Source organism: Castor canadensis, chromosome 3 (assembly GCF_047511655.1).
Source record: "Castor canadensis chromosome 3, mCasCan1.hap1v2, whole genome shotgun sequence".
Taxonomy (NCBI): domain Eukaryota; kingdom Metazoa; phylum Chordata; class Mammalia; order Rodentia; family Castoridae; genus Castor; species Castor canadensis.
The window spans coordinates 41,091,905-41,234,241 of NC_133388.1; the positions used below are offsets into that span (position 1 = coordinate 41,091,905).

General features: G+C 48.4%; 2 protein-coding genes and 1 long non-coding RNA gene across 27 annotated transcripts; 1 reads left to right on the forward strand and 2 right to left on the reverse strand.

The window, feature by feature from the left end:
• Window positions 1-3,190: 3,190 nt before the first annotated feature.
• Sptb (spectrin beta, erythrocytic) lies at window positions 3,191-74,834 on the forward strand. The gene is made up of 35 exons (XM_020170915.2): window positions 3,191-3,347; window positions 20,523-20,674; window positions 21,853-22,026; window positions 23,301-23,392; window positions 23,895-23,975; window positions 24,294-24,409; window positions 24,817-24,929; window positions 25,902-26,089; window positions 27,805-27,922; window positions 28,559-28,717; window positions 29,760-30,062; window positions 30,705-30,855; window positions 31,443-32,313; window positions 33,368-33,505; window positions 39,398-40,154; window positions 40,532-40,734; window positions 40,845-40,935; window positions 42,128-42,274; window positions 43,586-43,846; window positions 44,443-44,649; window positions 45,096-45,185; window positions 49,709-49,987; window positions 50,436-50,566; window positions 51,488-51,692; window positions 51,970-52,344; window positions 53,751-53,995; window positions 55,685-55,823; window positions 56,219-56,303; window positions 57,268-57,464; window positions 57,740-57,789; window positions 58,257-58,332; window positions 68,202-68,464; window positions 71,182-71,355; window positions 71,661-71,703; window positions 71,840-74,834. Exons 1-35 carry the CDS (start codon window positions 3,200-3,202, stop codon window positions 72,005-72,007), a joined length of 6,990 nt encoding a protein of 2,329 aa, XP_020026504.2. The 5' UTR covers window positions 3,191-3,199; the 3' UTR covers window positions 72,008-74,834.
• Window positions 40,148-68,207, reverse strand: LOC141421553 (uncharacterized). 2 transcript variants are annotated; one of them, XR_012446136.1, is made up of 5 exons: window positions 64,275-68,207; window positions 53,709-54,062; window positions 42,160-42,900; window positions 41,941-42,076; window positions 40,148-40,616 (listed from the first exon to the last, which is right to left on the reverse strand). It is a non-coding gene; the product is annotated as an uncharacterized lncRNA (long non-coding RNA). The 2 variants fall into 2 exon arrangements; XR_012446135.1 differs by lacking the exon at window positions 53,709-54,062.
• A 1,817-nt stretch (window positions 74,835-76,651) lies between the features above and the next one.
• On the reverse strand, window positions 76,652-119,121 carry Plekhg3 (pleckstrin homology and RhoGEF domain containing G3). 24 transcript variants are annotated; one of them, XM_074067792.1, is made up of 20 exons: window positions 118,850-118,989; window positions 109,861-110,021; window positions 93,014-93,403; window positions 91,709-91,806; window positions 90,508-90,577; window positions 90,122-90,168; window positions 89,861-90,011; window positions 89,639-89,770; window positions 89,281-89,463; window positions 89,023-89,115; window positions 88,682-88,768; window positions 88,421-88,454; window positions 87,998-88,096; window positions 85,341-85,430; window positions 84,882-84,920; window positions 84,440-84,462; window positions 83,695-84,081; window positions 83,049-83,177; window positions 78,486-79,905; window positions 76,652-78,013 (listed from the first exon to the last, which is right to left on the reverse strand). In XM_074067792.1, the coding sequence occupies exons 3-20, from the start codon at window positions 93,362-93,364 to the stop codon at window positions 77,301-77,303; spliced, it is 4,146 nt and encodes a 1,381-aa protein (XP_073923893.1). In that variant the 5' UTR covers window positions 93,365-93,403; window positions 109,861-110,021; window positions 118,850-118,989; the 3' UTR covers window positions 76,652-77,300. The 24 variants fall into 24 exon arrangements, with proteins under 24 accessions (XP_073923893.1, XP_073923894.1, XP_073923897.1 ...); XM_074067793.1 differs by lacking the exon at window positions 118,850-118,989 and adding an exon at window positions 118,423-118,441; XM_074067796.1 differs by lacking the exon at window positions 109,861-110,021 and having other exon boundaries at window positions 118,850-119,121.
• Between the last annotated feature and the right edge of the window lie 23,216 nt (window positions 119,122-142,337).

Sequence of the window (142,337 nt, forward strand, 5' to 3'; positions counted from 1 at the left end):
TTTAAGCAGGATGAATTGCTGTCGAGTTGCTGCTCTTTTGCACCCAGGGCCATCAATCTTACCTTCAACACTGGTTCTGCTGGTCTGCCTGCTCAGGCTCATCTTTCTGGGGCAGACTTATTTACGGAGCCACGGCTAAGGTAATCTCACTCTCGAGCCCTGCAGCCTGGGCCTCTCTCGGTCACTCTTAAAAATAGCCCAGGATGGAGAGAGTGAGCCAGGGTCTGGTTACCTCCTGTGTTCAGGGGCTGATCTCACCTCACCTCCTGTGTCTGGCAGCTCGGCCCTTCTCAGGGGCTTCTGGACAGGCTTGTGGCCCTGCAGGAGGTGGTCAGCCTAGCAGTCCCTCTCCGGCTCAGATCTCTGAACCAGTGGCACTTTAAGGGAAGCCAGGGAAGGTGAGGGGAGTGGAGAATCTTTCCCAGTGGAGTGGGAAATCTCAGCCCTGGAAGCATCATATCCATTCATGGAGGAGGACATGCTGTTCAGAGACAAGGGTTGTCTTGGGCACAGGCCTAGGAGGGTGAGGCATGCTGTGTTTGGGTGATGACTGATTTCCCTACCTTACACTTTCCCTTCCCCTGAGTGGCAAACACCTTTGCCCAGTCCTGGCAGGTGGGAAATGTCTTATGCCCTCATGGGCTATATTCTTTCCCTGTTTGCTTCCTTAAAACCCGTCCGGTCAAGGGAGATAAACTGAGCTACAGTTTGGCCTTTGGTCTAAGCCACAGTAGTAATTCCCTAGATGACCTTGGAGAGGCCTCGTCCTATGTTCAGCCTGGGCTTTCCCCCTTGTGCAATGAGGGTGGGTAATTCTGGCTCCTGCCCTACCTCAAAGGGATGTGGTGGGATTGATTCATCAGAGTGGGGAGAAAAGAGTCTGAAGTGACTGAGTGAAAAATAAGGGCAGTAGCACTGCTGTTATGCTCTGCCTAGTGAGCATGCTTCATTTCCTCTGTGTGTGCCCACTTGGGTGTGTGTCTATGTGTTGGATGTGAGCCCAAATGTGTACAGTAGTGAGTGTAAGAGAATGTAATGTGTGTGGTTCACTACTTGTTGACATTTGTCATTTGCTTTTCATCCTACCCCAACCCCTAGCCCCTTTTTGCTCTCTTAAATGTGAAGGCTGTGGACCCCCGTTGTCTCTTTTACAAATTTGGTTTTGGAATCCTGTAAGTTCCCAGAGGGATGCCTGAATGGCAGGGACAGTTGAGAAAAGCTAGTCATGGCTCACTTTTCTCCCCAGATCCTCCTTGGCCCTCCAGTTATTCTTCAGCTTCCTCAGTCTTGCTGTATTCTTGCTTACCTTCACACTGCTTTTTATCTTCTTTTTTGTTTCCTTTTAAAATTAGCATATACTAATTATACATAAGGGTTTCGTTGTGATGTTTTCATACATGCATATAATATACTTTATCAAGTTAATCCCCTCTATTACTCTTTCTTATACCCCATCCCTTCCTTTTAATTTTTTTTGTGTGTGTGTGTGAGATACCGGGGTTTGAACTCAGGGCCTTGGGGTTTTATCACTTGGCCAAGCCCTTTTTGCTTTAGTTATTTTTTGAATAGGGTCTTGCTTTTATGCCCAGGTTGGCCTGGATTGCAATCCTTCTGTTTACGCTTCCTGAGTAACTAGGATGACAGATATGCACCACTATGCCCAGCTTGTAATGGTTGAGATGGAACCTTCCAAACTGTTTGCCCAGGCTGGCCTCAAACTGGCATCCTTTCAATCTCTGCCTCCCAAGTAGCTAGGATTACAGGCATGAGCTACCATGGCTGGCTTAAACAATTTTTAATGGGTTTCATTATTCCATTTTCATACATGTATAGGATCACACTCACCTCCCCCCCACAACCCTCTGCTCTCACCCTTCCCCTTCCTGCTGATTTCCACCCCCAAACAGTCCCTCTGTTTTACATGCATCATTTTTGTTTTTAGGTCTAGATTCCTTTTATGAGGGAGAACATGTAATATCTGTGTTTCCCTTTCCACATATCCCTTGTAGGTATCTCTAAGTTTCCTTAGAAAGCACTTAGCAATCACCTTAAACTTCCCTTCCCCTGGCACCCAGCTCTCATCATACCCCATTCTCTCCCAGTGTGGCATACAGTGCAGCTTAGTTCAATTGCTCATTTTTTTGTCTGTCACCCATGCCACGTATAAGCTCCATAATGATATGGCCCTTCTTGTCTTACTCTGAAGTACCCGGCACCGTGTCAGCACTTCACTGGGGCGTGGTACATATTTGAGAGAAGCATGAATGGATGGATGGATGGATGGATGAATGAGCAAGCAAAAATAAGCACATACTCTTGATGCCCATGCTTATTGCACAGATACCTTACTGTAGCACTCCACTGTCCATGGGATGCCCTCACTATCAACTTTAACACTTCCTGCTGATGGTCTTTATAGGACAGTAGGCTCCTAGGAGCTTCTTGGCCTGCCTGGGATTCAACAGAAGACCTTGTCCCAGCACCTGGTCCCCCTTCAAAGAGCGCAAAAACAAGAGTTCAGCTCTCTAAATATTGGCTTACAGGAAAGAACCCAGGGTATTTGAGCAGCCTCAGTGAGGAAAGAGCTCCCCAGCTCAGCAGGGGCAGCTGCCCAGAGCTGGTCGCATTCATTGCAGTTTGATGCTCACAGTCTTCATTCCTGTTTGAGTCAGAATCGGCCAACTTCCAGTTTCTTTCTTCTCCCAGCCTTTCCCCATCTCCTCCACCAGGCTGGCTCCCAGCCTCAGTGCAGAGGATGGGGGCTGCTTTTCCCTACTCATCCCCCACCAGCTCTAGCTAGCAAGAGATCTACCTCTCACGCTGCTCCCCAGGCAGTGGTAGAGGGTTTAGAGGAAGGAAGCTGGCTTGCTACAACTGATGTCTCCACCTGCCGGCCGTCCTGACCCTTGCTGCATGCAGCTCTTGGTCTCCGTCCCTGCCACAGCTGCCGTTATTGTTGCTGCTGCTGCTGCAATATTTTATAACACGCGACCCAGAGACCCTGGGTAGGAAGCATGTCCCCACAGATGACACAGCATGCTTCTCCCATCAGGATCCATTCCTGCCAAATGCTCCGAGTAAGTTTCCCCTAAGAAAAGTGCAAGGGGGTGGGGAGCTAACCCTCTGACTGTGTCACTGTCCCCTAGGGACTCTTCCATGAAGACTGAGGCAGGCGAGCTGCTGAGAAGAGCCTGCTGACATGACATCGGCCACGGAGTTTGAAAACGTGGGCAACCAGCCACCATACAGTCGGATCAATGCCCGCTGGGATGCCCCAGATGACGAGCTGGATAATGACAACAGCTCAGCCAGGCTCTTTGAGAGGTCCCGGATCAAGGCCTTGGCAGGTACTGCTGGGGGCCACAGGGTTAAAGGAGCATGTTCACCATCCCCAAGCTCATGCCTCACCTCACTATGGTGAAGAGGGTGAGCCCTGGCAGGGCAGTGATGGAGACATGTTTGTCTAGCCCAGAGAGGCTGCTTCCCACTCCCAGGAAGCACAGGCTCCAACAGCCCTTCCCTGAGCATCCCCTACTTCCTTCCAGGAGCCTCTTAGAGGCAGGGAAGTGCTGAGGTTGTTGTAGGTGGGGTCTGTCCAGAGTGTTCTGCAGCCAGTCAGAAGTATGAGAAAGTCTAGGCAAAGGAGTGTCTGGCAACCAAGTACAGGTGCCAGGAGTCTGCTTTGCACCTCAGTTTCCTGCCTGGACCTAAAGAGAGGAATTCTCAGTGTCTTCTCTGTGGTCCCAAAAGAAAAAAGGAAATTGAGAACAAATAGCATCCTTTCCATACTGCCTCAGGAAGGAGGATTTTCTGGATGGAAGCTCTCATCTTTAAGCTGGAATTAGATCTGTACTAAGGATGTTCATAGTAGATAATAGATTTCTTTCTCTCTCTCTCTCTCGCTCACTTTCTGTGCATGCATGAGAGAGAGAGAGAGACTGAGATAGATGGAGAGAGAGAGAGAGAGAGAGAGAATCTTACATCTGTAGCAGAAAAAGCTTCTCCCCCTGCTGGCTGAGATCTGATTGTTGGGATTTTTTTTTCCCCCTCTACCAACCCTGTGACTATTGTCTCCCTAAAACTTGACTCAGGGTAACTATATTCTGCCCTCCAAGTCCTTGGCCAATAAATGAAGTTTGAACTATATGGAGGAGGAGGAGCAAAGTTCAGGGTGAGGCTCCTTCATCTGATCTATCTGTCATCAACCCCGATTGGACCTGAATCTCATCACTGATTGTTCTTATCTTCTGCCTCATAAGAAAATCACCTTTCCCATTAATACTTTCTGGAGTGATTCTTCCACTGTCTCTTAGGGTCCTGCTTTAAGTTCATGGTGATCTACTTCCTCCTTCCCTCCCTCCAGCTCATGCCCAGATACCATGTTTGCTGGCTGACCTTGAGGCATGAGCACAGCCCTGGGTCCTTCTGAAACCACAGTGATCTTTCACTCAGGAGTATCCGGGATTCTTATTCCATAAGGGAATGTAGCATCTTATCTCCTTTGTCATGATAGGGAATCCACTCCTGTTTCAGCCATCACCCTCCATGTCCTAATCATTACAGGAAACTCCCTTTCTTCTTCAGTCATCTCTGTATCACCTTCCCTGACCTCAAAAACCCCTTCCTTGGTTTTCCTTGGGGACATGTAGTAGTTGTATCTCCTTGCTTTTTCCTATGTAATTTTAACCTTTTTGAATAACCAAGCTAAAGTGAAACCTTTGGCTTTATCAGTCTGATTTTACCTTCTTTATATCTCTATGCTGGCTGGATTTGGCAGTGGTGACCCTTAGGATACAGGGGGAGGAACAGGGGTACCATGTTCCCTAAGTTTTGCCAAGGGATGGAATGAGAAGTGGGACTGTCCTGTGTGCAGATTCTTTGACACCAAGGGAAATCCCATTTTAAAAATTATTTATTATACTCCTACTAAGTTTAAAACTAAAATCTCAGCCAGACATGAAAGGAGTGAGGGGCAGGGGGAATCACAGAAATGAATTCAATATAGCGTCTGTCTCTAAGGAGTTTATAATCTATTAGGGGAAAAATGAACTATGCCCACAATTAATTAGCATGAGTAGAATTAAAGGAGAACTGTGGGGAAGGCTCATAAATTAAACAGCAATGAGCGCAAAGGAGGAGATACATAGAAAATCAGAATAGCTCACGGAGGAGGCAGCCACTGAGCTGGGAGTTGAAGGATGTGTGTGATTCAGACAGGCAGAAGGGCTGAGGGTTTTTCCAGCTGGCCTGTGGGTATGGTAACTAGGTCTGATGAGCTGTGGGGGAAACTGATGGAGACAGATTAAAGAGGCATGCACAAACGGGCGTCATGCGAGAAATGTCATGGTCAATCTTAACTGATCAGGAAAGAGCCCTTGCTAACCTTGGCTGTGCCTGGTTGAGTTTATTCCTCACTGAGAATGTGTGAGCATCTTACCTACCAAGAGATCTGAAGCTCATAGGCCCTGAGTTCAAACCCCAGAACCACCAAAAAAGAAAAAAAAAAAATTCAAGAGATCTGAATGGCCCTGAGGGACAGGGGACCTTTAATGCTTCAGAACATCTGGGTAACAAGTAAACATATAGTTTTCAATGTTTTTACAAACAACCTGAGCATTCTGCTGACCTTCTTTCCCTGAGAGTCTACTCAGAGTGACCTCTGCTAGATGCTAAAGTTTTGCAAAGGTCTACCCAGATAGACTCATTCAACTGGGTGGACAAAGAAGAGAAGGGGCAGGTGTCAGGTTTCCCCAGTTTTAACTTGTTGATATTACTTTCTTCCGCACTGCCTTTGGGGCCACCTTAGCAGTACAGGCAGGGGCCTTAGGAAGCAAAAGCTTCTGGTGCCATCACGTCAACATGTTCTACCACTACTCTCCACTCATAAGAATATTAAGGCCCAGAAGGTGCGCAGCCCTATGAAGGTCTAGGGTGAGGGGGAAAATGTCACAATCCTGATTCCACCTGTAATTCTACTACTATGGAACATCACTGGTTCAATTTCCTACTATATAAAATTGGATTGTAGTGCTTTCCCAAGGTTGTCATGAAGAGCACATAAGTTAAAACTTATAAAAAATTTTATCAATAATAAAATACTAAAAAAAAACTAGATGAATGATAGCTATTAATAGTATATATTATTTCCTATGAATACTTTGTGTCCTTTCTCAACCTCCTATGTCTAAGATCATAAGCTCAGTCTTTGTCCCAGTTACTCTGAGACCTGTTTCCAGGACCTATTTCTTCCTCCTTGACTTCCACTGTCCTTTGCCTAGGAAGGGCTGGGTTGGAAGAAAAAAAGCCAGGAGCCAAGGAAATTAGGCTAAGGATTGGGCTTTGAGCCCTTGGCTCTTGGCTTCCCAGAACTTACACCCATAAGGATGAAGACCCATTCTGTGCAGCTTTCTTTCTGTAAGACTGTCCAGTCTGAGACCTTAGCAGTGTCTCTACCATCCAGCTAGGTGACACAGGGGCCCAAGAAACCAGAGATGATGGGTCTTGTCAGATGCTTTTCCTGGCATGGCAGCTCTTCTAGGTCCTTCTCTGTCTAGCAACATGTGGTTCAAAGACCACCAGGTTAATGAGACTGTATCTTTTCTGCCTCTTAAATTGACTTTCTCTCAGCCCCAAAGAAATACTCCTTATTCTTCCTTTCATATCATTTGCAGGTTTTCCTCCCTGGGTCTAAATAAATAAGCCAGCTGGTTATTCTGTCCTCATATAAAAAATGGACCTCTGTCCAGAATGAATGACTTTCAATTCAAAATATGGAGTCAGCTTGACTAAAGTGAAGGGGGAGCTGGGGAAGAAACTTATAGAAGAGGATGGATTTGACCTTGACAATGCCAAGGGGAGGACCAGGGGCCCAGCAGGATTATTTTCCCTAGATCCCGGAGCAGATTTTAGGCAGTCTCTGGCTGGCAGCACTTTCCAGGGCTAAGTGATGAATAGCCTGAGGTTCCTCCTGAACAGGGGCCATATGACTGTCTCTGGTGCTTGGGCTTGCTTTAAGGGATTAGAGGAAAAGCTTGAATCCCTGTCCTTCCAGAAGCCTCCATCCTTTATGTTTCAATAGGAAGTCTCCCAAGGTCTCCTAGAGCCACCCTCACTGTCACTTAAACCCCATTTCCTCTCCTTCCCCTTTTTTGTACTGGGAGCCACTAGTGATGATGTCTGGCCATCTGGACAAGGAATACAGCACTGCAGGCTTCAGGGAATTACCAGCCAGATGCTGCCCTCTATACTGTGTCTCCTTACCCCAGGAGGCCTGACCGTGCACCCCTCCTTGCACCTGCTTATGTACCTCAGCGACTTGGATAAAAATGTCTCAGGGCAGATGTGGTCCAGCTAAGAGAGGAGAGAGTAGGGAAATGCAACAGAAAGATGCCCTGGAAGAGGAACCCTGTGTACTAGCCTCCCTCCCCTTTCTCTCTTCAAGAGCATTTCCTCCTTCCTGTTCCGCCTGCCTTATGCATGCACACGGCTTGGTATCCCTACATCCTGTGTGCCGCCCACGGCATGATTTATGGCTCCTTGGTGTACAGAGGCATCTCAAAGGTTGTAGTTCATAGAGCAATCTCGAGCCTCCTGAAAGGGGCCTGTGAGGAAGAGAGGACTGACGTGTTCTGTCTCAGTCTTTCTCTTGTTCTTTGTTGAGCAATTGCTGAGAGAAACTAAAGAGCCTTTCCTTTTAAAACCAAGTGCGTGACATCGTGAAGGCTGCTCTGATCTGCCTTTAAATTGGGAACCAGGAATGTTTCAAATGAGGAGAGCATCCTTTCTGCATTCTATGTAGCCTTTTTCCTGGAAGTGAGATGAGGCTGAAAGATGAGGGTGGATAATCAAAGAAAGTAACAGGGCAGCTGGGGCACTGCAGGTGGTGTCCTTGTGCTCTGAAGCACATAGTTACTGCCACTTTGAACCTTGACCATCTTCCTGACCCACTGTGCTCAGGCCTCAAGGTTAAATTTGATGACCAGCAGAGCCCCGGGATGGTGGCCCTCAGACCCTGATGCTCCCTGCCCACTCTCCTTGCCCAGAGGCTCCCCAGAGAGGGAGGCATGGGCTCCCTGATCTTGGTGGCCAAAGGTCCCAAGAGGCTTCTCAACAGATGCTTGGCCTCTTCTCCCTGTACCAGGATGCTGCTGCTTCCAGGTGTCCAGTGACTTAGGAAGGCTTTGTGTCTAGAGGGTGCATGACTTCCTCCAGGGAACAGGATTTCAGTGCATGGGCAGGGGTTTGATGCTTCTTGGCAGCTTGTTAAGTTGACAGATTCAGAAGCAGCTGCCAAGAGCAAGGCATCAGCTCTTATGGTGCAGCATCTCTCCAGCTACCTTTTAGAACAAAGATGGTGTCATCGATGGGAGATTTAAAACTTTTTTCCTCAGATTTCAAGACATGAAATCAATATGCCACCTGCCCTGTGTGGTCAGACCAGATCTCCTCTGCCCAGGACATAATGCCTTCTTCTGTTGTCTCCTCTCTCCTCTTGACAAAAGCTCTTCTTCCCCCTTTGAGGCTCCTTGCAGAATGGGGCTGCTCCCTTCTATGGATGACTGCTATCTATCATTGTGAAGAAGCTTTATCAAATATTAATACACAGAGGTTAATAATAAGACTTTGTTCCCACCCTGTACAGTGCAGTCTGAAAAAGCCATGTTAATAGCCTCCTCTATCTTTGGGACATTTCTGTGGGTCGTCAGCTTTGTTCCTAAGGGCAAGCTCTGACACCAGGCCTCCTCCCTCTCCCTGCTCCCTGTAGGTCCTCTTGCATGGTGGTTACTTGAAGAGGTGCCAAGGGTGTTGTTTTCAGAGCATCTGTTCATTTTGTTCATTTTCCCTTTTTATGATGTTACTGACAGAGAACAAAAGGAAGGCTAGCAGCAGCTGGGTCTCTGGGAGCATTTTGCCTCCAAACCCCTTGGCCTTCAGATGCTGAAAACTGGACCAGCCAGGAAATCTCACCTTACAGTCCAGTGAGAGAGGTGCATCTCAAATGAGCATACATGTATCTGTCTACATGTACAAACACATGCACAATGACAAATTGTGACAAATGCTGTGAAGGCTTTCTGGAAACCATGAGTTTATAACAAACCATCCAAAGGAGGAGCTAGTTTGAGAGCTTGTTTGGAGGTTCTAGCAGGGGAGCGCAGCTACTCGTATACCCTTGACCGAAGAACAGTCCTCCTCTATCGGGGGTGGTCGTCCTCTTCGACCGAGCGCGCAGCTTCGGGAGGGACGCACATGGAGTGGTGAGGGAGGAAGGGGACACCCTCCTAGCCAGCCAGATCAGCCGAATCAACCCTGGCGATCAATGGGGTGACAGATGTCGCAGCCAGATTGCCCTCACATCCAAGGAGCTAGTTTGAGTTGGAGCATGAGTCAGTGCTGGAGAGAGGAACGGTACCTCCAGAGTGCTTTGCAAGACCTGGTGTAAAGTCAGTCCCAGCAGGAAGCAGCAGTGTGTGAGGGAATTAATTGCATGAATGGCATGTCAGGTTGAAGTTCAAAGGGAGGGAGTTGTCAGCCCAGAGGAGCCAGACTTAAGCCAGGAGCTGTGGCTTTCTGTCGAAGGCTGGAAGGCCGGAGTTGCTCCCAGCTCACAAAGTACGTTCCGCAGGAAAGTGACATGGTTAAAATTTGGGGCTTAAAGGGCACTCTGACTTCAATGAAGTGAGCAAGTAAGGGAGACTGTGCTGAAGTCCAGGAGATGACAGCTGGAGTTAGCTGGGTAGTCACAAGTGGGGTGAAAGTGGTCCACTCCAGGGGCATCATTTTTCTGTTTTCCTGCTGCTATAGTCCATGATCCTGGCTGAGCCACTTTCTGCTCCTCAGAGCCTCTGTTTCCTCACCTGACCACTAGGGACTTGACCTAGATGATGCCATGGCACTTCCAGCTCAGACAGTCTGAAAAGCCTGCCTATGGGACAGCACTGACAGTGTCACTTTATCTTGAATGGTGGAGCTTTGGGTCCTGGCTTAGGGGAAGGGATACTGGAGAATCACTGACTTCTCGCTTGGGCTGAGGCTACATCCTGGACCATCTTGACTTTTCCACCTTCCATCCCCAGAAAATGTACTTTCTCTAAGTAGCAATGGCCGGCAGCCTGCCACAGGCTAAAAACACCTGGCATTTGCACAGCTGCTTTGTGTTCCAGGTGCTTTCCCCATGGAAAGATTATCTTGTGACTCTCTGGCTGCCCTGTGAAGTAGGCAGGAAGAGTTGTGTCCATTCCCCTTTACAAGGGAGGAAGGCCATAGAGGCAGGCCATGGGCAGGCAGGACTGGAGGCCCAGGGTTTTAATCAGCACTGTGCTGTTTGTGCCCCAGCACTGAGGCTCTTTTGAGTAATCCTGAGTCCTACATTATTGTTCATATTCCACCTGTGATACCTGTTGTTCCTTCCTCTACCAGCCTCTTGAGCTTTTTGATTAAAACCTTGAACTTGCTTCTGTCTTATATCTGCCAGATACTGTCACCAGCTAGGACCAACTGATCCTTGTTCTGTGATCTTTTCCAGATCAGCTCCCAGCATTTCATTTCCAGAGCTGAAATGTCACCTGAAGCAGAGACTTGTGCAGTTACCTCTGCACTAGTTTCCCTGACTCCAGTGCTCCCTGTCCAATCCCATTTCCTCAGGGCAGTTCAAATCTTTGTCCTCCAACACATTTGTGGTAAAGTTCTGCTTTACTTAAGAACCACCAGGCTCCTCTTTACCTCTCGTATAAAATTCAAATTCCCTAAACTGTCCTTCAGCTGCTTTGCTTTGGATTAGCTGCTTCTCACTATGACCTCCAAAACACCCACACATGTATACACATGCGCACATGCATACACACTTGCCACTGAGGGGCTTTGAACAAGACACACAACCCCTTCCCTAAGCAGTTATCATCTTTACAACTCAGGTCAAAACCACCCATCTTCAAAGACTAAAGAACTTTTTAAATTGATCTATAATAACCCATTTTCTTTTGTTGTAATATATAAACACCCTATTTTACTGAAAAAGCAATAAGGTGATTGCTTTTATATCTCTTAAACATTTTTACTAACAAGAACATCTATTTAATATAGGAAAGGTTGTAAATTTCTCACATTGGTCTGGAGACTTAGCTCAAGGAGTAGAACACCTGCCTAGCAAGCACAAGACCCTGAATTCAAACCCCAGTACCACCAGAAAAAAAAACTGCAAATGTCATCTATAGATAGTTTAATTCCTATAGATGTATAACTGAATATATGTATAAGTACTAAAATGTTACCTGTAACATAATTTTAGAGCTTTTTCAATTAATGTATTATGAAGATCTGTCTACATAAGCGAATATGCAACTTATTATTTTAATGAACTTAGGAGCTTTCTTATATTAATTTATCCCAAGTGAGTTAACCAGCCTCCTCATCTTCAACTTTGATCACTTTTAAAGTCAGTCTCAGGTGCTTTATTCTAACATTTTGCATTTTCAGACTTTTAGTAAGCATCCTAAAGTTCTATCTTAAAACCAATCATAGATAGACTATAAACCCTTAAGGGCAAAGGAACTACTTTCCAGCTGTTCATAGTACCAGTGTGCTGAAAGTTGGTTGAAAGAGAAATTCCTTGAGCTAAGGTGTAACTCAAGAGGTATAGCATCTGTCTAGCAAGCACAAGTTCTGAGTTCAAATCCTAATAGCACCACAAAAAAAGAAAAAAGAAATTCCTCCCAAAGTAGCTAGGCAGAAATAGAATTCATGCCACCAACATCATTTGTGATGTGTTGCTGAGGGTTTACCCCTATGCCAGGTTTTATAATGGGTTGGCTTTTGTGTCATTAAGACTTGTCACAAGTTCATGGGAGTTAAAGCATGGCTCTCTGGTTCCCTTAGCTCTTAGCTTCCTGACAGGGGAAGAGAGAGATTCTGGGCTGAGTGTGAAATGATTGTTTTCAGGCCTTTCCCAGGCTGCTCCCTGGGGCTCACACAGGGCCTTTCCCCTACTTGTCTTTCTACCCAAAGGTTTAAGCTAAGAGCTGGTTAAAATGCAAACTTCCTCAAGAAGGCTACTTTTTGACTTTTCATCATTTATTCTGTGGCGTTTATGTACTTTTATATCCTGGCCTTCTTTATAACATCTGTTGTTTCTTCTTATTAAAAGTAATATATGTTCTTTGCAGAAATTTTAGAAAATATAGCTAAGCAAAACCAAAAAGAAATATCACTCACAGTCTTATAACCCAGCTTTATCTTTTTCTTTTCTATTTGTTTATTTGCTTGTTTATGTATTTATTTATTTTTTGGCACTGGAGCTTGAACTCAGGACCTCACACTTTCTAGCCAGGCAGCTCAGCACTTGAGCCATTCCATCAGCCCATCTTTTTTCTTTTTATATGAGTCACATTATTTTATATAAGTTCGATAAACTGGATTTTCCCTTAAAATGAATTATATCCTTTCTTTTCATTGAAAGTTTTACAATCCTCTGATAGTCTCATCAGTGTACTAAAAATATTAAATGACTCCCTGTTGTTGATTATTTAGGTTGCTGTTCTGTTTTGGTTTTGTTTTTGGAGGGATTGTGCCAAGGCTTTGAACTCAGGGCCTCACACTTGCTGGCAAGCACTGTACCACCTAAGCCATTCTATTCTCTTTTTTTTTTCCCTTGATAGTACTGGGGTTTGTGCTCAGGGCTTAGCTTGCAAAGCAGGCACTCTACCACTTGAGCCACACCTCCAGTTCATTTTGCTCTGGTTAATTTGGAGATGGTGTCTCAAGAACTATTTGCCCAGATTGGCTGTGAACTGTGATCCTCTCCATCTCAGTCTCTCAATTAGCTAGGATTACAGGCGTGAGCCACTGGCACCCAGGTATTCTCTATTCCTGACATTAGATTTCTAACAGAGAAAAGAGGGATAAGCATGACGTGCTCAAGGAATTTTATAGGAAGTCATGGGAGGAATAAATAGATGAACCCCAAAATGGGAGAATAAGATTCCAAAGAGAAGATATTTCAACTTTACCATTTGGTTGAAGAACAAGCTATTTTTAAAACAGCTCCACTGGGGACTTTTGGTTACAAACTTCCTGGGTGAGTGAAGCAGGTACCAGAATGGATGCGGTCAAGGGCCAGTGCACTGTTTGCCAAGAAGGGAAGAGGGACATTGAAGGAAGAGCCAGCCTGGGGAAGCTGTGCCATGAGAAAGGAAAAGAGCCTTGATGGTGAGGGAGACATGATGCCTTTAAGCCACTGAAGGCAGTGTATGTGCAGAGGGCAAGACCCAGAGAGCAGCTGGCTGTGTGGAGGTTGGAAAGGCAGAGTGTACCTGGCTGCTCTGCCTCAGGACCACACACCTCACTCCTTTTTTTTTGTCCCCTCGTGTGCAAGGGGTGCTTCTGCTTCATCACCTTCCCCCCTCTCTCTTTCACTTAACTTGTGGGCTCAGGTGGTTAAAGACACTTCTGATTTTTGCCTGGTGAAAATTCCCTAAGGCAAGCAAACACAAAAGGAACTAGGCTATCTAGGAAAGAGGAGCAGAGAAAAACATTTTAATGTTTTCTTTAAAAAGTGAAAATGTACCTATTTCTATTTTGAGGAAGTAATATGTATACTCAAAACTCAAAAATTATAAAAGGATGAGTAAGTACTCTGGGCACCCAGTTCTTCCCCATGACTTTTGTTAACCATTTCTTATGTATCTTTGCAGGACTGTTTATGTATATCTAAATTAATGCTCTGTGTTGGGATTTTTTTTCCCAGTTTTGTTTTTATAACTGTGTACTGTTCTATACTTTTAAAAAATCTAATATATCTTGAAATTGTTAATATTGATGCATAAAAAAGCTTCCTCATTGTTTTTACAGTTGTATACACCCCATAGTGTGAACATAAAATTTTAATTTAGTAAGTCCCCTATTAGTGGATACTTAGGTTGTTTCCAATCTTTAGCTATTTTTTAAAAACCAAACTTATATGTAGATTATTTTGCAATGTACAAGTATATCTGTAGGATAAATTTCTAGAAGTAGAATTACTAGGTCCAAAAGGATGTGTTTATATATCTGACTGGTCTTGCCAAATTGCTTCTCATAGAGGTTGCCCCAGTTACACCCTCTTCATCCTTGCCAACACTATATTTTATCAGACTCTTTGCTCGTTGCCCATCTGATAAGTGAAACATAGCATCTTGTTGTACTTTCATCTTCCTTTTTTTTTTTTTTTGCAGTACTAGGGATTAATTTAGGGTCTCTCTCTTGCTAGACAAGTGCTCTACCACTTGAGCCACACCCCCAGTTCTTTTGCATTTTAGTGTGTTTTTCAGATAGGGTCTTGAGATTTTGCCCAGGTTGACTCCAGACCTGGATCTTCCTATGTAGTTGGGATTACAAGCATGTACCACCACACCTGGCTTTAATTTTACTTTTTAACTTCTAATGTGAAAATTTTCAAACATTGGAAAAAAAAAAAGCAGAGGCAAATGTAAAATGAACCATCACCCAAATTTATTAATTGTTAGCATATTTCCTTGCCTATTTTTTGGGGGGGGTGAGATATTTTTAAATAAACTAAAGAGCATTGTGATATTTTACCCTAATTACTTCAGTATATATCTCTTAAAAACAAGAACATTTCTCACCTAAACATAATACCATAATTGCACCTAATAAAATTAACAATTATTCCCTAACATAACCTGATACCTACTTGATATTCAAATTTTCCCAGACAAATGTCTTTTATGATTACTTTGTTCAAACTAAAGACTATGTATTAGATTTTGTGTGTGTATGTGTGTATGCTTTTAATTTATACTTCAATTATGAGTAGCTGAGACAACTTTTTATATATTTAAGAAACTTATAATTTCTTTTGTTAACTCTTTTGTTCACATTACTTTATTGTTTTCCTTATTAATCTGTAGGCATTTGTGTAGTTAGCTTTCTGTCAGTGTAACCAATACTTGAGATAATCGACTTATAAAGAGAAAAGAATTATTTTGGCTTCCAGTTTTTGAGGTTTCATTCCATGAAACCCCATTGCTCTGGGCCTGTAGTAAGGCAGCACATCAGGGTGGGGAGCACATGGCAGAGCAAAGCTGTTCACCCCAGGCCAAGACAGACAGACAGACAGACAGACACACACACACACACACACACACACACACACACACACACACCCCTATAACCCCCTGCAAGGGTATGCCCCCAATGACCCGAAGACCTCTTATTAGGCCCCTCTTAACATTTCTACCACTTTCCAATAGTGCCAAACTGATGACCAGACAGAACCTTTAATACATGAGTCTTAGGAGAACATTCTGGTTCCAAATTACAGCAGTATTTGCATAGTAAATAAAATTGCCAATGTGATACATGTTGCAAGTACCTTTACTTATGGTTTATTCCACGTGCAAAAAATTTTTAATATGATTGAATGTTCAGTCTTTTGAGTCTTTCAGATTTTGTGTCATATTTAGAAAGCCCTTTCCTACATTAACTTTTTTTTTTTTTTTTTTTTTGGCAGTACTGGGGTTTGAACTTAGGGTCTCATTCTTGCTAGGCAGACACACTACCACTTGAGCCACTTCGCCAACCTTTTTCTGCAATGGGTTTTTTCGAGGTAGGGTCTCACAAACTGTTTGCCTGGGCTGACTTCAAACCAAGATGCTCCTGATCTCTGCCTCCTGAGTAGCTAGGAAAACAGACATGAGCCACTGGTGCCCAGCTTAGCATTATTTCTAAAAAACATTCTACCATAGCTGATTTTAGCATTTTATGATTTCATTTTGTGCATTTCAGTTTTTGATCCAAATGAAATTTATCCTGGGGTATGAATTGTGAATTTAACTTAGCTTTTCCTAAAAGACTATCTAGTTTTGCCAACACCTTTTACTAAATAATCCATCTTCCCCCTTAGTATTTGAAATGTACCTTTATCAGGTATTAAATGCCTCTGTGTACTTGGGACTGTTTCTGTTCCACATCTCTCATATGCTAGTCCCACACAGTTTTCCTGTAAGTTTATACTATTCTTTAATAGGAAAAACATCTGGGAAGGTTGGTTGCTTTTCATTACTCTTATTATTTGTAATTTTCCGGGTTATTTTTCTTTGCTTATTTTTCCAATGAACTTTTGAATAATTTATAATAATTTAGTTTCTCCCAAATTTAAATATATTTAAATACTATTAATATACTACTAAAATACTATTAATATATTTAAATACACTAGTTGGGGATAAATCAAAGTCTTCATGATACTGAGTTTTTTTATTTAATTACTCAGCATACCTTTCATTTGTTCAGATTTTCTTTTGTGTGCCTCAGGAACCTTTTACGTTTTTCTCTATCTAGATTTTATATACTTCTTTTAAAATGTAATCTAAACCCTTTGTCTTTTTATTAACCCACAGGGGTCCTTTCAAATTAATATTTCAGGAAATTACCTTTACCACACTTTGCATGATTTCTTTTACCTGTAGAATTAAATCTAAACTTTTTTGGGGAGTGGGAGGGATTAGAGTTTGAACTCAGGGCTTTGTTCTTGCTAGGCAGGTACTCCATGGTTTGAGTCAAGCCTCTAGCCATAAACGTTTTTTTTTTTTTTTAGGACTGGAGATCAAACCCAGAACCTTTAACACTAAACTTCTAAGCCTCTCATTCTAGGGATTTCCATACCCTGGGTTGTTTGTTTGTTTTATGGTACTAGATATTGAATCCAGGGCTTCGTGCATGCTAGGCAGCATTCTAGCAATTGAGCTACGACCCCAGCCCTTCCACATGTGTTGAAAACTTATTTTCCACAACCTGTTTTCCATGTGTTGTCTTCTAACCTGTAGCTACTCAGTAGCTGGTGAGTAAGCTTCCTCCATCCTTTCATGCTTGTCTGCTCAGGCTCACTCTGTTTCCTTGCCTCTCCTCCTCTTCTGCCTGTCCAAAGTGCTTTTCTTTGCAAGGACTCCCTTTGACAACTCTAATTAGAAATATCTTCTCTTTGACCCCACAGAAGCATTTGTCATAGGTGTCACTTATCTGGGAACTAACCTAACATTACCCTGTGATAGTGTTTGTGTTAGTAAAATGAACTGCCATTTTTCATTGCATGGTTGCAAAATTAACTAATGAGTTTATGTCTTGTTTCCTCGACTAGATCCTGAGGCCTGGGAATCGTGAGCTTCTAAGCACAAACTCTTGGACATAGTAATAGTGGTGGTGAGGATAGCAACGAGAGCTCACGTTAACAGCATGCTTTCTGTGTGCCACACTTTCCATGTGTGAACTCTCTTGTCAGAGAATGAATATTTGAGGGTCTCAGTGTCATGGTTATTTTTAACTTCAAGCTAAACCTTTGAAAGGGGGTACAAGAGAGAAGTCACTCATCTCAATACCCTGACAATAATTCTGGGCCTGGTGATCGGGGGGAAGATTAATATTCTAGGATAACACTAACACATGGGGGAATGAGGGTGGCCATGGCCTGAAAAGAAAAGGGAAAGGAATAAGAGCAGAGAGAAATGGAGAGGCCCTGGGTTCAATGGCAGCAGAGGCGTGAGCCAATTCATTCTCACTCATTCTTTCCTGCATGGGCAGGGATAGGATTCTGGAAATAAGTCCTGCTCCTGGTAGAGCCTTCCTGAGGCCTTCTTCCCCAAGTGGGTCCCAGTAGAATGGTCTGGATTCCCTGGAGACATCAGGCCTGGTGCACAGTCGCTTTCCCCTCTTGTCCATACTACCAGGGTTCCCAGCCCAGCTGGCTGTGGGCCACGGACTTCTTCTGCACTTGGAAGACTCCTGAGGCGTGTCTGGGCTGAGGGGGAGTAAGTGTGCCAAGGATGCTGATTGGAACAGCCAGAGCAAACAAGCTCATGCAAATTAATCCACATCCCTGGGCCTTTCCTCTCCTTTCGATCATCATTAGCCTCTCGGAATTTTTCCCGAGTCTCAACGCTGCAGAGTGTTTCAGGGTGCTGGGCATTCTGGGTAATTGCCCCCCAGTCTTCAAGTTAAGGCAGCCAGGAAGCCACCTGCCATGCTCTAAACCTGCAGCTCCAGCATTCTAGGGTCTGAGGGTATTTCTGCACCAATATATGTGCCACCCCAACAGCCTAGAATTAAATTCTGTGTCCCCAGCTAAAAAGCATGTCCTTACACTTTGCCAGGCACAAATAAACAGATCTTAGTGTTCGTATCCTGAAATGCAGGAAAACTAGGATGGAAAAAGAGACTATAGCTTTTCAGGGCACTCACCTCTAAAGGGGCTAAAATTTTAAGTTCTTTAGTCAAAGCTTTCACATCTGATTGAAAGAACAGATCTGGGTTCTAGGGAAAGCCCTAGGAGGGGCTGTACCTGGTTCTGTTGACTCCCAAGATCCCCCAGAATAAATCTGGTTGCTTTCTGTCCCACATGTCATCAAAACTTCTGTTACATTTTGCTAAAGTAGTCCTTGAAATTACAAAAATGTTTTAATTTGCTGCTGCCCAAAGGGTAAGATGGTAGTTTCCCTATGAAACTTTGCCCAGAATGAACAAGTGCCATTTAAATTTTACATTTATTTAAGATTGGTGTAGTCCACAGTAGTACTTTTCCTCTTCTTAGAAATCTTGTTTAGGTGGCTGCCATAGAACTGCTAATATATGACTCAAATACCCGTTATATTTATAAGAGAGTCTGTCTTGTCCTTAGATTCCCTGCCTCTATCCAGCGCCTGGCACCTGATGGCTGTACAGTAAACATTTGCTGAATGAATGAGCAGATGAATAAAGAGGCTGAGTTCCTAACACTAAAATAGCCATGAAGTAGGAAGGAATTTGGTGCCGTGAGCCTCAGGAACTGCCAGCGTTATACCCTTGAGGCAGTACTGGCTGAGCTCCTCTTTTTGTTGTTGTTAAGTCAGATATTTAATAATTTAAAAAGCCAACCCTTCCACGGTTTGTGCTCAGTTGAGTGAGCACACATTTAGCCTCCTCCAGCAGTGTTGACATTCCCTCCTGGCTGGGCCACTCTATGTCCACCCTGGCTATGACTTCTCCCCACATGTACAGATAGACACACACACACACACACACACACACACACACACACACACACACACACTCACACACTCCTCAGGGATTCCAAAGGGCCCCAGGCCCAGCCACACTGCCAGGTCAGCTCCTGCCCTGAATCTTCAAACCCAAGTACACAGGAGCTCACTGTCATACACTGTTCACAAAACCAAACAGAATGAGGGTTCATGCTGCCTTCTGTCTTCTCTCCTCTTTCTTTTCCTTCTTTTTGCCACTCTTACCTCTCTTTTTCTCTGGTTCCATTCTTCCCCCTTTCTTTGCTTATCCCAGTCTTCTGTCTTCTCTCCAGCCCTAACCTGAACCTCTGACCAGCATTTATTTGTACAGAGGTGCCAGTAAATTCCCACCTGAACTGGTACAACACAGGCTAGGGGCTTGGTTTGGGTCAGTGCTGATTTAGTGTGGGAGTACCTTGTCCTCATTGCAGATCTGAAGATTAAGAACCCCTGCCTGCCAGGGTGGGAGTAAGAAAGATTGCACAATGCAATGGATAGCTTCCAACCCAAGCCTCATGGTCCTTAACCTAGTGTGGATTGTAGTTCTGCATATCCTAACTTCCTTTGCTTATCATTCTCCTTTATCTGCCAGGAACTCCTTGAAGGCAATTTGTTTTACCTTTATGTGTCATCAGGCATAGCAGAGGTCTGGTTACATAATAAGAACTGAATAAGTGTTTGTATCAGTGGAGGACCTACCATGTACCCATTCTAGGCTCTGGGAATGGAGAGGTGAACAAGCCAGACTTCCCTGGACCCAAGGAGCCAGTCTTTCAGGAAAGACCTATCTTCAACTAACACTTGAAAATGCAAATGCAGGGATCAGAGCACACATGGGGAGCCCACCTCAGGAAGGGGGTCAGGAAAAGCTCTTTGAGAAGTCTATTTACACTGAATCTTAAATAATGAGTGAGAGTTAGGTAAAAGGGACAGAGAATAGTAGAAAGTCTAAGAGAGCATTCCAGACAAAGGGAATATTTGCTGAATGGGTAAATGGACAGATTGATAGGTAAACCTGGCATCAAAATCTGAATTCAAGAGCTAGTGGTATAGCTCAAGTGGTAGAGCAACTGCCTAGCAAGCATGAGGCCCTGAGTTCAAACTCTAGTACTGCAAAAAAGAAAGGGAGGAAGAGAGGAAAGAAGGGAGGGAGGGTGGAAAAGAAACCTGAATTCAGTGGCATAATAGTACAGAATATGCTGCCTGGCAACAGGAAACGTGTGAATCAGAGGGTCTCTTGCTATTGGGTGCAGAGTGTTGGTGGTGGGAGTGATCTCTTCATGGCCTTAGTCCTGATGGCCTGTGGCCCTGTGTTACCAGGAATCATGCGTGCTCCACAAAGGGGAAGGAATGAACACATCAGCCTTCTCTGCCAGGCATGGGTGACCCTGGGATTAAAGTAAAACTTCTTGGCACCATGTCACATAATTCTGCCAGCCTCAGGAACTCACTCCAGGCTCTTCTCTCCCCTCCCCCCAGATGAACGGGAAGTCGTTCAGAAGAAGACCTTCACGAAATGGGTGAACTCCCACCTGGCCCGCGTGTCCTGCCGCATCAGTGACCTCTACAAGGACCTGAGAGATGGGCGGATGCTTATCAAGCTGCTGGAGGTGCTGTCTGGAGAAATGCTGGTAAAGCCTGTACCTGTGCCATCAACCCCTCCTCAGGAAGGGCATTTCGGGGGGTATCTCAGGTTCTCGTGGCCTGCAAGGCATCAATTCTTAAATCAAGTATCCATATGGCTGACTGGACTGTCTGACCTCTTTCCAGCACTTGTCCTTCAGACCTCTCCCATACCTTCATGCTCCTCCCAGAAGCCATGCAGAGCTTTGTCATTCTCACTGGGTTCTGGGCAACTGGAGCTGCCTTGCAGTGGCCCAGCCCCCAGGCTCCCCACGTGGAAAACAATATGTGGGTTGCTGGAGAAGTTTGCATCCCTCCTGGATCATTGAAGAGAGTGTGTGGAAGATAATTTGCTGCATGCTTTAGCACACATGCAAGTGGCACTCTATTAGAGGCTCCCTTGGTTGTACCCACTCAGCAGTATGGTTGCCTCTGAAGAAGAAGTGGGTGAAGGTGCATGTTTTGCTAAGTTACTTCTGTGAACTTGAGCTTCTCGGGCAGGACCCTCTTTGCCTCCCTTTCCTCCACGTTAGAATGAAGTACTCTGAGATCCTCAGAGTTTGAATGAAAAGCTACCATGTACTTCTATCATTTTCAACTACAGGCTGAGGTTCTTTCTGCCTTTTACCATGCACTCAAGGGCTGCCCCTGGGATCCCTCCAGATGATGCAGTTAGCATCAATGGTGATCCCCCTGGGTTCTGGCTGGGGCATTCAGGAGTAGGATGAAGTTGATTGGTGAGGATGTGTCCATTTACCAATCACCAGCCTAAAAGTATTCTGGTCTTTTTGGGTTGTTTGATGGTACTGGGGTTTGAACACATTGCCTTGCTCTAGCTAGGCAGACACTCTATCACCACTGGCCAAAAGTAAGTAGTACTTAGAACTGTGCCTGGCACACAGTAAGTGCTCAGCTAACTGCCCACTGTGTTACTGTGTTTGAATACTAGTTAGCACCTACTCAGACCCACAAGGGTATCCATGCCTGGTTGCAGAACTGAGTGCTGAGACAGGGAACCTGTGAATTTTGATGAAAGGAATGGGTTGAAAAGTGTCAGGGGTGACTGTGAGACTTGGAGTTTGGTGGATGGAGGGTGGGCTGATGACAAGAGCTATTCCAGCCGCAGCCACCTCTGAGGTGACCGTGCAGTCCCTCCATGCCCATGGGTGCTACCGCTATCTCCCAGCCAAGGCCCACCAAGGGGAAGATGCGCATCCACTGCCTGGAGAATGTGGACAAGGCCTTACAGTTCCTCAAGGAGCAGCGTGTGCACCTGGAGAACATGGGCTCCCATGACATCGTGGATGGCAACCACCGCCTGGTCCTGGGCCTCATCTGGACCATCATTCTCCGCTTCCAGGTGGGTCCTGGGGAACAGATGAAGTTAAAGAGCCCTCTCAAAGCCGATCAGGACATGAGAACCTTACAAATGGTGAATAGAATGTGTTTGTGCACATCCTGGGAGGCTAGAAACCCATCCTATGAGACAGTAAACATTGGAAGGAGAACTCATCTCCTCTGTCACCCCAAAGCAATGAAGCTTGGGGTAACTTCCCAGCTGTAGTCTTTTGAGAGAGAAGGTAGATGTTAATTAGTAGCTGGCTGCTGGAAGATTTTTTTTTATCTCCACCCCTCCTTTTGTGTAACTTCTCAGTTTTGAAATAATTTGATTCAAAAAAATGCAAAAATCTGCTTTTATACTTTTCATTCAGAAGCTTTTCTTACCTGAAATTCAAGGTCCATATTATTCATAAGGAAATTTAGAAAGGGTTAGGGAAGGACAGGAGGGCCTTGCACCTACTGACATGGGGATAAGAAAGACCAAGCTGGAGGTCAGGAAGGAATAAGACAGCACACAACCCACAGATTAAAGTCCTCATCCTAGTGATCCTGGATGTCTAATCTTACACCCCACAAGTGCATGGGACTAAATAAAGAACTGGGAAGAACGAAAGAGCAAAAGGAACTGTGTATTTCTTATTGCTGTGAAAATGTAGTTGACAGAAACAACTTAAGGGAAGAAGTATTTCTTTTGCTCACAGTTTCAGAGGTTTCAGACCATCATAGTAGAGAGGGCACCATAGAGCAGAGCAGCTCACATCATGACTGCCAGGAATCAGAGAGAGAATACCCCCCTCCTTTTAATTCTTATGCCTCTATCCTATGGGATGGTGCTGGCCATGTATTCCTCCACCTCTTAGTCAGTCTTATCTGGAAATGCCCTCACAGGTACACGCAGAAGTGTACTTTACCAGTCTCCTAGGTTTCTCTCAGTATAATCAAATTGAGAATCAAGATTAACCATTACAAGCTGCTAATGAAAAAACAAAACAATCCATATTCATTTGTTCTACCACTCTGTGGGGCATTGTACTTCCAGAGGAGGCATCAGGGCATCTTGTTGTAGATTCTCAGAGTCCTGTTAGTTATCTAATTAAACCTGTCTCCTCTGATATGGACAAGTCATCCCTATGCCTGTCTGACCAACTGAGACAGGGAGTGGGTGACTGGGACCCAGGACCTCAGTGTGTAGTGGTGCCACAGGGCCACATGCTGCGGATGGATGGCCACAGAAGAGGAGAGGAAGAGAATCTCCCAGATATTATTTCATCTCTCTTTTTCTACCACCCTTAGATTCAGGACATCGTTGTCCAAACTCAGGAAGGTCGTGAGACACGCTCAGCCAAGGATGCACTGCTGTTGTGGTGCCAGATGAAAACAGCAGGGTGTGTATACCTTGAAAACCTGCTATTTCCACTTTCCCCACCAGCCCCTTGCTCCCCTGAATCCTCAAGGGGCACTAGACATCATCACCCAGAACTATAGCAGCTTCAACCTAATTGATACAGATTTGTCCTGATCTCATTCTTTGAGACCTGAAATACGTATGCTTTTCCAAAGTTGCCTCTGGTCAGACTCTGGAACATATTGTGTATGTGTATATGGTCTACAGCTTATGGAGGCACCTTTGTGTGGCTTAGCTGTACCCCACATACACACTTTTTTTTTTTTTTGGTGGTATACTGGTATTTGAACTCAGGGCCTCATGCTTGCTAGGCAGGCCCTCTGCCACTTGATCCACTCCACCAGTAGTATCTGCTTGTGTTGAAACAGCTCAAGAATGAACAGGTTCATTTCTGTCCTGGCATCTCAGCCATCAATCCATGTACTTGTTTGGGACCTCAAAAGAATCTGTTTCTTAGGTCTTAATGTTTTTCTTCAATGCAGTTACCCCCACGTCAATGTTACCAACTTCACCTCCAGCTGGAAGGATGGCCTGGCCTTTAATGCCCTGATACACAAACACCGGTAAGAGGAAGGAGAGGGCCCTGGGAACTGATGGGCACACTGTACTTAACATGGAAGCTGTGAGAACGATGCCTCTGCTATGTCTTATCCCTTCACCCTTGACCTCCCCCACTGTCTCTGCCTCCCTTAAGTTTGGTCGCACCTGCTGCCAACTTCCTCACAAGCTGATGCCCATAGCTGCCCCTTCTCTTCTGTCTCTCATTTTCCTTTCCTATTCACCTCCCTGCATCTGCCCAGCATCTTTGATTCATGCTGAGGCTACCCCAGAGATGGGGCTACCGTGGCTACTCCCTTTTAACAGTCCAGCTTTGTCCTCAGGCCTGACCTGATTGACTTTGACAATCTGAAGGACTCCAATGCCAGGCATAATCTTGAGCATGCATTCAATGTGGCCGAGCGCCAGCTGGGCATCATCCCACTCCTTGATCCAGAAGGTAAGCCACACCCAGGCACTATTCCAGAGGGAGCTGGGCTGACAGGGTTTGTGGAGGCTGGTCCAGGTGCCTGGTGAGCTGTGGGCACAGAGAGAATATGGGGCCAGGCCAGGGCTCTGTACTGGGTCTGTTGCTCAATACCAAGTGGGTCCCCAACACCTCACCTGGCCTGTATGGCAGTCCCTTGTGGACTTTGGATACTTCTTTCTGCTTTTGTAATTTGTGGTCCTAATATGGATTTTGTCACTGTCTAAAAATTTAGGCCCTCCACTCCTCCATTTTTGCCCTGTTGGTTTTTGCTTGATGTCTGTGGTTGAACTTCACACTGGAGGAATTGTGGCTAAACCTTTGGAACCTAACCTTTCTGGTTTAGGGTTTGGTGCTGAGATGTACCTTTTCCCTTACAGATGTCTTCACAGAAAACCCTGATGAGAAATCCATCATCACGTACGTGGTAGCATTTTACCACTACTTCTCCAAGATGAAGGTGCTGGCAGTGGAGGGCAAGCGTGTCGGCAAGGTACTGCACCGTTTTGTCAGCACTGTGTCACCCTTTCCCTGAGTGCCAGCCTGAGGCCTTGACTAAGAGCCTCATCTCTGGGCCCCCAACTGCAATGAGGGTTCAGAACATCTGTACCCCACTTCCTGTAAAGCTCCCTGGAAAATCAGCCCTTGAACTGACTCCAAAGCAGGTCTAAACCTGTCTAACAGGAGCCCCCATCTCATGGACATTCCCACGGGATCCACTGCAGGCTCATACTTGATTTGTTTATTGTGGCTTCACATCTCCCAGACTCCCACAATACACTAGGAACCCACCCCTCTGCAGAGACCCACGCGTGAGTCCTTTCCCCTGCTGGGTCATTACCTCCTCAAGAGTAGGGCCTGTTCCTTATTCATCTTTGTTGTGCCCCGTGTTTTGCAAAGACAGTGCCTGGCCGTCTTCAATGCCCATAAATAGTTTAAAATAAATAAAACCCTGTCCCCTGTGGGGCCTGGTATCCTGGTGCAGCAGGTACCAAGATAAACTTTTACAGCATTAGGGGAAGAGGCAGCTATTCCTGAACCCCAGAAAGATCAGTGAAAGATGAGGGCTTCAGCGAGACATGATACCTGTAATCCCAGAACTCAAGAGGCTGAAATAGGATGATCTAGAGGCAAGCCTGGACTACATAGCAAGACCCCAGCTCAAAAGACAAAACAAGGGAGGGGGTGGGGGCAGGAGGAAAAATGACCCAAGCATTGTATGCACATATGAATAATAAAAAAATAAATTAAAAAAAAAGACAAAACAAAACAACACACAAAAAATAGGTCTTTACCCACCTCCAGTTTACCACTTCTGTCTTAGAGGAGACAAACCCAACCTCAAACTGTCCAGAGCTTGGGAGGTGGGAGCCCCATTTCAGGACACCTTGATCATGGCCCTCGTTGGTAGCCGCATTAGTACCTTTGCCCCTCTGACGAGAATGAGTAAGAGGCGGTTTCCTAGGTCATTGACCACGCCATGGAGACTGAGAAGATGATTGAAAAGTACAGCGGGCTAGCCTCGGACCTGCTCACCTGGATTGAGCAGACCATTAGCGTCCTGAACAGCCGCAAGTTTGCCAACTCATTGACTGGCGTCCAGCAGCAGCTGCAGGCCTTCAGCACCTACCGCACTGTGGAGAAGCCACCCAAGTAAGGGCCCTGGCATTCAGGAGGGCGGTCGTCAGGGGCCCAGAGGCACAGCCGGGTTCTGGGACTTAAGAAGTAATCCACGAGGCATCTCCTTGAGGTTCCAGAGCTGCACATCTGTCACCTGCTTTATGCCCCTCTTGGCTACTCCCAAGCCGTACAGATATTGATGAGAAACCTCAGTCTGTACCCAAAGGATTTGGCTTTTCTAGACCCCCAAGGAGCAGTGGGAGGGGAATCAGGCTTCTGAGTGTCTTTGGAGAACCATGTTAGGGCTACTTTCTTAGGGCCTGTGCGTTGAGTGTAGATTTTGGTGATGGCCTCTGTATTCTCAGTCTCTGAGCTCTCTGTGTGAGGCCTTGTGCTCATCAAGTGGGTCTGTCCTTTTCTTTCCCATCTGTTACTGCTCATCAGCAGAGCACTAAGCCTGCTTCTTGCTATCTCTGCACCACCCCCCACCACATGTGTGCATGCTCGCACACACCCACAACCATGCTTGCATGAATGCACACCACACACATGTGCACACACACGCAATCACACATGCATATGCAAGCACATAACACAACCGTACACACATGTACATACACATATTCACAACATGCACAGATACAACACATGCACAAACAGTCACATGTGCACCGGTGCACACACAGTTCTGCAGGCACACACACTCACAAACATGCACCCTCACAATTGTTCACTCATATGCAACGAGGAATTTCAGCTTGTCTGCTGTTAGCTTGGTCAGCTCCCTTGAAAGGTTTCCAGTTCATCCAGAGGTCACATGTGCCCTCTGTTTTGTTCCTCTCCCACCCATCTCTCAGATGGTGAAAGGTGAGATGCCAAGTCTAAGATATTCTATAAACCAGCATCTAGTTTCTGGTTTGACACTAACCCACTTTTAAAGTCCTAAATTCAAGTGTCTGTGTGTCTACCAGGCACTGTAACCAGAGGTGTGTGACAGCACTTCAGGGCCTCAAGCCCTCTGGTAGCTGTGAGTACTGAGATCTGTCAGGCTGGGCTAGTGATGGGGAGCCATTGCTCATAAGTGATTCCCAACTGCCACGTCAAAGAAGGGGGTAGAATCTTGAAGAAATGTGAGCATACCCAGTCACCTGGAGCTTGTCTCCTCTACTCACAGTCCTCCCAGAGTCCCGCCTTCCCTGATCCCCACAAACATCTGTCCTGTAGAACTTGTTGGTTTGTCAAAAGATCCAGTTTATTAGGTCTGGGGTGAAGGTTGCTTTCAGTGCAATATGTTCTCATGTGGGTAATGCTGCTTTTTATCAGCTCTCTCAATAAAAAACTGTCTGAAAAGCTAGTCAGAAGCCTTCATCATTTGTAGAACAGAGAAGAGTTTCTTTGTATTGATTGGTAAAATTCAATATTTACCAGAGTTACCAGAATACTCCAGTTAGCTATTTCCCCATGGAAGCAAATGATAAATGCTGTGGTAGCCATTGTGTTTTCTCTGATTTGAGTTGTAAAGACCCAAACTCCTATTTGATGTCCATTGGTAAGAATGATAGATGTTTTAACAAGTAAGCAGACCTATCCCTTCTCCTTACTTTGTTGTTTGTTTGTTTGCTTGTTTTTAAGGGAAATATGCTTTGTTATTCAAGATCCAAGATGTCAGAGTTTCCAGGTTGATTTCAGCAAATGGTTTGCCTGTGGGGATCTCAACACTACTCTCCCTGCCTCTTTTTTCTCCACAGGTTTCAGGAGAAGGGGAATCTGGAAGTTCTACTTTTTACCATCCAGTCCCGGATGAGAGCCAACAATCAGAAAGTGTATACACCCCATGATGGGAAACTAGTGTCTGACATCAACCGGGTACCATAGTATTTTTCATTATGCATTACCAGTGCGTTGATTGAGTTCCTGGTGAGGACACAGGGAGTAGTCCCTGGACAGGCTAAACCAAGTCACTTTCTTTAGTGTTATTAATTACATGTTGGCCATTTGGAGTTACCTGAATGTGGCTTAGAGAGGTCAGACTCTATCCGTCATCCTGCATTTCAGCTCTCTACAGATGCCCAGATGTTATTCTTTGGAGCTGGTTTTGTAGCCTGTCCTCTATAAAACTTTGAGTTTGTCTTTGAATCTAGACTATTAATTACTCATAACAGAAAGGAAATGCCTTATGATGTTTCAGAGGCTTGGAGACTTAATATCACCTGGAGTCTCTAATAGAATGGAGGCAGCCATTTAGTCAGTAACAATTTCCTGAGCACCCAGAGAGGTAAAACCATTATATTTGGTCAAGAATATGTGGCAGGTTTAGGGGAATTGACCAGGGCTTCTGGACTTTTCGGTTGACCCAGACATGAAATCGAAGGAGTGTTACTGCCACCTAAAGTCATCAGTCTCTGCCTTGATTCCTAAAATCAGTCAGGGTTGGGTAAAAGTTGGAACCCTGAACCCACATGTTTCTTCCATACCCCAAGAATTCTCCTCTGCCCTGTGCAGGCCTGGGAGAGCCTAGAGGAAGCCGAGTATCAAAGGGAGCTGGCCCTGAGGAGTGAGCTTATCCGGCAGGAGAAGCTGGAACAGCTGGCACGGCGCTTTGACCGAAAGGCCGCCATGAGAGAGACATGGCTCAACGAAAACCAGCGTCTTGTGACCCAGGTAATGGGGGACACACTTGGGGATAGCAGGAGATGGAGAGTGCTTTAGAACACCCAGTTTTCAGCAGAACTGGAGTTGAACTGGCCTCTCAGCAGCAACCAGACAAATAAACCTCTCCTCATCCTTGCAGCCAGCTCCCTGGGATTCACTGAACCAAGATTTGCAGCTAGTCTCCTCCCTCTCCCTGTCCCTGTCCCTCTCCCTGTCCCTCTTCTTGTCCCTCTTTCTCTCCCTCTCTCTTGTGCTGGTGACCCAGGGCGTTATGCATACTAGACAAGCGTTCTACCACTGAACTGTACTCCCAGCCCAAATTCAGTCTTCTTTTTAAGACAAAGCTCACAATCAGAACTAGACCCTGAAGTTGTCTTACTTGGGCCATAGCATCCACAAAACCAGGAATCAGGGTTGTCATTAAATAATGGTTTTCTGAGAGCAGGGTGAAATCAGACGATACATGCATGTGTCAGATGTGTCTTTTGGTCTCTGGCCTCCAGACCTAGGACATATTTCACTGGCTAAGAATAGGCCCCAGGGCTGATTGTCCATCAGAGCATCTGTTCCCTCCAACTTAGAGCTTGGAGGCAAATTAAATTCTGTCCAGTAAAAGGATAGTGAGCATTCTAAGAGCACTGGAGAGAGTACATGTGCCCCAGATAGCATATGGGTAAACCATCTGTTTACAGCTGCATGGCTTCTGAGCACAAGCAGCCCCTCCTACCCAGAATTGGACAGATCCACTCCAGGCAGGGTGGGAGGACCAGAGGACAGCCAGAGGGCTCTGCTAGTAATAAACAGGTGGTGTCACCTACATGTGCAGCATGGGGAGTGAAACTGGGACTGATTTTAGAGGTTCCTGTGACACATTTAGTTGTTCAAACTTGACTCTGATAAGGCAGGCAGCCAGAGGACAGCAGAACCAACACCTTCATGGGAATTCAGTCTCCCATCAGTAGCTGTGCTGGTCACACCTGCCGTTTCTCTGCACCTGGGGATGTGACTAAGGCTGTCTGACTGAGCTGTTGGTTTTTCTCTCTTGGGGCAGGATAACTTCGGGTATGACCTGGCAGCCGTGGAAGCCGCCAAGAAGAAACACGAGGCCATCGAGACAGACACAGCTGCCTATGAGGAGCGGGTGAAGGCCCTTGAGGACCTGGCCCAGGAGCTGGAGAAGGAGAATTACCATGATCAGAAGCGCATCATGGCCCGGAAGGACAATATACTACGCCTTTGGAGCTACCTGCACGAGCTGTTGCGGTCCCGGCGACAGAGGCTCGAGGCTACCCTGGCCCTGCAGAAACTCTTCCAGGACATGCTGCACAGCATTGACTGGATGGATGAGATCAAGGTGGGCCCTAGGGCCTAGCACACATCCCACTGCGCAGTCAGATGTGCCTCCTTAGATACCCCCAATCACATCCCCTAGTCACAATGGAGAAACCGAGGCAGTACAGTGTCTCACTCTGCCTGTCTGCTCCTTGGCGCACTCTTCTCCACCCAGGCAGATGTCACCAGCCCAGGTCCACCATATTCCCAATGATGAACAAGTGTTGAGTTCATGGTTGCACAACCACCAACCTACAGGTCCCAAAGAGAGAGACGTTAATCATGGACCTGGATAATCAGACTCTGAGTAATTGCAATTTCACTCCGCGTAGAATCCAGACCTCCCAACAAAGGAGCAACCAAAGAAGTCTGAATTTTCTCACTCAACAGCAGTGGCTGTCAACTGAGTACACACATGATACTGACCACAAGCTTCCTAAAAATGTGTATGCCCAGGCCCAAACCTTGAGACTTCTGTAGATTGTTCCTTGGATGATTCCAGTGGGCACCACAGTAGGAAATCCTGCTGTTTAGCTTCTTCCATCCCAAGGATGCATCCTGCTGCATCCAATTCTCCCTGGCTCAGACACATAACCACACACACACTTTGGAGGAGCCCCTTTTCTTCACTTGTCCTTATTCCCTCTACTTTGTCCTTTGCCAGGCTCACCTCTTGTCTGCTGAGTTTGGGAAGCACTTGTTGGAGGTTGAGGACTTGCTGCAGAAGCACAAGTTGATGGAGGCCGACATTGCCATCCAAGGGGACAAAGTGAAGGCCATCACTGCAGCTACCCTGCAATTCACTGAGGGGAAAGGTGAGGCCAAGAATGTCTCTTCTGTTGAGACCTCTGATGCAGAGCCCCATCCTCTGGCCCAACACCGCTCCTTGATAAATCTCTTGGAACCACCGTTAGAATTCTGCTTCTTTCACCAAGTAACACTGCATGAAGCTCGAGGGGTTAAAAAAAATACCCCAGAGAGCAGCTGGCAGCTTTGGTAATCTACAATCAGAAAGGCATTTATAAGCACCAACAAGGCATCATCCATCTTTTGTTCTCTTTGCTAGAGACTGTTTAAGTTTCTAAAGTTTCTGATCTTAAAGAAGAGACCTATTGCCTCCCTGAAATTTATATCAGAGCTTTTTAAAAAACTAATGTCATGCTGTGTATTTCTACTGAGAACTGACTCAACTTTTAATCTTCCTTATTCCTAAAGTTTAGTGAGAACCAATTATAAAGAATCTGGCATGACCTCTGAGTAAGTGGGAACCCCTGAATCTAATCCCAGAGGCCCTGTGAAATGGCAGCTTTGAGACTGTATGGTTCTAACCTGGCAACTAATAGGAAGTTACCCTTAAATGAGACCCTTTCCTTTCTTTGTCCTTTCCCTTCTATTCCTCTAGGGTACCAACCTTGTGACCCCCAAGTCATCCAGGACCGTGTCAGCCACTTGGAGCAGTGCTTTGGAGAGCTAAGCGACATGGCAACTGGACGGAAGGTCCAGCTGGAACAGTCCAAGCGGCTCTGGAAGTTCTTCTGGGAGATGGATGAGGCTGAGAGCTGGATCAAGGAGAAAGAGCAGATCTACTCCTCCCTGGATTACGGCAAGGACCTGACCAGCGTGCTCATCTTGCAGCGCAAGCACAAAGCCTTTGAAGATGAGCTCCGTGGGCTAGATGCCCACTTAGAGCAGATCTTCCAGGAGGCTGAGGGCATGGTCGCACGCAAGCAGTTTGGGCACCCACAGATTGAGGCTCGTGTCAAGGAGGTGTCAGCCCAATGGGACCAGCTGAAGGAGCTGGCTGCCTTTCGCAAGAAGAACCTCCAAGATGCAGAGAACTTCTTCCAGTTCCAGGGTGATGCAGATGACCTGAAGGCCTGGCTACAAGATGCCCACCGGCTGCTCTTGGGTGAAGATGTGGGGCAGGATGAAGGGGCCACACGGGCCCTGGAGAAGAAGCATAAGGACTTCCTGGAGGAGCTAGAAGAGAGTCATGGGGTGATGGAGCACTTGGAACAGCAGGCCCAAGGCTTCCCCCAAGAGTTCCGGGATTCTCCAGATGTGACCAGTCGTCTGCAGACTCTTCGGGAGCTCTACCAGCGGGTGGTTTCACAGGCAGACTTGCGTAGACAGAGACTGCAGGATGCCCTGGACCTATACACAGTGTTTGGGGAATCAGATGCCTGTGAGTTGTGGATGAGTGAGAAGGAGAAGTGGCTGGACCAGATGGAAATCCCAGATACCTTGGAGGACCTGGAGGTTGTGCAGCACAGGTCAGAGTGGCTCAGCCTTTGCTCCTTTGCTCACCTCCCTACCCAAGGATTGGGTGCTACCTCCTACCTCTAGACAGCTGGGGTCTCTTTGAGAGGCTGTGGAAAAATGTCCTTTGTTGCAAAGTTCAGATGCCAGGAGTCACGAATTCTGTTGTGGCTCTGTGAGCTTGGGTATTTTACCCACTGAAGCCTTGAGTTCCTCAGTCAAAAGAGATTTTCTAGTCCAGTTATTTGCTCAAATGGATTCTATATGGAACCCCCATGTAACACAGAGCACAAGTGGAGCTGCTCTGGACAAAGGGGCTAAGAGGTTGGGACCCTGGCAGTTCTAGCTGTCTATAACAGTCGCTAAGCCACAGTGCTCCAAGGGGCCAGAGAGACTAGTTTGTGAACTGCATATCTGCTAGGCTACTCACTTCCAGCATTCTGATTTCCACATCCTCAATGGGGAGTTTTGTCAGGCTGTACAGTGTCTCAGCACCTGAGCACAGATCCAGGGGTCATAGAGGAGGAAAAGCCACTTCCTGGAGCAGTGCCAGGGTGGTCCTGCACTGAGGCTGGAGGGTCCTATACTCTACCCAATGGACAGCCTTCATAATCCCCAAACCTCTCTCCCTTCAGGTCTCCTTACTCTAGCCAAGAATGGAGCACTTGACCAGGGAGCAGATCCCTCAGGTCAAGGTATCAGGGGATTAGAGTCAGGGTAGAGCAGCAGCTGGACAGTGGAAGAATGACAGGTGGCCCCTGTGGTAATTGACCCCCTGCTTACACACATGCTGTAGCCCCTTGATAGCCCTCTCCGCTTAGCACTTCTCTGTAGAATCAGAAACCTGTGTAGAAAGTAACCAACTCTCTCCTCACCTGGTCCAGGAAATACTAAACCATGAAATTGGATCCATGAGCCTGGAAATCAGGGTCTGCCTTCTTCCCCACTCACCTGGACGAACGTGTTGGGGAGGTGAAAGGAGAAAGCAAGAGCTGAGCATTTGGAGACAGAGTCACTGGCAATGAAGTGTGTGCTACTGTCTCACCACTCCTTATTTGTCCGTATCAGGTTTGACATCCTGAACCAGGAAATGAAGACTTTGATGACTCAGATTGATGATGTGAACCTTGCTGCCAACAACCTGGTAGAGAGTGGCCACCCACGAAGTGGGGAAGTAAAGCAGTACCAAGACCGTCTGAACAAGAGGTAGAGTGTGGGTTTAGGCCGGGGAAACTTTCTCCCAGCACCTGACACTTCCCTGGGGGCATAGCCCAAACTTCAGACTACCTGCTATGCATGGCCACATCTTACCCCCATCCCCCTGTCTTTTTCAGCCAGTCTTATTCCTCATATTGGGGCTACAGCAGCAAGGAGGAAAATCTGTGGTGAACAGTAGGGTGAACAACCATGGAGAAGACCGTATGTGGAGGAGGAGGGCATATATACACGCATGATGAAGGAGACAGTCTGACCGTGCCTGTGGTTAGATCAGGTCCTCATGCCATATTTCCCCAGACATTCTTGAACAGGGAAAATTGCTTTCTGAGAGCTCTTAAGTACTGTCCATGAAAGAATGCTTCTGCCTGTGCCAAAATGCAGCATTGATAATACGGCTGACTTCAATGAAGAAGAGAATTAGCAGGGAGCCTTGAGCAAGCTTCATGATTGGAAGGAAAAACAGGCCCTAAGGAGCCTTTAGAGAGGGGCTGCTCACAGTGCAGGGCGTAATTGCCCATTAGTTCTGGAGGACCTTTGAGGAGCAAATGCCTGCATTCCCTCCTTTTACCCTGGGCCGTGCACATGTAATGTCCCTTGTTCATCACCCCATTACCCTGGCCCCTCCCCACACTTGCCCCTGAGATTTGCTCTGCCCAAGGCAATCTGGGAGGTGGGCATGGGGAAGACTGGGCTGCAAACAGATAGATCCTTACAGTGGAGACTGACAAGGGCCTGTGGGGAGCCAGGGGAGAGTGGGATACTTCAGAGTCACTAGATTGGGACCAATTGTCTCAGCATCCAATGGTGGTGACTATAGTTCAAGACATCCCTTTGTAAGTTCAGCATTTACATCGAGGAGGAAGAGCCTGCTCACTCTTAATTAGGCTTGTAGGGAGTGCATGTGGATGGATGGGCGGGTGGCTTTGTGTGTGGGTGGGGGTGGATATAAGGGGGAGGAAGGTGGGGTGTTGAGGGAGGGAGGGAGAGAGAGAGAGAGAATGAGAGAATGAAGCAGTTGCTGCTTAGCTTAAAATTTTAGGGCTGGGGGGAGTGACTCAAGTGATAAGAGTGCCTGCCTAGCAAGCGTGAGGCTCTGAGTTAGAACTCCAGTGCAAGGCATTCTAAACCAGAGAAACTTCCAAATAGGAAGAACTCATCAGCTATGCAAGGAGCTGTACTCAGAGAATGTGACTTTAAAAACCCTTAAGACGTGCCTCATCCCAACTGGAAAACATTGAGATGGCTACCATTTTTAGGTTAGAGAAAATCTGAGGCATGAAATAGTAAGGTGGTTTTCTATTAAGTCTGAGAGTTGAGGGACTCGAGAAATCCTTCAGTCTACCAGAGACAGGGAGCCCACTCCCCCACTATGCAGCCCATTCCATGTGGGGCAACCTCCTTTGATTAAAACATTTGGTCTTGTGTTGAGAGGCTATCTGCCTCTCCTTGAAATTTGTACACATTGATTCTGGCTCTGCTCCTTAGAGATATCAAAGAATCTTCAAATACTTTTGGAAACAGCTGTCATTCTATACTTCCACCTAGTCCTACTTCCCCTGCCTTTGTTCTTCTCTGTCCAAGTGCTTTCTCTTCCAACTACATAGTCTAAATCCTGTCCATCCTGTAGGCCAGTCCAGGGCCAATTCATCTCCTTCCCCGTTTTCCAGGTAAAATTCATCCCTCCCTCCTTTTGAACTTCAAATCCTACTTTGTATTATAATTACAGTTGTGAATCACAATAACAGGAATGCATTCTGGAAAATGTGTCATTACGCAATTTTGTCATTGTGTGAACATCACAGAGTATGCTTATATAAGCTAAATGATATAAACTCCTACATACCTAGGCTGTATAGTATATTAGAAGGTATAGTCTATTGCTCTGAGAACCATGGTGAACAAAGTAAGATGAGATTAAGCTGGGGATGTAGCTCAGTGGTAGAGTGTCTTACTATGCACAACACTCTAGGTTTGATCCCCAGCACTTAAAAAAAAAAACCACAAACATTAGATCAAGGGCAAACACAAGGGGATTGGACTATGAGCACATGATAAAAGCGAGAGCACACAAGGGAGGGGTGAGGATAGGTAAGACACCTAAAAAACTAGCTAGCATTTGTTGCCCTTAACGCAGAGAAACTAAAGCAGATACCTTAAAGCAACTGAGGCCAATAGGAAAAGGGGAACAGGAACTAGAGAAAAGGTTAGATCAAAAAGAATTAACCTAGAAGGTAACACCCACGCACAGGAAATCAATGTGAGTCAATGCCCTGTATAGCTATCCTTATCTCAACCAGCAAAAACCCTTGTTCCTTCCTATTATTGCTTATACTCTCTCTACAACAAAATTAGAAATAAGGGCAAAATAGTTTCTGCTGGGTATTGAGGGGGTTGGGGGGAGAGGGAGGGGGCGGAGTGGGTAGTAAGGGAGGGGGTGGGGGCAGGGGGGAGAAATGAACCAAGCCTTGTATGCACATATGAATAATAAAAGAAAAATGAAAAAAAAAAAAACCACAAGATTAAATCAAGTGCAGGGGAAAATGATGCAAAAATTAAGGGACTTGGAAACACAAAGTGTATGAGGCTGCTTCTGGATAACACAGCATTCTATTTTACAGTAAATTTTATTTTATAAGCAAGAGTACACTCTTTAGGTATAATTAGTGTATAAACCAGTAGCGTAGTCATTTGTCATTGTAAGCATTATGAACATAAGGATATGCAGTGCACTAGGTTTGTTTACACCAGCATCACCACTTACACGTGAAGAATGTGCTGTGCTATGACTTTACAATGGATGCCACATCTTTAGGTGATAGGAATTTCCCAAGTCTGTGATAATCTTAAAGAACTACTGTCACATGTGCAATCCACCAGTGACTGAAATATTCTTATGTGGTGCATGACTGTACATTCATGCTGAATGACTTTCCTTCCTACTTTTCCTGTAAGCGAATGAGAGCTTGCTCCATGTCTCTCTGTTGCCTGTGATGCTTTGTGTGCCAAGCACATTTTGGCCTAAGGTTCCCTCTGCTGGAAATATTTTCCCAGAAACCCACTTGGCTTACTCTGTTACTTTGTTCAGGTCTCAGCTCACATGTCAGCTTATTGGAGCATCCTTCATCAATCACCCTATTGAAATTGGTACATCCCCATACACACCCACCTCCTCAACCTCTGTCCCCTTATTTTTGTTTGTACTTACCACTACTTCATGGATTATAGATTCATTTCTTCACCTCTGTTTATTTGAGTGCAGACAAAGACTGGTCTGTTCTTTGCTGTATCCCCAGTGGGCAGGTCAGTGTCTGGCACACAGCATGTGACAGGTGCATGTCAAATGCTTAGTGAGTGAACAGGGGCAAAACTGAATGTCTCTGCCAACCTTTGCGGATGCTTATCAAATGTGTGATCGTCTTTGACTATATACATTCCAGTTAATCAGTGTTTTTCCAAAAGTCTTGGTCTAGGGACCAAACCTGGACTCCTGAGGTTGCCCAATGGTGCTAACTAGAGCAGCTCTGCCAGCTTGCTCCTTCTTGGAGCCAATCCAACATTGGAGGAACATGTGGGGTTGGAGGGTAGAGTAGACCCAAATCCATGTCCCTCCCCCTATGTGGCCTCCACTTGGTGGATGCAGTAAGGCCACACAGGGAAGATTTGGATAATTGCCATTCGGCCACTTGTCTAGGGCACAGCCAGATTCTCTTGCAATAGTATCCACTGTCAATTCACCATGATTTCAAAACAACTTGGAGAAAGTCTTCAGCTCCTTTCCCCTGACTTCTCAGCCTCAGTGCAATATCTGAGGGTCAGGTACAGAATTCCCAGATCTCAGGTGCCTCACTGTCTAGGAGGAGAGCCTGAAAGTCCTCAGGTTCTTCCTCTTCTTTTTCCTGGTCTTCCTAAACCCTCCCCCTAACTCTGAATTCTCTCTACAGATCTGTCTTTCAGGCCAGACTAGCCCCTGGGGTCTACCTTGGGAATGTTCACAGTGCCCTCTACCCAGTCCATTTGCCTAGTCCCTCTGCCATTCCCTAAGTGCTGGGATGCAAAGATGAGTGAGATGCTCACTCATCTTTAAGGGTTGCATCCTTAAGTAGCTCCCTCTAGTGGAGGCACTGGAGGTACTCAGAGGACCTTCAAGAAACCTTCCACAACCTCTCCATCACTCCCTTGGTCTTCTTTACCTCATATGTGCATGCGCATAGTCCTTGCTGTAGTTATTTTTGGAGAGTGCCTTTTTCGTTCTTTTTTCATTTTTATTTTTTGATACAGGGTCTTTCTACATAGCCTAGACTGGCCCCAAACTTGCCATCTTCCTGAATGATGGGATTGGGAACAGACACCACCTTGCCCAACTGTGAGCTTATCTTAATTTCTCTCTAGATCATATATTCCATAGGGCAAGAGTTGGCTTTTGTCTGTATTCTCTGTAAGCTCTTTTGGGCATTCATGAGAGATGGATTCAATGAATGAAGGAACATTCAGCTTACTCTCATGTGCTTACATATCATAAAGATGCAAACTGATTAAGCCTGGGTCAGAGAGAGGTGTTTTGATGGTCCAGCCTTGCTGATAGGTAACTCTTAAAGAGGCTTATTGTGTGCTTCAGATCAACCTTAGGCCCCCAGGCCACCTTCCGGACCTTTGCCTGTTTCCCTGTTTCATAGCAACATTGCACTTGAAGGTTCAGATTGCTACCCACTTTAATTATTATCCCAGCTGAGATTTTCCTTCATCTCCTTTTCCTCTCACCACTCCTCTTTTTCACCAGACCTCTCTTCTTTTAGGCCCACTGTGGATTTTTCCAGGCCTGAGGGATTTTTAATGTGGTCTTGAGCATTTGCAAGGTTCCTCTAGGGCACCTGGGGACTATGTCCTGAAGCATGCCTGAAGTTAATAATATGAGCTTTCTGATTATTCCTGAATGTCTAAAACTCTTCACTTATGATGAAGTTACAGCCTCAAAAACCCATTGTGTGTTTTACAGTATCATAAGTAGCAAATGCATTTATGGCCAGGCATGGTGGCACTAGTCCCAGCTACTTAAGAGTTGAAGATTGCTGAGCTCAGAAATTTGAGACCAGCCTGGGCTGCACAGACAGACCCCAGCTTAAAAAATACATATTGCATCTAACCTACCGAACATATTGGATTACCAACACAGCAGGCTGTAGAGTTGGTTGTTTACCCTTGTGGTCACATGGCTGACTGAGCTGCAGCCTGTTACCACTGCCCAGTACCACAAGAGAAAATCATACCTAATATGCTAGCCCAAGAAAAGATAAAAATTCAAAGCCTAGTTCCTACTGAATTCATATTGCTTTCACACCACTGAATAGTTGAACCAGGCTTGGCATGGCGGTGCACATCTCTAATCCCAGCCACTCAGGAAGTAGAGATAGGAGGATCATGGTCCAAAGCTGGCCCAGACAAAAGTGCAGGACCCTATCTGAAAAACAAACTAAAAGCAAAAGTTCTGGGGGCATGGCTTAAGTGATAGAGCAATTGTCTAGCAAGCTGAGGCCTTGAGTTCAAAACTCAGTACTGGCTCCCCACGAAAGGTAAAACTGTAATAAATCTGAGACTGTTCATATCTGCCTCAAATCCAGCAACATGCAGAGGCTTTGCTTTCATGTTCTGTGTGGTTGCATCACTGCCTCCTGCTAAGAGGGAGATTTGATCATCAGTTAGCTATATCTTAGGTAAAATGGGGCAAATGAATTTTGCTCACCACAAGTTTGTTAGATAGATAATTTTTTAAAAACATACCAGGTCTGTGGGTGAGACTCATGGGAAACGTGGAAAGAGGTCCCTGAGGAAAGAGTTAAGGAATAAGGTGTTTGTTTACCCTGGGGCCACGTCCCCCTCTGGCAGGTGGCAGGCATTCCAGACCTTGGTGTCCGAGCGGAGGAAGGCCGTGAACTCAGCCCTCCAAGTGCACAACTACTGTGTCGACTGTGAGGAGACCAGCAAGTGGATCGTGGACAAGATGTGGGTTGTGCAGTCTATAAAGGATCTTGGGCAGGACCTAGCAGGTGTCATTGCCATTCAGAGGAAGTTGTCAGGATTGGAGCGGGATGTTGTTGCCATCCGGGATCGTGTGGGTGCCCTGAAGCATGAGTCTCAGCAGCTGATGGAGTCACACCCTGAGCAGAAGGAGGACATTGGGCAGCGGCAGGCAGATGTTGAGGAGCTGTGGAAGGGTCTGGAAGAAGCCCTGCAGGACCAGGAGCAATCCCTGGGTGAAGCTAGCAAGCTGCAAGCCTTCCTGCAGAATCTGGATGACTTCCAGGCCTGGTTGTCCATGGCACAGAAGGCCGTGGCCTCTGAGGACATGCCTGAGTCACTCCCTGAGGCCGAGCAGCTCCTGCAGCAACATGCAGCCATCAAAGATGAGATTGATGGGCACCAACAGAGCTACAAGCAGGTCAAGGCCTCTGGGGAGAAGATGATCGAAGGGCAAAAGGAGCCAGAGTTCCAGCTTCTGGGCCAGCGACTGCAGGGCCTGGATACTGGCTGGGATGCCCTGTGTCGGATGTGGGAGAGCCGAGGTCGCTCCCTTGCCCAGTGCCTTGGCTTCCAGGAGTTCCAGAAAGATGCCAAGCAGGCTGAAGCCATCCTCAGCAACCAGGTATGGAGAGGCATGCAAGGCTGGGGCACAGGGGTCTCTCAGGGCAACAGTACTAGTGTTGAGTCTACAAATGAGCTATAGGGCTCCAGGACCAAATTCTGCTTTTCTTGGACTCTTATAGTCAATAATTGAGAGGAAACTCTATATTCCTCATATGTGCCTTTCTAGATCTGCATCCCAAACTGTGTCTTGTCCTTGGGTCAATCAGAGGCAGGAGAAGTGCATCTCACCCTTGGGTAGGGACCAGGCCTGGGGAGTAGAGTCTCCTCCTTGTGCAACTCCAGTGGTACCATTCTGCCTTGGCACTTCTGCTTGGCAGGTGCCCTCTCCACCTCCTCACTTGTCTTCATGTCTCATCTGGAAATTTGCTTCAACAGGAATACACTCTGGCTCACCTAGAGCCCCCAGAGTCTCTAGAAGCTGCAGAAGCTGGGATCCGGAAGTTTGAGGATTTCTTGGTGTCTATGGAGAACAACCGGGATAAAGTCTTGAGTCCCGTGGACTCTGGAAACAAGCTGGTAGATGAGGGAAACCTGTACTCAGACAAGATCAAGGAAAAGATGCAGCTGATCGAAGACAGGTACTCCCTGCCTCTTGAGTCATGGGGCTCCATGCCACAGAGGGGCTGGGGGTACCAGGCAAGGACCCCAGATTCAGCCTTATTATGACTGGTTTTGACTTCCCTTCCAGGCACAGAAAGAATAATGAGAAAGCCCAGGAGGCCACAGTTCTTCTGAAAGATAACTTGGAACTACAAAACTTCCTCCAGAACTGCAAGGAGGTGAGGCCAGTGGGCAGAGGCCCTTTCCAGGACAGTCTTGTCTAGCAGCCAAGTGCTTCAGGAGGTCATAGGGATCCTTTATCAACCAAAAGTGGTAGGATTTCATGAGTAGAGAACTTCGGGAACTCAGCAACTAGGTCATACTCTAAATCTTCAGTTCCACAATTCTTTTCTATCCAATCTTACCCCAAATCTGAAAAGTCATCCTCTGATTCACTGGGTCTAGGACAGGGTTTGTCAAACACTGGTCCAAGAACTGTATAATGGAATCACCTAAGGTACTCACTGAGTTGGCTGCAAGTGTGTGTAACCTGTATGTTCTTCTACACAGGATCCTGTATTTGGTGTAATGCCCTACTCTTGCCACCTTGAGATTTGTAATCCTTTTGAACATCGTTGTTGTTTCCTGGGCCCTGCAAATTATGGAGCCAGTCTTAGCCCTAGTTAAAGCAGACTTTTAGACCTGGTTTGGGCACAAATGAATTAGACTTCAAGGACTGAGAGAAAGAAGCCTTTTAAACAAGCTTCCCGGTTGGAGAACTGCTGACTCAGAAGGTCCTTGCTCATCTAGGGCCTATCATATAAGGAAGGTCTTTAATCAGAACTTCCCATGTGCAATGAGGCTTCCCCTGACTTCTTGCCTGCTCTCCTCTTTTTGTCCCTTTTTTCTCATCCCAAACAACTTTGCTTTCATCTAGTTCTGTGCTTGGCACAAGCCAGGCTTTACATGATGCCAGGACATCTTGGAAACATTGGACGCTCATCACAGTTCTTCCCCCCCTTGTTAATTATAAGATCTGCCCTTGGCCTTTTCCTCAGATAACATCTTCTCTGTGTATATTAATGATTTAATGCTGACAAAGGATGGATTTATTCATCTATCTGGTAAAAACTTGTGAGTTCCCCTGTAATGTGCCAGGCTCTATCCTCAATCCTAAATATATGGAGAGAAGAATAAGTTATCCTTGGTCTCACGCCACACATACTCTAATGAGAAAGACATACCTGTGCCCACATTGTGACCCTGGTATGATGCTGGGACCTAGAGATCCAGAGTTGGAAATTACTTCTCTTCTGTGCTCCTACTTCCTTCGCTTGCCCTTCTCCTTCTGCAGTCAGGGGTGGGATGGCAGGTCCTGTCCTGCAAAGAGATATACTTGAGAACCATCAGGCTCACTCTTTCTGCCCACAGCTCATTCTCTGGATCAATGACAAGCTGCTGACCTCTCCAGATGCTTCCTATGATGAAACACGCAACCTTCACAACAAATGGCTGAAGCACCAGGCATTTGTGGCAGAGCTGGCTTCCCACCATGGGTGGCTTGAGAACGTAGATGCAGTAAGTGGAGCTAGTGGGTGGTGGGCAGCTCTCTACTCAGATATGCTCTGTGAGCATGGCTTCACCCATGGCCTGGATACTTTCCTGAAGCTTGCTGGACAGTACAGAATTTGGCAGTGAAAACAATTTCTCTGAATAGTAGTTAAACCTTCAATGCTCCTGATGCAGCCAGTTGTGTTAAGCCCTGGTCAGAACTGATGCCTCTTCTGGGTCACCTGAACCTGAGGACAGTCCAGATCACTGAGGATACCCCAATAGGGTTTCACATCTGGTGCCAGGACAGCAGTCATTTCTGTTTGCCTTCTATTATCCTTACCAGGGTTCCAGTGCTGTACTCCCCAGAACCAAGGAGACATCTTCTTGAGGGGCAAAACTGCTGGGAAGCAGTCATTCATAGTCCTCATAGATGGGGGACAGTGGACCCCACTGTAATGGGTTTTCCCAGTGGTACAAATCTAAAGGTAGCAGGAGTTACATTTGGGAATTACATCCCTTTACTCTCCTGGCTGTGGCTGCCCAGGAAGAAGCAGTCTTAGGGTTCATAAGAGGCCATGATGTGTAGGGGTTAAAGGCTCAGCCTCCAGAGCTGGACTGACTCCTTCATCTTCCTGGGCCTCCGCTTCTTTCTGAAATGAGAATAATGACACCACATGCTGACCAATGGCTCTGTGAACAGTGCATACTTGAAGACAAATTAAGCATTCAGGATAGTATTCAGCATTTATGAGTCCCTTGGTAAATACTGACTGCTATTACTAATACATATTCCTAGGCCCAAGTCCTATCACACTACACACCCCAAACGACCCATTCAAACAGGTGAGAACCTCTGGATTGGACTAAAGAGCTCGCCAGAGGGCTGGTGGAGTGGTTCAAATGGTAGAGTGCCTGCCTAGCAAGCATAAGACCCTGAGTTCAAATTCCAGGATCACCAAAAAACAAAAAAGAAAGAAAAAAGCTCACCAGAGTCTAATGTACAAACTCTGGAACTCACAGGAAGGTTTCATGCTCCTGGTACCTGGATGGATCTGGAATCTTTATGTTTTTAGTACCAGCTGAGCCTTGTTGGCAACCCCATACACACAACTGTACTGCAGTCTCTGAGTCATTTGCCCCAAACACTGCTCTCCCAGCCCTATGCTCCCCTGCAAATAGCTCTAGGGGCTCAGAGTCTATTTCAGTAGAACCTCACCTCAATTCTATGCTAATCCTTTGCCTTACTGACTTCTTTGAAGTCACCCTGAGTGGGGTTGTTTGGAGCCCCTGAGTGGGGTTGAGTAGGCCTCAGAGGATGGGCTCTCTTCCCTACAGGAAGGAAGGCAGCTGATGGAGAAGCCCCAATATAAGGTCGTGGTATCCCAGAGGCTGGAAGACTTGCACCGGCTCTGGGATGAGCTGCAGGCCAACACAGAGAAGAAGACCCTGCAACTTTCAGCTGCCAGGAGCTCTGACCTGCGCTTACAGACCCACGCTGACCTCAACAAATGGATCAGTGCCATGGAGGACCAGCTGCGATCAGATGACCTGGGCAAGGACCTGACCAGTGTCAACCGGATGTTGGCTAAGTTGAAGGCATGTAGGCAGCTTGTAGTCTCAGAGAGTTAGACTAGAAGGTATCTTGGGGAGCAAACCTGAAACCTTAAAGTAAGTTCTCCCTCTTTGTCTCTTGCTGTACTTGTTCTTGTGATGCAGAAATGTTTCCTGGTTCAGAATCCATCTCTTAGCCCTTTTGCAGTGGGTATGCCAGGGATCCAATAAAAGGATAGGTGAGAAATATGGGAGGAAAGGATGAGTGGAGGCATCCAGGGAGGCTTCTTGAAGAAGGCTGAGCTCTCACTGGGCCTTAAAGGGGGGGCGGGAAGCCCAGCATCTGTGACTTACACCTATAATCCTACCTACTTGGGAGACTGAGATTAGGAGAATCGAGGTTTGAGGCCAGCTCAGGCAAAATAGTTTGTGAGACCCCATTTCCAAAACAACTAGAGAAAAATGGACTGCAGGTGTGTTCAAGTGGTAGCTTTGCAAGCACAAGTACCAAACCCTGAGTTCAAACCCCAGTCCCACCAAAAAAAAAAAAAATGGGTATGTTGGAGATGGATAGATGGATAAAGGGCAGACCCTGCCCCAGGTGTCAAGGCTAGTGTTGATACCATCCTATTGTGTCTCAGCGAGTAGAGGACCAAGTGAATATGCGGAAGGAGGAGCTGGAGGAGCTGTTTGCCCTGGTGCCCTCACCGGGAGAGGAGACAGGAGATGCAGACATGAGCATTGAGAAGCGGTTCCTGAACCTCCTGGAACCCCTGGGGAGAAGGAAGAAGCAGCTGGAATTATCCAAAGCCAAGCTGCAGATCAGCCGGGACTTAGAGGATGAGACGGTGCGTAGGCTGCAGCCTCTCCACACCCCCTGGCTGAGCCGCCAGCTGCCATGGGGGTAGCTGGCCGCTGTCCAGAGCAATCTTGGCAGCAGGTGACTGGTCATCTTACCCCCTATCTCATAGGGTTGCTGTGGTGGTTGTGTTCAATAGGAGAGTAAAACCTGTGCTTTTTGAATGGTAACCACTGGTCACTAATGGTGATGAGTGTGGACTTTAGGGTCAGACAGACTCTTGCTGTGCACCATGTGCACAGAAGCAGGTTATTTGGAACCTCAGTTCAAAATATCAAAATATCCCCATCTGTAAATTGTGGGTAAGACTCTGATGGAGTGTTGGGAGGAACCAGGGAGACTCTACCAGAAATGCCCTATCTGACCCTTTGTGGGTACTCAGGAAAGGGTGGCTATGATCGTCATCTTCTGTCCCTTGACTTCTGGTCTCTGCAGCTCTGGGTGGAGGAGCGGCTGCCACTGGCTCAGTCAGCCGACTATGGCACTAATCTGCAAACCGTGCAGCTGTTTGTGAAGAAGAACCAGGTGAGTTCTGTCTCACCTCACCAGCCATCTGCCCCTGCTGGCCCTGATCTGCAGTAGGCCAGTGACAGCAGATTATTGCTCCTGTTGGTAGCTTTGGGGTCCCCAAACTATTTAATGTCTCACTATAGAAATGGCAGCTTGGAGATTGCAAAGAGAATTCTTTGCTATCTGAGAGGATAGCAGAGTAGAGAGGAATCAAGGGATTTGGGGATTTGGGGACATTCAGACTCCACAAGTCCTCGAGTGAGGGCAAGACTCTGGAGTCCCTGGCCTGGGTTTAATGTGCTTTCATAGTCCTATATTCAGTGGCCTCCCTGAAAGGAAGCTGACAACTCTTAGTATCTCTCCAACATTGCCTTGCCCACTTCTGTGGCTCACCTTCACATTTGTGGTGTCTTTAGGGTACATAGGGCCCAGTCCCTGGACATGTGATGATACTTGTGGGGCTCAAACCCCATTAGAAAGCTGCTGAGTTTGGTCAGGCATGATGGTCCACACTTGTAATCCCAGCTACTCTGGAGACAGAGATAGGAGGATCAGGGTTCAAGGCTGGCTCAGGCAAAAGCATAAGACCCTATTTGAAAAACAAGCTAAAGCAAAAAGGGATGGAGGTGTGTTTCAAGTGGTAAAGTGCTTGCCCAACAAGTGGAAGGCTCTGAGTTTAAACCCCAGTGGCCACCAAAAAAAAAAAAGCTGAATTTGAGAAGCAAGCATCTACCTGCTATTCATCTCTTAGACCAGATTAGGAACTTCTGTTGCCCTGGACATGAGTGGATTCCATTTTCTCTGTGTTAGGATTCAGAGGGAGCCTGAATCCTGAAGGATGCCAGCTGTGGGGTTGCAGTAGCTTCATGCCTCAGGCCCTTCTCTTGGACAGAGAATTCCTTTATCTGCTTAGTCAGCTCTCTGGATCAGTTCCTAGAGGCTAGTGTGTCCCAGAGTGCTACACTGGAAGGAAGGTCATGGTGCCTGGCAGCTTGACAGAGCTTCAGAGCCCAGAAACTATGCAGAGGCGTGAGTTAGATTTGAACAGGTTTCTTTAGGGTATCCTTGGACCTTTTGCTTCCAGTTGACATGATCTACTCATAAAGACTCCAGGGACTACATGCAGGAACCTGGGCTAGAAGATAAGATTCAGGCTTAGTTACTGACACAACCTTCCACTGAAGGAGAAAGGCTGGTGGTAGACAGTGTCCTTGGTCCTTCACTTTCCTCAGTTGTAAAATAAGATAGTTCCCATCTTTCCAACACAAAGACTTTAGGTACTGTCAAGCCTCTGTAAGTATTGGCGTCCACAGGTTTCTAACTCCCCTGCCTGGTAGTTGCTATTCTAGGAAAAGGGAAAGACATATGTGGCTGGAGTTCCCCTAACCAGGAAAGGAAAGACGACCTCTTGGAAGTGCTTGGCTTCCCTAGTAAAAGGCTATTTTAGGCTAACCTGGCTAAATCAGAAATCTACTTTTATCATCTCCTCCCTGAAAGTCTATTATAGTGGCTTGAACTTCAATGTGCATTTACCTGGAAGGCTTGTTAACCACAGTTGACCAGGCTCCGCCCTAATCCACTGAATCAGACTGTGGGTAGAGCCTGATAATTTGCATTTCTAACAAGAACCTGATGGTTTACACCTATAATCCCATCTGCTCAGGAGGTAGACATAAGAAGATCAGAGTGATGATGTGATAGTTGCTTTTGGGACTTCCACTTTGAGAACCACTGCTGTAACAGCTATCCATTACAATTAGAACAATCCTGCAGAGTACTAGGTGGCTGCTTCTTATCCTGGCTGCACAGTGAAAAATCACCGGGGGGCCTGCCATGGTGCCTTGTGCCTGTAATCCCAGCTACTTGGGAGATGGAGATAGGAGGGTCATGGTTAGAAGCCAGCCTGGGAAAAAGTTAGTGAGACCCATCTTAATAATCAAAAAACAGGTGCATGACTGTGGTCCCAGCTGTGCAGGAGGCAGAAGTATGAGGACCCATATTGCAAGGAGTGTAGCTCAAGTTGTAGAATGCCCACCTAGCAAGTGTAAGGTCCTGATTCAAACCCAAGTACTGCAAAAAAAAAAAAAAAAAATTACTTGTGGATGCCCAGGTCTCACCTCAGTCTGGGAGCGAGCCCTAGCTGTGCCTGTTTCCTGGATTATTCAATGTGCAACCCAAGTTAGGAGACCCTGCCTTGCCTGATCTGGTTCTTGCCTGCCTCTATGTCACATATCACTTTTTTCTGCATATCACTAGCTCTGCTCTTCCAGTTCTTCTGCCCCTCTCTCTGCCTTCAGACAATCCAGGCTCTTTTGTACCCCAGGACCTTTGTACTTGCTCTTCTTTCATGCCAGGAACACTCAGTCTGTGTGGTTACCTCCCAAGTACCTAGAACAGGATCTGGCACATAGACAAGACCTTAAAAAATGCTTTCTGAATAAATGAAGACAGGGAAGAAGACATCATAGACAACACCCTGCCCAGGAGCCTAGGAAGTAATTGTTTAAAAAGGAGGAGAAATACCTTCATAGAGCACCACCCAGAGGTCATAAGATCTCAGAGAAAGAAAAGAGGCAAATGGAGCCAACAGCATAAGCTGTTTAAATACAGTTTCAGAGACTATGGAAAATTGTCAAAATCAGGATTTTTGAGTATAAAGTGCGATAATGCATTTCAACAGGTTGAAGGAAGTGACTTGTGGATGTTGCTATTTCATATGTTCTAAATGCTGGTAGTCACTATTCTACTTGCATGGACTACCCTTACCCCTGACTTCTAGATGCTTTAAAGGCCATGGAAAAACTTCAGGAGGGAGGAAATGAGGTATGAGGAACCCAAGAGCCTACAAATAAGAACAGCTAACCTTGGCCTCTAGAGGCCAGAAAGGAAGTACATATGTCAGGGCCTTTTGAAGAAAAAGGTGACCCATTCACTATAGAAGGAGGATAAGACCATTTTGGTGGCTAAGGCCCAAACAAGAAATAATACACATTTCACAAAAAAATGGAAGCAGAAATGTGGAAAAACAAAAACAAACCCCAAACTCTCTACCAGGGGTAGCCATCAACTATTCTTTTATCTAGAGCAAAAGCTGCTAAAATAGGATGTCAGTTGAGCATCTCAAATTGTTTTCCTCTCCTCCGATACAAATACCTAAGAGCTCAAGATCTGTTACACATAGAAAGAATAGGGTGCAGTCAATCAAGATTCCAGGTTTTGCACATGAAAAAATGCTCACCATCCCTAGCAATAAAGGAAATGCAAATTAAAACCACACTAAGATTCCACCTCACCCCTGTTAGAATAGCCATCATCAGCAACACCACCACCAACAGGTGTTGGCGAGGATGCGGGGGAAAAAGGAACCCTTTTACACTGCTGGTGGGAATGTAAACTAGTACAACCACTCTGGAAAAAAATGTGGAGGCTACTTAAAAAGCTAGACATTGATCTACCATTTGATTCAGCAATCCCACTCTTGGGGATATACCCAAAAGACTGTGACACAGGTTACTCCAGAGGCACCTGCACACCCATGTTTATTGCTGCACTATTCACAATATCCAAGTTATGGAAACAGCCAAGATGCCCCACCACTGACGAATGGATTAAGAAAATGTGGTATCTATACACAATGGAATTTTATGCAGCCATGAAGAAGAACGAAATGTTATCATTCGCTGGTAAATGGATGGAATTGGAGAACATCATTCTGAGTGAGGTTAGCCTGGCCCAAAAGACCAAAAATCGTATGTTCTCCCTCATATGCGGACATTAGATCAAGGGCAATCACAACAAGGGGATTGGACTTTGAGCACATGATAAAAGCAAAAGCACACGAGGGAGGGGTGAGGATGGGTAAGACACCTAAAAAATTAGCTAGCATTTGTTGCCCTTAACGCAGAGAAACTAAAGCAGATACCTTAAAAGCAACTGAGGCCAATAGGAAAAGGGGACCAGGAACTAGAGAAAAGGTTAGATCAAAAAGAATTAACATAGAAGGTAACACACACGCACAGGAAATCAATGTGAGTCAATGCCCTGTATAGCTATCCTTATCTCAACCAGCAAAAACCCTTGTTCCTTCCTATTATTGCTTATACTCTCTCTACAACAAAATTAGAAATAAGGGCAAAATAGTTTCTGCTGGGTATTGAGGGGGTTGGGGGGAGAGGGAGGGGGCGGAGTGGGTGGTAAGGGAGGGGGTGGGGGCAGGGGGGAGAAATGACCCAAGCCTTGTATGCACATATGAATAATAAAAGAAAAAAAAAAGATTCCAGGTTTTGGAGTCAGGCAGAGCTGTGTTCAAATCCTGGCTCTACTACTCACTGCCAGTAAGTTCCTTCACTGCTCTGTGCCTCTCTCAGAAAGTCATCTGCCAGCAAGAGGTCATGGTCAGTTTTTACTGCCATCACTCGCTCTGCTCTGGCAGAAGGAGGAGAGAGAGGCCAAGAGTGTCAGACCTGGCTCTGCACTGCAGACATGGCCTCCCTTTTGGGCCAGAAGGCCCTGCCTCTGAACCCTTCCCCTGGCCACAGACGCTGCAGAATGAGATCCTGGGCCACACACCACGGGTGGAGGATGTGCTGCAGCGAGGAAAGCAGCTGGTGGTAGCGGCAGAGGTTGACTGCCAGGACATCGAGGAGCGCCTGGGACATCTGCAGAGCTCATGGGACACTCTGCGGGAGGCAGCAGTGGGGCGGCTGCAGCGTCTGCAGGATGCCCACGAGGCGCAGCAGTACTACCTGGATGCGGGCGAGGCCCAGGCCTGGATCAGCGAGCAAGAGCTCTATGTCTTCTCCGATGAGTCCCCTAAGGTCTGCTGGGGTGGGGGCTGCCAGCCAGGGTACAGAGCTGGGGGGCAATGCTTGTGGGGGACCTGGGGCAAGGTGAAAGTGTGTAGGGAGTCTACAAAATCCCCCTGTTCTTCCATAGTGCCTACTGAGCACACCCATCTCTTTAAGAACACCCTACACAACCTACAGTGCGCATCCTGCAGCCAGGGCCACTTGCCAATGTAGATATACTCTAACCAAGAACCTTTCCCATTTTGACAAAGCAGGGAGTGAGGGGAGGTGAAGGGGCCTCTCACTGCTGAATGACCTAGGCAGTTTTCACAGGGACAGAAGGTTGGAGGTAGGCCTGGATGTGTGGGAAGGTACCAGCTCTCTTCCCCACTCGGCACTTCCTGGAGCTGGTCTGTAACTCACCAAGGGCGGGAGCATAGCCAGGCTGGGCTCGCACTGACCATCCACTGCCTCCTAGGATGAAGAGAGTGCCATTGTGATGCTAAAGCGGCACTCTCGGCAGCAGCGCACGGTGGAAGACTACGGGAGGAACATCAAGCAGCTGGCTAGCCGCGCCCAGAGCCTACTATCTGCAGGCCACCCTGAGGGGTGCGTGTGCCTCCTAGGGTGACTTGGCAGGTCATGAGCATTGGGCTAGGAGCCTCACCAGCCAATGTCCCTTCAGGTCTAAGAAGGGAAAAATGGGACCAGTTTTCCCCCAAAATAGAGGTTTCTGGTTTCTATTGATCGGCCCAATTCCTTTTGATGCCTTGATTTGTCTGAAGAACTCCAAAGCGAGCCACCTAAAACCTGGTTTGCATAAAGACAGAGAATGGAATAGTAAAGCTGCCTCCTGGTGAACCGAGAGCTCCAGTCTTTTAAAGACATAAAATATGCTCAGAGTCACTGAAGATGAAGTTCGCTTTCTTTTATGGTTCAGAAGGTTACTTCGGGACCTTACAGTGTCTCTGAGTGAAGGGAGAAAAACCATAAATACCCATCTGGACTGTTGAGTTGTCTGGAGTCTGTGGAAATGGGAGCCCACTGGCTAGACTCCTCAGGCTGTCCCAGTAGTGGCCTGGTCCTTAGCTGCCACAACTAAGGACCAGGCCACAGGAGTCACCCACATATCTCCCAGGGAGCCTCAGTCTGTCCCTCCCTGAAAAGCCAAGCAGGGGCACTGTGTCGGAGCCCCATTCAGATTGAGCTATGCCCTACCAGCTTTCTGGGAAGGATGGTGGAGTCCACCCTTTGAACTTGAATCTGTGAGCCTTCCTAGAAGACATTGTGGAAGATGCCACCCCAGGACAGAACTCCAGGACACATTCCTGCCATCCCTTAAGGCGTCGTGGCCTAAGTGGTCATTCCCTTTCCCCAACTCTTCCCTAGAGAAAGTCACTGTCACTTTTCTTAGGTTTCACTCCCCTTCCTGTCCCTGGCAAGGGTTTGGGGAAGAGGAAGTCAGTTCCTCTGAGCTGGCTCCAGGTTCTTGATTGCCATCTGTAAGGGATTTCTTGATTTGAATTCCAGGGAACAGATAATCAGACTTCAGGGGCAAGTGGACAAGCAATATGCAGGGCTGAAGGACATGGCTGAAGAGCGTGGGCGCAAGCTGGAGAACACCTATTACCAGTCCCAGCTGAGGAGGGAGGCTGATGACTTGGAGCAGTGGATTACAGAAAAGGAGATGGTGGCCTCTTCCCAAGAAATGGGGCAAGACTTTGACCACGTGACTGTGAGTAGCTACAACTCCTGCCTGTCCTTTCTCTAATACAGTAGACACAGCTTACCATCCCTCCAGACTCCACAACCCCCTTGCTAGTTACAGAGTGTTGCACAGAGATGCAGTCTCAGCAGGGTGAGGTGATAAAGGAGACTTAGGCCACCTGGGCAAGGTGTGAGAGCCAGCTCCAGGTGGTCATAGTGGCCACCCAGGAACCTCTGTAGCATAAGGAATGTCACCCACTTACCGCTGAACCCACTAACTGCATTTCTGTCTACCCCATGTCCAGATGCTCCGAGACAAGTTCCGGGACTTCGCCAGGGAGACTGGAGCAATTGGGCAGGAGCGGGTGGACAATGTGAATGCCTTCATTGAGCGGCTCATTGACTTGGGTCACAGCGAGGCAGCCACCATTGCCGAGTGGAAGGACGGGCTGAATGACATGTGGGCTGACCTGCTAGAGCTCATTGACACACGCATGCAGCTGCTGGCCGCCTCTTATGACCTACACCGCTACTTCTACACTGGCACTGAGATCCTGGGCCTCATTGATGAGAAGCACCGTGAGCTGCCAGAGGACGTGGGGCTGGATGCCAGCACGGCTGAGTCCTTCCACCGGGTGCACACCGCCTTTGAGCGGGAGCTCCACCTGCTGGGCGTGCAGGTGCTGTCTATCCCTTGCTGCCCACAGTGGTGCCCAGGGTGTGTGGGCCCCACCCAGCTCCTACAGGGAAATGTCTAAAATGGGCACAGATTTGTCTTCCTTAGAGAACCAGCGGCTCAGGGCGCAGGGAGCAGTGGCTTTCAGATATCCTTTAGTTTCAGAAGCAGTTCTTTAAACTGAATCTTCACAAGAAGCCAGTGAATAAGATTCCTTACAGTCCAATCTCTGACATAGCACTTTTGTAACGCCAGGTACTATTGGATCCCCATAGCCTTCTTCTGAGGAGGTACTAACATTGTATTTCACAGAAGAAGAAAGCAAGGTGCAAAGAGTTAGTCAGTTGCCTGGGAACCTGCAGACATGCAATGGAGCCAGGACTCAGGCCCTGGTGATCTGGCTGTAGACCCCACATGCTTAGTTGCCAGGCAGTTTAGCCTTTCCAGTGGGAACTGGCCATTCCTGAGATTTGTCAAGATCCCCTCCCTGATCACTGGGGTATACCCTGAGGCACCTCTGAAGATCCCTTGAGTTCCCCAGAGCTCAGTGTCAAAGGACAAGTCTCCAGCTGCTGGGAGTTCCCCAGGCTTCTAGTAGAAAGAGATGGGCTGGCTGTGCAGTCCTGAGCCAGTCCAGCTGGGCTCAGGGGCAGAACACTGAGGCAGGTTGGTCTCAGGTTCACCTGGAAGTGAACCTTTTAGGAATTTTCCTCCAGCTGAAGATGGGGCCTGGTATATGACTATTGCCTTTAGAGGTGCCAGAGACCCTGAGACAGGTGTGGCCCCATTGAGGTCTCAGGAGTAATGTCCCTGGGGTCATTTTCCGTGGGGTCAGCTTCAGCCAGGGATCTGGTATAGTGCCTTCCTTGGAGAGTGTAGGTAAGAACAGGGTCTAGAAGCACAGCTCCAACCCCAGCTATCCTCTTGGCTAGTGAGAAGAACCTGGGGACAGCCACTTAGCCTCCCTGGCCTTGGTTCCCTCTGCTCAACACAACGGTGATAATGGCACCTCTTTTGTAAGTTACTATAAACTTTCTAGAACGGTGTCTGGTATGTAGTTATTCTCATTGCACTGCTGGGGAGGTCAAAGGGCACTGAGTCCCACCCAAGAATCCTTACTAAAGGCCAACAGGTATCCTGGGCAGACAGAGGTAACAAAGCAGAGAGCTGGGGGCGGGGGGAAGGGGAGAGAAATGACCCAAACATTGTATGCACATGGGAATAAAAGAAAAAATAAGTACATAAATAAATAAATAAAGCAGAGAGCTTTCTCCTTCAGTGCCCACTGGGTGGAGGCTGGAGGCCCTGCCTTCCTGTGGTGCCCTGGGGAGGAGCCAGGAAGAGGCTACTCACTGCCCTTCTACTCACTGCCTCTGTCCAGGGAACGTGCCTTGTTTTGCCTGCCCACAGGTACAGCAGTTCCAGGATGTGGCCACTCGTCTGCAGACAGCATATGCTGGGGAAAAGGCCGATGCAATCCAGAGCAAGGAGCAGGAGGTGTCTGCTGCCTGGCAGGCGCTGCTTGATGCTTGTGCTGGACGCCGGGCCCAGCTAGTGGACACGGCAGACAAGTTCCGCTTCTTCAGCATGGCCCGTGACCTTCTCTCCTGGATGGAGAGCATCATCCGGCAGATTGAGACCCAGGAGAGGCCCAGGTGAGAGGGGCATCCTCAAAGCAGTTCTGCTCCATGCCAGGCGAAGCTGGCAGCCCAGGGCTCCTTCCTGGAGAGACAGTTGTGAATTGTTGGGTGCGGGAATCCCTGAGGGGCACAAGAGACCTGAGCTGGGTCCAGGTGAAAGTAGAGTGGCTCAGCTTCTACTGGGAAAACCGACCATTTCAGCATAATGGGAAAAAGACTCATTCAGACTCTCCACCAGGACAGTGACTCTGTTCTCGGTGAAAATAAGCAACTCACAGAGCCAGAGCTGGGCAGATTAGTTCTTCCCCCAGCTCTGGGAGATGGGAGACCACTCCTCCTAAAACTGAGGATGGAGCTTGCTGTCTGTCCATGAGAGGTGGGGTCAGGCTCATGACCAGTGAGAACCCAGCTGCGTTCAACCTCTACCCAGTTTGTGTCAGTTTAGCAAGTGTTGGTGAACTGTCTCTGTCCCTCTGCCCCCAAGGTGCCTGTTTCGATGGCCATACTTTCATCTTTAACATCTTTATTGTGATGTAATGCTCATAATCTCACCCATTTAAAGTGTACCATCCAGGAATTGGAGAACATCATTCTGAGTGAGGTTAGCCTGGCTCAAAAGACCAAAAATCGTATGTTCTCCCTCATATGTGGACATTAGATCAAGGGCAAACACAACAAGGGGATTGGACTATGAGCACATGATAAAAGCGAGAGCACACAAGGGAGGGGTGAGGATAGGTAAGACACCTAAAAAACTAGCTAGCATTTGTTGCCCTTAATGCAGAGAAACTAAAGCAGATACCTTAAAGCAACTGAGGCCAATAGGAAAAGGGGACCAGGAACTAGAGAAAAGGTTAGATTAAAAAGAATTAACCTAGAAGGTAACACCCACGCACAGGAAATCAATGTGAGTCAATGCCCTGTATAGCTATCCTTATCTCAACCAGCAAAACCCCTTGTTCCTTCCTATTATTGCTTATACTCTCTCTACAACAAAATTAGAGATAAGGGCAAAATAGTTTCTGCTGGGTATTGAGGGAGGGAGCGGGAGGGGGTGGAGTGGGTGGTAAGGGAGGGGGAGGGGGCAGGGGGGAGAAATAAACCAAGCCTTGTATGCACATATGAATAATAAAAGAAAAATGAAAAAAAAAAATAATAAAAAAATAAAGTGTACCATCCAGAGGGTTTTATATATTCCTAGATACGTGAGCATCACCATTAAAAAAAAATCCCCATCAGCTGTCACTGACTGCCTCTCTCATTCTTCACTCCTTGCCCTTGGAAGCCACTGCTGTACTTTCTGTCTCTGGATTTTCCTATTCTGGACATTTCATATAAATGGAATCCCCTAAGAAATCATCTTTTGTGATTATTGGCTTCTTTCTCTTAGCCTGTTTTTAAGGTTCATCCATGTTGTAGCATGAGTCAGTACTTCACTCCTTTTTATTGCCAAATAATATTCCCAGGCTCCTTTTGAAGTCCCTGTACCCTCTGTCCCTGCTCTGGCTACTGATCAATGGAGACACTAGGGCATTAGTATTCCTGCTGGGGCTGGGCTGGCAGAGGACATCATGGCTGGCCAGAGAGAAAGGAGGGAGCATGCTCAGATTCCCAAAGGCAGTCGGGAGGTAGCCCCCTCTGCCAGGGTGGCCCAGAGTTTGCTTCTTCCAAACTGCCTCTCCGCCCTTGTCCTCCTGCCCACAGGGATGTCTCCTCTGTGGAACTGCTCTTGAAGTATCACCAGGGCATCAAGGCAGAGATCAACACCCGGGGCAAGAACTTCAGCACCTGCCTGGAACTTGGGGAGTCCCTGTTGCAGAGGCAACACCAGGCCTCAGAGGAGGTGAGCCTGTCCATGTCCTTGTGCCATGCTTGCTGGCCAGGCAGCTTCTGACGAGCTCGTCTTTCACTCATGGAGCCCTATGGCTACACAAATCAGAGCCACACCAAGCTTATTCCCTGCCTTATGGAAGTGGCCACACTAAAAGAGAACAGGCTGCCTGCCAATGCCCACGTGTGTGCACACTTTGGAATTAGTGACCCCATTTCATAGGTGAGATGCATATAGATATCTCAGAGAGGTTAAGTCACTTGCCCAAGCTGCACAGCTAGCAAGTTCCCGGGCCAAGACTTGAAGCCAGGATTGCATGACCAAGCTTGACATTCTTTGCAACCTGCGCAGCCTGAGACAGAGGGAAGTTACCAAAGCCTGAGCTTCTCTCCCTTCCCTCCCTGCAGATCCGGGAGAAACTGCAGCAGGTGGTGTCTAGGCGACAGGAGATGAATGATAAGTGGGAGGCCCGCTCTGATCGGCTCAACATGTGTGAGTGCCACTCAGGGTCCCAGGGACTGGGGGCTGGGTGGCAGACCCCTCCAGAGCAGGAGAAGGGAGGGTATGCCACAACAGGGTGGATTTTCACCACTTCACAGAGAAACCCCACAGCACCACTCATTGGCTAAGCTCTGGGCCAAGGACCTTGGGGGCCCAAAGGTCCCAGGGGACATGTATGCTCACCCCCTCCCTTCCTCCCCACTTACCACCTGTGCCCTGGCTGGTATCTGTCAGACAGTGTCTGGGGAAGGGTTGGAGCAGACTCTTGTGCCTCTTGGATGTTTGCTGTGTAGAGGATCGGCAGCTGGAGGCCAAAGAGAGGTGGAGAAAATCTCGCCTCTCAGGTAGGAGCTTGAGCCAAGAAGGAAAGCCTGAACTGGTCCCCATGACTGCCTATCTATGATTATGTGAGACAGACAAGGGCTAGGAAGAGAATTCAGGGCAGAAGACTGCTTGTCAGAGAAGCATCTAAACTGCATTTTGTTTGCAAAAGAGCTGGTTCCTTGCTGGCTGCTGATGGTTCATGCCTGTAATCCTAGCTACTTGGGAGGCTGAGATCAGGCAAATAGTTCACAAGACTCATCTTCAAAATAGCCAGAACAAAATGGACTGGAGATGTGGCTCAAGTGGTAGAGTGCCTGCTTTGCAAATGCAAAGTCCTGAGTTCAAATCCCAGTCCCATTTAAAAAAAAGTTGGTTCCAATTAATTGATTTCAAAATATGACTATTGATAGAGATGGGTAGGACCCCAGTGTGAGGGTGCAGTGGCCTTGGGCAGGAGGCACCGCTGAACAAGGGAGTCCATGCACTTTAGGGACCCTAGTTTGGCCCTCTTGGCTGGCCACTGTCTACCACGTGTCTGCTGGGCTGCCCCAGGTTTCTGCAGGATTGTACTGTTGTATGCTAACAAGCCCGGGGGCCTTGTGGGTGGGTCTGTGGCTTGTTCCCATGGCAGTGCTGGAGGTGTGCCAGTTCTCGAGGGATGCCTCTGTGGCCGAAGCATGGCTGATTGCCCAGGAACCCTACCTGGCAAGCCGGGACTTTGGACACACAGTGGACAGCGTGGAGAAGCTGATCAAAAGGCATGAGGCTTTTGAAAAGTCCACAGCCAGCTGGGCAGAGCGCTTTGCTGCCCTGGAGAAACCCACCACAGTGAGTTGGGGTTAGCTACAGGGCTGGGGGGGATGGCAGCTGTGCCTTGGTATGTGTATGTTGGTGGGGGGAGGGTTGCAATGCAAAAAATCACCCAGTTGTGAGGCACCTACACTGGTATAAGAGTGTGTGCGGTCGTGAAAAGGAAACACTGACCAGTGACTACCAAAGACAAAAGGGGTATGTCAGGGTCAAGGCCGTGCATAAAGAAGTCATCTGAGAACACAGCCTCCCTCTGTGGCTTTTCTCACCTCTTGGCCTTTTCCTCCCCCCAGCTTGAGCTTAAAGAGCGCCAGATCCCTGAGAGACCTGCAGAGGAGCCTGGGTGAGTGGTGGTCAACCGTGTGTGTCCACCATGACGGGGGTGTGGGGATGGATGGATGGGAAGAAGAAGGCAGCAGCTTTTGGTCAGAAACTTGCCCCTGAACAAGACACATCTGACCTCTCACTCCTGGGCCCCATCAGTGAAACCCAGACAGAGTATGCCAAGCTTGAGAGCTGTGTTTCCCAGTCACAGTGCCTGAGCCCAGCACAGGAAGGAAGGGGTAGCCAGCAGTGGCTGCTGCTGAGCTGGGCTATCCCTTGGGGAACCCCCTGAATATTGCCCCAAGGCCATCTCTCATGGAACATGTCCGTTGGGAAGCATCTGCCTCACTTTTCCATCAAGACTCTGGGCAGCTCCTTGCTGAGCACCTCTCAGAATTCCAGTGGCAAGATGTGTGGTGCACGCACTGTGTTGCTGGTAAGGGCAGATCTGGACTTGTTACTAAAGAGAGGCTGTGTCTTCCTTAGGCCTCAAGAGGAAGAAGGCGAGACGGCAGGAGAGGCTCCCCAAGGCCACCGTGCAGCCACTGAGAGAACATCCCCGGTCAGTTTCCTGTCCCGTTTGTCTAGTTCCTGGGAGTCATTGCTGCCAGAGCCCGCTCACCCCTACTAGACTCAGCCCGGGTAGAAAGAAAGCAAGAGCGGGGTGCACTGCCCTGCACTCCACCCCCACCCTTCTCCCTCTGCCCCTCCAGAAACCTCATTCACACAGTCTATTTTTTTTACTTAGGTTTTCTTAATTCTTAGAATAATTCTCCTCCTTTCACCCCAGAAGCAACTGACATGCCTGCCCACTGACATAACTCTACTAGTTTGGTTTTATCTAGTCTAATAAATTCTGTTGTATAAATACATCACCATCTACCCCAGGGGAAGCACTTTATACAGAAATTATTCGGTTTTGTACGCTGTCCTTTCCCCGAATTTTCCTAACTCTGTGCTCAACACAGCACCCCTCCATATGAACCCTGCATATAACACATATACATGAACCAACAGATGGTCCCATTCTGACAGATGGATTTTCAGAGCCAAGTGTGGATACCCACCTTTCTAGCAGATTACTCCCTCCTATGCAGAGCTCTTTACCTCTTTCCACCCATCTGGCTGTGGGTCAGAGAGTTTAGCGAAAGAGCTGATCTGAGGCAAAAGCGGACTTGGAATCCTTCACAGGTGAGGGAGAACCCCAAGGTTTTGGGTAACAAAGAGACAGACCCCCAATTTACAGAAAAGGAGATGAGCCAGAGACCTGACTGAAGAGTCCAGGAGAAACTGGCTGCCAGGGCCCTGGTGCAAATGGCTTTGGGACTTGCCTGGAGTGGGTCTTCCCAGGGAGCCTGGGGTCAGGGGGTAAAACCAGGTTGGGAAAAATTCTGGGGAGAAGAAGGCAAGAATTGCATGCAGCTTGCATGGCTTCCCAGCCTCACAGAGCCCCTGTGGGATGCAGCTCTGGGGGATCAAGGGAGCAACAGATCCTTCAAGTATCCCACCTCTCCAGGTGCCTGGATCAGTTTGCCTGATCTCTGAGAATTTCAGAAAAATTAATATTCTCAACAGAAGCTTCTAGTACATGAACCACACCAGAAAAATGCACATTTAGTAAGCTCTCCCTGTGCAGAATCCCTGTTCTGCTTGGATCTGCTTGGATATTATTTACACACACACACACACACACACACACACACACACACACACACACACACACACACACACACACACACACACACACACACACACACACACACACACACACACACACACACACACACACACACACACACACACACCCCTCCTTCTGCCTCCCTTCTCAAGCTGTATCAGCCCGTTATGCCCAGCAGAGGGCACTGTCAACCTTGCTGGAGGGCATCTTCCAGAAGATCCCTTTGAAGTTCCCATCATCCTAATCTGTGGTGGACAGCCTTCTTCCAGCCCCATTTTCCCTGCACCAGCCCAGTCGGAGGGAGAGAGAACTCTGGGGGCTGTGGACTGCGGACATGGGCTGGGGCTGTGCCTGCCTCCTGCCCCTGCCTGCGCTTCTGCCCTGCATCCCTGTATGTCTGCATGCCCTGGTGTCCCTGGTGTGTGGGCGTCCTCGTGTCCACCTGAGCAGTTCCACCATTTGTGTTGTGTATATGCGTGCAAGTGTAATTACGTGTGCAGAGAGCTGCCTCCATCCAGCACCTGAATGTCATTGTGTTGGGGGGAATAAAACCTGCTTGAATCCAAGTGTCTCTCTGGGGGAGGAGGAGTGAGCCCACACCTGAGACCCTTCTCAGAGAGCCAGCCACTCTACCACATGGGAAAACAGGTCCATGCCTGGACCAGAAAGAAGCCAGATGGTGAAGCAAACGAACACCAGGCCCAAGGCCTCCTGGAAACAGATTCCCTGCTGCTTCTCCTTCCTGAGCCTTAAGTTTTCATGAGCATCCATGAAACGTCTAACACCCAATCATCTTTGATATGAGAAAGAGGAGGATGGAGCCCATGCAGGTTGGGAAAGTCCAACCCAGCGTTGGAAGGCTCCTCCCAAAGCCCTCTGCTGGCCCCATCAGCCAGCTCCATTACTGCCCCCTTACTGAACCCCTGCTCATCCCAGGAAGGCTCGGCCACCTGCTGTGCCTTCTCTTTGGGATAGACCTGGGGTGCAGTGGCTGTCCTGCTGCTCCTGTCTTTGTGGTCTGATGTTGGTTCCTGTAGAATAGATACATGTTGCTTCCTACTAGTGCATGTTGCTTCCTGCTGGGTGGATGAATGGGAGTGGACTAGGCACCCTTGCCCTGTCTGATGGCTGCATGCCACAGGGTGGCCGCCCTACAAGCCCCACCACCCCAGGCCTCTGCTTCCTCTGTGTGTGCATGCACGCACATGCGTACACATGGTGACTGCACTGCCATCCCATCACTGTGCAGTGCTACTGCCGTCCCTCACCTCTGACCTCTCCACACTAGAACATGTCCTTGTAAAAAACAATCCTTCCCACAGGTAAGTGTGTAGGAGTCCAGGCAGAAGACACAAGGTGTCACTCACAAAGGACAAAACTGCTGGAGCAGAAGTCAAGATGTCTGGGTTCTGGTCACCCACTCTGTTGGGACTTTCTGCATGGTGTTAGAAAGTCCACCAGAGTCTCTTACCCTTATAAAGGCCTCTGTGGGATTGCAGAAAGTACACCACATTCCTGAGTGTCAGCAATGTAGCAGGTCAAGGGAGGGGCTGTGGAAGGTGGTTCTCCTACATTCCTCTGGTCTGTTCTTAGTTCTGAGGTGCCTAAGTTTGTCAGGTGCTGGCCAGTGTGAGGCTGGGATGGGGAAGAAGAGGGAAAAGGACCATGATGTTTGCCTTTGTCCCTGTTTGGTGAAAGAGCCAGGTTGGACCTTTGCCACTGCCCTGAGGGGGTCTGGCAGCTTCCTCTCTGTGCCTGTGGCAGCAGTTGTCAGGCAGACCTGTCCAGGGTCTACTGCAGAAGGACATTCTGGCTGGGGGTGCCCTCACCTCCACACCTACCACTTTATGCACCAGTCCCTTCACCTGAGAAGGCCTTGGGGGGTCTGGCTGAGTGTCCCTCATCTTCCAGGCCAGTGTAGCGTTTGTGGTTAGACTTTTTCTCCGGGAGGGAAGGAAACCCATTTCCATGGTGTCAAAGAGGATGAGTCAACTCCAGGCTAAAGGGCCCCAGGCCACCTTCTATATACAGAACCTACTTTCTGGCTTTGCAGTGGGAAATTGAGTCTGCTCTAGGCACTTAACCCTGCAGGGCTGCCATAACGATATGAATGATGCTCCTCAAAGACTGGTGCTCCTAAGGGCTGTGACCATAAGAGTTTCCTTCCCTATTTGGAACAAACATACCCTGTCTTCCTCCAAGCCCACAGGCTAAATCCAGTCTGTAGTGCAGAGAGGGCCCTGGGATGAGAGGCCACTCTGGAGAGCAGTGATCTGGGTTCCAGGCTGTCAAGGAAAACCCTTACCCAAGCGCACCAAGCCCTCCGAAACCTCCTGTGGCCCTCCAAAGCCTTCTGCACAGTCAGCATCCCCAGACAGGGGGACTGAGCAGATCGCTAGGGCAAAACCTAGTTGGGACTCCTAGGTCCCTTGCCTCTCCCTTCCATGATCTCAGAGGTTTGTGTGGCTTCTGGAAAGTAGCCAGCAATTGTGAACATAAGGGGCAGTGCCCAAGGGACTGTGCAGGCATTGGACTTGCAGCCAGGACCACCTCTCAGCCAGGGCCTGGCTGGCTCCAGCTGCTGTCACCCCCTGACAATCTCCCCACCTCCAACAGCCTTCCTAGCATCCCGGAACTGTAATCAGCAGGCAGCAGCACGGCTCTGACGTCCTTGGATGGAAGTGATGTGGGTGTGGTGCGGCAGCTGTGTCTCTTCTTGCCCGAACAAGCTTTCCAGTCCATTCCCCTCCCCTCATACTCATGGCTTTTTCAGACATTTTGCAACGAATGCAAATTCTGTGTTTGTTCATAATGGGCAGACTCAGCCTAGAGCGAACATCAGCTTTCCCCAAACCTGGGTGTGTCCCTGTCTCCCCAGGAGCCTGAGTCAGCACGGCAGGGGTGTGTCTGCCTGCAGGCTGGCAGTGCGCCCTGGCTCCCTGGAGAAACCTGCTCTCTTTCTGGACAACTGCCCGCTGCTGGCTATACACAGCTCTCTTTGCTAAGGCCAGATGTGATCTTCCTGGCCCCTGTGCTCCAAAAAACTTTTCATAAATTGTTTCTTTTTTTTTTTTTTTTTTTTTTTTGCAGTACTGGGGCTTGAAGTCAGGGCCTTTACCTTGAGCTACTACTCCACCCCTTTCTTGGGTTGGGTATTTTCAAAATAGTGTCTTGCAAACTATTTGCTTGGGCTAGCCTTGAACCACGATCCTCCTGATCTCTGCCTCCTGAGTAGCTAGATTATAGGTGTGAACTACTGGCACCCACTCCTAAATTGTTTCTTTCAAGCTGCATTTCAGAGCATCTCAGGTACTCATGGACTCAGAATGAGACTCACTTAACATAGGAGGCATCTCAGAAATGAGTTTGAAGCTGACCATTGAGTGACAGATCTGGACATAGGAGTTTGTGTCTTCTAACTCTCTCTAGTCTTTCTCATGCTGAGTGGCTGGCTCTGGGTCTCACTGGAGCCATCTGCTTCTCCAGGACAGGAATCCAAAGACTCCACACAAGTGATGAGCATGGTGAAGACAGCTCCCCAGGAAGCTTTGTTCTCTCCCCATCCTGTGACAGTAGACCAGGTCTCCTCCTCCCCATCCAAGGGAACACTGTGAATTGCCCTTAACCATCCCCCCCTTCTTCACTCCAGCAAATGACCTGCTCTGAATCTTGTCCAAGTTCCATAGTTGCCATCTTGTATAGACGTTTGGACCGTGGAATGTGGGATTGAGCCTGCTCTGCTCCCCTCACCCCACAACTCATGACAGCATCTCTCCATCTCCTAGCCTGCAATCCAGGAGACCACTCACCATCTGCCCCAGCCTCCGCACCTCCCTGGCTCTTTCCTCCTGTTCCTCACAGCCTCTGCTTTCTCAAATGGGACATCTGTCACTACCCACTCTAAGTTGCCATCTCTTCATCTCTTTGACTGTTTTCAACTCAACAAAACATTTTTTTTGCAAACAACTCTCTTTGCTTTTTTTTTTTTTTTTTTTGTGGGTTTGAACTCAGAGTCTCACACTTGCTAGGCAGGAGCTCTACCACTTGAGCCACTCCACCAGCAAGCAACTATCTTTGAACAGCCTTCCCACCCCTTCTAGATAGCCCTTCTCACCCAGAGCACAGGAACCAAGACATCACATGCAAGGGAAGGCTCTGCCCACCCCACAAACTCCCAGTGCTATTTGGTTGCCTGAAGCATCTAACAATGGCTCTTGTCTGGCCCCAAGCAAGCACCACTCAGTGCAGCCTTCAGGTGCTCGTGTCACCTCAACAGACTAACCACATGTCTTACATGAACTGGGCACACCTCATTCATACCATGTCCCCCACAGGATGAGTGCTTTGCTCTGAAGTGATGATACCACCCCGTCTTACAGCAGGACCAGGTAGGAAGATTACCACATTTGGGGCCAGGCAGACCTGCAGCCTCACTTTCCATATTAGATGTGTGGCTGTGGGCAAGTTACTTATTCCCTTTGACTCCCAGTTCCCTCATCTGTAAAACAGAGGTAGCAATAGCACCTGCCTTACTGTGAGATTCAGAAGAGAGAGAATGCAGTTGGAGCATCTGGAACTTAGCAGGTAATCATTTAAGTCCCTTCATTTTTTCTCCACCCCTATCTAAGCCTTTCATCTCTTAAAGGAACCGTCTTCCCTATGAATTGTAATATTACCAAGTCCCTCCCAAGCCAACCTGCTTGGAGCCCCCCCATCCTTGAGACCTCCTTTACACACACTCTGGGCTCATGTCAGCAAACTCACTGCATAACCAAAGTTGAACCATCTGTTTTTCAGGGGCATCTTGTGCCCTGGTTCTCACTTACCAGTATTACCTTTAGAGAGGAGATCATGTCGCCTGGTTTCTTTGCTTGTGAATGTATCTCTATTCACTGAGCATCTTCAGAGCCTCCAAAAGACCCTGTGGTCCTAAGCCCTGTTATTTTGTCCAGGAGAGTTAGTTGTCTGTGTGCAGCCCCTTCGCCACCTGCTGGCAAGTTATAGAACCACACCTTAACTCAGTCCAGAGAAGAGATAAGCCCATTCCGCCCACCTTTCCCTCTGGGTTTTGAACATTCTCTGTGGAGGAGTTCCCCAAACCTTTGCCTGCTTCCTCCAGCCAGTTTCTTAGCAAGGCAGGACCCTAAAAAGTCAAACTTAAGTGTCTCCTGCTTGACTGAGGCAGCCATCCCCTTCTCATCAGGAGCTTCTTCCTGTTTCACCTTAGTCCTGTGAGGTCCTACAAATCTCTTCTGTGTCCTTTCCTCCCCTGATGTCCCTCAGCCAGCAGCTGGGGTCACCTGTCCCCTGCCCTCTTTTTGAAATGGTCCTAGCTGCTGGTGTACATGCCCTTCCCTCAGATGCTTCTCCCTGCCTGTACACAAAATCAGAGTACCAGGCTCTCCTCTTACAGCCCCACTCCACCATGCTGTCACTCCCACTTAGGGTCCAGACTCCTATGCCACTCCCAGCTTGATGCCCAGAAGTTCCTCCAAGTAGCTGTACCATCCTCCTTCACCGTGTCCTGAGCTTCTGTGGGTGACATTCTGTGCTGGGCATCCTTCAGCGATGCAGGTGAAACCTCCATCTTCCTAATGACTGAGGGTGACAATTGCAGACCTCCCACCTTAGAGCACAGAGGAAAGCAGGGGTCATAGTTCATCTATCCTGTCTTAAGCACCTATCCTGTGCCTCTTGGCAGAAACTGCCTGTCCTACAACCACACCTCAACTGGGTGTGAAGCAGATCTCCAGCTTAGTCCTTGGCATGCTTCCAGAGGTGGCAGAGAACTGTCACCTCTTCCTCTCTCTTTCCCAACTTATTTATCCTTGGGGCCTGGACAAACTTGGCCCTTCTGCCCAGACCATCTGCCAGCCTCACCCTGGATTCCCCTGTTGTGATGGAGTCATCACTCAGATGCTTATCTGGGAAGCCCTTGATGGATACGACCTAGAGAGAGACAGGAACTAACTCATCAACACCACAGGCCTCACACTCACTGGACAGCAGTGGAGCTGGGCTCAACATCCTGGGGCATGGGTAGGTCTCTACTCAACCACTTATGATCCTAGCAGTCCCTGGGCTTTCCTGGAACCCAGTTTTTCCATCTGTAATGGGATGGGCTGAATCAATGACCCCCAAGGCCTCTTTCCAGCCCCAGAATTCTGAGAATTCTGGGAAGTCCAAAGTCAGCTTTGGACTTCATCTATACCTCTCCTTCCTTTGCCAGTCCAAAGTCAGCTTTGGACTTCATCTATACCTCTCCTTCCTTTGCCATTCTCGGCTTTTGCCCATGGGACCTGTTTCCCTGATTAATCCCTCTTGGTTGAGTCTACCTATGTGTACTGTCAGAGCATGGCTACAAATAAAAGGTCCCAAGGCCAAGGAAATTTTTTTTTTTTTTGGTGGTACCAGGCTTTGAACTCAAGGCCTCACAATTGCTAGGCAGGCACTGTACCGCCTGAGCCATCCTACCAGCCCTTTTTTTGTTGGGTATTTTTTGAGATAGAATCTCGAGCTATTTCCCCGGGGCTGGCTTTGACCGTGATCCTCCTGATCTCTGCTTCCTGAGCAGCTAGGATTACGGGCATGAGCCACCGGTGCTCAGCCAAGGAAATAGTTTATTGCTCATGAATTACAAAATAAGGATCTCTACACCACACACACATGCTTCCAGCATGGCCATGTGCAAGATTTACCCATGAAAGCAAGCTCCTTCAACTCATTCTCCACCATCTTGCGAACGTTCCCTCTGCAGGGTCACTTTCTGAGAGCTGATTTTGCTTCAGAAAGGGATTTGACCACATGGATATATGTCCAGGTATAGTCTTCCTGGAAGCCTTTTCATTACAAAGTTGTGAATTACCAGACTCTTCCACTAAGTAGCACCCAGTTGTTCTCAGCCCTATCTGGTGACTTGTCATGCTTTCTCAGAGACTTCCCCTTCTGATTCCCCTCCAAGCATTGTATGACCTCAGGCCACTTCTGTGCCCCCCTTCAGTGCTTTACCTGTTCACAACAGCCCTGGAGCCTCAGGTGTTTCAACTGAAAATGGTAGAGGAAGGAGTGGCTGAGGCCTTACTGGTCAATGATTGAGGTTCCCCATTTCTCAGTCCTGACTACCCCATATTCTAGGGTACTGGCCACAACAACTGCTCAGCAAAGATCCAAGGAGAGAGGTGATGGGTCAGGAGGGGCAAAGGATTATAACAGTCAACATTTGCAGACACTATGTCACTTTGAAAGCCCCAAGGTGATACCATTCCTCCTCCTCCTCCTCTTCGCCTCCCCCTTTATTCTTCCTCCTTCCCTCCTCTTCCTTCTCTGTTAGCCTACCTTGGGAAGAAAAAGGAGAAGAAAGAATTGACCCCAAAGCCCTTCCCCCTTCTCCTGCCACCCATCATCATCTCACCCCATCTTCTGCATCTGTGTCTCTCCCCCAGCCAAAGCCCAGACACCTCATCTGTACTCACATTCTTGGCTCCTTGTCCTCAGACCTTGGCCTTAGAGTGGGGTAGGACATAGGATGCATTGAAATCCTCTTCATGCAAACAGGAACACAGAAGAAATCTTTGCATTCTTTGGAAACCCTCAGGTTCCAAAGCCAATCCATGATCCAGGCATATAACTTTTGCACCTACTGGCCGTGGTGTCTGCACGTCCCTCTGGGAAGTGTAGACCAGGTACCCATCAGCAAGAAGCAGGAGGAAGTATGGATTATAGGGGTCAGTCCTAGCTAAATCCATCTTGATTTTCAGAGGCTAGTTCCCCAAAGCAAGGGAAAGAGATGGAAGTAAAAGTATAGGAAGTAGAGGGTAGAGGCTGGGTGAGAGGGGCAAATAAGGCTATGAAGGGTGGGATTCCCCCTCTTTCTGCTATAGCATGGTGTCCAAGATCCCAAGTCAGGGGCCAGGAATACCCCGGTCTATACCTGGACAAAGACACCCTCCTGAAGGATAATCAGGCCCAGCTGAGCTTGAGGCTGGGCCCTTTCCCTCATTTGGTTTGGGCACGGGCCTCCACAGGAAGGTAAACCACACAGCATCTTCCCAAGGCACTGACACCTTGTGCAGGGATTTTGGGCCCTACTGCCTGTTAGAGGCATGAAATGCTTATCAAGAAAGACCAGCCTGCTGACTCCTCCAACATTTTGAGGGAGGGGCCTGGGAATATTTCTGAAAAGTCCCCAAGGTGATTGCAAGGGCAATTAGACTAGGAACCACTTCCCTGTCCAATAAGTTCCCAGCAGATAATGCGAGGAGCCTGTGCAACCTGATGAAGGCCTGGAAGGGGCTGGGTCTCCCTCTTTGGTCACAATTAGAATGTAGCAGAAGAGTTGCCATTCACTGCCCTCAGAAAGGTGATTGATTTCACCTTGTCCTAGCAGCAGACCCTTTTCTTCAAATGAATTATTTATGGGGCTCCACGTGTCACACAGTTGGATATGTGGCACAAGCTGGGGTGGGTCCCGGAGCCTGGCACTGAGCCCTAGCTTTGCCATCAGCCTCAGCACTAGCCCTGGATGTGATAATTCTTCAGGTTCCTTGGGCACCCTCTAAAGTTAGATTAGAGAGAGGAACATACCCCTAAGACATGAAGCCAGAGACCAGGGAAGCAGGTGGGTACCCATGGTAGGCTGTGGGAGAGCCTGCAGGGCATAGCAGAAAAGAAGCAGACTCAGGCTTTGCTAAGAAAAGCAGCCCCAAAGCCTGAGCCCCCAGGAAAGTATGCTCCTCCCCTGTGTCCCTGAGCAGGGGGAAGAAGGGGGGCCATGGCCTCAGGACCTGCAACCGCCACCCCTTCTGGGACAGCATGAGGATGTGCAGGAAGAGAAATCAGGTGTGGATGAGAGGCCTGCCACAGAGCCCCTCTTTAAGGTCCTGGACACACCTCTGAGTGAGGGTGACGAGCCCACAATGCTGCCAACCCAGAGGGACCTTGGGCACAGCGTGCAGATGGAGGGCTACCTGGGCCGCAAGCATGACCTGGAGGGACCCAACAAGAAGGCATCCAACAGGTGTGTGGAGGAAGGGCCATGGGAGGGGGGTTGCTGGGCAGCTCCTAGGGTCACTCAAGCAAGTGACCTAGACTCTGGTCTTGGTGACATGGGTGTTTGGGGAGTTGCCCTGGGCATCTGGTCACCCCTCTGGGCCACTTGGCATAATAGAAAAGGTCTATCTCAGTTCTGGTCCTGAGCTCAAATCCTATGACTCTGTGCAAGTGACCCAGTGAATGACAATAGCAAGCCTTTTCGGTATGGATTCAATGGCTCTAACCGTTGACATTCCCATTATCCCAGGGCTGAGTAATAGGTACAGGTAGTCATGGTGCTAACATGTCGTAGACCAAGCCCCACTTTTATTCATCTGGGCCTTAGTTTCCTCAGCTTTAAAATGAGAGATGAAAGTGGGGTATGGTGTTGCACACCTATAATCCTAGCACTCAGAAGGCTAAGGCAGGAGGATTGAGTTTCAGTGAAGCCTGGGCCAGATAGCAAGACCCTGTCTCAAAAATAAATAAAATAACAAAATAAAATAGGCGATGACTAGGGAAGCTGGCTTAGAGCCTTCTGGAAGTCCCTTTTAGTGCTGTCATTCAGTGACTCTGATCCTGAGAAATGAACTCAAAGTCTATGTCCTTTCCTGCCCTTGGGTTTGGTCTATTCTTGACTGTCTCTGCCCGTGGTCCCTGGAGGCTTCTTCCTTCTAACAGCTATTTAGAGTGGCAGGGAAACCAGCCGTGTTCCAGGGATGCACAGAAGACACAGAGTTGCCTGTCCTGGGGAATTCAACAAAGCTACTTCAAATTCTGAAAATGAATGATCTGGGGACCCATCCTCCTGAAGAGGCTTATTGCTTAAGTGGAAAGTCCACCAGGAAAGGGGGACAGTGACATTCATTGAGCACTGGTATGTGCCAAGCATTCTGTTAGGATTGGGAAAACATTCACACCCACCCTGTGATATTGAAGCTCCCATTTCCAGATGGGAAAATAGAGCTGCAGAGAGGTTCAGTCAGGTAGAACCTTCCTCCAAAGATCCTGGTCCTTCTTAGCAACTGCCTTATTGCTAGAGGAAGACTAGACCCCTGAGCAGCAAGTCAGAAAGCTGGGCTTCCTACAAAGGGCTCTGCAACCTCTTTGTCTAGGTTAAATTCCTTCCTTGACCCATCTATACTTCTTTCCTGTGTGCCCTTCTAGTTCTCCACCTGCCTGCCCTCACCAGGAAGGAAAGGAGGGAGGAGGAGGCAAGAGAAGAGAAAGAGGAAGAAAAAGCTTAGTACTTCACAGTGTTCCTCACCATAAAAATGTAGCCATGTGTTTCCCAATGAAAGAACTCAAGCTAGCCCTTTACCTTGTGAGCCTCAAAGTCAAGCCTAGATTTGCAGACATCTGTTTCTTTACAAAGTGCTAGGACAGGACTAGAGATGTGGTTCAAGCCATAGAACTCCTGCCTGGCAAGCACAACCCCATAGTACCACCAAAAAATAGAAAACTTAACTTTGAAAAGTTAAATTGACTCTGTTGGTCATAGACTCTATAATTCTGCTTCTAGAAATATATCTCAAGATAAAATTAGAATTATAAGCATTTGCCTAGCAAGTGCAAAACCCAGCTGGATTCAATCCCCAGCACCAGGGGGAAAAAAAGGAACCAGAATTACAAGAAAAATTATATATATATATATATATATATATATATATATATATATATATATATATAAGAATACCCATCGCACTGCAGGTCATGTGTGGTCGAACCTGCCTGTTATACCAGCTACTTGGGAGGCAGAGGCGGGAGGATTGCAGTTTAAGGCCAGCCTGGACAAGAGACTGTCTGAAAACAAAACAAAAACTAAAAGTCAAAGGACTAGAGGCATGGCTGGCTTAAGTGGTGGAGCCCTTAAGCTGGAGGTCCTGAGTTCAATCCCTAATATGTTGGGGGGAGATGCTCGCCACATTGCTATTTAAATTATAGCAAAACAATTCCTAGTATTGTAAGGTCCACCAGTAAAGGAATTGTGTATGTCTATGATGGGATGCTACACATTATACAATGTAATTTTGAAGAAATATTTGACTATGGAGAAATATCATGATGTAGTGTTTTAAACTTAAGAGCAGGGTATAAAATTAAATATAGAGGCTTAGAGGAGAGCTCAGTGGTAGAATTTGTGCTTAACACATGCAGGACCTTGGGTTCAATCCCCAGAACCACAAAAAAAGATCATTAGAAACCAGGTGCCAGTGACTCACACCTGTAATCCTAGCTATCTGGGAGGCTGAGATTGGGAGGGTTGTGGCCTGAAGCCAGCCTAGGCAAATAGTTCGTGAGACTTTCTCCAAAGTAACCAGAGCAAAATGGACTGGAGGCATTGCTCAAGAGGAAGAGCACTTGCTTTGCAAATGCAAAGCCCAGAGTTCAAACCCTAGTCCCACCAAAAAAAAAAAAAAAAAAAAAAAAGTTGAATAGCATACAATCAAGTTTCAATTATCTATGAGAATAGGGGGAAAAAGGTGAATTTGGAGTCAAAGACTAGAAGGAAATACAAACAAATGTCAACAGTAGTTAAGTTTGGCAGTGAAATTACATGAAGATGATGTTTTAGCCCCTCCTCCTCCTTTTAAACAATTTATCAGGACAATAATGGTGCGATAAAAAGAAACAGACTACAGGAATCGACTATAGAGCTGCTGTGTCAGGACCGTGGTGACCTGATTGTCCACATCTTTGCAGGTCCTGGAACAACCTGTACTGTGTGCTCAGGAATAGCGAGTTGACCTTCTACAAGGATGCCAAGAACCTGGCCCTGGGGGTGCCTTACCACGGCGAGGAGCCCCTGGCCCTGAGACATGCCGTCTGTGAGATTGCTGCCAACTACAAGAAGAAGAAACACGTCTTTAAGCTGAGGTGAGCCTTCCTGTGCACTGCCTGTCACCTTGATCTTGAACCCTTTGAACATCCTCCTCCCCTGAGGGCTTGATTTGTCATTAGTGACCAGGTAGAGGTCCACCTTAGGGGACCAGCTCCAAGTTCAAGCCCATCCTTGGGGAGTTGTTCAAATAGAAGAGGCTCTGGGTCCAGACTTTCAGCTCTCTCAGCAGGAACCACACTGCCTAAGAGGGTTCTGGGGACAGTGGGCTCATAGCCAGCACCCTGCCCGGGTAAAGGGCTCTGGAGGTGACTGCATGACAGGAAACCCTTTGTCCTCCTAGGCTGAGTAATGGCAGCGAGTGGCTCTTCCATGGCAAAGATGAGGTAAGTGTGGGTGGCCTAGCCCAGGCAGGTGGAGGAGAGCCAGGACACTGGACCTCAGGGCTGCTTCAGAGCAGGCAGTCCGGCCCTGGGAGGGCTGTGTCCTCTTGGAATTGGCCCTGATGCTCCCACCCCACAGGAGGAGATGCTGTCCTGGCTGCAGGGCATGAGCACCGCCATCAACGACTCCCAGAGTATCCGCGTCAAGGCGCAGAGCCTGCCCCTGCCCTCCCTCTCTGGCCCTGACGCCAGCCTGGGCAAGAAGGACAAGGAGAAGAGATTCAGCTTCTTCCCTAAAAAGAAGTAGCAGCTGGTGGCCCCTGTGGGTGGGGCCGGCTAGGCAGGTACAGTGGTGAATAAGGACATGCAGGGACCAGAAGCCTGTGGCCTTGACCTCCACAGCAGCTGGTCCTCCTCCCACTTGCCACCTGCTGCCGTCACCTGCCTGCTCAAGTCACTGGGCCAACCCGGGGGCCCCACGCTGCACTGCAATAGCTGCCTTTGCCAGGCTCGGCTCCCCGCCGCCTGCCAACATGCCCTCCTCATGCCTGCCACACAGCCAGCTTGGCTCCAAGGAAAGGGGCCCCCAGATCCTCTGGGGCTGGAAATGGTTCTCTGAGGCGCACATCCTCATCTCCCTGCCCCCATAAAAGCTGGAGGCTGATGGGGTTCCTCAAATGCTGCCCACTCACACAAGTCTTGCTTGAGGTCACCACCCATTTGGTCATGGCCAGAGAAAGGGAGAGGGAAGAGGGACACTGGCAATGCCTGATCTGCCTCTTTGAAACAGGAGGAAGGAGTCTTCAGGTAGGCTGCCAAGCCCCAGCTCCAGGCAAAGGGCTGCTAGGGGACTGCAGGGACAAAAAGAGATGCAGGACCTTGGGTACCACCAGCCCTCTTCCCACTGAGCTTCCTCAGAACTGGGACTCTGTTCTCAGGGCCAGCATGTCTCTTCTTCTCCTTGCACCAGGCCAAAAAAAAAAAAAAAAAAAAAAAGAGCCCCAGTTTGGTGAGTCCTGTCCAAAGGAGTCTCCTGCTGCCTCTGTGGAGTAGGGCGGACCAGCAGCAGTGGAATCATTCCTCTTGGAAAACCTTGGTTAGAGTTTAAGCCTTGGGGCTGACACAAGGAGGAACAGACAAGTCAGACACTACCTAAGGCTCTGCCCCTCCATGCTGGGGCCCTGCCCCCACTCCCAGGGCAGCCAAAGCAGCAATATCTGGTAAATATCTGGTAGATGTCAGGCCCCGAGGGAGCGAGCAGGTCTCAGATACCAGCTGGGTACCCCAGCGGCTGGAGTAAAGCATCCAAAGCCAATGCCCACTGTGACCTGCCTGTTACTGACTGGACACAGTTTATCACCTTGGGTGGCAGATGTGGCCAAGCCTAGGTGTAACCACCATGTAAGGCTAAGGCAACTACCCCTTGACTGCTGGGACAAATGCTGTGAAGGTGTGGCCTCTTGATCAGCTTCTCCGGAGGCCTGGTCTTGAGCTTGAGGGACTCACATAGATACAGCAACCATGAAACATTTAACCTCCCTTCTCCAAGCACCAAAAGGGGCTCTGCAGCCTCTGTCCCCAAGGAGAGCCTTCCTATTCTTCTGGATGGGAGAGGCCACTACTGGTCCCACAGCACTTGCCCCACCTCTCCACTCCAAAAGCAATACGGTTCCAGCCCAGATTCTTCACTGGGGTTAGTTCCAAAAGAGGGGTCAAGTTGGGGGCAGCAGGCACTGTCCCGGAAGAAGACCATCAAGGCCCCCCAGGGCCTGCAGCCTGTTTCTGTTGCCTTTCCCATAGGAAGGAGCTTTGGCTGTGTGTGGGCAAAGCTGGGGAGGCTCAAGGAGGAGCCACAGGGTAAGCAGCGAGTTCCAAGGCCTTCCCAGCATCCCTCAGTGCTGACCAGGGCGGACACTCAAACAGTTCCACCCTGTGGTGCCCACACTTGTTGGCAAGAGGCCAATTCCTGCAGTCAGGAACCACAGGAGGGAAGAGATTATTCATTTTAGCCTGAGATCCCAGATCAGGTGTCCTGCCTCCATAGCCAGGGTCTTTTGGCCTCAACAAGACCCTATAGCCTTCTGCTTCCACAGGGAACCTAGAGAGTCCCCTCCACCAGCTTGTTCTATAACTGGGAGACAGCAGCTAATTGCTGAAGGGTAGAGATGGCAAGAAGCTTCTTTGGGTGTCTCCCTGGGCCAGTCATTGGAGGGGCCAAGTTTCCACCCTCCCCCTCCACATGTGCTCAAGTAGCACCTGAAGTGATGAATTTCCAGCAAGGAATTCAGAGCCAAGACAGAAAAGGCTCCCCTTGAAGAGCTAGGATTTCTCCACCCCAGGTCCCAGGATTGGGCAAGGGCAGCCAGCTGCATGTGATCCACCATTACCGCCAGCTCCCCAAGCATTTTGCCCTTGCCACCCAGGCCCCAAGACACTCTCAACTGGGCTAACTCTGCAGGCTTTGGGAGGTCCTGTGCCATTCTAGGGCTAGGCTCTCCTGCTGCCCTGGCAAGGTTTATTTAACTCCCTACATTTTCTACTCTGCAGTCTTTTCCTTGACAATATTCCCAAACTGGGTTAACACAGCTCCAGTCCACACCAGCATAACAGGCTTCCTCCCCAGGGCAGTTAGAGGAAGCTCCTTTTGGGCATGGTCAGGCAGTCCTTCTTCCCTCTCCCTGTAGTCCCCAGCCTTAGCTGACTCTGGCTGAGGGAGGAATGGAGGGCCCTGGAGCCCCCCCACCATACCTCCACTAGCATCTGTAACAGAAGGCCTGTGTAGGCTCAGCTTCCCCTTCCCTCCACTCCTCCTTTCTGCCTGTCAGAGGGCAACAGTTCCCCTTGGCTGGACCTGGATCCCCTTCCTCCTTTAGTGGGAGGGGGCAGAGATCCAGAGGAGGAAGAGGCCAGTGGGCCACATGGCTTGGTTCCTTGAACAAGCAAGCTCAGGGAGAACACTAGAGGAGAGGTGGCTGAGGAGGAATGCAACCCCATTGGGCCTAGACCATGCCATCGGGGGGGGGGGGGGTGCTGACCCTGGAGCCCGACTGGGCCTTGTCCACCTGCTCAAACGTGCTTCCACCAACCAGAGGAAACCCATTTACTAGTTTTTCTAATAAATCAATAATGCTCCATATTTGTTTCAGTTTCATATTTGACTAGTCTTATTTCCCTTTGAACTGGTTCTCAGAGGGCTGGTACCATAGAGACTGAGGGATAGCCAGAATATAGTTTGTCCCTGGGTGTCTTATGGGATGACTGCTGACACCCAGGCCCTGAGACCAACTTGCTCAATCATACATTCAGCTACCTTGAAGGCCTGTTTGCAAACAGAGACCCCAGCCTGTTCTGGACACCAGAATCTCTGGCCTCTGTGCCTGGGACCCATCTCCAGAGAAGCAGGCGGTTTTGTTTGGTCTGGGTAGATAGGGTATAGGTACTGCCAAGTTTCGGAAAGTCTCCACAGGTGATCCTAATGGACAGCCAGTGAGAACAGCTGCCCCAGGGCAAGGCTCCCAGGGACAGCCAGAACACTTAAGGATCACTGGAGAAGGATCAGCTGGGACTGCCCAGGCTCCACCCCAGGAGAATCGTCAGAGTTTGAGACACGACTCATCCAGCCCTTTCAATCTGTAAGATGAGGAAAGGGCAAGAGTTGGAAGTCCCAGCTACCTAGTGGGACAAGAATCTGGGTCATCTGTTCAGTACACTTATGACTACTCAGCATCATATCCTGGGACTGATCTGGAAAGTGACTGTGGCAGTGACCACAGAAGATTCAGGGTAGCTGGTAGACCACAGGCTAATACTTCCCTACTCTGCTTCTGCATAAGAGACTATTACTGGCCTCCAATCTTCCCATGACTGTGGGACACTCAGCACACCCATTTCAGGTTGAGTCCTCCCTAGTACAGAAGATCTAGGCAGGGCCCTTACCCTGCAAACCTACAGGAATGTTGTCAGACCACTCTGTCACTGGGGACCTGCCATATCAAATGGGGAAAAACAAGGCTGGTTCTTCATGGAGAAAGGACAGAAACCCCAGTTAGTGCTAGCTACCTGGGAGGCTGAGATTGGGAGGATTGCAGTTCAAGGCCAGCCTGGGCAAATAGTTCATGAGACTCTCTTCAAAATAACCAGAGCAAAATGGACTGCAGGTGTGGCTCGAGCAGTAGAGCACCTCTTTTGCAAGGGTGAAGCCCTGAGTTCAAACTCCAATCCTACTGGAAAAACAAGAAGAAAGAAAAAGAAAACTGGGAGCCATTGCTGACTCTTTGGGATCAAAGACACTTTTGAGAATTCGATGAGAATAGAGGATCCATCCCACTAAATTGCACTCACACTCTTCCCCCAACATTGCAAGCCACTTTAGGACATTTCCAGGCCCCAGGTTTAGAATCCTTGCCGTCTAGCATGCCTTCTGGGAACTGGAGAGAGGCAAGGAAAAGGCACCACACTGAAAACTTATTTAAAAATTGTCCCATCCTCCCCACCCCGCTTTTTTTTTTTTTTTGGATAGTACTGGGATTTGAACTCAGGGACTCATGTTTGCTTGCAGGTGCTCTTACGGCTTCAGCCACTCCACCAGCCCTTTTGTTGTGATAAGATTTTTCAAGGTAGGGCCTCCTAAACTGTTTGCCCAGTGCTGGCTGTGAACCACAATCCTCTTGCTCTCTGCATCCTGAGCAGCTAGGATTACAGGCATGAACCACTGGTGCACGGCCCGGCCCCCCTTTGTTTTTAGCACAACTTTTCACCATTGGTGAAGAGAGCAAAAGGTTGGCATGTGGGAGACCCCCTACCCCAAACAGGTCACCAGGCTGTGGGCAGACAGCAAAGTGCATGGAAGCAGATGCAGCAGAGAACAAGTTACCTTGCCTCCCCCAAGACAGCACTGGCCCACAAACTACCCTCCCATCCCACGGGCCCCAGTAAGGAGACCACACACAGGTTGGTTGGTCAGCAGTGGTTATTGCACCATTGGCAAATAATGAAATGTGTGTACATTAGCGACAACCATGGATCAGCAACACAACCCTGGAAAGTACCTGAACTAAGTCTGTTACATTCTTCACAGGGGGGAATAAACAACATGAGGACACACACTCAATCACACACACATACCACAGGATGGAAAGCAATAAATTATTGGCCTCATTCCTGCCTGTGTCCTAAGAAAAGGCACAAAGAGCAAAGCCTGTCCAGGCCACTTCCAGGGTTTTGCCCATGGGTCCTCAGTCAGGCAGTGACCAGCTGGAGGTCTGGGCAGCACTTGCTCTCCCTGGGCAGAGGTGAGCTTAAATATTTGACTTCTTACTAGAGAGGAACTATTTACAAGGAAAGTGACTACAAGGGCCTCGGAGAGGAAGAACAGCTCATCTGGGCCTGAGGAAAGTTGTCTCCAGCCCCACGGGAGAGCCAGTACATAGCACGGGCAGATGAGTCCATGCGCACACACTAGCCTACTCTTCCAGGAGAGCAGTGGGGACAGTCTTTGTGAGGCCCTGGGCTGGCTCATGTGAGCCCAGACTTGGGGGGGGGGGGCAGTGTGCCAGCTTCCTCCCCACCCCAACAAGGCTCCTTCCTCTTGCAGGAAGTCTTCAACCCATAGAGTTCAAGGCCTGGAATTTCTCTCTCAGGTTTCTCACTCTGCCCTGCTTGCTTGGGTCTCTTGGGTCCCTAGGAACCTCTTCCTTCATCTGATTCTCTGCAGACTCCTGGAAATCTTGACCCTGCCCAACTATGGCTGCCGGTGAGCTTGGTCCCTGCCCACTGCCCTCCTCTCTCAGCCCCACAGTGGGGCTGGAAAAGGGTCTCTTCTCCATGACAATCACCCGATGGTTGTTCTCCAGGGTAAGGTCTGCAGTGACATACAAGGCATCGCCATTCAGTCCACTTTGGGGCAGTGACCCAGGAGGTGGGGACAGGAAGGCCTCTCCACCTCCCTGGTCCTGCTTGGTGCTCAGGCTGGAGCAGCGGCCCACCCTGCCTGAAAGAGGAGGCGCCACGATATTCTCTGGCAAGGAGCGGCTCCGGTTGACTGGAGGGCCACGAGGCCAGCTGGCCTTGGCCTGGACAGCCTCATCATCGGAGGCGTACTTGGAGCGGAGCTCTCGGACATCAGGCCAGTTGAAGGTTTCAGTGTCGAAGGGGCTGAGAGGGCTCCGAGTGGAGGGCTGAGTCCCAGGCAAGGTGGTCCTCGGGCTGTATGAGAAACGGCGTGGCGACAACTCTGCAGCAGAGGGCTTGGGGGGGCTGTGCTCCTGGGCCACCAGCTGCTCACAGCTGAGGGAGAGCACAGGCTTTCTCTTGCCTGTGAAGAGAGAGCAGGCTGCCTGAATCGTTGTGCAGGAAGGCGGAGCCAGGAAAGGAGGGCACAGAACCTCCATAGCTGGTGGCTGGGATTTGGGGATGCAATAGAAGAGAAATCCCACATACTTTCTACTATCCCCTTATCAAAAGGTGATGGGAAGAAGGAAAACCAGGCAGTTGGGGAAGGGGTTAGGAGTCATAGGACACGATGAGAGGTTCTACTCTCAACCTGGTAAGGAAGGGCCCAAGTACCCTCTGCTGCACAGGAAGGTTTGGGGGAGGGGACAGAAAGGGCTCAACCAGAAGGACAAGTGTGGCCTTGGAGTGCTAGAACAGCTACCAGGGCTCACCCTACACCTGTTGTGCTCTCTTTGGCATGGCCTCTTTACAGGTCACTCTCCTGACCCTTGTTCCCCTTCCCAGCATTGGATCCTAATTGGCTTTTCTGCCCTAGACCCCCACCCCCATCATACCTTTGCCACCCAACAGTTCTCCAGCCTCCTCCTGCAGGCAAGGGATGGTGGGGCTCTTCCCGTCCCTCCCAGGAACTGCCTTTTCCCACTGCACGGGTGACCTGGCCATCACCGGCTTGATGTTCTTGATCCGAAGGCTGTACTGGCGGGCCAGCTGGTAGACCTTGTTCTTGACACGTTCACTCACATGGCTGTCCATCACATGGGAGAGCTGCACAATGCGGGGGTGCAGTGGGGTGACCAGTTCCCCTTGGGCACCACTGCTCAGCTCTTTCACCAGCTCTTTCAGCTCTCGGGCCAGGTGGGCCGGGCTGGGCTGCTCAGTGGGGGAGGCACATTCTGGGGAAGGAGCAGCTGACTCCTCTGTGATGGCCCCCAGCTCGTGTTCCTCCAGGATGAAGAGTGGCTCCTGCAGCTCAAAGCCATTGGCCTCAACTTGGCCTGGCCCTATCCGAGGACTCCCCTCAGAAGACTCCATCCTCTCCCACATCTTCACAATTTCTGAAGATGGCCGGAACTCAGCATCAGTGACAGGAGCTGGGTCCCCTGTGCCTGCCTGGCTGGGTCCTGGAAGGTCAAACAAAGTCCATGAGGCTGGCCGGGAGCCGCCCTGTCTCTTGCTTGCTAGCAGAGCTGCTGGCTCCGGGTCTGGCTTGGGAAGGCTGTTGAACCTGGACACAGAGTTTCTCACCAGTCCTTTAGGGATATAGGAAAGACTCTCCCGGCGCCGGACACTGAAGCCTGCATCGTGGTGCTCTGCATTTTCGTAGTAGCTTTTAATTTTGTCCAGCAACAGCCTGTCTCGGGTGGAGAGTGCTGATTCCTTCTTCTTGCAGGAAGATCTGTCAGGCTCCACAGGGTGGCCTGCATTTGGGGACTCTGATCCATTGACAGAAGGGCCACTCTCTGTGGCCACCCCCACACTGATGTCCACTTCTGGGGTGGGATGGGAGCTGAGGGAATCTGTGGTGCTGTCCCACCGGGCCAGGCCCTTCTCACTGCCTTCTAGACTGAGCACACTGCTGCTCCGGCTGACTAGCCGTGGTGTCCCAAAGCCACTAGACTTGCCATCCTCCAGTGCCAGGCTGTTCCGCCTAGAGAAGCTGCTGACGAACCTCTCGGCAATGACACTGGCCTGGTCTAACACAGAGGGTGGCAGGAGGCTCTCGGGCTCCTGGGATGCCCCCATTTCCTCTTCTTCCTCCTCACTGCTCAAAGCCTTAAGATCCTCAGTGTTCTCAGCCATCACGAAGTCCACCACCTCATCCGGATGGTCCGTCGCCAGCAGCCCCTCGTGGGTGTCAAGCTGTGTTTCCAGAACTTCGGGAGACTCTGGGTCTGAAGGCATCTCCTCGGTGCTGGGACCTTCCATGGCAGCAAAGACCTCCCGCTCGGTCTCAGGTTCAGGGTCTGGCTCAACCTAGGAAATAGCAGAGAGAGTTCATATAAATAAAAAAACCTCCTTCATGAGACCTGGGGGAAAAGACCTGCTCAGAGCCCAGTGAAAGGGCCTGAAGTTTAGGACAAAGGCAATCAAAATGAGCAAGACCAAAGGTATGGCAAAAGTGCTTCGAGAGAGGAACGTGACCATCCTTTAGTCATTGCATCTGGTTGCTAGGCCCATGTCTTCACACCCAAGGAAAACACTAGGAACAGGCAAGGACAGTGACATTTCTCAGTGGCAGCCTGCCTGGGAACTACAGGCACAAGGTGTGAATGTACTGGCCCCAGTTTCTAGGGACTGGCTCTCAAAGGTACCCCACAGAGCCATAGGACTGGTACTCCATTGCCCTATGGTAAGGCGCTCCTTCATCCCCTCCTAGGGGTTCTGGAGCTCAAACTCAGGCCTCAGTGATATGAGTGATAGGGAGAAGATATCCCAACTTCCTGAGGGACCAGGACCTCCTGTGGGGCCAGGGGTCAAAGGATAATATGCTGGATCACTGTCAGAAGGTGAGGACAGGGAACCTGGCTCCTGCCAGCCAGCCTCAGCACCTGGGGTCTCGCTCAACTGCATATGCACTCCCCCCGACTGACCACCTTGAAGGTCATTTGTACCATAAACTCTGCATAGGCAGCTTTCCAGGGCAGTCTTTTAAATTCAGAGGAATCAGCCCTGATTCCACTTATTCTGGTCAGAATCTACACAGCAGAACATATGACCTAGACCTGCTGTCCAACCCAGTAGCCACCAGCCACCTCTGGTTTTCTGAGCACCTAAAATGTGGCCAGTGCAGATAAGCTATAAGGGTAAAATACATCTCAGATTTTTAAGGTTCTGTATAGGATGAAGTATATCAGTAACTTTAATACTGGTTACATGTTAAAATGATCATATTTTGGTCCTATTAGGTTAAATAAAATATACAAAAATTAATTTCATCTGTGTCTTTTAAATTTCTTAACAAAGCAACTAATAAATTACACATAAGGTTCACATTCTATTACTACTGGACTGCACCACTTGCTATGATCTGAATGATTGTGTCCCCCCAGACTAATTCTAATTCCATTGTGATAGTTATTAAGAGGTATGGTCTGAGCCAGGTATGGTGGTACACACCTGTAATCCAGCACTCAGGGAACTAAGACAGAAGGATCAAGAATTCAAGGCCAGGCCAGGTGGCTCAAAACTGTAATCTAGCTACTTGGAAGGCTGAGATCAGGAGGATTGTGGTTCAAGGCCAGACTCCATCTCCAAAATAACCAGAGGCTCATGTCTGCAATCCTAGCTATTCAGGAGGCAGCAATCAGGAGAACTGAAGTTCGTTCGAGGCCAGCCCAGGCAAATAGTTTGCAAGACCCTATCTCGAAAAATACCCAACCATAAAAGGGCTGGTAGAGTGGCTCAAGTAGTACAGTGCCTGCCTAGGATGCATGAGGCCCTGAGTTAAAACCCCAGTACCACCAAAAACTAAATTAACCTTAAAAAAAAAGAGCAAAATGGACTGGAGGTATGGCTCAAACCTGCTTTGCAAGCATGAAGCCCTGAGTTCAAATCCCAATCCCACCAAAAAGAGAAAAAATTCAAGACCAGCCTGGGCTACATAGTGAGACCCTGTTTCAAAAAGAAAAATGAAGCCAGACATAGGTGGCTCACACCTATAATCCTACCTACTCTGGAGGCAGAGATCAGGACAACTGAAGTTTAAGACCAGCCTGAGGCAAATGGTTCTCAAGTCTCTTATACTCAGAAAACCAATATAAAACAGGGCTGGCAGAGTGGCTCAAGTGGTAGTGTGCCTGCCTAGCAAGCATAGCAAGCATAAGGCCCTTAGTTCAAACCCCAGTACTTCCTCCCCCCCTGCCCCCCGCCCAAAAAAGATGAGGAGGTGGGGCCTCTGGGAAGTGACTAGGTCATGCTGGCTCCACCTCATCAATGGGAATAGCGTCCTTACAAAAGCCGCTGCATGGGCCAGGGGCATAGCTCAAGTGGTAGAGATCTTGCCTACGATGTATGAGCCCCTAGGATGAATCCTCAGTACCACCACACGCATACAAAAGAGGATACAGGGAGCTCCTTGCCCCTTCCACCATGTGGGGACACGGTAAGACGGTGGCTTATGAAGCAGAGAACCAGCTGGTACTTTGATCTTGGACTTCCCAGCCTCAGAACTATTTCCATTGTTTATAAGCACCTAAGGTATTTTGTTATACTAACCTCAACAGAGTAGGACACCATACTATATTTGTATCAACAGAGTAGGACACCATACTATATTTGTATCCAATGGCATCCAGGTTTCAGTTTTATCCTGGCTGAGAGCCCTCCTAGGGTCTAGCTCATGACCTTGTAACTTTGGGAAAGCAAAAGAGTCAGCTCTACACAACCCACAGACAGCATGGGGTGGTGAGAAGAGGAGAGTGGGGCTCTGAGCCAGAGACCCAGGTCTGGGTCAGCTCTGCCCCTCAGATGCTCCCCAGAGTTCAGCCCACCACTTGACCTCTCAGAGCTTCTTTCCTTCTAGAGCTGTTGTGAGGAAAAGAAGGAAAGAACAGATGTCCAGTAGATACCCAGCCAGATGGCCTCAGGTGCAAGTTATTTATTAATTTAATTTTGTAGTACTGAGACTTGAACTCAGGGCCTACACCTTGAGCCACTCCATCAGCCCTTTTTTGTGATGGGTTTTTCAAGATAGGGTCTCGAGGACTATTTGCCCAGGCTGGCTCTGAACCTCGATCCTCCTAATTTCTGCATCCTGAGTAGCTAGGATTATAGGTGTAAGCCACCAGCATCTAGCTCTCAGGTGCAATTTAAACATCTTGCTAGCAGAGGCAGGCCTTGTGTCCTCTACAGAAGGTCTGGCTTAAGAAGTTAAGCCTAAAATATGGTCCCCTTTCACTAGCTATAATCCTTGGCATGAAACTGCATCTTCCCCAAGGAAGGGACTGTTTGCTCACCAAACCCTGTATCCTCAGACTAGACAGGCCTCTTGAGGGGCAAGAGTCTAGGGGTGAAGAGTCTCTGTTCCCATGGGTCCAATGAGACAGCTCTGTGTCCAAAAGATCGTCTACAGACCTAGAAGTCTAGGCTCCAGGTACCTGGCATTATCTCCACCTCACCTGATGGCTGCTCACCTCTGGCAGGGAAGAGACAGACTCGAAGCTCATGCGCTTCTCGGTGCTGGTTGGAGACCGATTGCTGGGCCTTCTGAAGCTCTTGGGACCTTCAGACTCCCTGTGACCCTTCCCCTAGAGCAAACAGAGGTAAACTGTCAGCTCCAGGGCAATGGGGAGCTGGTCTCTTCTGCACCCCAACATGGGCAATGCCTCCCACACCCCAAGGAGACTGGGCTGCGCCAAAAGCCAGTCCTGAACCTGAACCATTTCACAGCAACCTGAACTGCCAGGCCTGGGGCCGCAGAAATCCTTGCCAGGTATGCAGCTTTACTAAAGCTCTGCCCGCCCTCCCTTCCAGGCCTGGTGAACTTGACCTTCCAGCCCCACTTTGTGTTGGTTTTCCCCTTTCCCGCTGCCCCCAACCCATTAGTCCTGTGCAGTGGGGACTATACTGATAAGTGCCCAGTCCTGCAATAGTACATGCCAGGGGCTCACCTGGGCGTGACAACAAGCAAGGGGGTTGAGAAGTGCTGGCAGCAAGAGGGAAGGAACAGGGCAGGGTGGGGAGGGCGGAGGAGGGGATCATTGGAGGAGCATTCACATGCCAGGGAACATGCAATGAGCAAGGGAGATCAAAGAGACACCTCACCATAGCACCCCGGGAGAAAAGTAAAGCGTTGGCTCGATAGTGCCAGCAGTGGAGGGCGGCCAGCAGGGAGCTGGCGAAGTCAGCTACCTGCTCCACCACTGCCAGACTCTCTTCCTCCTCCTCCTCCTCCTCCTCCTCTGCCTCAGAGCCCGGGGGCTCTGGCCCGGGCACCTTCTCATTGCCTTCATGTCCTGCTAGGTCCTCCAGAGAGACCGGAAAAGCCTGCTCCTCTTCCTCCTCTTCCTCCTCCACCACCTCCTCTTCCTCCTCCACCACCTCCTCCTCCTCCTCCTGCTCCTCTGGCGCAGCCCCCTCAGCTTCTGACTGCAGACCCCTCATATGGGGTGGCTGCTCAAAGTCCAGGAGGGCGCCAGCACTGCCTGCATGCTGTTCAGAGCACAAGAATCCCTGGTGACCTGCCTTGAATGTAACCTCTCTGCCTCCTGTGAGTGGCTGGGGAAGGGAGACTTTATAGAGAAAGCCACCTCCAGACACCCAATCCAGCCTCCAGTGGCATTTTGGAGTGGGAAGGCTGGACCTAGTCAGGAATGCAGGCCCCCAAAAGACCTGCCCACCCCAAAGAGGGAAAAACGAGAGAAGACACAGGCTGGGCAGATCACCCCTGGGTGATGCTCCAGAAAAGGGCACAGAGGGTCCCCAGGGGATGACCTGGCCAGTCCCACCCAGATCCCACCCTCAGTCCAGTCAGCTCCCATCCCAGGCCTCCGTGGCCCCCTGGCCTTACCTTTATTCCTGCTGCTCTGCCTGCTGATACCATCACCAGGTCCCCAGCACGTGGGGGAGGGCGGGGAAGGGGAAGAGACCAATAAGCAGGAGAAAGCACCTCTTTCAAGAGGCCTGAGCCCCTGGGGAGCCTCATGGGAGCTTCCCAGACCCCTCACCCAGTTCTGGTTCTCGAAGGGTAACTGACATATCAGGAGCTCAGGCACAGAAGGACACAGGTCTGTGCATGCCGCCTGGCCCCTGTTGTTACCAAGAGAAGGGCACAAGGTGTGCATGTTTCAGGGAGCTTAAGCTCCTCCACAGACAACAGGAGTGAGGCCTTCTTCAAGTGAGAAACAGAGGCTGAGTTCTCTCTAACCAATTCTCCATGATCCCCCACTCAGTTGTAGCCTGCTTCACCCTCCTACTCCCTGGGAATGACTGCCACCCTGCCACATACTCACCTTTCTCATTTAGTTGCCTGAGCAGGTGTCTGGTGGGCTCTGAGGAGGAACACAAATGGGCAGAGTCAGCGCAGACAGGAAACAGCTGGATCTGGCCTGGATCCCAAGCTCACAGCACCACTGGCCCATCACCAGCTCAAAGTCCACTCAGTTCGCCCTAGGGCCTCAAGAAAGCTCTGTCCACAGTGTTCCCTTGCCCCTTCATGCTTTCCTGGGCCACTCCCATTCCCGTGAAGCCCCGCAGCCAGCACACTGCCCAGCTCCTGCATTAGCACTCAGGCTAGGGCCCTTAGTTCTGGTGCCATTGAGAAAGGGTGGGCCCCATGCTGCCCCCTTCATACCAACTAGCCACATCTCTGCCTCAAGCCCCCCTCTGCCTCTACAAAGAGCACACCAGCACATTAGCTACCCCCCCCTTCCCCCACCAAGCTTCTCAGGACTGGAAAGCAGAGGTCGCACCCGACTTTCTACGACACTTAAGGCCTGACATCGTGATTCCTCGCTGCTTGCTGGGGAAGATTGCCCAGCTGGACAGGGGGTGGCCAGGCTCTAGTGACAGGATACAAAACATAACTATTAGGCTGATGATGTCTTCACCTTACACCCCAGCCTTTCTGGGGACAGACCTGAGATAAGAGAACTTTGGCTCAAGAGACCTCTCTACGAGCCCCTAGTCATCCCTACCCTGCCTGACTGGTGTTAAGCGAAAAGGTTAGAATTGGCTGTGATTTTTTATAAACTTGAAGCCATTAAAAAAAAAAAAAAAAAAATCTACCAAGGTCTCTTAGCTAACCCTCAGCAACAGAACATACTGAAGAACAGACACACATTCACACTATATCCACACACTCTATCTAGATCCACAAGTAAGCACCTAGATGCTTTTAAAGTGAGAAGTTGAGCCAGTGGATCACGCCTGTGATCCTAGCTACTTAGGAGGCTGAGATCGGAAGGATTGAGGTTCAAAGCCCAAGGCCAGCCCAGGTAAACAGTTCACGAGACCCCCACCCCCAGAATAACCACAGCAAAAAACGGACTGGAGGTGTGGCTTAAGTGGCAGAACGCCTACTTTGCAAGCACAAAGCCCTGAGTTCAAACCTCAGTCCCACCAAAAAAAAAGAAGTGAGAAGTAGAAAATGTAATATTCTTTCATTTTAAGACTTGTAGTCAGAATATTCAATAAGTGACAAATACTTTAAGATGTAGCAGTAGACTGTACTTATTCCATAACGTATTTGTCTACCCAACTCAACTCTCTGGGAGGACGAAGCAGAAAAGACCCTGAAGGTAGTCAGAGTAGATGGTTGGGCCCAGGTCCTAGGCTCTTTTGTATGTGGCCTGAGTCCCTCTCAGTGACTCCCTGATCTACTTTTCACACGGCTCCTGCCAAGTTCCATCAAATGATTTCTAACACAAAGGAGGGGAAAAAGGGACACTACAGGCACATATGCTAAGACCCAGGAGGACAAACATTCAGCATTATGGACAAACTGTCATGACAGACACGCCTCAAATGCAGGCTGTCTCTACAGCAACCCACAGCCCTACCACCCTGGGCCCCTGGAGCATCTGGTAGGTCACACACCATCAGTGACACTGCAGTAAAAGCAAAAGTTCCAGAAAAGGAAAAGCTCAACTGTGACCAACTTTATTTTAGAAGGCTCCAGAATATGAAGTATGTTTCACAAAAAGATGTTTGTTTCATAGAGTTAAAACTAAAACATGAAAACAAGCTAGCTTTTTTTTTAACCCGACTCTTTTAGCATTTACAGGCTAAACATCTCAGCCACTTGAAAATTTCAGCTCTGTAAAATGGCTTATTTCCTGAGTGCCCTGGATAGCTAAAGTGTTTTTTGGGGGGGTTGGGGTGGGGACTATTTTATTGGTATATAATTCACATACCATAGGTTTCCATTTAAAGTATACAATTAAATGGATTTAAGTAAATTTGCAGAGCTTGTGCACGAGAGCTACAGTTCTGATGGCGATGTTGTGACAGAAAACATAAGTGTTATCATCATTACCATTACTCCATGTACCAGAAGCCAATTACGGGAGAATGTTACAGGGAAAGGAAGAGAATTACAGAAGACTAAAAGAAAGGGAAATAAAGACAGTCAGAGACCTAGAAGGCAACACCCGCAATTTGGTTACATGAAGCTTATGTAACACACCAAGTTAGCTTAGGGTTCAAGATCCAGCCAGAGAAACACCAAACAATGCAGAAACACAATAGCTTTCCAGAGACCACCTGGCTCTACCATCTAGAAGGCCAAGCCCACATGTCAATCCACACAGGTGTTCAGGGGACCCAAAGATTGTGGTCAGTAAAAACCCAAGTCACTCATGGATCCAAGCCACGACCCTGTTCTCAGTCAATCTAAAATTTTTTTCTACAGGCAACTGACTATAAGATGGTTCTTGTACACCGGGTTTAACCCAGATCTGTCACTGGGTCTCAGACTAATTGGCAAATCAGCACAGAAAACACACACACACACACACACACACACACACACACACACATCACTGCCGAGCTAAGAATAAAGGCAAGATTTTTTTCTTTCTAAATAGATGATTCATTCCAATAAATCTCAGAACACATTAGCAAGTCCAGTAATGGAAGAAAACCAAAAAGAGGAAAATGGAACTTTTTCCTGAGACCCAAAGTAAATATTTCCTGTCTGGATTTGGTGCCACTTGGTCTAACTCATTTTCCTCATGCCCTACTTCTGCTTGATCAGTCCAGAACTGGGCTGGGGACCATCCACAATGGACAGGTGTTACTCTTGGCTGACTCAATATTCTGAGTAGCAAAGGAGGGAGGTTTAGACGGAAGGGGAATTAAGAACAGGTGCAGAGGCCCAAATAAACCAACACTCTTAAGGCCTTGAGAAGGTGGGCTGCTAAGCCTGGTGGACAAGAAGCCCCCGTAGTGCCTAGTAGAGGGCGGGATGAGCCCAGGGACAGAATATTCTGCAGATATCCACTGAACCTCCCACTGTCCTTCCCCAGGTTTTTGGAAAGATGAGGGTGGCAGTCCCGGATGTTACTGCAGATGGCCCCCTGCCCATCCAGCGTCCTAAGTAATGCCTGTTGCCCAATGCTGAGCATACCTGATTGCCGGCGCCCCTGGCGTACATGTGTGGACACCTCATCCTGGGAGGACCACGCCTTCTTCAGCCGCTCTGGGCTGCAGCGATACCGATTGGGATCTGCATCCATGAGGGAGACAATCAGGTTCTGGCTCCCCATCAGCCTTGTCCTAGGCCCTGTACATTCCAAGCCACACCTCTGCTACCCACCCCAGCTCCAGGGGCCAGATGCCTCCAGAGCGCCCTCCATCTTCCACCGTCTTCCATCCAGGGGCTCCAGACACTGAGAGTCCCTAGTTGTGCAGCTGACCCTCACTCCTTGATAGGAGCCCCCTGTCCACCCTGCTGCTAGAATAAAAATATCAGGCAAAGCTTGCGCAGGATGCAGCCTGACCTAGCAGTGTGCACAATTAAGGATAAAACGAGAAGAAAGGGGTAACTTACAATAGGAGTCCATTTCCAAGATGGCTTCCTTGGCCTGGAAGGGAAGGAAAACCACCTAATTACGACCTTGTTTTGTGTTGCACCTCCCTTGCGCACCAGAACACCCCCCAGTGCCATGCTGTGGCCTGTGCATCTCCAGTACTGACTCCTGCTGTCCAGCAGAGCCACTGTCTAGAAGGTCGGCTCCCAGCAGTCCCTCTGCAGCTGGCTCCAAGGGACGTGCTCTCCCTATGCCCTATCAGGAGCACCCTGGGAGCCAACCTTCTGGGGAATGGTGGCATGATGGTTCTCTAGGATAAGCCTCTTGATGTGGTGAGTCCAGTTCCGTTTCTCCTCCACTGTCTTGGCCTGGGAGGGCCCAAGAGGAAGGGACCCAATATTATTATTACAGGTCGAAGCTGCCTGGCATAAACAATACTTCTATCCAGAGGAAGAAGTAGAAAGTGGGGCTGTGCTGGGGCCTGTGAGGTTGTCTTGGCTCTTCACCACAACCCTGAGAAATTCCTATAATGATGCCTGCTTTACAGGTAAAGACACTGGGGCTTAAAGCAACTGGGGAATGAGGAATCATATGCAGCCCATGCACCCTGGCCACCCCTCACCTGGATGCTGTACTGCTGCTTGCTGTGCTTGTAGTGGGTGACAGTGAAACACAGGGAGTCTCTGGTACTTTCGATCAGCATCAGTGAGGAGCACTGAGGGCACAGGACAGTGTGGTTAAGTAAGAGGGAGGGGGCCTCCAACCCTCAAGATGGACTCACAAGGATGGTACTGGAACCGGACGAGGCAGGCAAGAAGCAGAGGAGCCAGGGCCCTTTGGAAGGACAGAGGTAGTGGAGGAGGAAGGGTGTCCTGGTTACCGGTATGTGACCCTTGTAGACAAAGTGATCGCCCCGCTTCTTGGTGATAAGCAGGATTTTGTCAAAGAGGAAGAAAGTCCTCTCATTGCGCACGCGGTGAACACGGAATGTGCCCTCCAGGACGAGCTCCCCATAGGTGGTCAGGTCTGGCCCCTTCCAGTTGATAAGCAGTGACTGAATCTCCTGCAGCAGAGGCCCCGATCCCCAGGGTCAGGCCTCATGGGCTCCAGGAGACTTATGCAAACATGACCCCCCAACCCCGCCCTGCACCATCCCTCACTCAGCCCAGCAGGGTGGCCACATTTCCTCTCCCAGGTCCCATGCCAGCCCACCTGCATCTCCCCCAGCCTCCCAGCACCTGGAGCCGGACAGCATGCTCATGCCTTCTCTTCATGTCGTTGATGTACCAGGCCACACAGGTCATGGTGTCAATAGCGTCCTCCACCACCTCGAAGCCATCCTCTTCTTCATCAAAATGTTTGGCAATTTCCTGTGCAGGACACAGGGGTTTGAGAACCCCTGATTTAAAGGCCCTGCCCCTCCCCCAGCCCCCACATCCTGGGGTGGAACCCTGGGCTACCTGGAGCAGCAGGTGATACTTGAGGATGCGCTGGACTGGCTTCAACAGGTAGGAGCCTAAGGGCAATGAGTGCTGTAGCAGTGCCTGCCGGTCTCGGAAGAACTTGGCCTGCTGCTTGTCCTGCATACACTCCGTCAGGGCAGCCACTGAGCTGGGAGTGGGAAGAAGGAGCTGTCACTGCCTGGGGAAGGCCTGATGGGGACGTGGTGGCCCCAGACTCATCAGATGACCCAGCCTCTCCTCTCCACTCCAATTACTCACTTGGGGTAGTTGTTGCAATACTGGGTATAGATATCAAACTCTTGACTCTAAGGACAGACCAAAAATAGTGATTTCAGGGAGTTTTTATCATTTGAATGTAAATCAGAAGGAGGGGAAAAGGCAAAGACAGGTCCTGGCCCCTGAGTTTGCTCTGATTCCCTTCCCCTGAGTGCCTGCACAGTCATCTTTTTATCTGTTTGTCTAAGGCAACCCATCTACCCAGAAAGCCCCAGTTGCACCTCAGAATATCCTTGCATTCGAGGCAGGGCACCAAACCCTTCCCCTGGAGAGGGATCCCCAAGACTCATACGCCTTCTCGTGTTAGACAGTCCTGTCTCTGAGCTCCCAACAAGGTAGGCAAGAGGCAAGGATCCAGTCCTTCTTACCCTTTCCACAAAGCAGCTGGCCACAGCCACTGGGTCACTATTGCAGCTGTCCAGGTCTCTGAGTAGCTGGCTGGTGAGGGGAGAGGAGCCATCAAAGCAGGACCTCTGCAGCATTCTGCAGTGACATGCTCCCTGCCCAGCCCCTCAGACCCAAACTCACAGCCAGCCCTGGAGTCATGCTAACAGCTGGAGCTTCCACCCTCTGAGTGAGACCTGCCTCAGGCAGCAACTGCACAAAGTATCCAACACACCAGAGTCAGGGAAGACCCACATGCTCAGCAAGCAGGGAAAGAAGAGGGACACGGACACCAGTACCCACCTCAGGAGGGGACCCGGCTCCTCTGTGGGCAGATGGAGTCAAACATACAAAAGCAGAGATTAAAGGGGGAAGAAGAGATAGGACTCGCAAAGAAGGCTCCCAGTTGGGAAAGATACAGGAAGCAAGGATTTACAGGGTGAGCCCCGCATCCCTGGTCTTAGATGGGGGCATTGTAGGAAGTCCCAGAAACACTACCTTTCCTCCTCCATCTGTGTCCCTCCTCTGTTCTCATTCCCATCCCACCCCACTTCCTAAGTCTTGCCAGTTCCCTGCCCTCCCAGACTTCTCCAGCTGCAATAGTCCCTTGCTCCATTTTAAGGGGCCTGGGAGAAGGGTCCCCCTGGCCTATCCACACTGTTCCCCAAGCTCTGCTTGGTCCCATAGCAGCACACTCAGGTACTTGCTGAGCCCCCTGGCCCTGACGTAGCCTCACCAGGCCTTATTCAACCTCCCCCATCAGTACTGCCTGACCTGTGCATTCCACCAACAGGTCAGATCATCTCCAGGGAGTCTTGACTTCCCTTGGGATCAGTGGGAAAGAGGAGGAGAAATTATGAGACTTGTAAATGGGAGACGAAGATGAGAAGGACAAGGGAGCCACTCAAAGGAAGAGCAGCAGTGTTTAAGGATCTAGCAGTCCTGGGAGGGCAGAGGTTCAGGCTGGTCCAGAAAGAGCATCACCCAGGGCATACTCTCCCAGCTGGCAGCCTCTCTCCAGCTCAGAGCGAGCTATGCCCTTGTGCAGGGGCAGAGTTCCTCATTCTCAGAGATCAGCTCCCAGGCCCACAGGTCAAAGCACATGAATCCAGGGGCATCAGGGCTCTGTCTAGGTCCCAAGGTAGGTCTCATCAGCAAAATGCGGTATCACGCCCATTCACATACCTGTTCAGTGCATAAATATTCTCTATGTTCCCAAAGAGAGCACTGACTTGCTCTGGCTTCAGGAGCCCAGGGGTGTCGATGATCTTCAAGAGGTAGTCCTGCATGGAGAAGGGCAGTCAGGATCTGGGCCATCCTGGCTTGATCTTGTTCATCCTCCCCGAGCCACACCTCAATTCTGTACTGTATTTTACAGCTATGATGCAATTTCAGACAGCACTCACTATATTGGGCTGGATAGCGCCCACCCAAAAATTCACGCCCACTTGGCATCTCAGAAAGCAACCTTCTTCTCAATGGCATTAGTCAAGACTCTCGAGATGATATCATTTAAAGCTGGGCATGATGGTGCACACCATAATCCCAACTACTCAGAGGATGGAAGTAGGAGGATTCTAAGTTTGAAGCCAACCCAGGCAAAGCTAGCAAGATCCTATCTCAAAAGCAAAATAAAGGGCTTGGGGCATGGCTCAAGTGGTAGAAGGCTTGCCTAGCAGCCTCAAGGTCCTGAGTTCAATCACCAGTATCCCCCACATCCCCCAAGAAAAGAGGCAATATCATTTAGTATTTTGGGAGGGCTCCAAGTCCAATGACAGAGAGGACAGAGAGACACAAAGAAGGTGATGGGAGGAGATTAGGATGATACAATCACAGGCCAAGGGATGCCAAGATTGCCATAACCACAAAAAGCTAAGGAGAGGTACAGAACACATCCTTCCCTCAAGACCCCCAAGGGAACCAAACTGGCCAACACCTTGATTTTAGACTTTAAAACTGAGAGAAAAATTATTTCTGTTCTTTAAAGTCAGCTAGATTAGTGCTAATTTGCTACTTACTTAGCCCAAGCAAACACAAACACCTCTCTACCCAGATAGGCAGTCACATCCCACTGCCCTACAGTGTGGAATATTTCACCTACAACAGATCTGTGATTAGATACACCCTCATTTGCAGAGGACAAACCTGAGGCTCAGAATGTCACACACATGCCACGATCAGGAAACAGCAGAGCAGAGATCTGGATGCAACTGCGCAGTTCAGCCCCTGGAGAGCAGAAGGCTGGGGTCCCCCTCTTCCTATCACAGCTCTTACTCCCTGGACACCTACAGGAAGCTCTACCACCCAAGCTATCCCTGTGGCTCAGTGTCCTAAGGAAGCACGAGCAGTCAACAGTCCTCACAGGGCAGGATCCCTGGACTTTCTGTCCCTCCACAGTGGAGGCAGATGTTCTAAGACAAATATGCCAGGTCAACTTCCCATCCCTGGCCCCTGGAGAAGATGAACACCCCTTCCAGCCTCAGCACTCACCTCCACGATGCTACGCAGGTCCTGCACATACATGCGCTCTGTTTCCACGATCTCACGCACCACCCGCCCCAGGTAGCTGAGCTTGTGGTGTGGGGGTCCTGCCACGGCCCGGCTGTTGAATGGGGAAAGGGGTCCCTTCATGTTCAGCCAGCCACTGGAGTTGTTGTTGCTGTTGGGGACATGCCGGCCACGCGGGGAGCCCGCCCCATTCTGGGCTGAAGGCTCAATGCCAGTGGACTCTTCCATGGCACTGCGGCTGTCACGGGAGGAGCCAGAGGAGGAAGTGGTGGACATCAGGCTTGGTGGCCGCTCCTGGCTGCCATCTTGGCAGAGGGTAGTAGAGACAGGCATCCTGGCATTGCTGCCTGGCGGGGTCACGTCCGGAAGATTCTAGAGCAAAACAGAGAGACAAAAGGGTCAACCTCTGAGTTCTTACAGAATCAGAAAGCAGAAGAGATGTTGCCAGGGATGGGGGATGGCGGGATGGGAAGTTACTGTCAATAGGTCCAGAGTTCAGTTTTACAAGATGACAAGCTTGGTGGTGGCTGCACAACAATGTGAATGTGCTTATGTCACTGAACACTGAATGCTGAAGAAGACCACTATCTCAGACTCAGGAACACTGACATCCCTTCCAGATTCCAGCAGCTCCAGCTCCATCCTTCCCAGCTGGAGAAAGGTAGCCTACACCAGGGAATAACAAGGGCTCAGAAACTTGAAGCCCCAGAACAACAGAGTGGCCTTCACTACCTGCATGGTGGTCCAGGATGCCTTCCGAGGAACTCAAAAGCCCAGCCCCACCACTTAGGCAAAGCGCTTAGCCTGTCAGGGCCTCAGTGTCTCACCTGTAAGATGAGAATGGATAAGGCCTACCCCAGGGCTGTGTCCTCAAGGATTGAGCATGGTGCATGGTACAGAGCAAATGCTCCACAAGCCATCAGTAGAGTGATGACAATGGTAGCTGTGTCAAAAAGCACATCCCAAGAGCCTGCCTGCCAGGACCTGTGCCAGGGTCAGCACACAGGGAAAGGCAAAGAACTGGCTTTTACAGTGCTAAGACAACACACAAACAAGCGGGTAACATTCTCCCCAGGACCACAAAACCTCAGGGCATTGCTGCCTTCATCATACACCTGAAACTTTCTGGACACTGATGGAGAAGATGGAGGAGAGGGTGGTAGAACTGAGTCAACTTTCGCCTGCCCCACCCCAGGCACCTGGTGTAGGTAGGCTACTGACTCAGTGAAGCCAGGAAATTCCCCCGGGCTGAGCCGCCAATGAGTCTCTATAAGCTCCCCTCAGCACAGCTGGGTCACAGTAGCACAGATGGCAGGAAACTGCACCCAGGTGAGGCAAACACAGCCTCAGGTGGACTTTATTCCCTGAACAGATGGTGCTGCTCACAGGTAGGCCCATCTGCAGTGACCAGAGCCTATTTCAGCTTGTGGTCTTGGGAAAGAGAGGACCAGAGCTCACCAACACCACTTTGCTCACTTGACTGCTATTTCTACAGGGGGTAAAAAGTCCCTGGGCATCCCTCTCACTTCTACTGACCCAAGTCTTCTAACCCCAGCCCAACTGATGCCTCAGAAGCTACCAGACCAGACATGGCCACAGGCAGGGGGCTTGAGCTAGGAGGAGATCAACAAAGACCTTCTTAGGTACTCTTGGCACTGTCTCCTGGTTTTTTCTGCCTCTGCCTCCACCTGGAAGCCAGCACCTCTGGACTCTGGCTTTTGTAAACATTGTTCTTTCTACCTGGGCATTGTTTCTTTCCCCCTACCTCATGCCATCCCCAGCCTTCAAATCTTGGATTTGTGGTCACCTCCTTTAGGAACCTCTTCATGTCCCCAAACCTGGGAGGCCTGCTATATACCCATTGAGCCTCCCGGGTTTTCTCCTCTGAAGCACTCGGTGTGTGATACTGTACAAGCTTGAGACCTTCTTCCCTGGGCTATAAGGCCATTGAGGACAGAGGTCATAGGGCCAATGTGGCAAATGAATACCAATGGTGAACAAATTAATACTTTTACACAGCTAAAGGTCTGATGTGTCTAGACCTACTTACCAACCACTACTAATCCAGCCAGGCCCCCTGGAGCACAGCACTTTAAATGTCACTGTGTCTCAGCTGAAGGGGAGTATCTCTGAGGCTCTGTATAAGCACAGGGGCAACCCTTGGTAGAATTACTTGGTGTCAGGATGGTGTTGGTGAGTCTCACAGAAGAGCCCCAGGGAAGACAGCCTGCTAGGGCAGCTTCCTCCCGCTTCCAAAGACCTTTTCAGCTGTGCATCTCTGCACCCTTTGCAGCAGGGCAACACCATGCCATTCCCACACAAGGCTCAAGCTCTGCCCTGCTCTTGACCTCCAGAGGGGCTCTGTTGTCCTTCAAAGCAGTTGCACAGTCAGGCATCCATGCCTATCCCCATCAGCCCCAGCAGGAACAACGGGACAGGGAGTTGTGACCTAAGACCTTTCCCAGATTAGCCCTGGGGTCAGTCAGCATCAGTGGGGAGGCTAAATGGAAAAGGCCCAAGTCCCAAATGGATTTCACAGGCAGCCAGGACACAGCCCTTTAAGGCAAAGGATTCGTCACAGCCCTACCCCCAACTCATGCACACTATCTGCAAGATATGTCTCTCTTTGTACTCTGGGGACTCCATTGCATGAGGGTGGCGACATTAAACACACTTCAAGCCCAAAACTTAAAGCACCTAATTCTACTTGGAGAAGTTCTTCTCTCTGGTCAAACACAGCTGCCTGCCTGCAAACTCAGCTGGCATTCTGAAAATAGAGTCTCCTTCTGAGACTGAAACAAAGCAGAAAAGTCCCCTGCTCTATTTGTGGTAAGCCACTTGGCCTGGTAACAACAGCATGCACGATGGGCTCCATTATGATCCCCACTTTCCAGTTGCTGACCTGAACTCTTGCACTTAGGCTCCAGAAAATTCATGCTCTCCAGTCACTGCCTCCCTCATGAGTTTCACAGCAGCCAGGGCCACAAGCAAAAGATCAGTCACACACTCTGGATGCCACAGCTTTGATTCAGCATAAGCTGTGGGGGACACAGGAAGACTTGAAAGACTGGGTCCTCCAACAAGACAATCTAAAAGACTGAAATGGCTGTTTGTGGACCTGCTCCTAGGTAGCCTCTGGCCACTCACTCTCCCATAGGAACAACATGGCAAAGTACAGATTCCAGGTCAAAGATTCACAGGCACAGGGAAGCAGAGAGGATAAGGGAAAAGACTCCAGGATCAGACTCTAAGTTTCTCAGATGATAAAAGAAGCCTTGTAGTAACCAGAGACCCAACCACATCACAAGGCTCTCTCTCCTTTTTTAAGGATCCAGGGGCAGGAGAGGGAAGGAAATCAGTTTCTCTCTTTTTCTACTTTTTAAAAAACTTTCTCTAAACTTGCATGTAATCCACACCCTTCCTCCACCCACACCTGTCCAGATTACATGGTCCCACCTCCTAAAGGCGTCCTGAATCTCCCCAGGCAAGGAGGCAGGCAGGCTGTAGCAAGCCCCTTGGGTTCCCAGCACAACAGACAGAGGTCAAATCCCACATCTTTCCCCACCCAACTGTGCCTCAGCACAGTGCCCTCAATCTGACCCAACAGGAAAAAAATGGCACCCCCAGAAACATGTGATGGCCTGTGTGTTCCGCCCTCAGGCCTCCTGTCACTGAGGCAATGGGATGCTGCTGCTCCTCCTTTCAGAAAGGCTATTCCCATAGGGGCACCCACCTGGAGTCTTCTGGAACTCAAGTGCCTTGGTCCTGGGGAGCCTCCAGGAATCAACTGTACCCCTCTGGCCATCCCCCCCAAGCACGGAAGGCAGGAGAGGTGGAGAGAACGGTTGGGGTGAGCCTCCTGGCAGGCAGAGAGGCTATGACTCCCTGAAAACTTTCAGGTTCCAAGAGGCTGACATCATCCTTTCACCTATTGCCCTTCACCCCACACCCAAGAACGGAAGCCTTAGAGCACCACACCTGTTTGGAGGCAGGCAGAACAGAAGTAAGGGGGTTCCCCCAAAGGCTACTGCTCCAAAGTCCCAGTGGGGCAAGAAGTCACCCAGCACCTGCACACAGGGCCAGTCCTTCCTCAGGGACAACAATGCATCTTCCCTCCATGAGCCTTGCCCCTCTCAGCCAAAAGTTCTCAAAATCAGGGCAGCCAAAGAGCCTTTGACCTTCTCCAGAACAATCCCCCAACCCTACTTCAGAATCTCCTCAGAGGGTACCAAAAGGATGCCACAGAGCGCAGCCACTAGTTTCCAAACAGGAGGTGGGAGGGATGGGGGGCAGTGGAGCAATATGATCTTCCATAGAGATCTCAACCAAGATCCTGACACCACTCAGCTGTGCTCACCAGCAGCTGGGCACACCCCACACCCCACTGCTCCCCTGTCCCCAGCAGAAGCTCAGCTCAGCTCTTGCCTATCTGTTCCTACAGCACCTTCTCCTCTCCCCAACCTTGGAGGCCCTTAAGGGAAGGGGAGGACCCCCAGGGGGGTCTGGCTCTTTGCCCCTTCCCCCAGCATTCCTTACTCTGACTCCTCCCATGCCTCCTCCCTGGGGAGTAACTTTGTGTTCCATGTGAGCACCGTGTTCTGTAGAGACTGTGCGAACAGTGTGACCAGGGTTTCTGGGCCATCCAGACCCAGCCCAGATGGCTCAAATTTATTTTCCCTTGGGAATTTGTTTTCCCACCACCTGAGAGCAGCAGGAGCCATGACAGTTGGCTGGGTCCCTGTAGCAGAACAGCAGATGCCAAGAAGAAAGAGAATTGTGGTTGCCACAACAACCAAGCCCTCCTACCTGAATTCTGGAGGAAGTGTGGGCCTACAGACTGAAGTCCAGAAAACTCCTTCAGCCTGGCCTTGGAAAGGAAGGAAAGCCCCTGGCACCCAGTTATTCACCCACATCCCACTGCTCCCACCTCCCGCACCCCTGTTGTTTCTCCACCAGGAATGTGTTCTCATAAATTCAGACAAATCACTTCCTTCATAAAGGCCCTCTTGACCATTTCCAGTCCTCCCTACGTGCACACTACTGTAGGCCGGGTAATGCCCCATCCATATCCTAAACCTTGGAACCTACGTCATCTTGTATACCAAAAGGGACTTCCTTTCTTTCTTTCTTCCTTTTTTTTTTTTTCCCCCAGTTCTGGGACTTGAACTCAGAGCCTCATGCTTGTTAGGCAGGCACTCTACCACCTGAGCCATTCCACCAGCCCGAAAAGGGACTTTTAACATGTGGTTAAATTAAGGATCCTGAAGTGGGGAGAATACTCTGAATTACCTGACGGGCCCAGTGTAATTATAAGAGGGACCTAGCAGGAATCAGAGTCAGGCAGAAGTTTATGTGATATTCAAGGCAGAGGACAGAGAGAAGGAGATTAAAAGATACTATGCTGTTGCCTATGTTGAAGGTGGAGGAAGGGATCACAAGCCAAAGGACGATAACCTCAGGAAGCTGGGAAGGGCAAAGAAACAAATTCTGCCCTGGAGCTTCCAGAAGGAACACAGGCCTGTTGATCTAGTCTAACTTCTGACCTCAATTTTTAAGCCACTAAGTGTGTGGAATCTGTTACAGCAGCAGTAGGAAACCAATAAACTTTTTTGAACTCTAATGTCCCTCAGCGTCACTTAACACACTGGCCCATGGATTCATATGTGCAAGTGTTTCCTCTGAACCAGTCAGCAATATCCAGCAGGTTGGGCCTTCACCCCCAGAGGGCAACTCACCACTAAGTTCTCAATAAATGTCTGCTGGAAGACTGCAGGATCATACCTGGAACCCCTCTCACCACTCCCAGAGTCAAGAGAAAAGTAAACACTAGTTGAGGTCAAGACCAAAGCCATTCCTTCTAGACTAATGAATATCCACAGTAGTCACCGCCAGCAAGTTTCCAATGAGCCAAGACGTACCCAGGATCAGTGACTGATCATTCACCCCAGTGGTCCCGACCTACTTGGCCCCAGACAAGGGGCTAGAGCAGGGCACAACTGCCCTGCCACACCACATACTAAGTGATTAGTCACAAAAGTCTAGGAGGAAAGGGAAACTGGCTAAGTCTGGACAAGGGACTGCCATGATAAGGTTTCCCTACAAATATCACAAGAAAAGCAGTCTGCCGAGACACTTCACATAAAAACACTAAAGTCAATGAGAACAAGTTCTGTTGATTATAAATTTCTGTTGCTCACAGCTAGGGTAGGTCAGTATGGCTTCCAGCAAAATATGTCACCATGCAAGAGAATGATACAAGGTCCCCCAGAGGATAAAGCAACCAAAGAAAGCCCTAAAAGATGGTGTTAGAAATTACACTTAGAAATCACGGACAGATCTACAGTTCCCAAAAGCTCCACCTCTCTCATCTCTAGGTCAAAATGGTCACAGAGGGTCAGGTACAGTGGCTCACAATTGTAATCCCAGCTACTCAGGAGATTGGGAGGAATGTGGTTTGAGTCCAGCCTGGGTAAAAAGTTATTAAGACCCCATCTCAACCAATAAGCTGGGTGTGATGGCACAGTATTTTCATGCCAGCTACACAGGTGGCATAAATAGGAGAACTGCAGTCTGAGGCTGGCCCAGACAAAAACTTGAGACCCTATCTGAAAAATAACTAACGCAAAAAGGGCTGGGAGTATGGCTCAAGTGGTAGAGTACCGCCCTGAGTTCAAACCCTAGTACCAGTCCAAAAAAACACTTTTTTCAGAGACGGCTGGGATGTCAGCTCAGTGGTAGAGTACTTGCCTCTCATGTACAAGGCCCAGGGTTTAATCCCAGGCACTGAAGAAACAAAAGAAGAAAAAACCTCACAGGACCACTGTTCCTTAGCACAATTCAGGGTCAGGGCCCCAGCCTGGCAAATTACTCATCCCCATTTTTGGAGCTGCTTGAGGCCTGTAGGCTGGGAAGAGAGTTTGCAAAAAAGAGGAAAACAGCCATACCTTCAGAGGTATATCATTTATTACTACAAATCTCAATGGAAACCAAATGGGAACACAGGAGCCCCATTAGTGGGTCCTACTGAGTTCCCAACAGAGAAGAGAAAACCTAAGCAAGCTAGCATGCAACGCCAGTCCATAGAGGTTAAATGCACAAATTTATGCAAGGCTCTGGAGTCAGTGAGGTCTCAATTCCAGGTCTTCTACTTTCCAGTGGGTCACCTTGGATGAGTTACTTGAACTCACTAAGCTTCAAGTTCCTCATCAGCAAAGTGGCCACAGTAACCACAGTAACAGTGCAACCTCACTGTCTCCAGGATTAAGATGATACAAGTATGGATCTGTGCATCCAAAACACAGTCAGCTCCACCAAGCAAGAATGGGGCTCTGGCCAGGTGCCAGTGGCTCACGCCTGCAATCCTCACTATTCAGGAGGCAGAGATCAGGAGGATCAAGGTTCGAAGCCAGCTGGGCAAACAGTTGACACGATCCTATCTCGAAAATAAACCCATCACAAAAATAGGGTTGGTGGAGTGGCTCCAAGGTGAAGGCCCTGAATTTGAATACCCAGTACTGCAAAAAAAATAATAATAATAATGGGGACTCTGATGTTGATGACAGACAAATCTTTTATTTATTCCATAACCACCAGGACAAGAGATTTTTCTGGTTTGTACCCAAATTTTTATTACCCATATCCTAACACTATAGGTGAATTAGTATGACCTACCCCTTTCCCACCAACCTCTAGAACTCTCCCATTGATTCAGACCATGATCTTATAAGGGCAAATACAGAGAAATTCAGCTGGAGAGGAAAAATAACCTGACACCCATACACAACAGAAATGAGTCAGAATCTCTCTGCTATCACAGGCAGGGCACATTCCTAAGCATTCCACAGGGTGAGATGGCGTTCAATAAAATGACCAACAAAAATCATCCTTGATAATGATTCTTGACCAAGGACCTCCTTACCACTGGTGCTTGGAGAACACTGGTCCTCCAGCTGCAGTGTAGACATCCGAAAGAGCCAGGGCATGAGACAGAGCAGCAAGGAATCGGGAAGGGCCCTGGTGTTCACTAGTTTCCTAAATCACAAGGAACATCAAATAGGGAAAAAGTCAAAGAATGTGTATGGGAGCGCCTGGGGGGTTCCCACCAGCACTCCTCTAATGGAGCCCTAGCTCTGCTCCTGCATCCTACAGATGGGCAAGCCCTGATGCCTACTCTCTCATTTGGAAAAAGCACTAGTTGCCCCTCCTACCTAAGTTGTGAGCATCAGGACCCATCGCACAACATGTATTTATCAAGCACCTACTTTGCACAATAACATCACGTGACAACCATGAGTTACACATAGCTCCCACTCCCAGGAGCTCATATTCTGTTAGGAGAAACAAGACAAGTGCATCAATAACAAAAGGAGGTAGAGAGTGGTGTCGTGGGCTGGGGGATGACTCAGTGGTAGAGTGCTCACCTTCCATATCTGAGGCCCTGGGTTTGAGCCCCACCACCGCAAAAACAAAAGAAAATAAAAATCCAAAGAGTGGTGTCCCAAGAGATATGGGAGCTCTACACTGCCTCCAGTTTGGGAATTCATTCCATACTTTCTGAGCATGATGCTAGGCCCTGGGGACACTGAAATGAAAGACACATTGTCCCTGTCTTTGAAGAACTTGAACTCTAGAAGGAAAAACAACTATGCAAACAGATTATCCACAGAACAAAGCATTGAGTGCTGTACAGAAGTGTGAATAAGCTAGCAGGAGGAGTGCAAGTATACCTGGGGGACCAGCAAGCTTTGCAGAAGGAGGTGACATTCTAGCTGAGTCACAAATGATGAGTAAGCCAGGTGAAAAAGAGAGCTGAGAGCATCTGATGCCAAGCAAGCAATATATGGGGAAGCAGGGTCCCAAAACTACCCAGATGGTCCAAGACCTGAGTATTAGCAGAAAGAGGCCAGGCTGGAAGGCAGGCAGAGGACAGATTTGGAGGGAATGGCATGGCTTTGTGGGAAAGGACATAGCCAAGGCAAGTCTAGAAAAATGATACTAATCCAGGCAGAAAGAGACTCTGTGAGGTGGGAGGTGAGACTGCACCCTAAAAAGGTACAAAGCAAGATATGAGGCTGTGGCTACAGGTGTCCGTAGGGCCAAAGAGAGTTTGAAAAGAATGCAGAGGTCCAAAGGTGCTGACTGTTCACAAAACATTTCTAGGAAGGAGAGAGCCCTAGGGAATAGAAAGAAGAATGAACTCTATCCAACCCACGTGCAGAGGGAAGGTACGCATGTATTAGATTCTTCTAAAGGCCGGAAAGAGACCACCTACTCTAGTGAACTGAGCTTCTCAGGAACTGCCTGCTGGATTTGCAGGTCAGTAGCTCTCACCGACCTGGAAGAGGGATTCCTATTATCCTCCCACTTGAGGGGTTTTCCTCACCCAGTGCTCTCTTTCCTTCCCCTGGATTGTCAAAGTGGGGGGGTGAGGTTGCCAGGAGGGTAGCTTCCCCCAAAAATGGCTCCCTTCCCAGTTCTGGAGGCATGGGCCTCCAGATCCAGAAAAGAATGTATCTGTAAAGGTCCCCTTCCTGTACTGCAGGTGGCTGAACCACCCCCGACCTTCCTCATCCCTGGACTCTCACCTGGGGCCTAAGAGTGGATTGTCCAAGGCAGATTTTCCAGGTTCACACACAAGTGTAAATCCTCAAAGGCAGCCAGCCCTTCAGATACAGGGCGTCCCTGGGTGGATCCCTAGCCTGCAGAGCCCAGGAGGCCCCCTCTACCCACAGCACCTACCCATCCCCCACATCCCTTGCCACCCCAATTAAGGGGCCTCAACCAGAGAGACCTAAGAAACTCATCCAACCAGTTCCCCATGGAGCGGAGCTTTCTCCCACAGCTGAGAGCACACAAAGATCAGAATTTGGACAGATAGGGCAGCTGTCACCAAACCAGATTCTGAGGCACACACAGCATAAAGAGTCACAGCCTGGGCAGCAGTCTTCCCGGGGGGGGGGGGGGAAGTGCAGCCTTAATTCAGAGGTGAGAGGACTTGCCAAGCCAAAGCAACAACCTGCTCCCTGAGCCAGCTGCCCAGCGCTACAGAAATGGTGGCCCAGCACCCAGCAGGGTTGGGGAGAACCTCCCTTCACCTGCTCTACCAGCCATCACTTGATTTGATCCAAAACAACCACCCCCTGTGGATTCTGGGAAAAGGCAGCTTCAGGAAGCCATGGGAGATTAACTCTGTGTGTGTGTGTGTGTGTGTGTGTGTGTGTTTTTTGTGTGTGTGTGTGTGTGTGTGTGTGGCCATGGGAGATTAACTCTGCTTTTGTGTGTGTGTGTGTGTGCGTGCATGCGTGTGCAGGACCCTGAGCTGGGTCCCTCCAGACCTTTCTCTAACTACCAACAGTGAATGCTCAAGACAAGGAAAGTGTCTGAAGCTCCCCAGCATGGTACCTGCAGTCCCCTCAGAGGGGACACAGGACGGTCTGACTGTTAAGAGCCACAGGGACAGACCCACTGGAACCAGCCAGAGCAGGGCGGAAAGGAGTGGCTCTCTTACACCAGCATCAGGTGGGACCCTCAGTTTTTGAACTCCCAAGGGAGAAACCTATATCATGCCCCACACCTGTGGCTGGTCAGGTTTTCCGGGGTTTGTTAGGCAAGGCTTGGAGGCCCAGAATTGACAGTGACACCCCCGAGGTCCCAGCGGGTACCTACCGCTTTCCTCAGAAGGGCTCCCATCCAAGCACCAACGGGAGCACCAAGAGGGTGGAGGGGAGCAGGGAAGCTGCATTCTCCCCAGAGAAGCAGAACCAGAACCGGCAGCCCAGCAGTTAACAGGCACAGGGTGAGCAGCAAGCAGTGAGCTGCCACCAACAGCCTGGGGAATTAAAGCGCCCGCCTCCTGGGAAACCTCTTCAATAAAGTCCCATTCAGAGGCAATTCCGCGTGTGGGTCACACTTCTGCATTTCTCTCATTCCTGATTGCTGGGAGGGGGAGGTGGGCAGCTCAGACATGTACCTTCCCACCAAACTCAGCAGGTCCCTGCTGGGTGAGATCCCAGGCCACAGTCCCAGAGGTGAGCACCAGGCGTGAGCACTCACAAATACCGCCAGCTATTAAGCACATGGGACACTAAATGCAGGAAGTCAAATGCTGAAGACTCAAACAAAGCCAGATCATTCATAGCACAACAATGCTCCATTTATGGGACGCCTCCCCCACCCAGGCCCTCAAAGCCCAAGGGTATTAACCCTTCTATCCTCACAGCAGCAAGCAGAGGGAGGGGCAGGTGAGTAGCAGGTATTACCCCTGTTTTACAGATCAGGAAAACTGAGGCACAAGTGGCTCCCAAGATGTTGCACTGAAATAATCTCAGCCAACATTTATCAGGGTATATTAGACACTGAGCTAACACATTCTCTAGGAAATGTCCCAACACTCACTCACCCAGGGTCACCCGGCTAGTGAAGTGAGGAGCTAGGGTTTGCTGGAATCCAGGGTCCCATGATGCTCTGCACCATTCATAATCTCACCCACCATGGGGCCCAAGAGATGGAGCCAAAGAAGAATTTAAAGGCGTCATCCCTCAGCCCCCCTCATGGGAATGTCCTGAGGCATGTTTTGCCCTTTTACAAATTCACACTTTGCTCACAAGTTCCCACACTGTGGGGCAATCTCAGAATGAGGCCAAAATGGAGTCACCTAGGAATTCATAGCTCACCTGTAAATGCTTCCAGAAACTACTTGTGAGGCCAGAAGATGACAAATGAGGGTCAGTGCACTGACTGGTACACTCTCACCACAGGGGTAGTTTTGTCTACACTCTGTCACTGTTACCTACTTACAACCTCAGAGAGGTAAGGCCCAGCTCTTCTGGGGTTTCGTGCCCTTTTTCCCCCAGGTCTTCTTGCACTCAAACTCCTTCTAGAAATTTTGGCAGCTGTGTAAACACACGCCAGAAGAAAGCTGAAGTACACAGGGTGGATGGCAGAGGTCTGGGAAGCTGTTCACCTCTCTCTGCTGCCCGGCCATACTCGGCACAGGTAAAGCTGCAAAATCAGGGCTGAGAAGACCTCCTGCATGAAAACTCACTCATATTTATTAGACAGTATAACCATTTGGCATAGCACCGAGTAAGAAGAATCCCTGCTCTCAAAGACCTTACAGGCCAGCGGGGGAGGCAGCCACAAATGGTAAACAAATTCATATACTTCTGGATAGTGCAAAGTACTATGAAGATATAGCAGGGTAAGCAGTGTGTAACTGGAGATAGAGAGGAGATGACTTTTTTTTCCCTTTGCTAGGCAAGTGCTCTACTGCTGGCTTAGGTAGGCATTCTACCACTTAAGCCACACTCCCAGCTCAGAGGAGGTAACTCTTGATCAGAAGCAGCTAGATAAGCAAAGATTTTTAGGAAGAGCCTTCCAATCTTTTCCTCTATCCCACTTCAACAGTCCACTCACACTCATGACAAACCTAGGTATCGTCACCAGTAAGTGCAGACTTCCAAAATATCTTGGGTTTTTGTTTTTTTTTATTTTGGTGGCACTGGCATTTGAACTCAGGGCCTCACACTTTAGGCAGGCACTCTTACTGCTTGTGCCACTCCACTAGCCCTTTTTTATGAGTTTTATCAAGATAGGGGTCTCATGAACTATTTTGCCCAGGCTGGCCTTGAACCATGATCCTCCTGATCTCTGTCTCCTGAGTAGCTAGGATTACAGGCATGAACCACCGGTGCCCAGCTAAACATCTTGTTTTTAAGCATCCCACTCTTGGTAGCCAATGAAGAGAAGCTCAGTGTAAAAAATACAAATCACATGAGAAAGTAAATCATCATAAGGAAGTCAGAGGATGTAATAAACTGACATGTAAACAGTAAAAAATAAGATTTTTTAAATGAGTCTTTAAAATGCCTTTAAAAAAATCAATGAATAAAGAACTTAATAAACAAGATAGTGTGGGAGGAAAGGAACAGACCATTTAGAAAGAATGGAATGAAACATATGATGATGTAATTTAAAACCAACAGTTAGGTTGAATAGAAATTACATACAGCTAAAGAGAAAATTAGTGAAATGAAAAATGAACTGAGGAAGTCATCCTGAATTTAGTACGAAGACATAGGATTAGAAAATATGAACATTAAGAGACTTAGAGGCCCACAGTTTTATAAGAAGAAAAGAATGGAGAAGAAGCAAATTCAGAGAGATAATGTATATGCGTTTTCCAGAACTGAAAATAGACATTAGTCCTTAGACTTAAGGCACACTCCAACAACATTGTGAGATAAATGCAGAATACAAAAAAGGACTACAGGAATACCATGAACAATATATGCCAATGAACATGATAAATTATTAGAATGATGCAAACCACAGACTCAGGAAGAGCCAGAAAATCTGAAGAGACAACTAATAAAGAGATTGAACTAGGGATTTTTTAAATTTCCAATAAAGAAAAGTCCTGAATTAGGTGGCCTTACTGGTGAATGCTGCCAAATATTTAAAGAATTAATACCAATTCTTCACAAACTCTTCCAAAAAATAGGAGAAGAGGTAACACTTCCCAACCCACTCTGAATCCAGTGCTACCCCTACTATCAAGCCCAGGCAAGACATCACAGAAAATAAAGCTAAATCCCAATATCCTTTATGAATACAGAAATAAGAACTCTCTACAAAATACTAATAAACTAAATACAGCCACATATGCAAAGGAATATACAATGTGACCAAATAGGATTTATTCTGGAAATGCAAGATGGTGTTAGCATCCAAAACTCAAATGATTTTTGAATTCAAGATAATAAAGTACAAAAACTATCTATTATCTCAACAGAGCCAGCTAACAAAAGCCAACATGTTCCCATAATAAAAACACTCAAGAAGGAAGGGAGGGAGGGAAAGAAGAAGGGAGAGAGGGAGGAACATAAGACTTATACACTAAAAACCACAAAACATTGTTGAAAGAAATTACAAAACACTAAATGAATGGACAGTCATTCCATATTCTATCCACAGTGGAACATTTACAATTGCTATTGATGGCAATACTTGACAAATTGGTCTATAGATTTGGCACCATCTCTGCCTATCAAAATCCTAGCTGGCTTTTTGCAGAAACTGACAAGCTAATTCTAAAACTCATATGGAAAAAAGGCATAGAATAGCCAAAACAATCTTGAAAAAGAACAAAGTCGGAGGACATATATACTCACTCCCCAATTGCAAAACCTACTACAAAGCTACAGTTACAAGGCTGTGCTGTACCAGCATAAGAACAGACATACGGATCAATGGAAAAGACCTGAGAGTTCAGAAACGAACTTTACATTTACAGTCAACTGATTTTCAACAAGGGGTCAAGACAATTCAACAGGGAAAGAATAGCCTTTTCAATAAATGGTGCCAGGACAACTGGATAGTCACATGCAAGGAAAAAAATGAATTCACATAACCATCTCACACCACACACAAAAAGTCAAAATGGATCATAGACCTTAATATAAAAGCTTAAACTATAAAACTCGCAGAAGAAAAGATACAAGTAAATCTTTGGGTGAGCAATAGTTTCTTACGTATAATAACAAAAGTACACAAAAATAAAAAAGATAAATTGGACTCCATCAAAAATAAAGCTTTTCGAAGAGAGGAGAAATGACCCAAATATTGTATGCACATATAAATAAAAGAAGATTAATTAATTAATTTTTAAAAAGCTTTTCTGTTTCAATGGGCTTACAAAAGTAAAAAGACAAATCAGAGAATGAGAAAAAGTACATGTAAGTGATATATTTGACAAAAGACTTATATCCAGATATATTAAGAACACTTACAACAATAAAAAGATCAACAGCCCAAATTAAAAATGGTCAAAGCTAGACATGGTATCTCTAGCTTATAATTCCAGCCACTTGGGAGCTAGAAATCAGAAGGATCACAGTTCAAGGCCAATGCGGGCAAAAAGTTAGGGAGAACCCATCTCAACCGATAAGCTGGGCATGGTGGTGCATGTCTGTCCAAGGTCAGCCCCAGGCAAAAAGTGAAACCATTATCCTCAAAATAGCCAAAGCAAAATAGGGCTGGGAGTGTAGCTCAAGTGGTAGAGAGCCTGCCTAGCAAGTGCAAGGCCCTGAATTCAAACCCAGTATTAAAAAAAAAAAAAAAGGTTGGGGGGGAGGATTTGAATAAACTTCTCCAAAGATATAGAAATGGAAATGGCCGATAAGCACATGAAGAGCTACTCGACGTGATTAGTCATTAAGGAAATGCAAATCAAAACCAGTTAGTGCTACTCCATAGCCACGAGATGACAACAGTCAAAATGATGGACGATAACAAGTGTTGGCAAGAACTTGGTGAAATAAAGCCCTTGTACATTGTTAGTGTTATGGTTTGAATATGAAATGTCCCTTATAGGGCTGGTAGAGTGGGTCATGTGATAGAGTACCTACCTAGCAAGCACGAGGCCCTGAGTTCAAACCCCAGTACCTGCCAAAAAAAAAATGGTATCTGAAATGTCCCCTATAGACTCAGGTGCTGAAGGCTTGGTCCCCAGCTGGTGGTGTTATTTTGGGAGGTACTAGAAACTGGTCAGTGGAGTCTGGCTGGAGGACATAGGTGACTAGGGCCGTACCTTTGAAGTGTATGGTGTCCCTGGCCTCTTCCTGTTCCCTATCTCTGCTTCCGGGCCACCAAGAGGTGAGTACCTCTGTTCTATCTTGCCCTTTCGGTATAAGACTCTACCTTATCACAGGCCCAAAGCAATGAAACCAGCCCACCACGGACTGAAACCACAAGCCAAAATAAATCTTCTCTTCTTTTAAATTGTTTCTCTCAGGTATTTGTCACAGTGGTAAAAAGCCAACTACTGTGGGAAGGCACAATAGAATTCAGCAGCTCCTCAAAAAGTTAAACACAGAGCTACCACATGATATGATCTAGCGAGTCTACTCTTAGGTGTGTAACCAGGAGAATTAAAAATATATGTCCACACAAAAACGTGCATAGTCATGAAAGTGGAAACAATCCAATGCCCTTTGATACATGAATATGTGAACAGAGTATAATATGCCCAAACGAATATTAATCAGCAATATTAATCAGCAATTAAAAACTGAAGTACTTTCTACAATACAGATAAACATTAGACTAAGTGAAAGCAGTCAGTTACAAAGGACCACATAGTATGAATCCAGTTATAGGAAATGTCCAGAATAGGAAAATCTTGAGACAGGAAGGACATTAGTGTTGCCTAGGGCTGAAGGCTGGGGAAAATGACTGCTAACGGTTACAGAATTTCTTTAGGTAGCAGTGATGGTTGAAAAACTCTGTGAATTTACTCTACTGTGTGTGAGTGAATTTAAAGATATGTGAAATATATTTCAATGAAGCTACATAGAACAAAAGGAAAAAAATTTCTTGGTAGTACTAGGGTTTGAACTCAGGGCCTCATGGCTGGCTAGGCAGGTGATCTACCAGCTGAGCAATTCTGGCAACCCTTTTTTTTTTTTAATTGGATATTTTTGAGATAGAGTCTTGAGAACTATTTGCCCAGGCTGGCTTCAAACCTCAATTCTCCTGATCTCTGCCTTCCAAGTAGCTAGGATTACAGATATGAGCCGCTGGCACCCCGCAAAAGAAAAATATTTTTAAGACAAATTAGTAGGAAAAGTATGGACCACTGAAAAACCAAGGCTGGAAAAATTGGCTATTCTTCTGGAAAAAATAAAATCAGTCTCATCAGTTGAGTGGTTCTCAACCATGGCTACATAGAACCATGGCTACACAGAAAACCTACGTGGGGGGGCTAGCAAAGTGACTCAAGCTATAAGAGTGCCTGCCTAGTAAGCATGAAGCCAAAAAAGAAAACCTACCTGGGGCGCTTCATCCAGGCCTGGGCCTCACATCCAGATGCTTTTATTCTCTTGGTATGATCAGAAGTGAGGCTTGGGTATCAGCTCCTAGTGAGGCCCCATATATAGCCAGGCTGGAAACCAGCATCAGATAGAAGCACACACTCCAGATGAATTAAAACCTAAGTGTGGGAGAAACACTGAAATTTATAAAAAAATTCATGGGCTATTACATTTTAAATATGTAACAATATAGCTAAAAGAAAATATATTAACATGTATATTTATAAAATCAGAGCAAGAAAGGATTTCTTTCTTTTTGATTTTTTTAGTTTTGTTTTTCTTTTGGTGGTACTGGGGTTTGAACTCAGGGCTTCACGCTTGCTAGGCAGGCACTCTACTGCATGAGCCATTCCTCTAGCCCCTTCTTCTTCTTCTTTTTCCTTTGGTGGCACATGTTAGGCAAGCACTCTACCACTGAGCTACACCCCCTCGTCCAGAAAGAATTTTTTGAATAAGACACAAAGTAGAAACAAAAGATTGGTAAATCTGGCAACATTAAAATTAAAACTTCCCAGTGGGGCAAAGTAGGGCATACCTATAATTCTACCAGTTAGGAGGCTGAGGCAGGAGGATCAAGAGTTAGAGGCCTGCCTGGGCTGCACAGCAAGATCCCATCATAAAAAACAAACAAAACAAAACATTATTTTTAATAATGTTAAGACAATTCACAGATATATAATGTATATAACCTACAAAGTATTCATTATTTAAGACATATATACACGCACGTGTGCACACACACACACACGTGTGTATTAACTCCTAGAAGTCAGTAAGAAAAAGACAATGACAGTTAAGAATCCACAAAAGACAGAATTGCCTCTGAGAAAGGATACAAGCCTGTGACACGGATCAGATGGGAGCTAGGTGACTAGGGGAAAGAACTGGGGGACTTCACAGAACTCCGTTATACAGTATGAATCACATGGATGTATGACCTGGTTAATTTTTTTCTTAACATAGAAGGCAAAAACAGATACACAAGTACTCACCCTTATCTGTAATCTAAGTGCTAATTGTTAAAACAATTTAAAACTACCATTCCATATCCACAGGTTAGAAGACACAATTCAAATGCTCATGAAACAGGAGCTATCATTTTTCTACTAAGAATACAAATAAGCTGCAAATCATTTGGGGGCAATATTTTGAAAAGCCCACCTTATGACCGAGTGATCCCACTGTGGGCCCACACCCTAGAGAAGATCAACACGTGAGCGTTCAACCCAGCATTATCTACAGTAATGGAACATGGAAACAACCTACGTGCCCAGCAACAGGGGAACTGTGATATAATTGCACAAAAGATGCCACGGAGCAGTTAGGATGACTAGATTTAAACAGATCAACATGGATAGTTCTGAAAAACAACACTGGATAAAAAAAGAACACAAGTCCAAGAATATATTCAGCACAACCCTATATATGTCAAAAATTAAAACAACACAATATTATTGATTACTTAAAACTACTAAATGTATGGCTGTTTGAGGTAGCTAACACCTGTAATACTAGCAAGTCGGGAGGCAAAAATGAGGAAGATCATGGTTGGAGGCCAGCTCAGGGCAAAAAGTTCATGACACCCCCATCTCAACCAATAGCTGCGCACAGTGATGCCCCATCATCATCGCTAAGTGGGGAAGCATAAGCAGGAGGATCAAGGTCCAGGCTAGCCTGGGGATAAAATAAGACCCTAGTGCAAAAATAAGCAACACAAAAAGGGCTGGCAGAACAGTTCAGTGGTAATGTGCCTGCCTGCAAGTTCAAGGTCCTAAGTTCAACCTCCCCCCAGTACTCTAAAATAAAACAAAAACCTAATAAAATATCAAACACCATATTTAGGAAGTGTTACTTCTGGGGAGGGAAGGAAGAGAAAAGGGAAGAAAAAATAAGCTTCCCTTACATCTGTAACATTTTATCTTTATAATAAATGAGAAGTATGTATGAAAAATTAGCACTTGCTGGACTGAGTGGTAGGAAGTGGGGTAGGGGTCGTTAAGCAGGAACAACTAGCACCAAGACAGCACAGCTCAGCATGTGCCAGCAGCATCCAGAACCCAAACAAAGGCACACAGCTCCTGCTGGAAAGAAAGAGGTCTGGAATTGTTTAGTTTACAGCAACCCCTGTCATTTTCTGGCCTCAGAAAGTGCTGTGTGGCAGCAGATAAGTGCTTAAGTGCATGGAAGGTATTCTTGTTTCAACTGAGGCAAGCACCATTTTAGATAACTGGCAATCTGCTTGGGTGGAACTAATTAAGGTTGGACCCATCCCATCCATACTGGAACCCAGATCCCAGCTAGCTGGATCCCCTGTGGACAGAGAGCTGTCCAAAATGTCACACTTTTTGCCTGGCACCAAAGGCTCACGCCTATAATCCTAGCCACTCAAGAACCAGAGATCAGGAGGATCTCCGTTCAAAGCCAGCCCTGGGCAAATAGTCTGGGAGACCTTATTTTGAAAAAAAAAAAAAAATCACAAAAAAGTGCTGGTGGGGTGGGTCAGTGGTAGAGCACCTTCCTAGCAAGTGTGAGGCCCTGAGTTCAAACCCCAGTACTGTAAAAATAAAAAAGCCAGTTTTAAGGGTGCATTGTTTCAAAACAGTATGGTAGAGGGGAGGGAATTTCAAACCTCATCCCTACCAAGTGTTAGCTGAGTGAGTTTGAACAAATTACCCAACCTTGAGGAGACTCGGTTTCCTTGTGTGTGTGTGTGTGTGTGTGTGTGTGTGTGTGTGTATGTGGAAGGGAGGGTAGCACCATTTCTTTTGTATTGAGAGGATTTGTGATAGTACCTAAGCATCAACACCTTTCGACCAATGTGACTAGGAATCTTTTAAAAATATGTTATACACTTCCCTGCCTTCTGAACAGAGACAAGGAAACATAATTTAGCCCTTTCTTGATGACTCAGGGTCACAATTACCAGCAAAGCATCCTCTATCACACTGATGGTCTCCTGAGGAGTGCCAAGCCACCCCCCTAAACAAATGACCCTGGTTCTTCCGCTAGGACTGGCTTTTCCTACTGTTTTGATCTTAGCCTGCTTTTTATTGGGCTGTGGTCATTTTCCCTCTCTGTTCTGGTTTCTTTCATTTGCTGTTTCTTATCCGCAGTGGGCTCAGAAATAGGATGACACAGCTTGGATGAAAAAGTTAAACAGGGTCTGAGGAGGCTCGTGTGAATTTCGTAGGAACCTCAGTCCCTCCCAGGTTGACTTGAGGCCTTCTTGGCTATATGCAAATAAGTAAGGCTACTGGGTCACTGCAAGGCAGTATCACGATATATTGCAGGACATATTATGGGATATATCTCCAAAGCTATAAGCATACTCTGTTGCCCCCTTTGGGCCCAACTTGCATGGTGGCAAACTCTGCAGGAGGCTCCAGTGACTCCAGGTCCCCTTACACTTTGCAGGCTGTAGGAATACAGGGCTGCCTATCCCACTGCAGGTACAGCTGGCCACGGTTAATCTCTTAGAATCTTATTTCTTGGCCACTTTCTGACAGGAATAGACCATTTGTAAGGGGCATGAAAATGGCTTTAACTCCTAAGGCTTTATCACACAGTAGCATTTTGCCTATTGACAAGTAGTTATTGGAATCCTCCATACAACAGACACTGGGGGTATAGCGATGAGCTGGATGGACAGAAGCAGTGTGGATGCTGGTTCCCTTTTCCTTTCAATAAGTACTTGTCATAGGTTGCTCAAGAGCCTCTGGTTAACACACACACACACACAGTCTCAGAGTCTGGGGAGCACCCAATGCCTGCAGAACCCACCTCTCTTCTTGGGATCCTGTAACCATAGTAAAAGAGACTTCACTCTTACATCTCAACTTCATTCTACCAATAATTAGACAACTTCAAGGACCCTCACTGTATTTTGCAAAAGGCTGCATGCGCAGCCACCATGGCACCTTGCTAGAACCCTATTCAGTTCTGAGTTCAGCCACAATTAGAGGAGGAGTCCTCCTAATCCTTGAGCTTAAATCCAGCTCCCTCCCCAAAGGCCAGCCACTGAGAACTGTACAAAGCTCTGCTCTTCCTTTTGTTTGCCCACCCAGGCTGGACTTGATCCCTACCACTGCCTTCTTCCCCCAGCCCAGTGGAACAAACACTGGGGCAGACAGGACCATCAAGCCTGGATTACTCTCAGGGTAGGGCCCCAGCATGAGCCATGCCCTGTGGATCACACTATATTGTTCTCAATGCCATATGGGAATAACGAGTATTCAAACACCACTCCTGCCCTCCGAGAGCTTCTAATCAAAACCAAGCCAACACAGCCCAGACCTGGTTGGCAAGGCCAGCCTGTGTCCCCAGACAGCTGACCTTCAGAGGGGCTACCAGCCTCTCCGACTGGTCTCCTGCTGATCACAGGTTGGACCCTACCTACTTTTCTTTCTCCTGATTTCAACACTACAAACATGCTTGGGGCTGTTCGGTGCCCACTTTCCAACCTCCTGTAAGGCCAAATTATATCTAGCTTTGCCCCAACTGCCAAGTTCCAAAAGTTCCTTCATCACAGGGAGGACCCGACTGTCCCTCGTGTGTGCAGCGAGCCATCAGGCGAGTGGTGTGCCTGATGACCACATCCCTGGGCCTCACCCTCCACAGCCCATCACTTACTTCCTGAGCCAGGACAGGGCCCCCAGGAAACTGCTCACCACAAATTTTGACAACAGCATTTTAGATTACACTCTTTTCAGGGCCATGGTTCTAGTAGAGAGGGGAAGAGCCTCATATGAGCTGAGAGGAAGCAGTTTAGAGCTAGGCAGGCCTGACTCTAAGCTCTCACTGTATCTGTCATTCTGTTACTTAAATCCCTAGCCCGGCATAGTAGAGGGCACCTACAGTCCAAGCCACTTGGGAGGCTGAGGCAGAAGGACCTCTGCTAGCAAGACTCTACCTCAAAAATTAATTCTAAGGCTGTGGGCATTACTCAAGTGGTAGAGCGCCTGCCTAGGAAGATCTAGGCTCTGAGTCCAAATCCCAGTATCACCAAAAATAATAATTAATTCTGGTCCTTGCTCTTTGCAGGGTTGCCTCAGATCCTCCATCAGAAACCTCTTGCCACCTCTGTGGGCTCTTCTGGAACAGCCCCACCCACCATGTGCCCCTCTTCAATCCCCTCCCCTCCAGCAAATCTTATCTACATGATGTTGAGGAGGGGGGGACAGCCTTCATAGCTGTGAGGCCAAGTGGGGAGGCCAAGACAAAGGTGTGATTCATCCACTGGCTGGAAGCAGGGGGAATTCCAGCACAAGAGAGGATCAGGGCTGCCCTAGGTCATTCTATCTAACCCAGAGGCAAGGGCCAGCACACATCTGGGGTCCTGCATCTTCAAACATCTGCAATCCAGGGTAGGACAGAAAAGGCTCATTGCTAGAAAGGATTTGCTTGGGTCTTCTGTTTTCATTGCCTTTGGCCCCCTCCTGTCCAATAGCTCACATGAAAAGCTCTTCATCCAGAGCTCTTAGCACTGGCATGACATAGACCATGCTGCCCCTACAGGACTTGGTTAGAGAAATAATTCATTGCACACCTCTCCAGTTCAGGCTTTGCTAAGCACTGAACACACAATATCTCATTGTTCATTCTCACAATGCCACATGTGCCAGGTATGATGACTAACTCCACTTTACAGGTGAGAACCAGGCTCAAAGGAGCTGAGCTTCATGTCAAGGGTGTAGGACTTATGAGAGCTGTCAGGTTGGGATTTGAACCCAGGTGTGTCCAACTCCAAACCCTGCTCCTATATGTCTTTGCAGGGGGATGCTGAACTGGGTTTCAGGCAGGGAAATCAGAGCTGAAGGAAAATGCCTCCTCTGGGCATCACTCAAAAGTCTCTTCCTCCGGGAACCTTTCCTGGCCACCCCTCCCCCAAAACTGTCATCTCACCCCTGACAGTTCCCTTTCATATTTCTCTGCTATCACTAACACTCTATTTCAATCATCTTGTTTATTGTCAGCTTCTCCCACTAGAAGTCAGCTTCATGAGGCCAATGATTGTTGAACAGTGACTGTATTTTATTCATTGCTGTGTCCCCAGTGCCCAGTATTTACACACAGTAAGTGCTAAATAATTGTTGAATAAATGAATACAAAAAATAGAACAAAGAGGCATGAATGTATAAAAGGGAAGAAAAGGAGACTGAGAAAAGACAGTGAGAGAATCTGGTCAGGCATGAGTTAGGGGCCCCAAGATGAGTCTGACCTGATGAGAGGAAATGAGGGTCTGCTAGGTGCCCTAGGGCGTTTTGCAGATGGTAGTGATTTCCAGCTACCAGGCCCCCAGCCTGAGGGCTTCCAGAAGCTGGGGAAGGAGAGTAGGGAGCAGGCGGGCTGCAGTCCTGGAACAAAAGCCTGTGGAGATGCAGCTGGACAGAGGCGGGACAAGGCAGTGGCCTGGGCCAAGGGGGCAGCCTGGGAGGGCAGAAGGGGGAGGGAGAGGAGATACAGATGAGAAGCTGAAGACAGCCCTCCATGCAGCTGCAGAGGCGACCCCCTCCAATCTCCAGAGTCCCCTCCACCCGCAACACAAGAGAAAAGCTTCACGATTAACCCTCCCTGGCCAGAGCCCAGCCAGGGCTGTGCCCACCTCCCAGGCTTGCGGCCAAAGCTTCACAAGGAAGTGGTGGGCAGGCCATACTTCTGCAACACAGAACCTTTCCACTCCAGCTCTGCCCATGTCTCAGGGCATGACCTTTGGCCTGCTCTGGTGTAAACACAGTGACCCTGGGATAGCAGTGGATTTGGTAAGGCCAGTGTTTACACTGGAGCTGCGATATTTCAGACTAGGGGATTACACTTCCACCACTGGCTGCTGCTGTCTACCATCTCCTGTGGCACATATAGGACATAGCCAGTAAACTGTAAAGCCTGTGAGGTGCCCTTCCACCCACCATGCATTTTTGGGGGGAAAGGGGGGCTGAATAGGAGCTTATAGAGCACTTTGCACATACAAATTTCCATTTGATCCTTCCATAAAGAAAAGCAGGCAAGTAAGTTTCATGTGGAAACTGAGTCAGCAAAGAGAAGTGAATTGGCCAGGCAGGTCATGTCCAAGAAAAGCAGGGCTTAGACAGTGAGGAAATCTGAGCTCTGGTCCCTGTCTGGCCAATAGTGTCCCAGGCTGAAATCACCTCACTCTCTGGGCCCTGCTCCCTTCAAGTGTAAATGGAGTAGGTCAATCTGACTGGCATTCCAGCCCCAGCGACTCCTCCATCAGTCTTTAATGCCAGGACTAAAACTCAGGCTGGACTGTCAGTTCAGTGCTCCTTCAACTCTCACTGCCATGCCACTTACAATAAAAAGGCAATAGAAGGTGGGCGCTGGTGACTGACGCTTGTAATCCTAGTTACTTGGAAGGCTGAGATTGGGAGGGTCATAATTCAATGCGAGCATGGGCAAAAAGTTCTTGAGACCTCCAAAATAATCACAGCAAAATGGACTGGAGGTGTGGCTCAAACAGCAGAGTGCCTACTTTGCAAGCCCCAAGCCCTGAGTTCAAACCCTGGTCCCACAAAAAAAAGCAATAGAAAAGTCCCAAAGGAGCTCTTAAACAAATCTCTCTCTCTCAGACTTGGCCTGGGGGTTTACTTCATCCGGAATCCAGGCCCCATCCCTAGGGAGCCAAAGAGCTGTCCAGGAAGGAAAAGGGCAGCAAGGTAGCAATAACGTTAACAGCAGGTGTACAAAGGAAAGATGAGGCAGCTAACCAAGATGAGCCCAGAACTACAGCATAAGAGTAAGAGAGAACTGTTCACCTTCTTTAGGTTCTTACTCCCTATGTTTTCTGCTGGGAACCACTGGGGTTCAGAGGTGCAGGATTCCACTCCCAGTCCAGCAAAGGAGGAGCTGGAAGGGCCAGGCAGCTGTTGTGCTCTTCCTCTCCAGACTGTCATTACTCTCCCTGCTTATTATTTCTTGAGCAAGGGCCATGTGATTGAGCTGCGTGCAGAGGCATGGCTGGGAAGAGCCCGGGAACCCCCAGGCCAGGATTCTCTGTAATGTCATGCAGTCCGGGTCGCCTGCTGGGGACCTCTGAACAACGGACGGGCCCCTACATCTGCCAACAACTCAGCGAGTGACCTCCATTATGAGACTCTTACCTCCCTTTATCACCTCCCCCCACAAAGCCACATCTCTCCAGCCTCCATTTCTCTTACCTCCCTTTATCACCTCCCCCCACAAAGCCACATCTCTCCAGCCTCCATTTCTCTGTTTTTCCTTTTGTTTTCAAAAACAGTTCTAGATTAAAGTAGCTACCTAAGCAACGTCTTGACATTTCAAGCTTGCACATCTTATCCTGGCTTCTCAAATCAAAGGGATGAAAGTGGAATGGAAGTAGGGTGAAAGTGGCCAAACCCATATTGCAGGAGTGGGTGAGGGCGAGCAGTCAGTGGCAGACAGCCGCTTGTTCCTTTCAGCTCCCCCACACCCGGTTTCTGGCACCCACTCTACCCCGCCTGGTCAGGGAGCGGAGATTCCCAAGAGCGAGCACCGAGTGGCACTAACCCGGAACAGGCTGCGTGCCTGCGTCTCACGAGATCGGGGGACCAGAGGCTCGAGTCCTTCCCCAGAAAGGTCCACAGCCCCAAGCCAGGACCCGCCCACGGGCGCGCGCCCGGAGTGGGTGGGCGCAGCCTCGCGGGCTTCCCGGATTTTAAACTGACCCTCTGCGGAGCCACCCGGAGCATTCGCTCCTTTTGTTTCCGGGGTGGGGGCTAAAAAAACAGAAAATGTCTTCTCCCGCGCTCTGGCGCTCTGCTGGGAGGGTCACCCCGAACACAGCCCGGGCCCTTCCACGGTGGCCCCAGGTCCTCAACCCACAGTAACTGGAGCGGGGATCCTGGAGGGCAGGGACCCAGCGTAACTCAAGGTACTGCCACTTCGCCGACTGCACACCGGCAGAGGGAGAAGGAAAGAACCGAAGGATACTCACCGATCGGTGGCCACCCGGCTGGCTCCGGACCGGCACGGCGCGCTCGGCTGCCCAGGTGGCGCCGCGACGCGGGCAAGAGTTTGAAAGTCGCTCTCGGAAGGGGCTGAGGCTACCGGCTGCTCCCGCCCACTGCCAGCGGGTCTGCGAGCCGGTGTCCACGGTCGGGGACGCCACAAGCTGCGAGCGCGTCCTCTGGGGACCCAAGTCTGCGCGCGGCTTCCCAGCGCGCGGCAGGAAGTCGGGGTTGAGCCGAGCCCTGGAAGCACCGGGAGGGAGGGAGTGAGGGAGGGAGCGAGGGAGGGAACGAGGGAGGGGCGGACCAGGAATTTTTCCAGTGGGTGGAGACTCGATCGCTGCTGGAATCCAGCAATCGGCAGCTCGGCGGGGGCCGGGGGAACCTTTGGGGCGCTGAGAGCCGGGGCCCGAGTTGAGGGCAGCGGTTGTGGGGAGGTTCGGCAAGGCTAATGATTAACGCCCGCAGGTGCGGCGAGTGTGGCCCAGTGGTGTAGGCCTCGCCTGCCGCCAGCCCTACCCGAAAACCTATAGATGTGCTGAGCTATCCAATGTCACGTGGTGGGGGGTCACCCTGGTGTCACAGGCCTGACACCTCCACTGTACGGATTGGGACTATCAGGCCCAGGAAAGGGGGCTGTCTCAAGTGAGGCAGCCGTCGGGGTTGGACGTAGAGATCCTGATCCTACCGGAGCAGGTCACCTCTGCCGCTGTGAGTCAGGCACTTCTCGAATTCCTCACTGCAACTAGGGCTCTGTGGCCCTTTATAGATGTAAACCCAAACTTGAGTAAAGAGCAGGAGAGAGATAAAGAAGCTGATAATTTGGTATGGGGGGGGGAGAAGTCCTACGAAGAGCTGTTAGTGGGAAAAACACGATGCAGAAACCTGGGTAAATAGAGGACCCCAGTTTTGTAAAACAGAGACGGAACCTTCCATCTGTACGCAGAGAAAGGCGCAAACGCCGGAACTTTGAGAAGGGGAGGTGAAGGTGGGTTACAAGGACATTCAGTACCGATGGGCTGGATTTTGAGCAAGACCATAAATCTAAAAACCTGTAATAATTCATCAGTAAAGATCCTGGGGAACAAGATGCTGCCCCAAAATAAGCCAGGGAGATATTAATCCTGAGTGGGACCCGAAGGAGGAACGACTCTCATTGATTACACACACACTTTAAAAAATCGCTGCTCGGGGCAAAAGCCAGCTCCCGGTGATTTACCGGGAGGGGAGGGGCGGAGCGTTGCGGGAGGAAATGGCTTTCAGGTGACTTTGAAACCGGATCCTGGCGGAGGGTGGGGTGAAGACAACTGGGCGTCCTCGCTTGTGACTGCAGGAGGCACTCGGCCTGGCGGGTTCCTAAAGCGGGGCCCACATTCCTGAGGGAGGAAGGGTCCTGTTCTAGGCCTGCAGAGCACCAGACTAGCGAGCCGCGCAGGTGAAAGCCGGGATTGCAGAAAGGCACGTGGGCTTCACTGGACACAGCTCCCAGCGGGAAGAAAAATGAGAAGCCCCAGTCCCTTGCGACCTTCCGAGGACAGACCATCCTCAGGCTTCTCAAGCTTCCGCCTCTATGTCTGCTTTCTTCTCTGATCACTTGATTCCTAACATACCCTTCCTGACCACCTCCTCAGAGAAGCCCCCTGGTTTCACTAAAGCCACTTGTGAATGCACCCCTCACTCCTCAGCTAGGGCAGGTAACAGTGTTAATGACAGCAATAATAACTATCATTTAGTGAAAGCTTACCATGCTTGCAACACTTTACAAACACTGTGAGGTCATTTTGCAGAGAGAATACTGAGGCTCAGAAGATGGAACAGCTTACTGTGATCACATAATCAGCCAAAGCACAGTCCCAGGAGAGCCTAGGTGGGTCCCACATTGAGTGCTTAGGGTGCATTACCCATTATTCTAAGTGCTTTGCAAGAACAATTGCAGTTACAGCAGGAGAAACTGAGGCAAGGTCAAACAACTAGTGGGCAGTAGACGTGGAAGTTATAATAGAAGAACTCTGCTTTTGATCACCTCCTTCTCTGCTTTCTTTCTGACACTTGTTACACTCAACCCAGCAATTCATTGTAAAGTCTTGCATTGTTTCTAACTGTTTTAATTTATATCTCCTATTTCCAGAAAAGACTGTAATCTCACTATGGCAGAAATCGCGTAGGAGGCGTTCAATAAAGCTATGCTGAAGCCAGATGAAATAACCCAAAGAGTTTGTGAAAAATCACATACTCTCCCCTTCAAGAAAAAGAATCTGTGGGCTGGGGGTGCTCCAAGCTACAGCCTCTCCACCACTCCAAGCCTGTCTTCTTCCTAGCATTTCTTGCTTCCCGGCCTCAACATGCTATTAAATCATTTATTGTTATAATAATACCTTGAACCTCAGTAACGCCTTTAATCTAAGATCTCACAGTATCCTAACAAACACAGATTAATTCGCCTTCATAGCACCCCCCCCCCACGAGGATGGGGAAACGGAGGTGTTCTCCCCATTTTATGGGTGAGAAAATCAAAACAACCAAGAGTTAGGATGACTCACTATGGAAATCAGTGGCAGGGTTTCTCTCTCATCTCTTCCCCTCCTCACTGCCAACACTTGCATGAAAATTTTAAATCCCAGAGACAAAGGGCATTGAGTTTTCACAATAAAGGACATTTCCAAACTGTCATTTCAGCTGCTCTATTGTGGTAGACCTCAGGAGAGGGAGGGGATGTAAACACAGGGAAGGTCCCTGGAGATTCTGTTCTCTAGCTACAAGAAGGAGCCACAGCTTGCTACAACAGAGGGATGAAATCCCAAACATGGGAGAAATCCTCCCCAAAGATCATCCCCCCAAAACACTACTAAGCTCTGAGTTCTGAAGCCTCAGAGTACTCAGAGACAGAATTCAGGAGAATTGCAGTTCCAAGCCAGCCTGGGCAAATAGTTCACGGGCCCCTATCTGGAGAAAACCCATCACAAAAAAGGGCTGCTGGAGTGGCTCAAGGTGTAGACCCTGACTTCAAGCCCCAGTAATGCAAAAATAATAATAATAATAATAATAGCATAAAAATAAATAAAGCCTCGGAGTTCCAAGTCACATTTGAGTAAGGCTTCTCAAAGTGTTGACTGGGGATGTAGTTCAGTGGTAGAATGCTTGTCTTGCACGCACAAGGCCCTGGGTTTGATACCCAGAAATGGGAGAGAAAAAGTGTAAGCCACAAGCAACAAAAGAACAAAATAACAAACTGGGCACCATCAATCTTTAAAACTTTCATGTATCAACGGCCATCAAGAAAGCCAAGCACTGGTGGCTCACCTCTGTAATCCTAGCTACTTGGGAGGCTAAGATCTGGAGGATCCAGGTTCAAGGTCAGACCTCATCTCCAAAATAACCAGAGCAAAATGTGTTGGCAATAATGGCGCTGATAGATTTCGGTTCTTACTGCACCCTTAAGCTTCTGTTTTCCAGGGTCATGGTCCTGCCTCAAGTCTAGCTTGAATCCTCCTTCTGCCCCAACCTCCAATCAGCATGAACCATAAGATCCTAACCAATCAGATCAAGCTGAGTCCCACTGAGGAGTATTTAAGCATCTGTGTGTGTGTGTGTGTGTGTGTGTGTGTCTGTCTGTCTCTCTCTCTCTCTCTCTCTCTCTCTCTCTCTCGGCTTCCTCCCTCTCCCACCCGGCAATAAAGAATCTCTTGGCCAGATCACTCCTCTCCACCTGGTCATTTTGGGGCTTACATTTGCCTTACAAAATGGACTGGAGGTGTGGCTCAAGTGGTAGAGCACCTGCTTTGTGAGCACCTGCTTGGTGAGTGTGAAACCTTGAGTTTAAACCCCAGCCCCACCCCCCCCAAAAAAAAATTAACATCAAGAAAGTGAAAAAGACAACACAAAAGTGGGGGGTAAGTTTTTTTTGCAAAAGATGTATCGGATTAAGGATTTTATAATAAGCATAAGAAAAAATGCCGGGGGAGAAATGACCCAAGCCTTGTATGCACATATGAATAATAAAAAAAAAAGAAAAAAAGAAAAAAAGCCCAACATCATTAGCCATCAGGAAATGCAAATCAAAAGCACAATGAGCTGGGCATGGGTAGCTCACGCCTGTAATCCTAGCAACTCAGGAGGCAGAGATCAGGAGGATCACAAGGTTCAAAGTCAGCCCCCCAGCAAATAGTTCTGGACCCTATCTCAAAAAAAAAAAAAAAAATCACAAAAAAGGGCCGACAGAGTGGCTCAATCAGTAAGAGCACCTGCCTAGCAAGTGTCAAGCCTTGAGTTCAAACCCCAGTGCCATCAAAACAAAAAGAAAAACAAAGCACAGTGAAACCACTTCATGTCCACCAGGATACCTATATTAAATATGTATAACATGAGGGGCATAGTAGTACATACCTGTAATCCCAGGAGGCAGGAAGATTTGAGTTTAAGAAAGCCTGGACTACACAGGGAGCTGTCAAAAAAAAAAAAGTATACAATAAATATTGGTGAGGGTGTGGAGAAGTTGGTACCTTCTTGCACTGTGGTAGAAATGTCAAAAATTCTAGCAGTTCCTCAGAAGGTTAAGCATAGATTTGCTTTAGGGCCCACAATTCCAGTCCTAGGTACATACCCAAGAGAAACAAAAACATTTGCCCACACAACCCATGTATGCAGGTGTTCAGAGCAGCTTTCTTCATAATAGCCCCAAATGGCCGTTGACTGATGAGTGGATGAACAAAATCGGGTGGAGCCGTACAACAGAATACTTATTCAGCCATGAAAAGAATGAGTTGTCATTCATGAATGGACTTTAAAACATTATGCTAGGTGACAGAGGCCAGTCACAAAGAACCAAATCGAATATGGGTCCATTTATAGAAACCGTTCCAGAATGAGCAAATTTATACAGAGGGAAAGTAGATTAGTGCTTGCCAAGGCCCCGGTGGGGTTGGGGAGGTTGGAGGGAATGAGGAGTAACTGTTAACAGGTTCAGAGCTGTGTTCCAACACTGATACAAATGTTCTAAAAGAGTGTGATGTCTCACAACTCTGAACACACTAAAAACTATTGAACTGGTTTTTTGTTTGTGTTTGTTTGTGCTAAGATTTGCACCCATGCCATGGACTCTCTCACTGAGTTGCACCCCAGACTGAATTGTACATTTTATTTTTAATTTAGTTTCTTTTTTCTTTTTTTTTTTTTTTTTTTTTTGCTGTATTGGGGCTTGAACTCAGGGCCTTTACCTTGAGCCACTCTGCCGGCCCATTTTTGTGATAGGGTCTCGTGGACTATTTGCCAGTGCTGGCTTCGAATCATGATCCTCCTGATCTCTGCCTCCTGAGTAGCTAGGATTATAGATGTGAGCCACCAACGCCCAGCCACATTTAATTTCTTTCTTTCTGTTCTTTTTCTTCTTCTTCTTCTTCTTCTTCTTCTTTTTTTAACTCAGGATCTCACTGCTTTGCCCAGGCTGCTCTTGAACTCCTGGGCTTAAGTGCTTCTCCTGTCTCAACTTCCCCAGTGAGTAACTGGGACCACAGCCAAGTACCATGATGCTTGCCTGAATTGTACATTTAGTTTTAGTTTTTATTTTATTTTAGTGGTGTTGGTGGTTTGAACTCAGGGCCTCCTGCTTGCTAGGCTAACACTCTACCACTTCAGCTACTCCGCCAGCCCTGAATTGTGCATTTTAAATGGTGAACTGCATGGTATATGAAATATATCTCAATAAAGCTGTTATTTAAAAAATTTGTGAGCCACTCACCTGAACCAGAGTTTCCTGGGCTGCCCTATCAGTATCTTATGGTGCCTTGTAGGCCAGACCCAATTCTCCCACTTGTGCAGAGATAAGGGAGTTAGAGAATCAGAGACAATGTAGTAGAACACTTGTGATTCCAAGCTTTGGGGCCCCGGGCTTCCTGGGAAAAAGGAAGATTTGTAAGTAACTCTGAGAGACACAGCCTCTGGGGGAAGGCCCCTTCTTCTTGACTTCTTTATTAATCACTTCATCTGACTTAGTGTCAGAAAGCTCTGACATCAGAAAGGGGAAGAGGCAGTGGGGGAAGGGGGAAGAGGACTTCTCTGCACCATGTTCAGCTTGCAGCCACCGCCAGGGAGGAGCCACTGGAGGGAAGGAGCTGTTTGTTTGACTTTCTGTCTGCAGCACAAGCGTTTGCCAATCACTTGCGGTTTTTCAAGAACTGGGGAACCCGTGTGAACCATTTCTGGAGATCACTTGTGTTCACCTTCGTTATCAGAAGATAAAAGGGCCTCCGTCCGCGCTGAGCTGGAGAGTTAGCACCAAGACATAGCCTCTGATGCTCTGGACTTGCCAATCCTTCCCTGACTTCTGGCCTTTGCACTGTTTTTCTATCTGCACCTCCATGGATAGGCAACCTTGCTTTCCACGAAAGTAAAAGATTTTCTGGGGTGGGTATAGATGATATTGGCTGAAATGGTGTTTTGTTTTTTGGAAGGAGACTTCATGGATTGATGTTAATATCACTAGACTTCCCTTCACTAGCTGAGTTTTTCATACCTGAGTGTTCATAGGAATTACTGGAAGTTTCTGAGTCAGGGCTGGGGAAGACCCCTGGGAACTTGTATTATTATTATTATTATTATTATTATTATTATTATTAGTGTACTAGGGTTTGAGCTCAGGGCCTCATGCTAGGCAAGCTCTCCACTACTTGAGCCATACACCCAGCCCTTTACCCTTCAGTTTGTTTTTCAGATAGGGTCTGGAGCTTTTGCCCCGGCTGGCCTCAGGTCCCAGACTCCTGCCTCAGCCTCTCAGGTAGCTGGAATTATAGCGAGCCACCACGCCCAGCCTGGAATATGTATTCTTAATGGGCGGGTGATACAAAGAGATAGATCCATTCTCCACAGTGTCTTTTCCCTCCTCCTCCTTCCGCTTCCTCCCCTCAAATACAGAGGACTCAAAAGAAAATTTCCATAATTCCTCCCATGCTCCAAAGATAAAAGGGCACTGCTTCTGAGGCCTCCTGATGTTGGAGTTAAGTTAGGTTATTATATTTAATCAGATGGAAGAGTGATTCATGTGAAAAGCTTCACCTTCAACACCTTGGTGACAAGCAGGGCAGGGCACATCTTCCCAGTACTACACCGTAACCCTCAGAAAATAAACTAATGAGACCTTAATTAGCAGGTAATTGCCCAGTTGCTTGTAGATGGAGGCAGTTCTCTATGACTGCAATTGTGCTGGTTGTTTTTCTATTAGGCAGGGGCCTACCAGTTCCCAGCTCTGGCTTGTCTGTCTTCCTAAAAAGGACAGGGCAGCTGAGCCTAGGTAGCCAACAAGGCTAGCTCCTTCCCTTGGTTTATGTGCCAGACCATACAGGAAATAAGGCTTGCTTATAACCAGACTAGGGAAACTGGGACCCAGTTCATGGAGTCTCCTACGACCAGTTCATGGAGTCTCCAGAGGAAGTGCGGAATTGGCCCAAGGGTGGATAGGACAACTGTATTCTTCCATTTGAGCGGTGACTGGGCTCATGAATCCCATACAGACCCATCCTGTTCTTTGACTGCAAGGCGCTTCCATCAAAATCCCCGATTCTGTCACATACCTGTGGCTCACATCTATAACCCTGCCTACTTCAGAAGGCAGACGTCGGGAAGATCACAGTTCAAGGCCAGTCCAAGCAAATAGTCTGTGAGACCCTATCTCAAAAATACCCAACATAAAAAGGGCTGGTGCGGTGGGTCAAATGGTAGAACATCTGAGGCCTTAGTTCAAACCCCAGTCCCACCAAAAAAATCCCCAATTCCGAGCAGGGTGAGTGTCTACCTCTAATCCCAGCACTTGGGAGGCTGAGGCAGCAAGATCTGAGTCAGCCTGGACACTTAGCAAAGTCCTGTGCCAAGACTCCCCCCAAAAACCTCCAATTACTAAATGCACAGTACTTTGTAGCAGCCACTTTGGCCCACTCTCTTTCTTTGTCACTCTCTTTCTCAGTCTAAAAGGATTTCTAGGATCCTTTCCAATCCTGAAATTCTTGGATTCTACCATATTTAAAAAATAAATAAGCAAGTAACCTGGATCTCCCTTCTAGCTGACAGCACGATCTATCCTTTGTCTCCAAACATGTCTAGGAAGAAAAGCGTGGCTTCATAACCCATCATTCTGCAATCCAAACCCTTGATCTCTGGCCTGTGACTGTCAAGGGAGGTCAGGGGATAACACTGTGTCAGAGACTATTTCACAAGCGTCTTCACCATGCCAACAATCCTCTGAGGCAGGTAATAGTTCTTTCCCACTTTACGGATGAGATTGTTGAGGCTTAGAGTCAAGTCACATGTCCCACGTCATAGGGGCCTTAATGGCAGAGCCAAGACATGAACCCAGGCCCCTGTGCAGTCTGAAGCCATGCTCTTTTTTTTTTTTTGGCAGTACTGAAATTTGAACTCAGGACTTCATGCTGCCTCCAGCCCTAAACCCATGCCACCAGCCCTAAACCCATGATCTACCACCCTACACCAAAATATCCCACCCTGTCTTTCAAAGAGCTAGCCAGGCAAGGGCAGAGGGAATGGGAGCAACTTCAGCAAATTAAGCCAAGGAAAGAGATGTCTTGTTCTGTCTGTCCAATTAATCAGGTTTGAGTTACCTTAAAACTCACCAGAAAGTCTGCCGTGATTGCCAGTGAGTAATCAACTTGTTCAGGGACTGGTAAATGTGTGACAGAATGAGAAGAATGTGTTCAGGGTCATAACACTGATGAGGAGGAAAAAGCACATGTGACGTCACAAGCTAGACGGCTATAAACGGTGAGACAGAACCTGTGCCTGGCAACCGTAGCCCTTGACACCCTAATCACTGCTCTGCTGCCTAACAGTCCTTCTGCTGCAACTCAGAGAACATCCTGTCCTACCCTACTGGAGAGCGAAGCTGAGGTTTACTGAGAGCTACTCAGTGCAGTTGGCCTCCTGCAGGGCTCAGGCTCCTTGCAGATCTAGAATTGTCTCCAGACTGTTCCTCAGCCCTAGTCCCCCTGCTTGCCACCCCTCCTCACAGATCTTGCTGTTCCTGTGACAACATACCCTCTCCCTCCCCCTGCCTCCCTGTGGCCCAGTGGAAAGGCACCAGCTCAGGTATGGAGGGCTTCACAGTCTGTTTGGAAGCATGGTGGTTAAGAGCACAGACTTTGGAGTCAAAAAATCTGAATGCTGCTTTTTTTTTGATGCTGGGGATTGAACCCAAGGCCTCATACCTGCTAGGCTAGTATGCTATCACCTCCCCAGCCCCTTTTCGTTTTATTTTTGAGAAAGTGTCTCAGTAAATTGTGCAGGCTGGCCTTGAACTTACAATCTTATTGACTCAGCCTCCAAAGTAACTGGGATTACAGGCATGAGTCACCACACCAATCTTAGTTCTGCTTCTTAGGCAATCCATTTAACTTCTTGGTGAGTATTTCAGTTCGGAATGCGAAACTATTTGAAAGGTACTTACATCAGTTCCTAGCTCATAGAATTAGCTAATAATGTTTTTTATCTCAGCTTCTAAGTGTTAGGTTCCCAAGCCCTCAATATACTAGTTGCCTTAATGCCACATCAAGTCAGAGACTCTTGCAGCCAGAAGAGGCCCTAGAAGTCACCTAATATAATTATTTTCTCTCTGTGTAATTTTCATATATAAACAGCTCTTAACAATGAGATAATATATCAGTAAAGGACTTAGCATGTTCCTTGTCTGCAGTAAATGCTTAATAAATATTCCTTGTTGTTTTTCTTAGGTAGGAGTTTATTAAGTATTTACACATTCATCCTTCCATCCACCCATCCATCCATCCATGCATTCAGTAGTTCAATAAGTTTCCTGTTGTTAGATATTATGCACGTAACACAAGACATGGCATTGCCCCAGGAGAGAAATGTCATATTAAACCAAATAAATAAGTCAGCCCTAAAACAATGAGAAATATTGGAAGGACAATATTTTCCAAACTGCATTTTTCTTTTTTTGTCTTGTTTTGTTTGCCAGTAATGGGGTTTGAACTCAGGACCTCTTGCTTGCTAGGCAGGCACTGTACTACTTGAGCTGCTCCACCAGCCATTTTTTTTTTGTGATGGATTTTTTCGAGATGGGGTTTCCCAAATTATTTGCCCAAGGCTGGCTTTGAAGCACTATCCTCCTGATCTCTGCTTCCTGAGTAGCCAGGATTATAAGTGCGAGCCACTGGCTTAAACTACACTTTCTGTGTGACTATTTACTATCATACCTGAAGGGAAGAAAGTGACCACATCCCATCTTAACAGTGAGTCAGAAAACATATATTCAAATAGCGTTTTGCCTTTCAAAGAATGAGGTATGAGTTTATCTCAAAGATCTTCTTATCATTCAAAAGGCCTTTAAATTATAGCTTCAATGTTGGCAAATCCTGAGTTGAGGTGGGATGTTTGGGACTCATTTCCCATTCAGACTCATGTCTGGTGGGAGATGCCAACTCCAGCAGTGTTAAACTGGATCCAAAAATGAGGAATGATAGTGGATTGAGGACACTAGTTTCTTCAACATGGGAGGGCAAGTTTTAGAGCTCCAAAGAGGAGCTGAGTCAGAAACACACACACAGCACCCTCCCTGTCTTCCTGCTCCTCCCTTTCCTCCATCCTTACTCCCTGATACGAAAGAGTCCTTTGGTAATAGACCAGATAATTTTAATAAAGGAATGCAGCTCTTTGCCTGCTGGGGCACTTGAATTGAGTGCTTGTCTGTCATCTAAAGGGAGCCACGTGTACGTTCGATTCCAGTGCCCCTCACACTGTGGCATCCCAGCTGTTTTCTACCTTAAAATCCTACTCCATAAGCTTTCCAATCCCCAGACATTCACTGAGGTCTGTTATGTGTCAGGCCCACAAAAGCATCACATCCTATCTCTGACATTGACATTACAGATTTTACTATGAACAACAAAATCTGTAAAGTGCCATTCTAGAGAACAGAAGCAGATGCCTTTACTAATTGGTACTGAAAAGCAGGAGGTAGAAAGTGCCACTACTGGGTGGGTAGAGAAGCCTTTGGACGTGGAGGGCTGTGTCCAGAGTTTGGAGAGATGGTGAGGATTTGGGAAGCTGAAGAGGATAAGAAATACCAGAAGCATAAGACGGTGGCAGGAAAGCAAAGCTATGATCAAGATTAGTTCTTAGAGCTGAGCGTGACGGAACATGACTGCAATCCCAGCACTCAGAAATTTGAGGCAGGAGGATTGGGAGTTCAAGGCCAGACTGGGCTACAAAGCTAGATGCCCCCCTTCACCTCAAAAAAGAAGTAGGAGGAGGAAGAAGTGAGGGGGAGGGAGAGGAGGAGGAGAAGTAGGGTGGAGATTGATTTCTGATTCAATTGTTATTTAAGTTTGACCAGTCCTTACAAGTGTTTTTGGCAAGGACCTGAACTTGATCTTAAGCAGGGGCTTCCTCCCCCACCCCAAGTTTCCTGACTTGGTGACTCTGTATTAGGATTCTTTTGGTAGTAAGTGACAGAGTCAACTCAAACTAACTGAAGCAAAAAGGACTTTGTCTGTTATAACTAGAGGGACCTTAGTTTGCAATGACGTGGGGACCTGAGAATATTTCAGGGCTCTCTTTTCTCTCTTTTTTCCTTCTCTCCTGAGATCTACCAAACTCTCATGGTGAGTCAAGGAACACAGCTGCTGGCAACCCCTGCAGTCCTACTCTTTGAGCTTAGGAACCCCAGGAGAAAGAGAGGAAGTTTCTATCTGGTCTCTCTCTTTAGCCCCTTCTCAGGACCCCAGACAAAGCAGGTAAAATAGACTCACTGATGGAGTCCCAAAGTTTTCTGTTGTGTGGAGAACATCTGGTACCTAAAAACCCAAAGGACAACCTCGGCTAGAGACAAGGCAAAAATGAAGACGAGACTACACTGCGTTATTCTGGAACCTAACCCCTGTTACAGACTCCCCAGAGAGACACAAGTCCCTTCTCCTCCCAGTCCCAATGGCCAGACTCTTCTCAGAGAAGCATTGATTTGCCAGGAAAGCCCAAGTACAGACAAGAGCTACCTGCCCCAGGCACTGTGGAAGAACTGGCTCATGGACCAGCATCCAGTGAGATGTGGAGTTTCAGGAAAGGAGCGGGGAGGCTGGTGTACCTCTACCCCAGCGAAATTCATTAAACAGATTTGGTGATGAGCAGGTAGGCAGAGCAGAATCCCTTCTGGTGGCCAGAACTCACTTACAGGAGTAGGGTAACTTCTGGACTGTAGATGTCACCCTCAGGAAAAGCCTTGGACTCAGCCATGAGTGGGGACTGCAGGCATTTTCCAGCCTGCTCATTCTCTGCTTTAGAATTCTCCACTCCAGTGAGCTCTGGAGCCCCAACACTGAAAATCACTCCAGATCAGAATAGAGGAGAAAGGGAAGAAGGACAGAACTTCCTGTGATGATAGAAACGTTCTATACGTGCAATGGCCATTCCAGTACCCAGTGACTACTTGTGGGTACTGAGCACTTACAGTGTAACTAGGGCAACAAAGGAACTGAGTTTTCTTTCTTTTTTTTTTATTTATTTATTTTTGGTGGTACTGGGGTTTGAAATCAAGGCCTCATGCTTGCTAGGCCGGTCTCTACCACTTGAGCCACTCCACCAGCCCTTGAATTTTTCACTTTATTTAACTGAAATTCACAGACACACACATGTGGCTTCAACAGCCACATTCAGCTAGTGACTATATATCGGACACTAAGCCTCAAGTCCTTCCAGGGCTTGGAAGGAAAAAAGGTGGGATTAATTGGAACAGAACATCCTAATCGTTGGTCCTCATCAGGAAAGACAGATGGTGAAGCACGGGAAGTGAGGAGGACCTCTGGTGTCAACCTCCTTCCTACACACAGACACCAGCTGCCTGAACCTGAACTCTGGCAACTGTCACCCAGCTCTGAGCACAACTGCCTAGGAAAAGGACTTTACCAAAAGTCATTTGAGGCTACCAGGTGGCCACAAACCACATCCAGTGCGGAAGGAAACAACTTCCACACCTTCCAGTAGCCCCATAGGGAACACACTCTCCCATGATTTTGGAGACCCCCACATCCCATTCTCTTCTCCCACTATGGAAAGTCACTCACACAGTGCTTCACAACCCCATCTCACATGTCCATTAATGGCCAGGTCCCTGCAGGATGTGAGTTCCACATGTGTTGACTTCGTCCCTCCCAGATCATCAGAGGAAAAGTGGAACTTAAATAATTTCCTGTCCAAGAATAAGCTGTCACCTCACACAGTGGGAAGTCATCCAAGCCAGATAGCAGGAGTGACACTGGGCTCCACCCACAGCTTCCAGCATAGAAAGGGATCTGCTCCGTTAGGACAGTCAGGAAAGAAGCAAATAGGTTCAGATAATCCAGGAGAAACCAAAACCAGTCCTGCAAATCAACACTAAGGCATAGGCCCAAGAATTTTTAAAAATTAAAAAAAAAAAACCTGATCTTATGCAAAAGAAAGATGATAATCCCATTAAATTCTGACCCTAGCTGCTCACAGCCCCAGAGGCCAGACCGTGGTACTGGGTTGGTACAGGCAGAGCTGGAAGAACCCAACAATGAGAAATACTGCAGAGGCCTGTGGATCACAAAGAAGACAGTGTGCCAGGCTGATGCCAACTTGTCTCTTTACGGTGTACCTTCATGTTACATGGCTCCTGTCTCAAGCTTCCTCCAGCTTGCACAGACAACCATCCCAAGAGGTCTGGCCCTGTCATTAAGAAATTTGCTACTAGTTGGGCGCCTGTGACTCACACCTGTAATCCTAGATACTCAGGAGGCAGAGATCAGGAGGATCATGATTTGAAGCCAGCCCGGGCAAATAATTCACAAGACCCTATCTCAAAAAAATCCATCACAATAAAAGGGCTGGTGGAGTGACTCAAGGTGTAGGCCCTGAGTTCAAGCCGCAGTACCACCAAAAAAAAAAAAAAAAAAGAAAGAAAGAAAATTTTGAGTAATTATAATTTTCAGTCACTCTATTGTTTGCCTTACCTACTGTAAACGATGTGATTCATCTCCGACTGGGTCCGTTTTCAATGCCGCAGTAGTGAAATGGGTTTAGTTGGGCCCTTTCCTGTGTTTTCACCCCTAAACTTCTGTTGATTGTTTCTCTACATTTATATCATGCTTGTTGATGACATTTAATTCAATCGATCTTGTTTTACAAGAGATTGATTTTGGAAGCTGAAAACCAAGGCCCCACATTCACACAACTGTGACTTTGTCGGTGTTGTCCGCATCGTGGAGCAGCACCACATCTCCGTATCACAATGAACGTGTCCTTTCATCAGGTGTGGAGAGCTGCTGGCTTTAAAGGTAGTTGAGGAGAGGCTCAGAATCTCCCACACAAGAGCAAATGTTTCATTTCTGCAGATTCAAGTTACAACAGTAACAAAATCAAGGCCGAGATAGTGGACAATGCTGTCCCAAAAAACTGTTGCCAATGTGAAAGGTCCCTTGTGATCCACCCAAATCAAACCTTCCCTCCTGTCTGATCTCTATAATTAGCAATCCCTCCTCTTCTGTGACGCAAAACCCTCAACACATCAGGGAGCCATCTTGGTGCAATCCATTTTATCAGATTGCTGCCTTCCTGTGTGTCAGCAAGGGCGAGGCTGCTCAGGTAAGTACAGGCAGGTGGGGCTGCCTCTGCCAGAAAGGGAAGGCAGCACTTCTCTGACTTCTCAGCACTGCTGGCCGGCCCATGCCAGGACAGGCAGTGTGTAGCACTGAGTTTTCCTCATTTTGTAGCTACCGCTCCCATAGGTGACAAAGCAGCTCTCCAAGTCCTGCCGAGGCTGACATTGAGCAGCAGTAGAGAAGCCTACCATGTACTGAGGTGCCCTGCAGACCTCCACCTGCCCAGAGCAGGTAGAGAAAGGAGGTCCAAAGAAAACCAGGGAAGGAGACCCTGGGGTGGGTCCAGAAAGACCTGAAAGGGCTTCAGGAAGGAAGTACGCCCCTTTCTGCCTCAAAACGCCAGGGCTGGCTTAAGTGGAGATATGTTCTTTCTCCCCCTTGCTTTTCTGTCCTAGGGTGTACTACTTGTGAAGTCTTTGCTTTGTGCCCCTACAACATGACTGCAGGCTCCATGAAGACAGGACCTCATGCACTCCACTGTAGCCTCATCCCAAGCACAGCGCCCAGCAGGCTGTATGTGTCCCGCAACTGACTAAATGAAGCACTAGGCAAATGCGTGAGTGATGTGCTCTTTGGTTTGCAAATCTCTTTTAGCATGTCCATGACTCTACTCTGTCCTTCCACATCAAGGAAGGCAGGCTTGCCTCATCACAGGAGGACTGGATCCAATTGAAATGCTAAGGGAAAGGGGGTCTCTTCAATCAAAGCAAGCATCTCCAGGGCTGGTTTCAGGCACCAGGGCAGCCCCGTGCCCTCTGGTGTATGTGGTAATGCTACCTAGACTGCTAGTAGTCCAGGGTTGTGCAAGTGGAGGAAGAGAGACCAAAGCTGTCACCGGATGGCAGGATCGTTATTGTAGCATGGAAACAGTAGAAATGAGAGCAAGCCACAGATTACAAACAAAACAGGGAAGTCTCTTTTATTGAGACTTCAGCTCAAGTTGACCTACAGGAGCTGCAGAAGCTAGCAGTGATGAGAAGTGACCACTTCTCACTTAGCAAAGGGAACAGCAGGCTTCTATTGACTTTCTGGGGGATGCAAGCTTGGTAATTGCCCATTAGACATGGGTACAGTTTCAAAGATGCTTTTCTGCTTGTGGGTGAACATCTTGGTCTTGTGCCTGGCAGGCTAATGGGCATTGACCTAGCCCGGGAACGACTGAGTTCCTCCTGTCACTGGCATCATCCTCTTGCACAGACACCTTGGCCTGGTTTGGTCTGGATCTTTTTTTTTTTTTTTTTTTTTGTGGCACTGGAGTTTGAACTCAGGGCCTACACCTTGAGCCACCCACCAGCCCTTTTTTTTAATGAAGAGTTTTTTCAAGATAGGGTCTCATGAACTATTTGCCTGGGCTGGCTTCAAACCGCAATCCTCCTGATCTCTGCCTCCTCAGTAGCTAGGATTACAAGTGTAGCCACTGGTGCCCGGCTGGTCTAGATCTTTTGATAACTGAGGAACTGTAGGTGCTTGAAGAAAGCACAGGTTGGAGCAGAAGAAATGCATTCCAGCTCCAATAGACAATAGGCTGAGCTACCCTGTGTTCCAGTCTGGAACAAAACAGTTCTCAAGTGCTACCTGTTAAAGTTGAGTAGAGTATGACTCAAAGGGTGAGGCAGGGTGGGGCTTGACAGCTCACAACTATAATCCCGCTACTCTGGAGGTAGATCATGGTTCAAGGTCAACCTGGACAAAATGTTATCAAGACCCCATCCCAACAAATAAACTGGGAGTGGAGGGTGGCACCTGTAATTCCAGCTATGTAGGAAGCCACAGGCAGGAAAATAGAGGTATGAAGGGGTGTAGCTCAAGTGGTACAGCATCCAGATGCTGGCCTTGAATTCAATCACCATACCACCAAAAAAGAAAAGGTCTAGACAGTAAAGTGGACAGACACAATATGAAGACAGAGATGTCTACAAATATTCTGCCCTTATGGCCTAATCTGGTGTTTTATGACAACGCTGTTGAGAGAGTACAGGATAAAGGCAGAAGAAAACATACATCATGCTTTAACAGGTAATAGGTGAGGGGCCCCAAGTTTGTATGCTGTTTGTCCCCTGGCAATGGTCCCTACCTGTTCCGGTGACCTTACGATATTTATAGTGTGGAGAATAACATCTTGACAAGGTTTTTGCTGCAGGTTTGTTTGAAATATCAGAAGACTGGACACAACCTAAATGTGCCATCCACCAAGAAGTGGCTTCATGAATGCTGCACCTCCTCATGCTGGAGTCCAGCGTGGTCATGTAGCAATGAGGAAGCCTCTACACGCCTGATACAGAGCACTCTCCCAGACACACGGGGAGCGGGGAAGTAGGGCATAGGGCATTTCTGGAGTGCAGTCCATTTAAGGGAAAAGGAAAGACAGCAGTGTATACGTCTGTGGTCACTTGTGTTGTAAAAGTGCCTCCTGAGAGACAGATGACTGGTAACACTGGCTGTGGGGAAGGGAGCTAGGTGATTTGTGGACAGGTAGGAGTAAAACTTCCTTTTTCTACCTTTTGAATTTGGAATTTTGTAACTATAGTTACTTAATTTAAAATATATATAAAATTGGGTTTTGAAATTAATAATAACAAACGCCTCAACTCCCTGAAATGGCTAACAACCTGATTTTCCAGTCAAGAATGTAGACTCAGAGAAACAAGGCACAGGTACACACGTGTGAGTGTGCAAAGCTATGTAAGGATATGGGTGACTATGTGTAACCATGTAAAGCAAGGGTTTTTGTTTTTGGGGCTTTTTTGGTGGTACTGGGGTTTGAACTCAGGACCTCACACTTGCTAGGCAGGCGCTCTTACCACTTGGGCCACTCTACCAGCCCCACGTAAAGCAAGTGTGAGTGTGAACTTGCAAGTGTGGGACTGTGTGAAGCACATGTGTGAACACGTACTGTGTGTGTAAAGCACTGTGTTGGACATGTTACTAAGTAAAGCTCATGTATGTGTGTGAACACGTGTGACATAAAGCATGGGTATTATGAACATATGTGTGGCGTGTGAACGTGTGCCACCATATAAAGTACAAATGTGCCTTGGCTTGGGATGGGGCTACATCCTGGTAAACCATGGTAAGTTGAAAATATTGTTAGTTGAAAATGCATTTAGGGGCTGGTGGAGTGGCTCACGTGGTAGAGAGCTTGCCTAGCATTCATGAGGCCCTGAGTTCAAACCCCCAGTACAGCACAAAAAAGAAAAGAAAATGCATTTAATACCCTGGCCCACCAAACACATGCTTAGCGACACAACACATGGAAGAGCATGGGGTGTTTTTGTGGTGATCATATGGCTGTCTGGGACTGTAGCTCACTGCTGCTGCCCAACATCACAAAAAAGGGGACAGTACTGCATGTCACTAGCCTGGGAAAGATCATGTGCTAAGTACAGCTTCTATTTTTGCACCATTATAAAGTTGAAATCTGTAAAGTGAGCCATCAAAAATCAGGACAATCTACAAAGCACATGTGAATGTATGTGTGACCTTGTGAAGTAAAACACATGTGAGTGTGCACCCTGAGGGAGCCCTAGGAGGCCTGCCCTGGAGGAGCCCAAGGACTGAGGTGGGGAGAAGCTGTGACAGAAAATTGTGCGAAGCCTGTGACTGTCATCAAGAAGAAGCTGAGCCGGCTCGGGCGGAGCTAAGCCCAGGCACTTGGAGAGAAGGCCTGAGGATCTCTGGAGGGCTGGAAGAATAGCCTGAGCCTAGAGCTGGAAATCCACAGAGCTGGTAGTCCCCAGGTCATGGGTCCAGGAAGCAGCATTCCCATCCCAGATGAGGTCCCCCTCGCCCCCAGACCAGATGAGTGGGGGCTTGTTAGGAGGCCAGCAGGAACAGCAAGTGGAAGCTACCTGTGAATTCAGCGGGATGGCACAGGGCAGCTCCTTCTGCCCTTGGTGCCTTACAAATAATCAAATGCTACAACTGCAGACACAGGCACCTCTGCCCAACTCCCATGCAGTAGGACCTGCAGTGGGGGAAGGGATGTGGAGGGATGAGTCTGGGAAGGATGTGTGGGGCCTGGAGGGCAAGTGGGGGATATTTTCAGATGGGGCTTATGCCCACTGTGGTGCTGGGCAGCCAGAGTCTGTATTGGGGCTGCTTCCTCTCTAGCCTGGGGAGCCACCATCTCCTAGGGGTTCCAAATGCTGATGTGGCAGTTCAACCTCTGTCCTGACCACTGCTATCCCCCAGGCTGCAGAGGTTCTGTATGTGAGGCACCGTGTGTGTGTGTGTGTGTGTGTGTGTGTGTGTGTGTGTGTGTGTGTGTGTATGCCCTGTGAGCAAGTGAAAAGGCTCCTAGAAAGGGGTTCTTGTCACACTGGGAGCTGAAGGTAGCACCACTTTCTCTGTGCCCCCAAGTAAGGCCAAGTCACCAGGATATGAATCAGGGAAGGGCACTGTTCTGGATTGAATTGTGTCTCCCATAAAGACAGTGCAATCCTAACCCCCAGTACCACTGAATGTGACTTTATTTGGAAGTAGGGTCTTTACAGATGATCAAGTTAAAATGAAGTCATTAGGGTGGGCCCTAATGACTGGCAGTCTAATGATAAGAGGGAATTTGGACTTAGAAACAGACACACATACAGGGAAGACACCCTGTGAAAGTGGGTGATGCCTTTTCAGACCAAGGATTATAAGCACCAGCGACTGCAAGCAAAGACCAGAAGTAGGGAACAGGCAAGGGAACAGATTCACCCTTAAGCCCTCATAAGGAACCATGCTGTCTCCCTTGATCACAGACGTCTACCCTCCAGAACTGTGAGACAGTAAATGTCTACTGTCCTAAGCCACACAATTTGGGTGGCTTTGTTATGGCAGTCCTAACAAAGCAGCGTAGGCTGTAACACAAGGTCAAAGGTGCTCTGAGCTTGGCTTGGGCTGTGCTGCATTGGCTGGATCCCTCAAGTTCCAGGAGTGTCTGTTTTCTTAGCACGTTCTAGTGCACGCAGCACTGTCGTGAGCGTTCTGTGGGATTGGCTGGGTGCCAGCACAGGCTGAGGGCTTAGTGAGTAGTCTGTCATTGTTGTTAAAAAATGCAACTGTTTCCAGGGTCTCTGTCAAAAATCCTCATGACAAAATTACCTCCATCGAAGCCAGCCCAGGGCAAATAATTCATGAGACCCTACCTTGAAAAACCCCATCACAAAAAAGGGATAGTGAAGTATGGAGTGGTTCAAGGTGTAGGCCTTGAGTTCAAACCCCAGTATCTCACACACACACACACACACACACAAGATTAACTCCAACCTGCACAAAGTCCAAATGGGCAACGCTAGAAGATACCAAAAGAAAAGGCCACATTGGGGAGGGCCTGTCACTTGTCATGCCAGGCACAGGGCAGTGCTTTTCCAGAAGTGTTTTAAATGTCAACCTCTAAAAGGCTTAAAAGAATGGGGCATGAGCCCAGGGGAGGACCTATGTTGGGAAGGAGGGGGAAGGAACAAGTCTGCTGTGGGAAGCAAGACAGGGACCTTAAGGGGAAGGAACATCTCTGCCCCTCCCACCCCCCACACCCCACCCCCACCTCAGGCCATGGCCTTCAGTTGGGGAGGCTCCTTCTGGGGGATGTGCAGACCATAAACAGTGTTGCTGGAGTCACCCAACTCGCAATAATGCGCCTTTCTGCCCTGGAAGAGAGAGAGAGCATTGTGTGTGCCACTGCATCCTGAGCGACTGACTTGTGGCACAGTTGGGCTTTTAGAAAGGCCTGATTGTCTTGGTCACCTCTACGGACTGGGGCTGCCACCTGGTGGGTCACAGTATACTCAGGGCAGGCAAAGGGACAGCCACTCTCTGGGGGACAGAGTCTGTATGAGACCAGAGCCTAAGAGAGTCTGAGTAGCTAGGGGAGAACAGGGAAGCAGTCCCAGATGGGAGCTTTGGGATAGACTGGGGAGGTTAGAGCCCTAGAACCATTTCGAAGGCCGTGAGAGAGAGACTCACAAAACTCACATCCAGAACGTCTGGCAGGAGACTCAGTGGAGTCAGAGTGCCTGGGTTCAAATCCCCAAGAATTCCCCAGGGTTGAAACAGTTATTGGTGGCGTGACTTAGGGCAAAATTACAGACAAACCCTAGTTCCCTACATATGAAGAGAGAGGATTGTGAGGATTAAATGTGTTGAATTCTGGTGCCCTGGTGTCTGCATCGTTCCACATGAGATCAGAAAAGCAGAACATTACCATGCAAAACCCCTCTCTAAAAACTGGGCTGGATGTGTGGCTCAAGCAGGAGAGAGCCTGCCTAGTAAGCATGAAGCCCTGCGTTCAATCCCCAGTCCCACCGATAAGGAAGGGAGGAAGGGAGGGAAAGAGAGAAGGAAGAGGGAGGGAGGGAGGGAACAATGGAGGGAAATCTAACCAAGGTATACTGTAAACACTTGTGGAAATGTTGCAATGAATTCCCCCACACACACCCCGTACAAGTGATATATGCTTATTAAAAAAAAAAAAAGGGCAAAACATTTAGTCCCGAGCTTGACGTCGAGTGATTGCTTGATAAAATCAGCCTGTGCTCTGCACCCTGACTTCCGTGGGCGCCCACAGAGGGCCTCTTTTCTTTAGAGCTTTCATTCTCCAGAAAGGTGCTTGGCGAACCACCCAGAATTGCTGCAGGCAAATGACCCTGTCAGGTTCTTCTTAGGGACCAGGCCCAGCCAGTCTGGGTTGGGAGCTGGTCACCAATCTGCACACTGAGGCCTTCATTTGCCTGCCTCTGATTTGCCTCCTAGTGAGTCCACACCCTGTACTCAGCTCTTGGGAGGTAATCTCTCCTCTACCTCACGTCCAGGCATCTGGAAGAGCCAGCATACCACCCCACCAGCAACCAAGTGCACTTCCAAATGTTCTGGACAGCAGGCACAGCTCCCCTGCCCATGGCTCAGGACCCTGCAGAACTGGGAGGGAATTGCGCCTGCTGGGCCCCAGCCCAGTTCTGAGTGAGGCTGGGCTCAGGGCCTCTCTTACCCCGCCCCCACAGACACACAGGGCTTTACAGTCAGATTATGCCATGGAAACTATGCACACGGCCCGCCCCATTCACATGGCCTCGGAAGAAAAAAATAACAGCGCCTTCTCTCTCTGCCAAGACCCACAGCCCTAGTGGGCCAAAACACACCTTTTATGTGAAACAGGTCCCTGTAAAAATCTCAGGAGGGGACTCGCTAGGGGTGCCTCAAATGGCTTCACCCCCAACCCCCAGCCATCTGCCCCCCTCTCTTCAGAGATTGGAATGCTGGTCTCCAGGAGCATGCTGCCTTATATAGCAGTTGCCTTCTGAGAAAGTCCCACTGCCTTCTCCACTGGCTTCCTTGGTCCTGGGAGCCCCACTCTGAGCCTCTTCCAGCTGTGCCCCTCTCCATGATGATGTCAGCAGAGCCCACAGGACATGTCCAGTGGAGTCCACCACCACCACCTTCTAGACTTATATAGTAGCCTAAAAGTAGCTGTTTAAATTTAAATGTTGCTTAATTAAAAATTTAAACAGTTCCAGCCAGGGCGTTGTGGTACACATCTGTAGTCTCAGCTACTCAAAAGGCTGAGGTGGGTTGTCTCTAACACTTGAGCCCATGTGTTAGAGACAAGCATGGGCAATATAGCGAAACTCCATCTCAAAAAAATTTTTAAATTAATTAAAAAACTAAAAATTAATTTCCTTAGATGCACTAGCCACCTAAGTGTTCAGTTGTCACCTGAGGCTAATGACTACCATATTGTATAGCACAGACGCAGAACTTTTCTGTCAACCCAGAATGTTCAACAGGATAGCACTGCTCCAGGCCAAGATCCACACTCTATGTCCAAAAGGCCCCTAGTCCACTTGGGTCTTCCCTGAGCCTGCCCTCCCAAGGGCACCCCCTCTACTGTGCATACTCCTGGCCCTAAGGGTGAGGGGGGACTCTAGATGGAGCTGGGACTTGTGAGTTAAGGAATCCACAAGCTCCCTCAAGGTTCAGGGCATGTGGGAAGGGGGACAATGTGCTGTCCCTGTGCTGCCACTTTGCCCTGTGGAATGCCAAAGTTCCAGACTTCAGACCCAGTCCTCCCTGTACTATTAAAGGAGAACTTTTCAAGAAGATAAGAGAGAACGTATTTGACTCATTATTCAATTGTTAAACTTTCAAATTTATACACAGTTTACTGAGATATAATTTACATACCATCTAGTTCACTCATTTTAAGTGGTTCTAGAATAGTCACAGAGTTGTGTGACCACTGCCCCAGTCGATTCAAGAAGATCTCTTGTATCCTTTAGTCACCTCTCAACTGTTAGGGGTTAAATGTTGAGGTAAACCGCAGGTGGCCTCCACTGGCCTGCTAGTGTGAGCATGCATCTGTCTCCTTCTTACCTCTGTGGTCAGCTGCCTGAAGCCAGAGACCAGGTGTGATACCCGTGTCTCTGCACCGCCCACAGTGATGCTCTCATGCAGAGGCCGCTCCCCAGAAGCTGCTGGCTTTGATGTTGTTGTTACAGTGGCTTTCCTGTTGACATGAAAGAAGTCCAGTGATCCTGAGTAGAATGAGAGGGGTCTAGAAATGCTGCGAGGACCCTGTCAGTGTTCAGCCTGGAGGAGCCTGGGGACACAGCCAGTCAAATAACAGCTCAAACCGACCATTATGGTCAAGGGACTTGGAGCATAGGGCCAAAGTTCAAAAAAGTCAAACTTCTAGCCCCAGGAAGCACGGCCATGGTGGGGTAGGGTGGGGTGGGAAAGAGTCCATCTCTATTCTAGGGAGCAGGGCCTGGAGGACACCTCTTTGGATGCGGGGCTCCCCTCGCTTCAATAAAGCAGGAGTGGGCCTGGATGAGTCTCTTCTATGTCTGGGGCCTGGAACTGCCGC

Excerpts from the sequence above, each read along its gene's own strand:
- Sptb (XM_020170915.2), top strand. The coding sequence starts at position 3,200 with ATGACATCGGCCACGGAGTTTGAAAACGTGGGCAACCAGCCACCATAC. Across the intron at positions 51,693-51,969 it reads AAGACTTTGACCACGTGACT|ATGCTCCGAGACAAGTTCCG; the intron begins GTGAGTAGCTAC and ends CCCCATGTCCAG. Across the intron at positions 55,824-56,218 it reads AACACCAGGCCTCAGAGGAG|ATCCGGGAGAAACTGCAGCA; the intron begins GTGAGCCTGTCC and ends CCCTCCCTGCAG.
- Plekhg3 (XM_074067780.1), bottom strand. The coding sequence starts at position 96,836 with ATGGCCAGAGGGGTACAGTTGATTCCTGGAGGCTCCCCAGGACCAAGG. Across the intron at positions 90,169-90,507 it reads CCAGCTGCTTTGTGGAAAGG|AGTCAAGAGTTTGATATCTA; the intron begins GTAAGAAGGACT and ends GTCTGTCCTTAG. Across the intron at positions 79,906-83,048 it reads CAGAGGTGAGCAGCCATCAG|GTTGAGCCAGACCCTGAACC; the intron begins GTGAGGTGGAGA and ends GCTATTTCCTAG.